The 144,179-nt window shown below is 34.7% G+C and overlaps 3 protein-coding genes across 8 annotated transcripts in view; 1 reads left to right on the forward strand and 2 right to left on the reverse strand.

Annotated features, from left to right (window-relative positions):
• Positions 1 to 5,604: 5,604 nt before the first annotated feature.
• Positions 5,605 to 74,923, reverse strand: LOC138709212 (uncharacterized). Of its 5 annotated transcripts, none has more exons than XM_069839794.1 (5): positions 67,545 to 71,504; positions 56,674 to 56,778; positions 56,161 to 56,355; positions 45,437 to 45,573; positions 5,605 to 6,892 (listed from the first exon to the last, which is right to left on the reverse strand). In XM_069839794.1, the coding sequence occupies exons 1-5, from the start codon at positions 67,606 to 67,608 to the stop codon at positions 6,785 to 6,787; spliced, it is 609 nt and encodes a 202-aa protein (XP_069695895.1). In that variant the 5' UTR covers positions 67,609 to 71,504; the 3' UTR covers positions 5,605 to 6,784. The 5 variants fall into 5 exon arrangements, with proteins under 5 accessions (XP_069695895.1, XP_069695898.1, XP_069695894.1 ...); XM_069839797.1 differs by lacking the exon at positions 5,605 to 6,892 and adding an exon at positions 6,901 to 13,709 and having other exon boundaries at positions 67,545 to 74,921; XM_069839793.1 differs by lacking the exon at positions 5,605 to 6,892 and adding an exon at positions 22,534 to 24,360 and having other exon boundaries at positions 67,545 to 74,923.
• A 12,169-nt stretch (positions 74,924 to 87,092) lies between these two features.
• LOC138709215 (uncharacterized) overlaps positions 87,093 to 144,179 on the reverse strand; it is a 98,150-nt gene continuing 41,063 nt past the window's right edge. The window contains exons 1-3 of one of the 2 annotated variants that reach the window (XM_069839804.1): positions 113,088 to 113,173; positions 90,969 to 91,281; positions 87,093 to 88,923 (exon numbers count right to left, since the gene is read on the reverse strand). In XM_069839804.1, coding sequence (XP_069695905.1) covers positions 88,715 to 88,923; positions 90,969 to 91,281; positions 113,088 to 113,117 — 552 coding nt within the window. In that variant the 5' untranslated portion in view covers positions 113,118 to 113,173 and the 3' untranslated portion in view covers positions 87,093 to 88,714. Of the gene's footprint in view, positions 88,924 to 89,801; positions 91,282 to 113,087; positions 113,174 to 144,179 lie in introns of those variants that run through there. The other variant, XR_011334882.1, reaches the window with a different exon arrangement.
• The window catches only part of lilli (AF4/FMR2 family member lilliputian), a 1,088,977-nt gene continuing 1,057,980 nt past the window's right edge, over positions 113,183 to 144,179 (forward strand). Inside the window, exon 1 of the mRNA XM_069839798.1 lies at positions 113,183 to 113,498. The gene's annotated coding sequence lies outside the window, so the exon portion shown is untranslated. The remainder of the gene's footprint in view (positions 113,499 to 144,179) is intronic.

A 144,179-nucleotide genomic window follows, 5' to 3' on the forward strand; every position in this document is an offset into this window, starting at 1 on the left:
CAAAGTATTAGTTAGCTGTCCAATTTTGTAAACATAATGATAAATTACTTATTGTAAATAATAAGTATAATGTAGTTAACTAAATGACCATTTTTGCAGATACGAGGTATCACTTCTTAGCCATCAATATAAAATAACCTTCTTTTTCTGTATATTTCTTTTGTATCTTAGACTATTGAATTTCTGTTGTTCAGTAATTCTGTGACTCTTTTTATATTTTTCTGTTTATTTTTTCTGTATCTCTTTGCTTATTTATCCTTGCTCTCTTCATTTCCTTCATTCCTTTTATTTAGTTTCTTTTCCAATTATTAATTGGTCGTTCCTTATCATGTTAAAAAAATAAGTTAGCCATTGAAAGTTTAATTAAATTATTAACTTTTTCCAGTTGCACTCGCATGAATTGCATTATTCTATTACACTAGGTAAGAACTTATTGTGACATTCATAGTCATACTACGTTCTATATTTCTTATTTCCCTGTCTCTCGTGTTTTTGTTCTTTTTTGCCATAAGTTCGATTTCTGGTGTCTTCACTTCATTTATAAATTCCTTCTTTTTAATTAATTTTCATACAGGCCTATTATGATAAGAATGAATGATATACAAGGTGTCCTATTTACAAAGGTGCCTGCGTTTATCATATTAAAACATAGCCGAAATTGAAGTGAAGTGGTCACTTAAACAATATTTTACTTTAAGAAACTCCTTTAAATGTGGCGAAAAGTGATAAAACCATAAGAATAACATATAATGCCAGTGATAGCTTTACTGCATTTCTTCTCTGTCAGAGTTCAACTTTCCTTGTTTCACTAACAGATCTCGCTCACCACATATGATCGAGAACCTGATATTTTTGTCTCCAAATAAACTTCAGTTTCTTTTTCATCTCTTCAGCAACTGCTCCAGGTTTTGCATGGTTAATCATTCTAGATGAATACCGGTTTCTTCCCGGAAGCAAAAGACAATTTGGAGTGTGGTGCCGATCTTACCAGTTCGTTCTAGTGCCGAGACTAAGACAGCATGATCTACCGCCATGTTTCTGAAATGTCTTCATGGCGTAGTATTAGGGTCATTCCATGTCAAAGGACCCTGTATGCAAAAAAAAATAAAATATTTCAAAGTAATTGTAATATCCATATTTCTAGAGTAGATGAACCTTTATATCAGATAAACAGTTAATTTCATGAAAATATTAAATTATGACTTTAGCATTAATAGTATTGCTGAAAATAGGGAAAATACACCTCATATGTTGCCTGCTCTGATCATCTTTGCTCGTCTTTGCGTGAGAAACTTGCTGTATAGATGTTCTACAATCTACTCTGAAATTTTGGAGCAAATCAGGTGAGTTTTTCAAGTACAAAAGACTAAATTGACTATGCTTCTGTCTGTACTTGCTTTTACATGAATGTTTGTAACAATGTTTGAAATTTGTAGGCTATGTGTTTATTTTTTAAATTAATTTCAATAGCAGTGGTATTTTTTTGTAAATAAAAAATATCTATGTCACATTGTTGTTGTTAAAAATATGTAATCTTAACGTGTGTCCAAGTGTCACACACGCAACATTTTCAAATTAAGTTTATGTGGAATGTTAATGTTCCTCAGCAACTTCTATTACATCACCTTAAAAGTATACATTTTATTTATATCACCAACAAGTTATAATCATATTCATAATCCAAGCGAAAAGAATTGTAATACAATCTTCACTTGCGTGAGAAGGAGATTCATCATTTCGTCACACACGCAACAAAAACTGACATTTTATTTTTGTTAAGTGTATTCTTCTTAAACTCAAAATTTCATAACTGAATTAAGTAATTGATGGTTCATAAAATATATGAAATAAAAATGTTAGCTCTTAAAACATTTAATTTACATCGTCTTTTGTAAGTGAATCCACTGTCAAAAGTCACACACGCAACCGTGGAATGACACATTAATATGATTTGGCATTATCTGATCATCACAGTTACACGTCCAGGAAAAGCTGTCTGCACTTGTGTCCACTCAGTGACCACTGTAGTAAAATCAACTTGAACTGAGAGAACAGATGCAGCCCAGTACATTTCCTGCCACAACTTGAAATGTTTATAATTTTAATACAGAAAATATGTAGTGGAATAAAAATATTGATTAAATATCTATTTATTGGTATGTTGTAATTTTGAATTAAGGCCCCAATTTATTTTGAAATCAACAAACTGATTTTGTAATGGCACATTTCCGAATTATAGAAACGTGAAATTAATATAATGACTAGGAATTACGTGGCAATAAAATTTTCGAGAAAATAGTATTAAAGAGATTAATTAGCAGTCAAATAATTTGTTTCGCGAAATAAAAATTTAAAATATTAATTAATAGAAGTGTGTCGAACTCAGGGTAATTCAAGGTACAGGAGAACGAGATGGTAATAACAGAATCCAGTTAATTCTCGGTTTGCGAGAAAAGGTGTTGGAAAATCATTAATTCAGACAGCGAGGAGCTTCTATAATATAATATACCAAAGTATTTAATATTATATGGAAGAAGAAGAAAAAAATTAAATTCTGATTTAACAATATTGAAACATTATACCAATTTTATACTGTAATATAACTATTTTTATCTTCCTGGATTTAAGGGGTTAGGTACAGTTTACAGCAGTAAAATTTTGGAAATATTCAACATTTTTTTCCTCCATTACTGTATCTTGTACAATAATGAAAATTAGTATGTGTAAAACATTGCCCTTCTGCTATATGAAAAAATATTTTTACGATTTAAAAAAAATTATTTATATATTTTTTTTTCAAAATTCAGTTCACTGTGCAGTGATGAAGCGTTTCCCACATAACTAAAAAACTATCCAACATTCTGTGATGACATATATACAATATGATGCAAGATAACTTCTCTACCTTTGATAGATTGCCTGATAAAAAATAAATTCATTTTAAAAAATGGTCAAATATTAGTATTTTCTTTTAACACAAAATAAAAAAAAAATTATTTATTAAGGAATGTAGTTGAAAGAGTATGATATTGTAAATATGAATTTCAGCAATAAAATAAAAGAGAGAGAACATGAAAAAGTTAACAAGTTTATGAGTTACGAGGGAAACGCTTCATCACTGCACAGTGAACTGTCATCATTTTTAATTTTGAAAAGAAAAAAAAAAAGTAATTTTTTTTCAAATCGTGAATTTTTTTTTTCTTGTAGCAGAAGGACATGTATTGTGGGTCCCTATCACCACAGCATGGCGCATCCTCAGGTTGCGGATCAAGGAGACGGTCTCCAGATATGGAGGGTAGCTGTGAATATATTGAATAAGCAGTCGTGGACAGCAGATGAGGGGTGGTCCTCCATCTTGGGGATTGAGCGAAGGGCTAACAACCCATCGCCGTAAAAAAAACAGCTTGTTACGAAACCTCATGGGAGGCTGGAGGGAAAAAGACCTTTGAGGAGGCCGAGACGTAGATGGGAAGATAATATTAAAATGGATTTGAGGGAGGTGGGATATGATGGTAGAGACTGGATTAATCTTGCTTAGGATAGGGACCAATGGCGGGCTTATGTGAGGGCGGCAATGAACCTCCGGATTCCTTAAAAGTCAGTAAGTAAGTAGCAGAAGGACAGTGTTTTACACATACCAATTTTAATTATTGTACAAGATATAGTAATGGAGAAAAAAAAAATGTTGAATATTTCCAAAAATTTTACTGCTGTAAGCTGTACCTAACTCCTTAATAATTCTCCATTGCAGCTATGGATTTAATTTTTCTTCAGTTTGTATCGTATTGAATTCATCTTTACAAAATCCTTTCGCACATAATATTATACACTTCTGTAATGGATATGAAACAGAAAATACGTTGTGTTTCTGGGCAGCAAGCAACAATACATTTAACTGTTACAATGTTATTACCTACTATATATTTAAGGCGTCTCTCATCTGCCCAAGCTATCTAATACGTTATTTATTTTATTCAGTAAGTTTTACGCATGGCAGAAACAAAGTAAAGGTGTGGGATTGTGCATGCTGTTGCGATAGCGGCTGAGGCATGTGACGTCATCTTCACTGCAGACGGAGATCTCACCTCATTGAGTTGAGTACATTTTCTTTAATATACCTAACTAGACATTAATTACAATACATAATAAGTCATTGTGCAGTGTACGGTTGCAGTACTCATTATAGAAAAACCAGAGGCAGTAATATTAAATATTTTTCATTCCTGAAAGATAAACATCTTTGTGAAAAATGGGAGAATTGTTGCAAACACCAAGGCCCTCTACCAAAATCAAATGCTCCATTTATTGAAATTACACAGGAATCACTTTCTAGATCATGGTTTCAACTTGAACAGATTGAACATTTCATCAGAACACATTCCCACATTTACACTTAAGTGTCCGTGGTACCCAAAGACAAAAATTTAGTTTGGCAGCACAACTATTTTCGAACAGGGTAGCAAAGGCTTTGAAATGGTGTGGTGAAAACGAGCTGTTGAAATCGAATGGCAATAAAATTAACTAATGATTGGTTGGTTTATTTAATACCGTTTCTAAATTCGGTACCCACCGTGGGCTGCATAGTTACGGAATAAACCTTCAAGATCAGAATATTACTCTCAGGAATGAATGACTTCATGACCACAGTTAAAGTAGGAGAAGCAAACAGGAAATTGCCTTATCAGGAGGGGATTCTAATAAATAATAAATCATTAACAGGATTGTATGAGGCAATGAAGTGCAAGTACAAAATTGAATACATCATCACAAGAAAACTTAACCAAGATCTGGTAGAAAACTTTTTTTCGGAAATTAGAAGCATGGGTAGAACAAACGATCATCCCTTTGCTTTAGATTTTAAACATAGACTGAAGTGGTACATACTAGGTCGAAATCCATTATCTCAGTTTTGTGAGAACAAAAGCACCTCCGATTTGCTTTCGGAAGGAGAGGCATTAATAGTGGATCCTAGTACAAGCCAATCAGAAGTCAATGATAATCTGCAGAAAGAACTGTGTGCAATGGCAGAATTTCTTAAAGGCATTCTGAAACTGGTTAAATTTACCAACGATGGAGATCCCGAAGAAAATATAGGCCTCCCAGAAAAAAATATATGAAATCTCTGCAAGACAGCAGATATCCCAGGAAGGATTAAAATATACTGCAGGATATAATACCCGAATCTTGGAATTCTCACAAATTGTCAACTTCTGCTAATCAAAAAGACTGAATTACTATAATGTCACGTGGAAACTTAATTCTCCCTTCTAAGGATCTATAATTGGTTGTGATGCTTGTTAGCAGTATATTCTGAGATGTGCATGGAGATTCCGTTTCTCATGAGAAATTTATAATAAAAAAGACTGTAAATTTGGTTAATTCTGCCATGAAAAACGAAGCAGAAATCAGTTCTCTTCCGCCAGAAGTAATTACGACATTGGTTAGAACAAGAACATTTATTAGAATTAAAGAAATTAATAAAATAATAAAAATGTCTGAAATTTCAGAGAGAAATATTATAAAGAAAATGAAAAAGATTGCATAAGAATAAGTATTTACTTAACAGAGTGGGATTTAGAATAGTGAAATTATATTATGTCGTGATATGGATATGGATATTTATTAATAATGGTTCACAAAAAGTACATAAACTTAATAAATTACAATTAACATATAGGTACACGAATAGCAATTATACGCAATAAATATACATTTAATACCTCATTTTCCATCCTATATCTATTTCAATTTATGTTGGCTTTAACTTGCACTTAGTCTAGTTTTAGTGCAAGTTACAACCAAGCACGTTTATTTAAAACAAAAAAGAGCTTAAAGCATATTTACATATTACTTTTTTAAATTTTTTAACTCTACAATAAACAAGTGTACATCAATCTTTCCTACTGCTCTATTTATCCAGTATTTATGTTTAATTTTTAGGTCTTATAGTACATAATAACTTATTATTTCAAATAGGTGAGCAGATGTCGACATACTGTAAAGTCATCAGCCTGAAATAACTGCATCTGTACATTCAATCTGTAGGTTAATCTTTACCCTTGCACTATTTTCTTGTCAGCAGAATCGTTTGCGTAACTTCTATGAAGACTACCGCATACATGTTTAAACACACACTTACAAATTGTTTACATATAATCAACCTCAATTCAGTTTCATCATTGTATCGCGTGCACTCATTTTCGATTCATTGCTATTATGATGACTAATAAATTTATTATAAATGCATTCTTATTGAATTTAAAATATAGAAGTTTACCAATTTATAAAGTCAATTATCTTTTGAACATTTACTAATTAATACTGCTATCGGAATACATTAATAACTTCAGTAATTCTCTATTTTCAATTATTTTTAATTTTAAAACTTTGACGTTATTCTATCTTATTTTCAAAACCTGTCTTCTTATCTTATTTAGTTAATAATTAGTTTTTCTAATTTTAGAATTTAATCTTTGTTGATGCCTATCTCTTAGTTTGTAGTTTCGTTCAGTATCTATATCCTTGATTGAATTTACTTTATTTCTGTTACAGTTTCTATTTGTCATTTTACCTCTTATTAAATGTTCATCACCTGCTTCTACTTCATCGGTCAGTATCGCACAGCTCCTCCATATTGTAGCACTTCCTCTCGAGCACCCCGGACTACCAACGGCCTGTGACATTCTTATTAACTGATCTTCACTTGCGCTGACCTTGCCGGTTGATCCACAATCACTTCTCCTTGTTGTATTTTCACTCGCGCGCCTCGGACTACCCTCACTGATCATTCTCTCAGTCTGTGGCACAGCTCCCCAAACAGCATCTTCACTGGTTCCAGCAGTTTCTTCCATACTAGGTTTTCCTTCTTCACTCTTTTTTCTTCTAAAGGGATCTGTGAAAACAGTGTTCTCTAGTTTACTTAGGTATGCTCTTACATCATTCACTCCTGCAAGCTCATCAGTTCTTCTATTTGTTATTTTATATTATGTCGTGAGTGGAATAGTAAGGTAAATAATGTAGTAGACTATTATATATTATGTCTCCAATAGCCTAAATATATAAAAATATTTGTTTACTATATAATGACAAATTATTCCAAGAAATGCATATACATATACGTTAATGAAGGTTCAAAAGTAATTGAATTCATGTATAAAATAATGTATGTTACAAATAACTGTATAGATCTAAGTATGTATATATTTATTGCACACGCATGTGTATATTACAGAAGGCAGGGGCGTATTTTGTGGGCTACCGGGGCTACCGGCGGTAGCCCAAGGAAATTACAAAAGAAAAAGTTTATAATATAACATAATGTAATAATTTTGTATTATTAGTTTTACCATAGTAATTAAAATTAAAGTAATTGTTAGATATATTTTGTGTAATAATAGGGTTAGCAGTAGCCCAAACCCTTTAACCAGTAATACGCCTCTGACAGAAGGCAATTATTAATGACACATTGCCATATCACATTGTTTCTTGAAACTTGGTTTAATATGTAATAGATCATAATTTTATTACGTTATCATTTCAAGGTAGTCCCTATTGTACTCGTACTTGAATTCATGTGTAATATAATGTGTGTGTTATATGGGCCTAATTTTGTGCATATTTGTAGCATAAGGTATTACAATTATTATAAAAGTACGTGTATATTACAGAAGGCAATTATTAACGTTGCACTACCATATTAAATTATTTCTTGACTCTTGAATTTAATTTATTGTTCACCATTTTATAATGTTATCACTTCAAGGTAGATCCTATTATATTATATACTGTCAATATTTACTGAATACACAAACAATGATTTTTTATTCATTTAAATCTATGGACGCAGATCTAATCATCAACAATCTGTTATGTTGACTGTGTCATTCGAGTGCGGCCTGCAGTGAAGGTGACGTCATGCGCAGACTGAACGAAAAAACGCACAGCTTGTTCGCATTGAGCTCTATACTAAAATGGAGGAAACACTGTATGTTAAAATATCATCACAGTCTAATATATACAGTTACGAAGCTTGGGATGACTTTTTGCAATTCTCGCGGTAGTTGCTAGCCGCTTGGAGCACTGCGAGTACTAGGAACAATAGACTGTGCCACAGTCATCGTGATCTAATATAGGCCTTAAGGCAGACCATCGCTTAACCCAATCACGAAGGGTAGCGTTTCAACCATATAAATTAGTTGGAATGCATAAAGATTAACATATGTTTCTCTAAAATGTAGTGTAATTCCATTAATAAAATTTAAAACAATGATTATGAGACACTTCAGACTCACTTGCGAGTTAAGGTGTAATATTATTTATGGTGTAAAAATTACGTTGTTCGTATGTGTAATACCTGCCTTTATTTCGATTAAATATTGCGAAATTCTTGTACAGTCATTTATGCACGATTCAATAATTTTCAGTTGCACTGCACAGATATTTAGACATGCTGAAATTATAGGTTATGTTTACTGTACCAGTTGCCCCTTTCTGTCTAAATTTAGTGATCTCCAATACCTTGCCATTCATATGGAAATTATAGGTTATGTTTACTATATTTAACTTATATATTCCTAAATTCACAATTATATATTATAATTAAGCATAATGTCATGTATGATACCCCGCACATTCAGTTTGTCTGTATTTTAATACTATAATAATTGAGTACTGAATTATTGTATTTATCTACTACTAAGAGACGAAGTAACACAATTGTACGTACACTGATTTCATAGGAGTGGTATGGTAATTTTTTTGTCTAAAATTAAGGGAGGTAGATGTGCTAAATTGAAATCACAATATAAATTCTTTTTTATTAAACCTCAAAATAGCTTCCATTCTAAACTTAAAATGTTGACGCGAACAGATTATGTTAACATGTAAAATTCCCTTCACATTAAAATAACACAGTTTTGTAATTATTTCTGCAACATATTATGCAACAAGAAGTAAACGGAACTTATGGTCACATTACATTAAATAAATCTTAGCAGTGATACGCAATAAAGTTATAATATTTCACTGAGTTCCATACACTGAAACAGAAAACTCGAACATATGGTACATTACAGTTTGGATCGACTGTGCCATATTTCGCATTGTTGTGAAAAGTTGTGTAAACTGTGAAATGTTCATTATCGGTTGTAATAACTGTAAATAGCTAAAATACAATAATTTCAATAATAATATGCGACAAGGAGACGTTTGTAGCACTATAAATTGTAAGAAAAAGAGGTCAGAGTTATCCTTCTTCCGAAAGATCCAGGAAGATGAGTTTATAGAATATAATATATATTTTATGAAAATAATACATAAACCTAATGTACTTCATATTTCAATAGTGGAAGGAAGGTGTTAATTTTTTCAAAAGAACACGATATCAAAAGTACAATACATTTTATCGTCTGCTAGGGAAAGAGTCTGTGATGAGGAGATAGTAGCGATCCTGGTGGTGAGCAACTATCTATGTTTGCATATTTAGTAAGTATTGAGCTTCGTGACTGTATATATTAGACTGTGGCAGTACCCAGCAAACACATGATATAAGCAGGAAAAGGCACAGTGAGTTAATAGAAATAAATAGAAAGTGTATCCGCTATGTTAACTTAATGCAGTAGGTAGGCCTATTCATTTATACGAATTCCATAGACGATATTAGGTCGGAAAATTAATGGAGTTCAAGTAATTGTAAATCAAAATTATGCAGGCCTATTAAATAACACTCAATGGTATATTTTTTCACACGTTGCACTCCATCTTTTCCTGCAAAATTTTCATATGACGTTCATAACGACTCACTATCACTTCCTTAATGAATACACTGTGTCATACAATTTCTCACTCGCTGGAAGAATACCATATCACTCACGATTTAACTGTAACCGGTGTTAATCACAAAGCTATGAAACTGTTTCAAGGCCTGTCATATGGAATTCTTATAAACAACATTGAGGATATTTATGATTGACGCGACGGTTGTGACCAATGTATGACATGTGTTGCCAGGCCGAAACCCGCAGCCTTCCTACATACAGACATGGAATAACAATTTTTTTTGTTGTTTAACACTTTTTTTTGCATAACACCGTCCAAATAGGAAGGGTAGTTGCTCCACTCATACAAATGGTCCGTTGCAATGTTGCAATCATGCTACAATTCACTGTTATTGTTTGCTTTCAGCACAGTTTATTAGATAAGTACAAGAAAATTTAAATTGGAATTTAAGTATGATGTGCCATTGAGACACAATAAGCAAAATACAAATACATTTCTACTGTTATGAACTGCTTCATATCTCATATGCAAAGTTTCGCGTGTTAAAACTGTCTTTTTTTATTATTACATCTTTGCAGTATGACCTTGCGCTATTCACAATTTATTTATTTTGTATTTACTTATTTATTTTAAATTGATTTATGTGTTTATTTATTCATCTATTCATTAACTTACTTATCTGTCTACTTATCGACCTATTTACCTATGTACCTATTTATTTATTTATTTATTTATTTATTTATTTATTCTGGTAGAGTTAATGCCATGAGGCCTTCTCTTCCACATTGCCATAAGTGAAATACACATTCAGGCAATAACAACCCTAGTAATACTAGCAGTAGCTTTTTTTAGTTGGTTATTTAACGACGCTCTATCAACTACTCGGTTATTTGAGCCGATGGGATTGGTAATAGGCCTAGTGAGATGTTATTTGGTAAGATGAGACTGAGGATCGTCTGGCTTTCGCCTTATGGTTGGGGAAAACCTCGGAGAAAACCCAACCAGGTAATCAGCCCAAGCGGGAATCGAACCCAAGCTGAGAGCAACTCTAGTTCGGTAGGCAAGTACCTCGGCCGACTGAATTATGCCGGAGTCTACTACTAACAGCAATACATAATATCATTATGTTGTAAATTGAGCTTAGATATAATAGAATATTAACTAAATACCTTACAAAATTAAGTAATTTACAATTTATATCCTAATTCTACTCTATGGTAGGTCTAAGTGGCAATTGTATGTTTCTTGAATACTATTTTTTTGTTATAAATTTTTGGAAAATTACGAGGGCTATTCATAAAGTAACTTCCGTTTTCATATAGCGTGCGTAACAACAGAGACAGTGGCGTCCCTCTTGCGGTGGAGTGTACTTTGAAGCAGTACGCGTCGAGCAGCGGTAGAGTCAAGGTCGTGTCTTTGTTCCTCTCTGAGCCACGTACTGTCAAAATGTGTGCTGCAATCGCAAGTCCTGCCAGGTGTGAGGTACTTTCTGTAATAAGATTTCTTGTGGCCAAAAACTGTAAAGCTAATGAAATCCATTGCCAACTTTGTGAAGTTTATGGGCCAGACGTAATGAGTGAAGGTGGTGTAAGACAATAGTGCCGTATGTTCAAAAATGGGCGAACCAATGTCCATGATGAAGAGAGAAGTGGTCGACCGAGTATCGTGAATGTAGATCTGAATCGTTTGGTTGATGAAAGGGTTAGAGCAAACTGTAGGTTCACCATGTCGGAGCTTAGTGAGGATGTTCTACAGATTAGTCGTACTCTTCTGTACAAAGTGATTACCAAAGATTTGGGCTACTGAAAACTTTCTGCCAGATGGGTGCCTAAACTCCTTTCTGAGGAACAAAAGGCTCAGCGGATGGGAGCAGCACTGTCCTTTCTTGAGTGTTACGAAAGAGAAGGTGATGCTTTTCTCGATCCAAACTGCAAGAGTTCAACTCGGAAGTATTGGATCACCCTCCCTATAGCCCAGATTTGGCACCTAGCGAGTACCATCTCTTCATGCACATGAAGACGTGGCTTGGCTCGAAGTGCTCTGACGATGATGAAGAGTTTAAAACAAGCGTCGTAGGTTGGCTTCAGTCGCAGGCGGCCAAACTCTAAGATTGCGGAATTTCAAAGCTCATCATACGCTACGACAAGTGTCTCAATAAACTAGAGTGTATGACTGTGTCATTCGAGTGCGGCCTGCAGTGAAGGTGACGTCATGCGCAGACTGAACGAAAACACGCACAGCTTGTTCCCATTGAGCTCTATACTAAAGTGTTTGTAAAAAATAAACAAAAGTTACTTTATGAATAGCCCTCGTATGTACGTAGCCCTGAAAAGAGCATATTTTGAATGTCCATTTAATATGAACACCAATGTCCTCTGTTGTGAGCGACTTCTTACACTCGAATAGAAAAAGATAATGTAATTCTTACTACTCGCGGAAGCATAATTATTTTATTATTTATAAGATTGACACAGTTACAGTATAACTACATTAGCCGTCTGGATTTAGTATCTACGATATATGACTAGCCTTATCATTACGAATTCCACTCCATAATGAATGAATGATGGAAATACTGACAAAATATTTAAAACGTTAGAGTTAAATAACATCGTCATATAGTTAGCCTATTACAATTTACCTAAACCTTATAAAATTTTTTGCTTTTCTTTAAATAAAACTAACAATGTACAGTATTTGGTGTGTTTCACAACTGGAATTATTGCATAACGTTAATATAAAAACGTTAATGACGAAATATAAAATAAAATAACTTGTAATAAAATGCGTATAAAAGGATTAGTATGTAAATTGAATTACTGCCATTTTGAAATAATGTTTACAACTTTTTGAACGAAAGAGGAAATAAAATAATTAATTAAAATGAGGTTTTAACATTCAGTATGCACGATGGCATAATCTCTACACTGGTTATCTTAGCTAATAAACCACGAGGTGCAGACAGAATCGTTGGATAAGGAAAGCTATTAGTGTAAATTAAAATAAAATTTTCATTTTTTCATTGTCACTTCAAAGTATAATTTTTCGTCTTTATTTGACTATATTATCATTTAATTAATATATTATTCTTCTGTACTAATGGACTTTAATAGCACCATTCCTTCTACCAATGTTAAAACCTCGTCAAGCGTAAAAACCAATTGCTGATTGCTAACAACAACAAACATATCATAAAAAACTGGTCGACCAGAAGCACACCGATGCAGTGCCAGAATGTAAGATTGTGTATAATACTCATGAGTATTTTTCTTTTGGGTAGCTCAGTAAATTGCCATGCTAATAAGACAAAATATGACGATACTGATAGTGGAATAAAATTAATATCACGTGAAGTTGTATAAAAACTTATAAGAAATCAAGCAATGAGTGAGATTCGTTTGGTACCAGCAAGTAATTAAACATTACACCATTGAGCTATGACAGACTTCGACGATAAGGCTTTGCCAATCTCCTTTTCACATGTACTGGGTGAATATCACGAACAGCTGGAAAATTTATTCCTTGTTAATTTCCTGCAGTGGCGGTGCGTCCTATGTTTAGAACTCTCAGCGACCTACTAACTTTCGTATCCTTGTCGGACCGGAAGAGGCATCTAACCTCGAGGCCACCTAACCGAGGTTGGGCCCCTTACAGGCGTGTCTCGCTCCGGATACCTCTGTGACCGTCCCAGGCACTTACCGGCTGCCATTCCACTTTGCCAGTTATGGACCCGCTAAACGGGCGGAGTTCAGTGGTGAGTCCACTTATCCAGTTAAAACCAAAGAGGACTGCAGTAATAGATGTACTATACCCCCTCAGAACGCCCCTCTGGATACCCCTGCGGAGAGTGGCACTAGGGCACACTCCGATTTACGGGTCTAGTTACTTTTGGCGGGGTAGCTACTGAATGCTAGGGAGATCGCAGACGGCACCTACAACAAGAGAGTCATAGTTACTCCTGCCGTGAACAAGGAAAAACAATTTAATTGTTTAAATAAATTTATTTATAATTTACACTATCATTCTTTGTTTCTTGCTCATCTTTAACAAGTTTACTTGCGGCTCTGATGTATTTTTGTCGTATGAAAATCTATGAACCGCAAAGATCGAATACCTACATGCTTGTAAGCTTCTGAGGTTCAATTCATTCTCTGAACCTCACCAAGCCAGTTTCTGGACTTGCGTGCTGGGCGAGAGGCAAAGGGAAATAGACATGGGAAAAGCAACACATCCAACTGTTTCGAAACATTCGGAACGACTCAGTGAAATGTTTCGAAATGTGTCAAATCATGACACATCTACTGGGAGACAGAGTGCCTATTGTTGGAGCTTCGTTTGCTGTCAGATGCACTGATTCGAAACTCTGTGCACAAGATATGACACATGACAACCTTGCGGTCCAGTACTTGATGTTTCGAGTTTAAGTAGGAACATTTATTAGTAATCACGTCTACTTTAAAAATATACCTACTACTGTCACGTCATTTTGAAGTAGCTATCAGATTTCAAATGTAGTCATGAGTTTAATCTACTAGTACAGAATAAAATAAATGTGATGATTATTAATCGCTAATTAAGTTTATAATTGAGGGGGGTCCCGACAAGTAAGTGCCAAGCCACATTTTTGGCCAAATTGAACTAATCATGTCATCTCATGGGAAATAATATATTTAAAATTATGGTGTCAAGAGTTTCTGCAGAAAACCTAACAGATGGCTCTATTATTCGTTTTATGTTCTTGCCCTAATACTTCATGCATCTTCTATAATTGCAAGACAATGTCAAGCAACAAAGATAGTTTGGAGAGAATGGTCCATAGGAGGAAGCTGACGTTTTCTAATGAATCAAATGATGAAGGCAGTGATTCCAGCTCTCATTCTGAATATTTACCACTTTCTGAAGAGAATTATCAGAAACTGAAATACAGTTAAGTGTTGCATGGCCTTATATTGCCCTCACAGTGTTAAATGTAGATGTGTTGACTGGACAAAGTATGCATTTCATTAAAAAAAAGTTTCTAACTGCTTTTTCATTATTTATTTAAAGTTATGATACTGTCCATTAATGTCTAACGTTTTGTTCCTTTCATTACCTTATGTGAGTCAAGATAATCTTAAATTTAAAATTATTGCTTGGCATTTTCTTGTCCTACATTTTTGCAATAGATTGTTTGGCATTCTCTTGCCATAAATATTTAACATTTATGTGAGTGCATTATCATATTATTGAATTACCATCAAGTTTCTGAGTAGTATAAACTAATTTGACTTTTATAATATGGTATTTTATTACTGGAAGAAAAAAAATCATTATTAAAATATTGATTCAACTATATCAGTAATACATTTCCTTCAAGATGACAATAGACCTATTTTTGCCACGAAAAGAAGAAAAAGAGTCAGCTCACGGCAGATCTCCACATTCAATAGTCTACAAAAACAACCTACATCATAGAGCACGAATGAACAACAGCAGAGGTTTCTTGGAAGAAAGGGAAAGCAAGTACCATGACTGTAGACAGAAAAATGTTGGATCTGTTAAAATAAAGAAAATCAAACTTACAGATGTAATGAAGCTAATGGAATATGTCCCCCCAATCCACCATGGCTTTTACCTCAACTTGATATCTGATGATGATGGTAATGATGGGAAATATGATGTGGAAGACGTATGGGGTATTTCTAAAGTCAGTTCAAACATTAAATTGCTATAAATATTACAATATTTGAGATAGGGAATAAACAAAAACATCACAGTGTTGGGCAAACAGCGGGCTTTACAAAACATTGGGAAGATGTCCACAGCATTTTGCAGATAATGTCTTGGAATAATGGCAATTTCTTGCGAGATGGCATCTATCAGTTGCAGTAGGATTGTTGGATGTGTCGGGAAAACTCATTCTTTAAGGTAACCCCACAACCAAAAGTCGGCCGGATTGAAATCTGGAGATCGCAGAGGCCACATTGTTGGAAAGTGCCTACTGATGACACGATCGCCAAACATCTGCGTAATTAATTGTTTTGCAGGTATAAAGATGTGGGGTGGAGCGCTATCTTGCATGAAGATTATGTTTCCCATATCGTGATTCCTCAGTCTAGGGATGACGAAGTTCTGTAACATGCTGTAATAGCGCTCCCCGTTTTCTGTAACAGTCTGTCTTATTCCATTATTGTCCACATCTATGGAGTAAAACGATTAGCGCATTTGCCCGGGAAACCAGGTGACCCAGGTTCGATTCTCAGTCAGGGCAAGTTACCTAGTTGAGGTTTTTTTCCCAGGTTTTCCCTCAACCCAATATGAGCAAATGCTGGGTAACTTTCGGTGCTGGACCCCGGACTCATTTCACGGGCATTATCACCTTCATCTCATTCAGACTCTAAATAACCTAAGATGTTGATAGAGCGTCGTAAAATAACCTACTAAAAATAATGGTGGAGTTAACATGCGTGATTGAGGTTCATTTTCCGACCAAAGACATCAGTAGGCACTTTCCAACAATGTGGCCTACGCGATCTCCAGATTCCAATCCGGCGGACTTTGGTCATGGGGGTACCTTAAAGAACGAGTTTTCCTGACACATCCAACAACTCTACTGCAACTGAAAGATGCCATCTCGCAAGAAATTGCCAATATTCCAAGACATTAACTGCAAAATGCTGTGCATGGTGTCGCAGACAGAATACTGTATGTTGAACAAGAGAACGGCAGACATCTTCCCAATGTTTCGTAAACCCCGTTGTTTGCCCAACACTGTGATGGTTTTGTTTTTTCCCTATTTCAAATATTGTAATATTTATAGGCTCCGTGCGTATAGCAATGTGCTGCTACAGGCGGATACTACGAGAACTACTTGTAGATTTGTCATCAACAGCTGTGTGTGCTCTGTGTTGACAGCTGACTGCTGGAATATTCGAATAGGAGTAATTTTATACGCATTTGTCCAATCTTTCATACAGTGTTGCCTTTAGATTACTATTTTGAAAATGTCAGAGAGGTCCAGCAAAATTATGTGCTGTGTTTTTGGCTATAATAATAAATATTATAATATAGAGCCAACTGTGAAGTTTTATAGTTTTCCTTTACGTTCCCACGAAATGAATTTGAAAGACAGTGGATATTAGCAGTAAATTGGAAGGAGTAAATTTAAATTAAGTATTTGGAATTTAAGTATTTTAACTAATAGTAACTATTACATGAGTCATCTAGATTCAAAATCCCTTGAACGCAATTTTTACCTACATATTTTCATGTTTTTATACCATTTGAATCTGTATAATGAATTATAATACTGTTATAAATATTGAGGTTGAAAGCCTGCTCAATTGGGCTGAAATAGAGCGATGAAAATTGACTTTAGTTTCAAAATCCCCTAAAGAACGTGAAACTTACAAAGTTGTTAGAATAAAAATCCTGTATCAACAAAAGAGCCAATCGGTGATGATGATGATGATGATCATCATCATCATCATCATGCGGTCACGTGCCATTATGGCGGTCATTCATTCTGTTGTAGCTTAAATACGATCCTGTTGTGATAACATAGTTGTGTTTTTCGTTGCAAATCACAGTAAAAATGAGCGAATTTAGTGCACATGCTACACTTGTTTCACCGGATAGATCCATAAAGCGACAGAAACAAAGAGAAAACTGGAAAAGAAAAATAATGCACCAAGATAGGTAATTAACACAACCTCCAAGTTTGTTTACATTCGTTTCTTTATGTATCTACTATTATTGCAGTCAATATCGATACAGTAATAAAATTATTTGGCATTTTAATTGTTACAGGTTTTCTCCCATTCCAGGCACAAGGCGAAAATATTCCGGTGTACAACATTACGAGTGATTGATATAATGAAGTTCCATAAGATATTTTATAATTCTAAAGAAAAATACAACAGGATAATTGTATTCTATAACATTGCAAGTGTTCTACAATAAAGACTTCCCGTGTACAAAATTCAAAGAGAGGATTAACATTTAAATACAACATTCGTTGTTCGTCTACAGGTTCCCTAATTCCTGTTTGGAAGATAAATGTTTCCCCGGAATAAAAACTGTATTGGAGGAGAGCAATGCAATTTTGGTAATGCCATCTTTTATGAATGAAGGTCAACCATGAACCATTGTTGTATGTGCGGATCTATGTGAAACTGCACACTGCACTGCTAGACGATCGATAGATTTCTTTTGACTTCTTTCTAACAACGATCTAATTTTGCCCAATTTCACTTGTTAAAATAGCCCTATCTTCTTTGCTTCCTTGTGCAACACCAAAGCAGTACTGGCAGTGCAAAACTTCTTATGAAGTCTATTATTGACTGGTACATTTACACCAGGAAATATTTTTATTCTGTAATATATACGATCTATACTTAGCATTTAATAATGCTCGCTGTTCCTCTTTCTTAACCGAAGGATGGAACTCCTCAACATATAAAGTGCTTACCTGAGTAATTATCTGTGTAATGATGTGTTGTAGCCCCACCTCCCTACTTGTTACAAATATACGTAACACTTGAGAGATCCAGGGCCTTGTTTCATAAAAGCTAATAGTCTTTTAATACAAGTGTCTGATTTATTATCTTGTCTAGTTTTACTGGATATTATTGAATTAATATTAACGAAGTTTGGTGAAACTGGCCAACAATTAGAAATATTAAAACATATGTTAATGAAATCATTTTATGTTCAAACACATATTATTGAAATTATTTTATTTAATTTTTCATTGTTTGAAGTTTGAAAACAAATATATGAGGCACTCAGAAGCAAAGTAATATAAGTGACATTTTTTTAAAAAGTGAGATAAGTATAAATTCTAAATCTTTAATGTCACTTCTGTTCAGAGAAAAAAGTAATATAAGTGCAGTTCCAGTCAGTGCTACTCCATGTTGGCTTTACACTTGTATTACAATGCAGACAGAGTTTTAACTGATACTAATACAAGTGCGTTGTTTACATATTGTAGTTGCGTTTCTTCTGTGTATGACTAATTCATTTGCCATAATGGAGAGAGGTAATAGATTACATATTCGAAACATCTTCGTGGAAGGCCTGCACACATTGAGCTGGACCAACTATACAGTGATCCAATAAGGATAACTTTTGCTAAGTGGAGCAACTTGCTAATGAAATTCATTCCACTCTTTCCTTGATGACCTGAAGCATTAGGATGGGCCTATAATAAGGACTGTAGGACGTGGAAAAGTCCGTGGAAGAGGAAGTTGAAGGAATATTCGCGGTAGGAACACTACAGATGCACTTCATGACAGAAACATAGATGTTTCAGCAGAGAGAGATGTGACTTCATTAGATGAGGCTAGTGACATAATGAACAGCGACTAAGGCTGAATTTTATTTAAAATTTGAAATTTTCTTAGCCCTGTTCTTCAGGAGTACCAAAAACCACATCAACTGTTGCCCTAGAAATTGAATATAATATTCAACCAATCATACAGAATGTATTAAAAAGGATCTAAAAATACATTTAAAATTATAAGCCTCATCGAGATCTCAGATGTTCTTCAAACTGTCAGATAATATCCTATGTAATTTCTACAAAATAAACAAAGAAGAAATACCAGTCTATATCACAGACACACTCATTGCTAAAACTCCAGTTGCAAATGAAATTCCTCCATGAAAATGGATAATTCCAGAACATAACCTACAAATTCCACGAAATCATTTCAAAAATGATCCTCCATATGGAACTACTCTGCAGCACATATAAGGATTACCTTCAAATTTATGCAGATGAATCTCTAAACCCTGATGATGAAACATCAGGAGCAGGGTATTATATTCCAAAATATCAAGAAAATTACTTCATACCATGTTCAGCCTCCTCCAGTCTTGACACACAATTGCTAGCTATTGATGCTGCTCTTTAGTGTGTTAGTCAAATTTCTGGAAGATCTATTTGAATACTTACTGACTCCAAGGGGGCTATATTTAATATAATCAAATATGTACCACACCTATATGCACAAAGAATTATTCCAATTCAGAAACTAAGTGAACTAAAAAAACTCCAAAAGAAAATAAAATTTCAATGGATACCTAGTCATTGTGGTCTGCCTGGAAACGAGAAAGTCGATAATGTTGCAAAACAGGCAACATATTTGCAACCAAGACCTCTTCAGGTGATATCTCTATCCAATGCCTTTACTTCAGTAAAGTTCCATTTTATAAACTTATGGATTAACAAAATTGGCTCTCTTCTACAAAGGAAAAATTTTACAGTCCGTTAAAAAGAAACCGAATGACCTGGAAATTTACAAAAACTTGCCCAGGCATGTTCAAACATTTTTAACAAGAGTCAGAACAGATCACATTGTCACATAATTGTACCTACACCGATTTCACCTTTCTGATAATCCTACTTGTATGTAGTGTAATAATCATGATGGAGATCTGGAACACATTCTTCTATACTGTCCATCCATAAACCACAAAAGAAGTAAATTAAAATCATCAGTATCAGTTGCAGAAGACACATCTCTGCAGTATATATTGACTACACCCCAACTCTGGCTACTAGCAACAGGCGTCTATAATGAACACCGATCAAAATACCCCTAATTTACTATGAAAAATAAGAACTGAAAATACTACAGTGGACTATAGTTGACTTTATGTTGTCTGCAAACAACTGGATACATTAAGAAGATTGATTGATTGATTGATTCTTTTGGTTATACAGACACATTTTTTATTATAATATGATAATAAGACAGAAATGTTTCAATGTTGTAAGCAATGCCCTTGTTCTTGTTTTAAATAATATAAAAATACTGAAAACCATTGCATTTATATTACTTTTCCACAAAAATTTTTTCGTGGCAAAATAATACAAGTGACTTTAGGACCCTATTTTACCTAAACTGTTTTAGAATAGATCATTTCTATTTAGAATTTTAAAAATATAGGTACCAACATATACAACTGTAAATTTACAGCCACATAGTCCTGTAACAGATTTTTTAATTTCCGTTCCAACTTCAAAGTAACTTACCTCAAAACTTACTAAATGTCACTTGTATCACTTTGCTTCTGAGTGCCTCATATATGTATTTTATATTTTGCAATAATTCGTATTTTTATTTCACACTTCGCTTAGGTACCACTAATAGGGCTCGTGTAGATCTACCACCAGTGTTACGCATACCATAGGTTGAGGACCGCTGCATTACACTATTAACTTGTTGCTCGTAGCTTTGTAACTTATGAAACAGGCCACTGAACGCAGTACTAGGGAAACTGACCATTTCCCTAGTAATTCGTCCTGGACTTCTTGATTGTTATGTTGGTAATTATAACTATGGGGAGGAGGCTATAAAAATGTGTTATACACTTTCACTCCTTGAATGCAGTGTTCAACGTGGATCCGCACAGTAGCAATATTATAAGTGTCATCAACTTGATCATGTGTTAATGACCTTCATTCATAAAGGGTGCTCTCCTCCAATCAGTTTTTATTCCGGGGAAACCTTTATCTTCTATAATTTGATCTCGGTTCTATCAGTTTAAAAATTCCACAGTCATTTGTGATAAAACAATCACTGGCTCTACCTCCGTAACATTTGGAAATTAATGTTACTATACCACAAGGTGTAATTCCAATAAGAAGTTTTGCAGTATATGCAGGCTTATAATTAGAGTACATATATACACTCTGATTTCAGGAGGTTGTTCTAACTTCAGTGCAGTCAACAATAGCTCTACATTCGGATGAGTATCCTGAAAAACAGTAGGCAATGTTGCATTAATAGTATCTTTGCTGGGCCAAAAAACAAACTTTTTAGTTGCCTGTGCAAGCAAACGTAAAACAGATTAGAACATTATAGAAATAGTACTATGGTGAACATTGAAAATTACAGAAAGGGCAGCAAATGGCAAGGCTAACATAAAAGTCTATTTTATTTACTAATTTTGCGTTGAGTAGTGTCTAACAGTAAGTTAAAAAATAAATTAAAAATGTCTGTGTTAACACCAGCCAGGGCATTTAATTGTGATTTATTAGAAATTGAACTATAACCACTAAATTCTCTTTCTTCAAATTGGGAGTCAGACCCAGACAGTTTATTAGTATACTTAGGTTTTGCATGTGTGTGGAAAGGTGATATACATGGTTGTGCGCTGACAATTTCCGTACAACTGTTTTTCTTGTAAATTCAATACATGACCACTTTATGCAAATAAACTACCTTTCTTAGAAGAATTTGGCCGATTACTGTCATATAAAATACTTTGAAATACCACTGTTGCTATTAAATCTGCCATGACAATATGCGGCTGATGCTTGCGCGGTAACATGCAAGAACTTACAATTTTCGCCACTCAGAGCACAGCAGTGCATTTCTCCCTGCAACGCACGCAGCCTATAGCGGTTTAATGTTGCAACTGACTTTTGAAATACCCTATATTTTAGGTTATTGCTTGTCTTTTGTCAAGTAACAAAATTAATATAAAATTGTTTGTCTTAAAAATGATAAATAATAGTTGAAAATATAACATTTCTAATGTTAATAAAACTTCACACTATATAATTAGTCATTCTTTTGGCCAAGATAGTGTCAAGCCACAGAACAGTATACATATAAATATAAATTTTTAATATAAAATAATAAAAAAATATGTACAATATTCTTCACATTTAAATTAAAAATATATCAAGGAGACTCATTACACATGTATTTAACTTTTTCCGTGATTTGAGGATTTGATCAAACATTCAACTTGCCTTGTATCAAAAGTATAAAAATGTGGCTTGGCACTTTCTTGTCGGGACCCCCTCAATTAATGTATGTATGGTATGTATTTGCTCATAAGTCATAAATCTACATGCTTTGACCGATATTTACCAAAGTTTGCACATTAAGCCTTCACAACCAGGAGAAAAACACAGGCTACATTAATATTGGACAAATGGACATTAAATTATTAAAAAAACACAATAGAAATAAATACTATCAAACATACATATGCTATTGATAATACAATACAATGAAGGAGTTCGGCCGGCACCATGGATCGTGTCCTGGTATGGCTCAGATGGAAAGAGCAGAGTAGTGTATATTGGAGAGTACAGTATTCTTTTGATCCGACAAATGCCGATGCGATGGCCATATTTACTCCTGCGGAGACTCAGTACAATGCAAGACTTGCATAGAAACACTGGTTTCTAGTGTGATATTCCATTTTTATCTTGAAGAATGCCGTGTTGTTGTGCAGTTAATCAATGTGTAATCAATTGTTTTCATACAAAATTAGAATTAAGCCACAAACAAGAGGAGGAATATGTTTCAATGATTAATTTTCTCAACGACATAATACAAAGGTTGGATAAAAAGTAATGGCAACAGTTCGATATTTCTGACATGGCTTTATTTACAGGGGTACAACATTTTATGTATCTTCAATATAGTCGCCCCCCTTATTTATTACTTTTTGCCAAATGTTTGGAAGGTGTCGTACACCATCAGTGCGTCCATCTTTGTTGGTGTTCCATATTGACTGCCCTATAGCACTGATAAGTTCATCTCTGGTATTGTACCAGGTCCCTCTCAGTAGTTCTTTCACTTTGAGGAAGAGATCGTAATCGCATGGACTCATATCAGGTGAGTACGGTGGATGTTCCAGAATCTCCCATTACCTGTGACACAAGAGGTTCTTGACAGCAGCAGCGGTGTGACTCCTTGCATCGTCATGAAGAATGATAGGGTTCTGTACCACCAAGTGTCGTCGTTTTCTCCTGAGGGCTGGACGAAGGTACCTGCAGTAGCAGTCTGCATTTACCATCTGCCTTGGAGGTACAGCGTGGTGCAGTATTACCCAATCAATGTCATACGCCACAATGAACATCACCTTCACAGCAATTTGTGGAGGGCACACTTTCTTCGGACGAGGAGAACCGGGATGCTTCCATTCATTTGATTGGTGTTTCAAGTTTGGTTCGTACGAGCAAGCCCAGGTTTCGTCCATAGCGTCGATTCGTCCAAGAAAGTCGTCACCTTCCCTTTGGTACCAGTCCAAGAAGGCCTGTGCGACTGCATAGCCGTGCCATTGTTGCATTTCGGAAATTCCATGGGGTATCCAACGCGCTGCAATTTTGCGGTAACCCAGAATGTCATGCAGAATGTGGAGCACAGTTTTGTGACATACTCTGACTTCTGCTAACTCACGCGCAGTCCATCAGCGATCAGCAACCAACAGGGAAGCAAGGAGTTTAACTGTGTTGTCCTCCACGTGGGGTCGTCCTGTACGGAGGTTGTCCTGAACAGCAACCATGCCTTCCCGGAATGCTTTAACCCATCGTGCCACTGTGAGATATGGCAACACTGCATCGCCACATGCTTCACGCAGTCCCCGAAATATTCTTGTGCACTATGACCTCGTACCACTTCAATTTTGATCCAGGAATGTTGCTCTAGTTTTGTAAACACGATCTTAGGGCGCTTGCACTATCCCTATGAAAGTCAACGTTCTACACACTGCAGTAGATTGGCAGAGTACTGTGGCAACTGGCTGCACTAACTCATCTAACAGTCCTTGTTCATATCCACACAGCTGGCAGCTCTGGAACATATCATCGTCATGTGACAGCAGGTGTTGCCATAACTTTTTATCCAACCCTTGTATTTTCACTGTGGGCTAAAGCAAGGAGATGCACTATCACCTTTAATTCTTAACTTTGCTCTTGAATATGCCATTAGGAAAGTTCAGGATAACAGAGAGGGTTTGGAATGGAACGGGTTACAGCTTCTTGTTTATGCAGATGGCATCAATATGCTAGGAGAAAATCCACAAACTATTAGGAAAAACATGGGAATTTTACTTCAAGCAAGTAAAGTGAAAGGTCTGGAAGTAAATCCAAAAGACAAAACATATGATTATGTCTCATGACCAGAATATTATACGAAATAGAAATATAAAAATTGGAAATTTATCCTTCGAAGACGTAGAAAAATTCAAATATCTTAGAGCATCAGTAACAAACATAAATGACACCCGGGAGGAAATTAAACCCAGAATAAATATGGGAAATGATAGTTATTCGGTTGAGAAGATTTTGTCATCTAGTCTGCTATCAAAAAATCTGAAAGTTAGAATTTATAAAACAGTTATATTACCGTTTCTGTATGGTTGTGAAACTTGGTCTCTCACTTTGAGAGAGGAACAGGATTAAGACAATTTTCTTGAAAATCAAGAACTGTTTTTGTTACCAACATTATACCAGTTTGGAATGGTTTCCAACGTCCGGTTTTGCCCACCTTGATGTTTTCAACTATAAATATTATATCATTTACTTATGGCTTTTAAGGAACCTGGAGGTTCATTGCCGCCCTAACATAAACCCGCCATTGGTACCTATCCTGTGCAAGATTAATCGAGTCTCTATCATCATATTCCACCTCCCTCAAATCCATTTTAATTTCATCCTCCCATCTACGTCTCGGCCTTCCCAAAGGTCTTTTTTCCTCCTGCTTCCCAACTAACACTCTATATGCATTTCTGGATTCGCCCTTACGTGCTACATGCTCTGTCCATCTCAAACATCTGGATTTAATGTTCCTAATTATGTCAGGTGAAGAATATAATGCGTGCAGTTCTGTGTTGTGTAACTTTCTCCATTCTCCTATAATTTCATCCCTCTTAGTCCCAAATATTTTCCTAAGAACCTTATTCTCAAATACTCTTAACACCCACAAAACGCAAAATATGATGAAAAATTAGAATTTTCAAAATATAACTATTTTAATAGAGAATTTTCTCCCCTTTAATTTGATATAAGAATTTTCGATTTATGCCATATGATTTTTCAAATAAGTCCCATTTTCCAAAATTCTGCGTCATCAGCAATGGTCACTTTTAAGAAGATCACTCCGAAAGTAATGCACAACATTTTTTTTTAAATTTACTTTTTATTCTAAACCTTTGCAATTTATGGAGGTCATAGATACATCCTTCCCCCTTGTATTCAAATTTAATTTAAGTCGTTCCCGTGAGTGGCGCCATGATGGCACTTCTTCAAGATGGCTGCTGTACTTGACATTCGTCAGAAGCAACGTGCTCTTATCGAGTTCCTGTGATGTGAGAACGAGACAGTGGGAAACATTCACAAGAGGTTGAAAAAAGGTGTATGGAAATGCAGCTATCGATCATAGAATGGTTAGTCGGTGGGCAAGCAGATTATCTTGTGAAAGAGGCCACGCCAATATTCAGGATACTCCTTGCAGTGGAAGACCCTGCACTGCATGAAGACCTGACAATGTGCAGCGCTTTAACAACATGGCTGTGGCTGACAAACGCGTAACAGTGAAAGAATTGTCACTCCAAGTTGGAATAGGAGAAGCAATTGTGTGCAGAGTAATGAAACAGTTGGGGTTAAAAAAGGTTTGTGCCAGATGGGTTCCGAGGATGTTAACAGAAGCCCACAAAGAAACCAGAAAAACAATGTGCAGTGAACTTTTGGACCAGTATGAGAATGGTGGAGATGAATTTCTTGCAAGAATTGTGACAGGAAATGAAACATGGCTCCACGATTTTGATCGGAGATAAAAAGGCAGACAGTGGAGTGGCATCATGGAAATTCACCGAAGAAAATAAATTCAAAACTGCGCCTTTGACAGGAAATGTTATGGCTACTATGTTTTTCGATTCAGAAGGACTCTTGATTGTGGACATTATGCCACACGGAACCACCATTAATTCTGACAACTCTCAAGAAACTTCAAGCTCGACTGAGTCATGTTCGTCCACATTGGGAGAAGCAGAATGTTCTGCTATTGCACGACAATGCATGGAAACATGTCAGTCAGAAGACCACAGACCAGATCAGAAAACTTGGATGGACAACACTGAAACATCCGCTTTACAGTCCTGATCTGGCACCATGTGATTACCATCTCTTTGGTAAACTGAAGGAACGAGATTTGAAGATGACGACTGCCTCGTGCATGCTGCTAAAGAGTGGCTCAGACGTGTTGATCTAGACTTTTATCGTCCAGGTATACAGGCCCTCATTCCAAGGTGGTGTAAGGAGTTGAAAGGTGCGGGGATTATGTGGAAAAGTGACGTATTGTTCCTGAAGGATGTATCTACATTCTATGAAAATAGCAAAGCTGTAAGATAAAAATGTAATTTTTAAATAAATATTGTGGACTACTTTTGGAGTGATCCTCATAGCAGTCAATCCCCTCGTCCAGCATTGCTTGTAAAATAAATTTCTTTCTAGTCCCAAAATAGATGCATAGATATCAGGCATGATCATTAGACTGAAAACGCGCTTTTACATAATGAATTTATAATCTTTTACTGTTAGTCATAAAACTGTAAATTTGTGGATCAGTGATGTTGTACGTCATTTTAATGAGAGTCCAAAAGTAGAAATTAAAATTCTGAGGAGGATGGGCATAAACACTGGGACAAACACCATTGCAGGATTTGTTGCATCAATGGAAATAGGGACAAAAATGCCAAAAAAAACATTAAACACCTGAAGTTAAAACAAGGAGGAGGTATTTGAGAGGCAGAAAGAAGCTGAAACTGGACCGACATGAAGCTGCTTAAGGGGTGACATATGATGATGGAGTCTTCTAGGCTCTGAAAGTTTGTGGCTCATTTCCTGTAAATAGTAATTTTAGAATATTTAATTCTTTTAAACATGATATCTCAGCCAAATATGGTGATAACAAGAAGATATTAGTGTCACTTTGAAGCTTGAAATGTCCCCTAGTGCCTGACAACAAGTAAAATAACATTCATATATAGTTAATAATTATCTATGGTTTTTTTACATAATATATGCAACATAAAATATTAGTATATGTTACATATATGGTAATATTTAATTAATGTATTTATTTAATGCAGGGCTGTAGAGTTTATCTTTAGCCGTGATAATAGCAACATGCAATAGTGTGAGACAAGTAAACAAATATACAAATAAACAAACAAACAGTGAGAAGAGTACAAAAATAGTTCATCTCAGCAAGAATGATGGAATATATATATATTTAATTAATGTAAATGAAAATAAAAAATAGCTCTATGTCAGGCACTAAAGAATAGTTTTAGCTATAAAATAGTGAAAAAACTGTGGCTCTGTCTTAAAAACTGCATGAGCTATCATGTTTCAAGTTGTATGTCAAAATTATAATCAAAATAATTTTTATAAACAATTTAGACATAATTTCAAGGGATCTGTTCACTTCATTCTCTTTCTGGTACCATTCTCAATTGTATAAAAATTTTACAGAGCAAAATTATGCAAAACAAAATTTTCTGTATGTAAAAGTGTACATATACCTTAAGTTACTTAAACTATTTTTCTACTTTACTTTAACACTATAAACACGCTACCAGTTTATAACAACACAATACACGATTTAGAAAGGAGTGCTGTTTGGAAAACAAGATGTTGTCGATAGCGATTTCATTGTAGCCCTGATTCACTTATACATCATACAGGCCCAGTGGCTCTCTGTGTGATCTGTGCAGTGGTTATGTGGTAACGGGGTGCTAATGATGTGGTGTGCTTGTGTCATCTGCGTGGCTAACGATCGTCTGCTTGTGACGTCACTTCCGCATATGTGTTTCCACGCATGCGTATTTTGTGGAATGCGTTCCTGTCGTTAGTCGCTGCTGAAGCTGTACTCTGCTGTATCGAGCGTCAAGTGTATGTAAGAGAAGAGAACCAATGAAACAGTTATTATTTCGAAACACTGGTTGAAAGCGAAAGCGCTTCAGAGCTGTGTACTGTCCCATGTGTCCTGTCTCAAATAGACTGCTTTGCGAACAGAAGTTTGCCGTCATATTTTCAAATCAAGCCGAGTAGATATATCAGAAGAAATAATAATAATAATAATAATAATAATAATAATAATAATAATAATAATATTTGTTGTATGTATTAAAATAACTTTAATAATCTGAATCCTACTTATTGAATGAATTTTCTAGGTTTTTCGTTTCATAATATATCAACAATGCTATTTAACTTTATGTTTTTTTTCGACAGCCCCGTGAAAGTCGATGTGGAATATAACCAATATTTGACTGTAGAATATGTAATTTTAATATTATACATATATATTCTTATATGAGGTCTCGCCATCCTCATTGAATAATCAATGACTATAAGTAGCCATTCTGTAAATATCTACTAATTTGAGAAAAATTCGTTCCGGCACTGGGAATCGAACCCGGGACCTCTCAGCTGTGCGCGCTGAGCGCTATTTCCCAGAGCAGTGTATATTAGAGAGTACCGCATTCTCGGCGGTGGCGGCCATATTTACTCCTTGCTCGGCACAGAAGCATAAGCAGTAATGCTAGAAGGAAAGTCACTAAAGGCGATGTCATACATGTTGTTGTGGTTTATTGAATACAGAAGACAAGGATTAATAAACATTATTGTCATAGTGAAATGACTCATTAGAGATAACATTAAATTATTTATGTTATGTCCATTTCAATCGGGATAACATCAGCAATTTTCTATTGCAATTCTCATACCGACACTTCGACTGCCACATTTAGCAGATTGTTGTAGTGCATTTGCTATAACAGACAAGGTTCTTAGGAAAATTTGGGGCTAAGAGGGTGAAGTTACAGGAGAATGGAGAAAGTTACACAACACACAACTGCACGCATTGTATTCTTCACCTGACATAATTAGGAACATTAAATCCAGACGTTTGAGATGGACAGGGCATGTAGCACGTATGGGTGAATCCAGAAATGCATATAGAGTGTTAGTTGGGAGGGCGGAGGGAAAAAGACCTTTGGGGAGGCCGAGACGTAGATGGGAGGATAATATTAAAATGGATTTGAAGGAGGTGGGATATGATGATAGAGACTGGATTAATCTTGCTTAGGATAGGGACCAATGGCGGGCTTATGTGAGTGCGGCAATGAACCTCTGGGTTCCTTAAAAGCCAGTAAGTAGTAAGTAAGTAAGTAAGTAAATAAGTAAGTAAGTCCTAAAATACAGTGATAACTGATAAGACTTTTTCAAAAAATATTATAACATGTTGGAAACATACGAGTTGAAGTGTTAATGAATAAAGACTTCAAATCCTTTAATGTCAACTCATTTTCTACCAACGTTTCACATATTTCTTCATTTAGAATTATATCAAACACGAATTTACAAGGGTATACAAGTGACATTTCCTTGTATGACTTGAGAGTCACTAATGTGCTAATCAAATTTATAGATTCATCCCTGTTAACAGTTATTAGAAATGAAATACAGTTTTCACAAATACTATAGTCTATAACTTATTTTATTTTGAACAAAACTGATCCCAACAAATAGTAAAGAGCTTGTTGTTCACTGAAGTCACTATTTATATTTTCAGTTAAATTGCAATCTAGCCTATATCAATTTCCTTTTGCTCACATTCATCTTCACTAGATCTTTCTGTTTCGGGTTTACTTACTTCTGTACCTAGAAACTCAACTAATTGTTCAGAATCGCAAACTGCGTAATTTCCATGCTTCATTTTTTAGAGAAACTAAGAAATCGTAATGGAGTTCTGAATTATTTTGCATCCAGGATTGGATTTATGGAACGAACAGTAGAAAATAAATTTTCTAATGCATCCTGCATGCATCTATCTGGCATATTTGAAGTTCGCTTTATTAAGTGCATTTGTTACAAATTTTGTGAATGTTTTCTGTGCGTGTCTGTGTATATTCAAAGTAGGCCTATATAAGGTCTAGACATTTCAACATACGAGTACATCACTATAGTTGTGTTTCGACTGACTGAGAACACTAGTGAGAGAGTTTCTTATAGGTTTTTCTTCATTTCCTTAAAGAGAAGAATAAAGCAATGAAATGCTTGCATATCAAAGTCAAAATTAAGAAAATGCATGTCTATGGCTCTTTTTATTGTACCTACATGATTTTATGTATTGTCTTGTAGGATAGCTGACAGAGAACCTTCAAAGTACTGCCTAGTTTGAACTTTTCATTTTAAAAATGACATTAAAGGAAATTGTCCCCACCCCTGTTTTTTTTTTTTTTTTTTTCAGAAATTTAAGTAAATATATGAACTTTCCTCCCACAGAATCTAATAAGACGAAACAGAAGAAAAGATTAGTAAGTCCATGTCTTGCTCTATATCTATACTAATAATAAATCTGTAGCCGAAATTTTTCTGGTAATTTTCGATTTTCCAAACATAATTGGTCCTAACATATATAATTAACCACCCTGAAACCGAAAATCGTTTTTTTTGAAATTTTTGTTTGTATGTCTGTCTGTCTGTCTGTATGTATGTTTGTTACCTTTTCACGCGATAATGGCTGAACGGATTTCGATGAAAATTGGAATATAAATTAAGTTCGTTGTAACTTAGATTTTGGGCTATATGGCATTCAAAATACATTATTTAAAAGGGGGGTTATAAGGGGAACTGAATTAAATAAATCGAAATATCACGCTTATAATTGATTTTTGTGAAAAATGTTACATAACAAAAGTTTCTTTAAAAATAATTTGCGATAAGTTTCATTCCTTGAAAAATTTGATAGCACTGATATTTAATGAGATAAATGAGTTTCAAAATTACAATAACAACGCCATCTAAGGCGATGTAATGAAATAAAAAACAAATGACTTCGTCTATAAGGGGCCTTGGACATCAACAATCGAAAGCTATGAAAGCTAGCCTACAGAGAATGTTTCTGTGTTTGTATGGAGTAATATCGGAAGCTAAATTAACCGATTTGTATAATTAATTATTAATCACCATTGGAAAGTGTAGTTTCTCTAGATGGACATAATGCTATAATGGTATTACAGTAACTTCTGAGTGAATCGAGGACAGGTAAGATTAAAATAGCTTCTTATGCACAGAAAACTTGATAGGCTATTCCGTACATTCATTTCCTGTATTTCCTAAAATAATTTTTATGCCCAAATGAGTGGTCTCTGGATCAAAATGATCGCATTTTAATTTTTTTAATACAATTTAAATTAAGTAACATAATAAACGATTTATCCTTCTATCAAACACGAATGTTCCCTGGATCAAATGTCCTATTTTAATTATGTAATTACTTCATATTTATTTCTAACGGGTGTAGCGGAGCGCACGGGTACGGCTAGTTTGTAATAAAAGAGAACATTACCTAACCAAAAGCCCTGTACACTGACTAATGGTATACATAGTTACCTTCTTAAATTCTCATGTTTTTTTTTTTCAGTGTAGTCTTTTGTTAGAATGCAGCAGAGGGAGAAAATGGTGCCAAATAGACATCGAATGTACAACTTTCAACTTCAATAGCATTGAAGGCTGAAAATTATTTTCTAAAACATGAAATAGAATTGAAAACTGAAGTGGCCTCAATAGGTGGCAGTAATAAACAGAGGTTACACTACATAAAGGCGAAACAGGCTGCCGCCTAGGGCCTCGCACCTGAAAAAGCCGCGCAACTACGAGTAGGCCTATGGTCTACCTACTATTTAAAATTTGATTTTTCATTCAGATACCTAGGCTATAATTAATTTCATTTACGTATTATTTATTCTTCTATTTCCACATTCTTATTTATTTAATTCTTAATCGAACATAATAATAATTGACACCAGAGTCTAGCTTCCAAAGCAACAATGCATTCATTCATTCATTCATTCATTCATTCATTCCTTCCCTCTCATTCGATCGGCTTCCTTGGAACTCGTCTTTCTGTTTCTCCCGCTCCATGCGCAATTTCGATCAACAACGAGGAAATATTATACATAATGATAAAACTGAATTAATTATCACAGATTGTTAAATTAAATTTGAAATGTTCAAAACACATTATACAATGCCAATAAATGTATATTTTCTTGAATTATTAAGTTTATAGCCTAAATATTCCATTACCTAATAATGAATGTAAAATTACATCACATTATCACACAATATAAATTCTAATGAGCCACATTTATGTTACAAGCAGTATCACAGTTAACATCTGACCGACAAGTAAGGTTCGTTCTTGCTACGGTAAGCAAAGTTCCAGCGTTGTTTATTCAGTTATACCTTCCCAAGAGAGTTACCATTTTTTTAAGTTCACCATGTTATGTTTTCGTTGTAATGTAAGGTCAAAATGAAATTTAAACTTTGGTGCAACAATAGAAATTTGAACCGCTTCTAGTGTGTACGCACAGCCAGTCTGAAACTTGGCACCCGTCAAAATGACGTGCAATGATTTATCTATAACATAGTAGTAATTGCTTGTAACATCCTTCAGAAAGATCATAAAAGTCCAATATTTTCAGGAATCATACATCACAAAGGTAAAATAAAATTCGTAAATAGTGGGAGTCATAGGGTGAAGAACTTTCGTTTAATAATTAATTATTTAAACCCATGGTAGCCGGCAGAATGATGGGTCTGGTCCTCACATTATTATTATTAGTATTATTATTATTATTATTATTATTATTATTGTTGTTGTTGTTGTTGTTGTTGTTGTTGTTGTTGTTGTTGTTGTTGTTGTTGTTGTTGTTGTTGTTGTTGTTATTATTATTATTATTATTATTATTATTATGTTGTTGTTTTCTAATGCCAGGCGTTTGACAATAAAGTCATTTGACCTCTTGCACTCCAATATTTTTCAAAGATATTATCATGGCAGCCACTGAAGCACAGATTTTGAGATGTTCCGAATCCATTTCTTGGTTTGAGTTGCACAATGGGCAGTTAGGGGACTGATATATTCCAATTCTACGCAGGTGCTTGGCCACACAATCATGGCCTGTTGCCAATCTAAATGCACCTACAGACGATTTTCGTGGTAAATCGGGAATTAACTGTGGTTTATGATGCAGAGAGTTCCATTTTTTCCCTTGGGATTGTGTTATCAAATTTTGTTTGTTGAAGTCTAAGTATGTAGATTTAATAAATCTCTTCACAGAGTAATACGTAGATTTAGTAACAGGTCTGTAAGTAGCAGTGCTGCTCTTCTTTGCTAAAGCATCCACATTCTCGTTTCCCATGATTCCACAATGTGATGGTATCCATTGGAATACAATTCTTTTATTGAGTGATATTAATTGAGAGAGCATTTTAGTTATTTCTGCTGTTTGAGATGAAGGTGTGTGTTTAGAGACTATTAATAGAATAGCTGCTTTGGAGTCTGACAATATAACTGCATTCTTAAATTTATTGATGTGGCATAGAAGATTCCTCAGACTTTCACTTATTTCAATGATTTCTCCATCAAAACTTGTTGTTCCATATCCAAGAGATCTATAAAGTGAGAAGAGACAGCACGTAACACCTGTACCGGCACCTTGTTCTCTGGAGATCAAGGATCCGTCAGTGTATAAATGAAGCCAGTTTTGCGAAGGGTACCTAATATTAATTGTCTCTAAAGACAATTGTTTCAGTATTTCAGTGTTTACTTCTGATTTCAGTATTTCTTCTACTAAATTTAGATTATATTCTATATTTGATAGAGTTAAAGGGTTTGGTTTAATTTGTAAGTTTTCTTTTAAATTCGGGATATTGATTTTCTGTTTTAATTCTTGAATCATGGATATGAAACTTTTTTGAGTTTTCAATCTACAGAGAGGACTGTATGAATGCCAATTGTTTCCTGGTAATCCGATAAGTTCTTCATATTGAATCAGTGCTTTTTCTTCTATTGTAATTTTTATTATTATTATTATTATTATTATTATTATTATTATTATTATTATTATTATTGTTGTTGTCATTGTCATACTGATGTGGGACCTTGAATATAGTTTTGCCTAGGGCCTCGGAAAATTATCCTATCATCACCACTGGTAATAAATTAATACTTTCGTGCACTGGATTGCCAAATAAGGAAGTTTTTAATTTTGTGAAACATTTGAAATAATACTATATAGTGTGTGTGGAATGTTGTGTTTCAAAAGAAGATCAACTCTTTACGACATTGCTTAAGCTGAGATAGAATTATCTTCATGAAGAATTTGCAGTTTTTGTGTGATTTGATGATAAATTGTTGGTAGTGAAGTAACTGTAAAATATAGGCCTATTATACTAAATTTTTCCCAAGTAGGCCACACACATGAAAGTAGAGTATAATTCAATCTGTTACAGCTAAAGTGTATTATATCAGTTTTTGAAACTTATTAAAGTTTCCCCTTTTCAGGAGAGGGAAAACATTATGACTCGAATAAAGATTTGTATATAGGCCTATGCATTCATTGTCATAGAACACTAAGAGAAAATGCATTTTGGACAATGGAAAAAACATAGAATTGCTCACCTTTTTATAAAAAAATATTTTATAAAAATGTCATTATTTCTTTTAGGACTTATCTTTGAAATTGATATGTAGTGGTTAAAAAAACTTTAAATGTAACATGACATTTATTTTATTCAATATTTAAATAGTAAAATCCAACATTAGACCTCAAAATTAACATTAATATAAATAATTGATTAAATGGCGATCTTACTTGTGTTAATTATGTAAGCATGTGCGGCTTACAGCTGTTTCGGTGCTACTTGACATCATCCTCAGAGCCTTCTGTGTCTCGGCGTCATCTCAACTTTGCTGCCTGTTGTGTGGGTGCGTTCGTGTGATGAAGAATTGAGTCAAATAGTGTGTGTTCTGACATTGATCTGTGTGTTGAGTATTTGATTAGGGTGTGTTTTAGTGTGTCTGCAGCGAAGTTGAGATGACGCCGAGGCACAGAAGGCTCTGAGGATGGTGTCAAGTAGCACCGAAACAGCTGTAAGCCGCACATGCTTACATAATTAACACAATATGATCGCCATTTAATCAAATATTGACATTAATTTGATGGAATGCGTTTATAAACATGTTATTTTGGTAATACAATTCACATTTTCGGATGTATTATATTTCTATATTTGCTTCAAAAGTTAGATCAACTGCTTATCTATTTGTGGTAATATTGGTGTAAGGAAATTTAACATCTTTATCTCTGAATTTACAACAGGAATAATAGTTCTTCTCAAGCTTAGTTGTTTACTGTGGTTGCTACGTGTAATTTTGTGACATATTTTATTCTTCCTACAAACTTTATAGTGAATTATACTTCAGAAAAATTTGTTAAACAAATTATTTATTAAGTGAATAATTCACAATGGATTCACCAGAGGATAGAATTGATCAAGACACTGAATTTAGTAGTTTACGTAATAGATCTGGGGATGCTGCTGAAATTACTTCAACACCATGCCCATATTGTGGAAAATTGTATGTTCGGGTGAGTACACATATCACTAAATCTCATCCTGATAAACATACAGAAAGAGTTGTTCAGCGCCATGTTAGTAAGTCTCAGATTATTAATGAAATCGGCAATGAAAACAGCAATCATAAGCAATCTTCTCCAGATGATAATTCAGTGCACTTACAAAAATTGCGCAATCAGGTTCGGCCTTTCGAGTCAAAATTTGCCGAACTGTTGGGTAAACAGCCCTGTCTGGAAGATTTTAATTTATTATATAATGAATTTATAATGGTGCTGCTAGAAATCGGAAATAAACTTCCAGGCCCTAAACATCCTGCGTGCCGTTATTTTGAGATGCGACAACATAAAAGGATTTTTAAATCTAATGACCGTACATATGCTAAAACCTCTAATCCGGAAAAACTATCAAAAAGGGATATAAAGAAGACACGTGAAAAGTATAATTATGATCTTTTACAGTATCAGTATTATAATGAACGGAAGAAATGTGTTTGGTCAATTTTGAATAATATAATACCGATAGGAACTTTAAAGGAAGCTCTGGAAAAAAAATGGGGTACTTCGAATAATACTATATTAGATAATTATAATATGACCTATGCTAATACGCAGCAAGATGATCTTGACCAGATGTTTCAAATTTCAGTTCAAGATATTCAACGGGCATTAAATGGAATGAAAGCAGATTCCACAGCTGGGCCAGATCAAGTGTTAATTCGGACTTTGAAGTTAATAGATTGTGCTTCAATCATTAAAAAAATTTTGGAAATCATGATGGACTGGAATGTCGTGCCTGATGGAATGAGAGATGCTAGAACTATTTTAATCTATAAAGGGAAAGGAGAGCGATGCAATCCTTCCAACTGGAGACCGATTTCTATATGTTCTGCTGTTAGACAATTAATTGAGAGAGTTATTGATGTAAAAATGAGACAATTCGTCCTTTTGAATGAGAACCAAAGGGGTTTCGTCAGTCAACCAGATACATACATCAATATTTCGTTAGTTGACGGTTGTTTACAACACGCTAAGCAAGATAAGAAAGATCTTAATATCGTCATGTTGGATATGACTCAGGCTTTTGACAACGTGGGTTTTGAACATCTAGAACAAACACTTAACACACAGCCTTTACCGACTCGCCTTCGCGAATTAATAAAAACTTTAACCAAAGGAAACTTCACTACCATCCATTCTTCAGGCTCGAAGTCTGATCGTATCGAACTCAAAAGAGGGGTTTTTCAAGGATCTCCATTGTCCCCTCTCCTGTTTAATTTATCCATTGATTTCATTATTAAAGAACTGACAGAAAAGCATATCATTGATCAATATGGTTTCCAAATTAATTCCGATTTAGACAGTCTTACTATATTAGCCTTTGCAGATGACATAGTTGTCATTGGTAAATCCATGAACGCAGCACAAGAGCTCGTTATGATGGTTACATCTTTACTTCAAAATATTGGCCTACAACTTAATGTCCAGAAATCGGCGTCAATTAATATTCATAAAGGAAAGCTACTTGAAAAGGATTTGTTTCTTCACCATGACTCGTATATAAAGGCCATTGGACCAGAAGACACAATAAAGTATTTAGGAATAACTTTCAATGATGAACTGCAGTTTAATTCCGAAGAATTGATAGTTTCCCTTCGTCAGGATCTTTAACTTTTAGTATCGACACCTATGTTGCGGCCTGATCAAAAACTTAATATTGTTAATCAATATATCTGGCCCAAGCTCCCTTACATAAATTATCTCGAAGTTTTTTGGAAGACGTTGATAAGAACCTTCGAAGCTCTGTTAAAGAAATGCTTTTCCTCCCAGCTGATATTCCAAATAGCATGCTGTACGCTAGTAAAAAGTTAAAAGGACTTCAGTTAATACGTGCTTCGTGGGAAGCTTTTCTTCAACATTGTAACATCTGTCTATCATTACTCAGAGCAGACAATCCGCATGTTAACATTATGAGACAGATGTCGAACTCAATCGTCGTGTGATTCCCTCTGCCTTTCTTTTCCCGAAGACTTTACTAAAGCTACAATTCGAAATTTTCCAGAAGAATTGAGAGGTCGTGAATATGAATCATGGAAGACTCTTTCAGGACGGGGAAAAGATGTTGAGATGTATAGTGAAGTAAAAGCTGCCAACAGTTGGATTGCAAACAAGAAAGGACTTTCGACTAGTGAATGGATATCTAGCCTGAAAATGACAGCAAATTTAGCAGCTGTTCATTCCGCTCCTGGCAGATCTCTCGACGGTACCCAGTGCAGACATCGCTGCCCGGAGATTGAGACTTTAGCACACGTCTTGGGATTCTGTGAACAGGGATTGCTCTCTTGAGGAACTCTAGACATCATCTTGTAAGATCCAAAATTGCTGCTGCATTAAGAAATAAGGGCTGGATAGTAGAAGAAGAAATCTCCTGTCTAGCTGAAAATGGGTCGAGACGAGTAGATATTTTAGCGTACAATGCTGACACTAAACAGGGCATCATTGTGGACCCCACGATACATTTTGAAGTAGAATGTCATCAGTCAGCCGAGGTCCACCTTGAAAAGAAGTCGATCTATGAGCCTACAGTCAACTATTTCAAGCTGAAATATGCCTTTAATTCACGCTGAGGTATTCGGCTTGCTCATAGGTGCTCGAGGGACTATACCAGCTTTTTTCGAAGAATTTCGACGGCAGTTTGCTCTGCCAACATCTCTGAAGGATGACATTGTGATAATTGTGTTAAAAAAATCCTGCCAAATCCTAATTAATCACATGGTGCCACGTTAATAGCAATTGTAATTTTTCACGCACTTTTCTTTGTTTCCCTTCTTTAAAATTTATATCTATGTTTACAAATGTATAATAATTTTTTTTGAGGATATACTGAGTCCGTAAGAGCTACCCTCAATGGGGGGCAGATTACTATTATTATTATTCGAGTGTTAAAAGTAGTGTACGAAAGATTCAACATGGAATAACATTAATAGTTGACAATAATGACTGTGTTTCTAAAATGTCATGAATAGGTACGTATCGTTAAAAAAAGTTTGAAAATAATATTAAAATCTGTCTGGAACATGTGTCTTCATATTTGCGCAGAGAATATGGTGAAAGGGTTGTACGTAATTGTATTCCAGGCAGAACATGATAATTAGTAAACCTTTCTTCTTACATCCAGTTATTAATCACTAGTTTAGAATATTGTATTTTATAATCATTTTGTCATCATAAGTATTATGAAGCTCAACGTATAGGCCTATTGAGATAAGTTACCAGTATGTATACGTATTATAGTATGAAGATCGTATTAAACTTTTGTTTGAATTATAAAGCAACACTGCTTCAACATAAGATTATGTTTCATTTATGTTATTTCAAATGTTGTGGAGATTTTTTCGTATCTATATATCTAATGAAAAGTTTAACGATCGAATTTAAATAAACAAGAACACGAAGTACTACTTAAAGGTAAAGTGCGTGTCTTTAAACGCAGTTCGCGTGTGTGTAGTTGCATTACGATGAAGTAAGCAAGCAAGATTGCAAGATTGTAGGGTTACAATGTAACATAATTTATAAGAGTTCAGTAATAGTTATAATAACATTGACTGCAAATCAATAGGCTTGTTAACAGAGGCGTAGCCAAGTTAAGATTGGAGGTGACATGTTTTGGAAACATCACAGGACAAATATGCAGCAGGGGCGACTCTACAATAAGAACTGCAGAGCTGCAGAACCGCCATTTACATGGACCTGTAAAATTAAAAATGTAAAACGTGCTTTTATGTAATCTAGTTCATTGTTTCATTTATTTTTCCAATTCATTCTCCTTCGATTCGAGATTTTACTGTCTGTAGGAGCCTTGAACTGCTCGAGAATTTTATCTGTAGTGTACTTTACGGATCTGTGATCGGCAGTTCCTGAAGCTCAACGTAGGGTAGTCAGCAGCAGAAAACTGGTTTTCTTCACCGTCCCATAAGACTACACCAGAGCTACAACCAAAGCAGCTCTCTCCGTATATACAAAAGAACCGCCAACACCCTCATCTCTTTATGACCTGCGTTAGGAGAACACATAGCTTCTGGACTTACCGTACATATCATTACAGTTCCAGTGTGTTATAGTACTGTGGGTGTGGGTGGTGAGATTAGTCAGTGTGTCTAAGGAAATATTTCATATTATAAATTAATGAAATGAAAACCTAATCGACCAACCCTTTTCGAAATTAAAAGAGAAATTGCACCGTTAACTTAAGAAATTAGGACATCGTACACCAAATTTAAACATTGAAATTTCTGGAAAAAGTCGAGGAAACCATGTAGTCTACGAGTCATTTTAATACCGAAATGTGTAATGGAAACGATTGGTTTTTTGCTGTGCTCATGAAAACGCTTTCTCCCCCACCCGTGTATTCTGTTTAGAGGAGAAAATACATGGACAAAGACTGGAGTGAAGGATTTAGTTAATTTGACTAAAAAAACTAGAAAAGCATGAAAATTCGAAAACTCCTTTCAAGTCAAACAGATTTGTCACTGCTAGAGATATTAAAATATGCTAACACAGCTTGATTCTGCATATTGGATTAACATTCAGAAACAAGATGAGAATGTTTCTAAAAATAGACATAGTCTATCTAAAATTATTAACTGTGTGAAATTCTGTGCCACATTTGAATTAGCGATGTGAGGACTTGGCGAATCAGATGATTCAACAAACCGCAGTATATTTTGGGGTTTGAATGATTTTACTCCACATTTAGATTAAACTTTAAAAAATCATTTATAGGGCTCGTCACAATTCAAAGGAACCACAAAAACGATTCAAAATTAATTGCTGGATAGCAATAAAAGTATTGGAAATTTCTCTTCATTGCCAGCAAAACATGACGCTGAAAGTTTGGTGCAAACTATCTTAATGAAATATAGGCGTAACGGAAATTCAGTCATAATTGAACCACATAAATTAATTGTGCTGGTTAATGGCGGAGCTAACATAATGAATGAGAAACACGGAGAATTTGTATTGTGTCCCACAGCTCATTTCTTGCGTTGTTATGCCAAAGAATTAAATTTAATAATGCAACAAACATGTTCACAAACTGGTCAAGTTGATACTTCATTGCAAATCTGTAGGAACTCCCAGCTCTCTATTTTATAATTCCGTGAGCCGGTACGGGTGTAGGCTAGAAAAGTTGGTGTAACGAAAGTCGGTACAAGTTAAAAGCATTCGAAGATAAAAAGTTCCTAATGGTTGTTCATTCAGGTATCAACATGTGGGACACATCTCCACTACGTGACAACTAGTTGTGCCAGGTGGGAGAGGTGTAGAGCACAGGGTGGGTAGGGCACAGGGATGGTGAGTACAATTTCGGGTGCACAGTCAACTTTGAGAAGGGGCTGTAATTACACGTGTTATCCGATTGTTAAATACACTATTTTTTATGCAGAACTGCCAACCTTTGTAACCGCGGGCCTCTACTGGAATGCAGTAGCCTTTCGTTGTGAAAGCCATCCGACTTAAGGTGTCGAGCATAACAAATTTCTTGTTCACAAGTATGACGACATAACAATTTGATGTCAGAGAAGCAAAGTGGCGCAACATCTACAAATAAATTATTTTGTTTCCAGTGTGTGCTATTTGCTAAGGGTAAAGATACGAGCTGGACATGCACTGGTGTGTCAGATTTAAGGGAAAATTAAGAAGCATGAGGAATCTACTGCTCATAAGAATGCTTGCCTAGATTTATTAGTCCTTGGAAGAGCAGAAATTACGTAACAGTTTAGTTTAGCTTTCAGGCAGAATATTGAAAGACAGAATGATAATGTAAGGAAAAATTGCTATGTTCTTTAAAAGATAATTGTTCATTATCATCATCATCATGAGGCTCATTTTAAGGGAATTATCTACTTTAAAGAACTGTAGCATTTCTTTTATTTTTCAAAAATGGGATATTGTTTAAATTTAACTATGTAATATCATAAAAATAGTGAATTCCTTGTCATTTTAGGCATGAATCGCTACTGAATTCCTGTATTAGTAAGTTTATTGAATTAGCCTATATCATTGTCTGAAGTAGAAAGACATAATGGTAGAATTGGGTTAAGGTTTGTAAAGGCGTGGGAGGAAAAACAGTCAACGCGATCATGAAAACAGTATGATGCATAACTTCGTGCATGGCCACCATGAAGATTTCCTTAAGCCCATCATTTTTCTTTCCTCGAGTTTACATGGCTCCTAAATATATCTTACTTACTTACAAATGGCTTTTAAGGAACCTGCAGGTTCATTGCCGCTCTCACATAAGCTCGCCATTGGTCCCTATCCTGTGCAAGATTAATCCAGTCTCTAACATTATATTCCACTTCCCTCAAATCCATCTTAATATTATCCTCCCATCTACGTCTCGGCCTCCCCAAAGGTCTCCTAAATATATCTACCTTAGTTATATTGGTTATCTTTACTTCACAAATTCATTTATCTTATTGATGTGCAATGATTTTACTGCAGCCATTGTGATTTTGGTATTACTCTGTGATAATAATTAAAGTGAATGCCTCTCAGTGCAATTGATTCATTTTTCTGAATTGTAAAATGTTCCATTATGTTGTTTAAAATGTTATTAGTAATATATGAAAGGGAAATGATATACAAGGTCCATATAGAATTGCAAGGAGTCTGATCCCCAGTTCAGAGGCTAGTTTTTAGCTTTATCTCGACTACAAAGCATATGTGGCCCCTTATGAACAGAACCGTCTTTTTCTTTGGTTTTAGCGATAAACGCGAAAATTGATTTTTAGTTGTGGTTAGAGATACAGTATGTGCATGTTTAGTGTTAAGTACAGTTCATCTACGACAATATTTTACAGGCGAATTTTCGCGATAAATATGAAAAATAGTATATTTTTAAATTTAATTTGTTTTAACAGAAAATGATATGTAGTTTTCCAAAGAAATACACTTAAACATTTTGACTTTATCTTATTTATATATGTTGAGACCAACTGAAAGTATTTTTGCCTGCCAGTTAATACATAGCTCGTCTACCCCACGGGAACGTTGCTTTCGGAATATAAAAGGATAATTTTAGCAGTACTTCATACTATGAGTTTTTTTTATCATTCTGATATTTCAGCAAGAAAGAAAGAGTTTAACGATTCCGTAATGCAGGTAATGAATCTTGCAAACCACTTCCATTCTATATAGCTACTTTGTAGGTTTAGAGATAGTTCCTGAAGTGAAGTCATAGTGTGAAGATTGGGCGTAAAACCGGAACAAGTGCATCTCCTCGTGTTATGGAATACCGTAGCCATGGGTTTTTCATATAAATTATTAACATATTCTTAACTCTTACAAGAAGCCCTCAGTGAAATCGGATGTTGCAGTTTGCCTATTTCATTGATTAAAGTAATAATTATGTTATTTACTTCACTAAGCTTATATTGTATTGCCGTCCACAGTGTCCTACAACTAAATAACATATCAAATATTATAATAATCTTACATCATATCCGCAAAATAATAACAATAATAATACAATTATTTTATTTTTATTATTGTCATGATTATTATTATTATCTAACTTATATAAATATATCCTATAATTAAAGAGTTCCATTTTATTTTCTTCTTGTTGTTGTAATGTGCTTAAATTGATTTTCGTGTCCAAAAAAAATTTGGTAAAGGATATATTGTGTTCTGCTATTACACTATGACAGATACGTATATTATTTTACTGCGACATGCCTTTGAAAATTTGATACTTTGACACAAAAAAACGTAATTTTGAAAGTAACATTCAAAATTGTAAGAAAATTATCAATGAATGTAATTGCGTGGTTATGAATGTAATTGCGTGGTTAAAATACTTCAGGATATAAAAGCGACAAGGCCTACTGTAGGTACGTATTATTATTTTCTTGGTAGATAGCCTACATAGTTTACAAAAGATCGACAGGTGCGTATATATCTTAAGATGTGGAATTAAGTTTGGGTGCAAACACCTGTCAATAGGTGCATAGCTTTACTGTGCTGATTACCTTTACATATAGAAGAAAAATTAAAAAAGAGCAAGGAGAAAATAAAGAGAACAAGGGGAATACAGGGAGAACAAGGGCAATAAAAGAAGAACAAGGAGAATTCAAGCAGAACATATAAGGAGAATACGGAGAGGACGAGGTTTATACAAGAAGAAGAAAGAGAATACAGGGAGAACAAACAGAATAAAAGGAGAGCAACCTGGATGCAAGGACAACATGGGGAATGCAAGGAGAACAAGGGGAATCAAAGGAGAACAATAGAATAGAATAGAATAGAAGATTGGAGAAGAACTAGAGATACGAGGAGAAAATAGAGGATACGTGGAGAACAAGGGAATACAAGGAGAGCAAGGAGAATTCGAGGAAAACAGGTGTGGGATCGGGGGATAAACAGTAAGAGCAGGGAGGATACGAGGAGAACAGGCGAGGGATACGAGGAGGACAGGGATAAAATATGAGGAGAACAGGGGAAATACTCATACTTGGAGAATAGGGGAGGATACGAGAAGAACAAGAAGAACAAGTGGAATACCTAAAGAATAGCCGTTGGACAAGTGTAATACCAGGAGAACAAGGAAAATATCTGGAGAACAAGGGTAATACCTAGAGAACAAGGAGGAATACCTGAAGAACAACGCGAATACCTGGAGACCAGGAGAAATATTTGGATAACAAAGGAAATAAAAGAACAAAGAAAATACAAGGGAAATGCAAGGAGAACAAAAGGAATACATGGAGGACGTAATAAAAGGAAAACAAGGGGAATACAAGAAAAATAAGGGTAATGCAAGGAGAACAAGGAGCATGCAATTAAAACAAAGAGAATGCGAGAAGAAGAAGGAAAATGCAGGGAAAACAAGGAAAATGCAAGGTAGACAAAGGAAATGAAAGAGAAACAAGGAGAATGCAAGGTGAAATGCAGAAAAACGGAGTATACAAAGAGGACAAGGGTCATTCAAAGAAGACATACGACATTCAAAGAGAGAAAGTGTAAAAAAAAAAATAATAAGAACCAAGAACAACGTACACTTCTTTTACGTTGCATTGCTATTAATAATAATGATTAATTCATAATATACAGCTCCAAACATTTCTAAGTGTGATGTATCTATAGGGAAACGAAAGAATTAAAAGACAAATGCGACCACAGGTGCTTAAATATTACCACACTGAGTGCAACCAAGGGACGGAGCGTGAGATTCAGACATATTTTTAGCACATAGAGAAAAATGCCGCAAACAAAACGAACGTTTTAATGGTTGTAACATTAAGAAACGCACATAATTTACTTTTAGTGTAACAGAATTGCTTAACTATGAACAACTAGGGAAAGAAACGCAGAAACACGCGGAGGGCAATCTATCTAAAAATGGCTCTTAGACATACAATTTGTGACTACTTACGCCTAAAAGACGACGAAGCCCACGAAATACATATCTGAAACAGGACCAGCAGCCGCTCTTTTCTTCTTCGAATGATGGTACTGACATGGAATCTTCCTCATCTTCTTTTTCTGCTTGAAAGGTCGCCGGATAATAGCCTGCAAGAAGCAAAACAAATTTAGTTGTTAAGCATGTGTCATTGCATTCACAGGCTTTTAGTGAATGGCATATTAATAGGGCGAGGATTCGTATGCAACTGAATATTTTTACCGTCCATTTGCAAGTCATACAAAATAATTGTTTTATTTATGTTTTGAACCACTGTAATGACGAATATTCAAAATTAATTATACATGTTTTTGCATATTTCAGGCGTTCCTGTATATAATTGACTATTGAGCATGCAATGTATCATATTTTTAGGATTTTGTGGCATAAAGCCCCAAATTGGCATATCGACGGCCCAGATCTAATACAACGTATGTGATTTTTCCAAAATTTTCAGGAGAGACATAAGACTGTTATATATTGTATCTATTTGAAGCACTGAAAATCACAATAATCAGTAAGAATACTACATCTGAATTTCAAAGCTTCATGTTGCTGTGAAACATCCAATTAACACACTCTAATTTGAAACTTACAGCATATATAAAATATGATTTGAATTTGGATTAAGTTAAACGATGATTTGAATTTGGATTAAGTTAAACGATCCTTTGAATTTTCACAGCCACATAAAGCTTCAAAATGCAGGTTTCTCACAACTTTAAATTTTGAGTGGTTTTCCTTTCGAATTGGGCTGTCGATAATTGTATTTCTGTTCTGACTGTCTGCACACTTGGATAAGAAACAACGATTTAATAATATTATTAATTATTAATAACATTTAAGAACAGGTTCTACGAACTGCGAAAAATTGAACAAGCGAGTTGGGCGACTGGTCACAGTATAAAGAAGATACAGTAGAGACAACTCTTGTCGGCACCTTTGAAGTTGTTGGTACTAAAATCAAGCTCAGGGAGGTCTAGTTCTTAATGAATCCAACCATGTTGCTAGTATCGGCAGAGCCAACAGCTGATTTTAGCGATCAGCTGTTCAGACATGCTAAACTTTCAGATTAAACTTTGTATTAACTGTTGTAATTACTCCTTTGTTCTGTAGTGATATTTGTGTCTTATTATGTAGGTCTAATGAAAATTCACTTTTTCTTTTCAAAATACATATAAAATTGCAGTGTTCATGATTGAAGTAAAACATACTATTAGCGAAGTGCTTACCGTTTTATTCTGTTTCTTCATATCCATTGCATTTCATCTTGGATCACAATATATTGTAAAATACATACATCAGGAGAACATTTAATAAATACCACAAAAATTCGAGGTAACCTGTTATAATTAAAAATATGTCCGATATAGGCTACTAGTAGGCCTAACTATCTAGGTGTACAAAGAGGGCCTAATAATTATCTACTGCAACTTTTATCATATAACTACGTAATCCTTAAATCATTATGGAGTGCTGCACTTAGAGGACAATGCTTAACTGGCAACAGTTAAGGTATATGTACACCCACAAAACGCAAAAAATTATGAAAAATTAGAATTTTCAAAATATAACTATTTTAATAGAGAATTTTCTCCCCTTCAATTTGATATAAGAATTTTCGATTTATGCCTTATGGTTTTTCAGATAAGTCCCATTTTCCAAAATGCTGCGTCATCAGTCATGGCCACTTAGGCTACTTTTGGAGTGCATTACTTTTGGAGTGATCCTCGTAGCAGTCAATCCCCTCGTCCAGCATTGCTTGTAAAATAAACTTGTTTCTAATCCCGAAATAGATGCATAGATATCTGGGCATAATCATTAGATTGAAAAAACTTTTTTACATAATGAAGTAATTTATAATCTTTTATCGTTAGTCATAAAACTGTAAATTTGTGTGTCAATGATGTTGTACATCATTTTAATAAGAATCCAAAAGTAGAAATTACAATTCTGAGGAGGATGGGCATAAACCCTGGGACAAACACCACTGCAGGATTTGTTGCATCAATGGAAATAGGGACAAAAATGCCAAAAAAAAAACATTCAACACCTGAAGTTAAAACAAGAAGGAGGAATTTGAGAGGCAGAAAGAAGCTGAAACTGGACCGACATGAAGCTGCTTAAGGGGTGACATATGATGATGGAGTCTTCTAGCCTCTGAAAGTTTGTGGCATATTTCCTGTAAATAGTAATTTTAGAATATTTAATTCTTTCAAACATGATATCTCAGCCAAATATGGTGATACCAAGAAGATATTGGTGTCATTTTGAAGCTTGAAATGTCCCCCAGTGCCTGACAATGAGTAAAATAACATTAATATAATTAATAATTATCTATGGATTTTTTACATGATTTATGCAACATAAAATATTATTGTAAGTTACATATATGGTAATATTTAATTAATGTAAATAAAAATAAAAAATAGCTCTATATCAGGCACTGGAGAATAGTTTTAGCTATAAAACAGTGAAAAACTGTGGCTGTATCTTAAAAACTGCATGAGATATTATGTTTCAAGTTGCATGTCAAAATTATAAACAAAATAATTTTTAAAAACAATTTAGACATAATTTCAAGGGATCTGTTCACTTCATTCTCTTTCTGGTGCCATTCTCAATTGTATAAAAATTTTACAGAGCAAAATTATACAAAACAAAATTTGTTGTATGTGAAGGTGTACATATACCTTAAATCCCGGTAACTACTTTCACTTTTCCTTTGCTGTAATAGGCTACGTTTGAATTACAATATTCTTACCTTCTTCCATTTTCGTAAAAGATATATTGTAGTAACACATTTGAATTAACAAATTCTTATCTTCTTCCATTCTCGTAAAGGAATTTTTGTAGTCAGTAATACAAATTCTTAACTCCATAGCTAGACACAAGAGCCTAAACCAAACCGTAATTATGTCTTATAATTTTGTAAGAGTCGAACTCAGAAAATAATTCCCTTACAAAGTTGGCTTATTACTATGGGCAAAAATCATTAGGCTATGTATGTAAATTTTGACATATTTAACTCCTTCATACGCATACTAATTACTTATCTCTGTACAAGCCTCGAACCCAGGAAATAATGCACTCACAGAGTTCAAACTATGGCTTGTTACTACACGGGCAAGAGTCATTGCTCAAATCAATTTTTGTATCTTTTCAGTCACTCTTTCATAGATAGATCCAAGAGCTAGCTATACACCAACGTAATCGGGTAATTATTATGTAGCCGAGGTTATGTTTTCTTTCACTTACAGTAGCCTCTTTAGAGACATTCTACGAGGCCTGTCTAAAAAGCCAGAAAAAATATTTCAAATACCTGACGGGGTTGGGATCCTAATCCCCTTCAAAGTAGGCCCCTTGTGCTTGCACACACTTAGCCCACCGATCCTTCCACTGCTGGAAATACCTCTGGAAGACTTCTTTTGGAATGGTGTTCAGCTCCGTCGTCGCATTCCGCATTATCTCTTCTCTACTCTCAAAACGGAATCCTTTCAGTGGTGTCTTCAATTTTGGAAACAACCAGAAGTCGCAAGGAGCCAGGTCTGGAGAGTAGGGAGGTTGGCGAACGGTTGTAATTCCATGTTTGGCCAAGAAAGTGTGGATCAATTGGGATGAATGTGCGGGGGCGTTGTCGTGATGCAAGTGCCAGTTGTTCGCCGTCCACATGTCTGATCTTTTGCGCCGAAATGCATCACGGAGTCGCTGGAGAACATCGTGATAGTACTCCTTTGTCACCGTTTGTCCTTCTGGTGCGTATTCGTGTTGCACAATTCCATGGACATCAAAGAAAACAGTCAGCATCACCTTGATTTTGCTTTGCACCTGCCGCGCTTTCTTCGGCCTTGGAGACTCGGGATGCTTCCATTGCGACGACTGTCTTTTTGTTTCTGGGTCATACCCGTACACCCATGACTCATCTCCAGTTATCACGGTGTTCAGAAACCCAGGATCAGTGTTGGCGGTGTCCAGAAGGTCCTGTGCAACGTCACGACGGAGTCTTTTTGTTCCGGGGACAACAACTTGGGCACGAATTTCGCAGCCACTCGGTTCATGTTCAAATCATCACGCAAAATTGCATGTGCAGAATCTTTACTCACTCCAACAACCTCTTCGGCAATCTCCCGCACAGTCAAACGACGATCTGCCATCACCAAATTTCGCACCCTCTCAACAACAGCTGCACTCCGAGCAGTTTGGGGTCTGCCACAACGCTGCTCACTCTCCGCTGATGTGCGGCCATCTTTGAATCGGTTGAACCACTACTTAATTTGTGTTACACCCATCGCATCTTCCCCAAACACCTGCTGAATCTTACGAATTGTTTGACTTTGAGAATCACCAAGCTTTTGACAAAATTTGATGCAGTATCTTTGCTCAATTCGTTCAGTCATCTTGCGAGAAAACTAAATCCGATAAACACTTAGAACAGCACCTTACTTGGCGACCACCAGCCAGTGACTGGCACAAGCGAATGCGGTGAAAAAATTCAAGCATGCACATTACGGTTCCTCCTTCCACCGTGCACAGTGGCGCCGCCTTAGAATCACTACTTTGCGCGGGAAAATTTATGGTCGGATACATTTTAGACAGGTCTCGTATTCAACCGATACAGTTAGAAATTTTAATTTGTATGTTAATTCCAATTTGGAAACCAAAATCAATATCAATATACAAAATATTACTGTCAATAATAGGAATAATCATGTAGGCCTAAGTATAACATTACTGGTATGAAATAATATCCATCAATAATATAATGTTATTAGCTAGTCAACAAAATTTTATTATATCCATTGTTGACGTCGTAACTTCAACGAAACGAATGTCGTGATCTATGTAGCTAATGGTTCAATATTACGTTACCAACATAAGCATCTACCAGTGACTTTAAAATTAGCGTCAATTAGTCAATATTTTAATTATGTTTACATACGGAAGTAATTATTATTATGTCTTTCAAATTGTTAAAATATGAGTAATAAATCTTTTCAGTTAATGTTAAATTATGCCAGCCCTGTTGTAGATGGAGAACCATCTGGTGGAGGTTCCAGATAATACACCCGGTTTCGTGACATGCGCAATCAGAATTTGTTCCCACGAAATGGCCTAGTTGTCTTTACTGTATCTTCTTTATACTGTGGACTGGTGTGAACTGGCTGAATGACGTCACTGGATAAATGCCATATTCGCTACCAATAAGAATTCAACTCTCTTGAACTTGTGCACAGAGTCCGTCGATATCCAGAGTATCGCAATCATTTATGCCAGAAATTCCGACATCAGCCATTTTTATTCGAGCGCTCGCTATTTTCCGTATACAGTTGTATAGCCTAATGTAGCCTAAATCAGAATCGAATATTTTTAATTTTAAGGTCACGGACATTGGCCTGAATTGAGTTTTAATTCAAATGTTCCTATTCCAAGCGTGTTGAAATGGAATAACAATGGCGGCCGTCTAGCCGATTACGCTTCTCTGGGTATGCACGGACTCTACTTAGTCACTACTTCAGGATGTAAAGAGTTACAGATAACTCAAACTAGGAAGCTGCCTGGAGAGGGGAGGTAGTACAGTGAACGAAGGGGGCCCAACTATGCTCCGATACCTATGTATAGTCATATTATCTGAAAAGTTGACCTCTTGACAATGTTTTTTTTTTAATCCAATGCCACCAGGTTGTCTTTCGACATTTCTGGTCTTCTCTCCTGGCCGTGGCTTAGTTGTAACCCACTTCTGAGGTTGGGGCACCTGGAAGGCAGAGTTACATTACCCCGATGATGTGATAGGATGATTATGATAATGTGGTGCCAGGAGAGGTCTTACATCTAAATTTAACCTAAATTCCAGACCATGGACGAACACAGGAATAATCCTCTTTAAGGAAAAATTTCTGTGCTCTAACCGGGAATCAAACCTGAGACCTCATGAACTATAGCCAGAAGCTCTGACCACTAGACCATGAGGCTGGTCAATATATTCAAGGTGCATCTTCCCTATAATGCAGAGATGGGCACAATTTTCTGTTACGTCAGGCACTCGATTTGAAATACACTGCTCAAAACAATTAGAGGAACACTATGAATTATTTAAATATTTTTTCATTGGATAGACATGAAATTAATAAAGTATATTATTTATGGTTTCTCATGGTCACATTTATCTCCATATCAATAAAAACAAATGAATAAAGTCAACAAACAACTTTTTAAAACTTTGCACTATATAAGAAATTGAATCTTGTCCTTACTTATCAAACTTAAACACCCGTTATAAAGGCCTAGTGTCGTGTATGGCCTCCACAACATTCAATGACAGCTTGGCACCTTCGTGGCATGCTCCCTATGAGTTTCTGTATTTCCTCTTGGGGGATATTTTCCCATTCCTCCTTTAAAACATCTCCAAGTTCCTGCAAGGTTTGTGGAGCTTAATGTCAGTTCCTGACTTTCCTATCCAGAAGTACCCACAAGTGTTCAATAGGGTTCAGATCTGAGCTGATCGCTGGCCACTCCATTACCTCAATTTCATTCTCCCTTAGCAAATCCCTGGTGACAGCCCCAGAATGTACCCTGCCATTATCCTGAACAAACAGAAATCCAGGGCCTACTCCAATGTCAGCAGGTACTAGATGCTCTTCTAGAATGTCCTCGATATACCGGACAGCATATAGTCGCTGGGGAACAATTACGAGGTCCGTACAATTGTTGTACATAATTTCGCCCACATCATTACAGAACCTCCACCGAATCTATCAATTTCCTGTACAGGTTATACAGAAAATCTTTCCTCTGGCCATCCTAACAACCTTAAACTACCATCACAACGTGTAAGACGATACCTGGATTAGTCCGAGAAGAGCACAGACTGCCACTGGTTCAGGTTTCAATCCGCATGGTTTTCAGCAAACGTAGTCTTGCTGCCTTATGCTCATTGGTCAAATGCTGTTTTTAACAGGCTTTTTTGGACGAATATTCTCATTCCTTAATCTTTTCCTTACCGTTTGGTCTGAAACCCGGATTCCGGAAGCCACAAAGAGGTCATTTTGTAGGTCTCTTGCAATTTTTTTACGCTGTCGAAAAGCAGATAGGACAATGTATCTGTCGTCCTGGGGGCTAGTTTTACATTTACGGCCCTGGCCGTCTTCTACAATACTGACCTGTCTCTCTGTGTTTGTTCCATAACCTGGACACCACGGAAGGAGAAACCTCAAGCTCTCTAGCCACTTGTCTCAGTGACTGACCTTGTCTTAAAAGAAGTAGAGCATGATACACTTCAAACTCATTTAAATGCCTCATTTTGTCAGAGACTTTAATAAACAAGGCAATAATCAGCATTCGTCACTATAGCAAAGTCAGAAAGCTTACCAATTAGAAGCTGTCAGTGCCTTCTGTAATCAAAGATTTCTTCATGTTTGTTATTTCAGGTAATTACTCTGTATTTAGGCCATGGAGCTTTAAAATTTGTATCCAGAGATTAAATTAATGTTCCAATTTATATATTGTCCAGTTTTCATGATCACAGTTTCAAAAAACAATAACTTATTATTACAAGTGTTCCTCTAATTATTTTGAGCAGTGTAGTTTGTTTACTAGGAGAGCAGGCTGCAAAGTAGGATGGGAAATATAAACTACTGTGACCTGCATCACCCTATCGTAATCACTAAGGCGGTCAGTGGCGAATTATTAGGAAAGAGCTTGGTTAACGTGAGACTCTCGAAAACTTTTATTCAGTTTGGGCAAATTAATTCGGCAGCTTTAATCATAAACCTCTTTATTGTTTCTCCATCACTGAATTGATTTAAATCATAGGCGAGAAATTGCGTAACTAACCGATAATATTCCATCATGTTGTCTACGTTTATTTTCTTGAATATTCTGGCGTTTCTCAAGATTACTTAATAGATTTGCACGTTCTCGACGTAAAATAATTTCAGAAAATCATATTTCGTTTTCTACGCATACTTGACATTTCTTTTTTTTTTATAAATTTCCTTGGAAAATAATATATACAAACAACATTTAATTTCTTGTCCCTTTTAATGCTGCGTGTTTAAGGAATAATGTTTTATAACATTTATTAGTGAGTATTAGGCAGACGTGGGAAGTTGCGCGTAAAATTAATTTCTACACGATGCGTGAAATATCCGTAAAATGTGTAATTTGCTTTAAATGTAAAAAAAAAGTAATAAAATCACAACTTCCTCTAACAAATTAAATAAACAAAGTGTTAAATAATTAAATCGAGTTCCCAGGCTATCAACATCCGTTACTTATGCTAATTCATACGTGTTCTTCATATCAAGTGTTACAATATTTTCTATCATATGAAACAATTCGCCGACACTGCACAATGTTTCCACGTTTTGCTTAGCTAATCGCCACGCTGATACATATACCAGAGTTTACTTGTATTAGCCATCAAAGCTGCCGACAATTTTTTTAATTGGTTATTTTACGAAGCTTTTTTAACTGCTATGGTTATATAGTGTCCAAATGAGATGAAGGTGATAATGTCAGTGAAATGAATCCAGGGTCCAATGCCGAAAGTTACCCACCATTTGCTCTTAATGGGTTGAGGGAAAATCCCGGAAAAACCTCAACTAGGTAACTTGTTCCAACCACTGTCATCGGAGGGCCAATATTAAACGAAAAAAAAAAAACAAAATATATTGTTTTTTTTTAGAACTCTCTGTGCAGACTTTCCCAGAGACGACACCTTTGACTTTTACTACACACTTCTAGATTTTTCGTGATCATACTGTAATCTGATAGTCTAGTTATGCAGGGTGTTTGGAAAAAAGGGTATAATATTTTGAGAGGAGGTATAATTCATACAAACAAGATAAAAGATATAATAAATATGCGTCCAAAAATTAATATCTCTTTGAAGAAACAAGGTAAGTAGGTAAGCCTAGTGTAAGCCTATCTTTTCATTTGAGCTCTTTGCTCGTTTCTCTTTGGTTATGTCACATCTATTTACTCTTTAGTGTACTGTATTGCAATAGGAAACAAGCAAAATGCTGACATTAGAAGATAATTATGGTGTTGTTAAAATACTAATTTCAGAGTCCTTGTTCTTCAAATAAATTAATGTTAGATGTTGTTACAGTACGAATTTCACAGTCCTTGTTCCTTCAAAAATATTTATTTTAGTAGTACTCTTGTTTATTAGACTTTTTTCTTGTTTTTATGAATAGCTTACTACCACATTTCAAAATATTATATCTTTTTCTTAACATCTCGTATGTACGTTACATTTCACCACTCAAATTATTTTCCTTTCTGTGATTAATGAAATTATTTAAAATAAATGCTTGCCAATTATATTGTGATAGCATTTTATTAAAATGAAAATAATTTATTATATGCCGCATATAAAATCGTGTAAAAATTAGTTTTTCAATGCAATGTAAATTACGTTTAACAAATAAGTAAAATATATACCATGTAATTTACGCGGTCAAACCTGATACTACGATTTTCGAGCTTAACAGACAATGTATGTTTCTCCCCCTCTAAACAGCAAAAGAACTTTTCCCATTCCACATGAGTCATTTTCAGTTCGTACACACTACTTTGATAAGCCACGATTCCGTCACTGTTAACTGAACATATGGTAATCTGCCCACACCAACGAGCTACGAGTAGAAGAGAAAGGGGAGTAAGACGCTTATGTCATACAGAGCTATAAGCATTGTCAAAGCTAGTGAGACACCAATTCTCAAGTGAGGCACCTCTGCCCATCTATGTAGTATAACATATCGAGCAGTATTTTAATACATAATAATTCGTTTAATATTATTGGTGCTAAAGATGTATTTTCTAATTGCAAAGGTATATTCATTAGTATAATATATGATTGATCTAAATGTTCCACCATTCTTCTATTTATATGTGCCCAAAGTGTAGATTATAGTGTTGTCATTAAATTTTAATTTTTCACTGTAAATGGAGGAAAACAGATCACTTATTTATCTGCACAATATGAACAAACAATTAAAGGAAGAGACAATTGAGTTTCTATTTAGTCATTCCAAAGGAATCTCCTTTACTCCCTATAAATCTCCATCTGAATCACTGCTTACTTCTCTTTCTCCTTCTCCTTCTTCTTCTTATTCTCCAGACTCCTCACCTAAATGAATAATGCAATTGTCCACAGCTTCTTCTATTAGGAGAATCTGTTTCACATATTCCTCTTCATATTTCATGGATTTTTCACACTTCTTCTTCCAAGATTCTTCCGTGATTTCATTAAATTTTTTTCTTGTCAGTGCTATGTCGTCATCCATTTTGAATGTAGTGTTGTTTGCAGCAATCCTAGTTAACGTCATCTTAGAAACGCCTATTCCTGCTGTCACTCTTTCCCGCACCTTCATTACATCCATGAGAAATATCCCGCCTTCCCTTTCTTTTTTCACGAATTCCATCACATTATATATCATCTCACGAGTTTGACTATGAAGAACTTTGCCCAATAATGTACTACTCATCATAATAAAAGCAATACTTCTATCACAAACGACAGCAACACATAGACATGTTCTTACACAGAATACAGCCTTCGCAACTTTTATTACAACTGAGCTGTACCGTTCTAGTCCATAACACACAGCAGTAGGCAGACATGGTAGAGGAGATGTGCTCTATGCGCCTGCACGAACGAGGCAGCTTGCTAGTTCGAGGCATCTGTACTGTACCTTTCCGGCAACCGAATTGGAAGTAATGAAGATAAACTGCCAGCTCCTTCAGCTTCCGCTGCTGCTTCTGCCTAATGAGCTCCTCCCACTCGGCGTGACGGCTGTTGGATTCCGCCAAGTGGTCGCTGCTCGAAATCTTGGTGGCAGTGTCCACCACCGTCGGCTTTGTCAGCTTGTCAGTTGTTTCATGTCCAGCTAAAAGGCAGTTTACGTACTATTACACAACTGTTTAAAATAATTTAAAGAGAAGGGCCTTCTTAAGTAAGTAACTGTCATGTGATTTTCCTGTGATGTAACCACTCGGACGGACATAAGCATGATAACATGTGCGTCGCCAAACTATTAAAAATAAGCTAATCATAAAAGTAAAGTTTGAAAAGAAATCAAAAGATGAAGCACGCAGTAAGGGTTACTTCTAATATAGGCATAGTCATAGACTTAAAATTTACTCTTCTTACGCCTCAAACAACAACAAAAACAAAACCGCCAAAATAATTTAAAAGAAGATATTACCCTTCTTCTTTCCCCCAGTCTCCGATTCCCCTCTGTTTTCCTCTTCTGCTGCAGAGCTGGCAGATGATGATGACGTATAATCAACATCGTGGACAATCATTAATTCTGCGAAAAGCAAAATGAACTTGATTGTTAAGCATGTGTCATTGCATTCACTGGCTTTCATTCAATATCGTATTACCCTTTAAACCCCAAATGCATAAAAAATTATGTAAAACTTAATTTCTATAGTTTATCGCAATAATGGAGTGTGTATGGACACAAACGTGCATTTTGTAAACATCCCTCGTAAAGTTACACTTTTTTAACGTGTAGCTTGGGATAGAGTGGTTGTGATGGTGAAAAAACACAAAGTATGATAAAACACGTATAAACTTCTTACAATGCTTTAAATCCTAGACGAAGAAGGTCAACAGAAAACAGGAATGTGTTGGCTGTGTTTTGTAACCAGATAAAATAAGGTAAACAGAGAAATGAAGTGCACATATTGGATCTTGGTGCAAAATGCCTGACATATCATTCTCATTTTTTTACAATAGTAGTAAACTCTAGTTAAATTGAATTTTGCTTGTTTTTGCAAATGTCTTGTTTTATTTTGCACATTTGGAGACTTTGTATATAAACCGTGGCCTTACTTATGAGTGTATGTTTGGGAAGTCGCTCCAAGCGAAGTAGCAATTTAAAGGATCACAACTCGACTCCTTTTAAACCCTAGTTAATCCTTCACATCACTTCTCATCTCCCGCTATAGGTCTTTCACCTATTCATTGAAGTATCATACCTGGTTGAACAAGCTTTCTGTGGGTATGATACTGATCCATGTCAATGTGGAAAAAATTGGAAAAATACAAATTATATACGTGTTCCAAAATTCGCTCATACACACTACATCGTGTTAATCCTGGATGATAATTGACACGAAAATATTAGTGACAAAATGTCGTCCGAACAGTACTTAATTGCGAAATGTGGCAACACTGTATTTTCCAAATAAATATTACTTCTATTATCATACCTTAAGCTAACCGTACTCTGCTTTAAAACTATATAATCATGTTTCAAACCATCTCCCTCAGGTTTTTGTTCATTTGTTTCGTTTTAATTATATTTCTATAATGTACGAATTATCCCTGCATTGCATTACATTCCTTCGAAATTTCGTATTTGAATATAATTGGACAGCACATCAGTTATTCATAGATTTCAAAAAGCCATATGTCTCGGTTAAGAGAGAAGTTTTATGTAATACTCCTATTGAATTTGGTATTTCCAATAAACTAGTTACGGGACGCACAACACCTTTACTTTTTAACTTTGCTCTAGAATATTTCATTAGCAAAGTCCTGGAAAGCTGAGAGGGTTTGGAAGTGAACAGGTTATATAATAAGGTTCTTGTTTAAGAGAATATGTTAGGAGAAAATCCATAAACAAGTAGGGAAAACACGGAAATTTTACTTGAAGCAAGTAAAAAGATAGATTTGGAACTATATCCTGAAAATACAAAGTATATGACTATATCTCTTGACCAGAACAATGAACGAAATGGAAATATAAAAATTGAAAATGTATCCATTGAAAAGGTACGGCCAAACACCTTGAGTAATATTAACATAGAGTGACTATAGGGGGAAGATGCTTATTTCTTTGTAGTTTCACATTCTTCCAAGAGAGAATGCCACCTGCATGTCTTCATGATCACTGAGACAGTTGAATGTCTGTAGAGTGGAAGCTAACTCATTTTGCCAGGTGTTCTTATTGTGAGAAGAAGAAAAGCAAGAAAACAGCTCATTTTTCTGCTATAAAATAATTGCAAAGGTATGTTGAAATTTTAATACATCCTTGAATTCGTAATAACTGTCATACCTTTGTAATGGATATTTTAGTAAATGTTCTAAAGTTTGTATTGTTAACAACCAACGACCTTGTTCTGCCATTTTAGTTTGCGTCACAGCACTAGGCATCTTACCCCGATATTTGGGGAAGATGATCTTTTTTTTTTCGATGTAAGATGGCACCTTGTTGCAAGAGTTTTATTTTTTGTTTTATTGCAGGGAATGTGTAAATATTGCGTAAGAGCCTCTGATAGAAGTCAGTGGATTGAGGACAGTCTTCAACTTTCAATGGAACATGTTATAACAGAACTGTTTTAGACCATCGCAAGCAGACGATATTTCTTACCGTACCCTTAAACGCCTCCTAAAAAAGAATGATGACAAAAAAAATGTAATGGATTGAATTCATTGTGTGCAAGAAGTGATTTCACGAGTCTTGCACACGACAATAAAATATGTGCAATGATTGTGTTCCTAAGCAGTGATAGATGAGTGAGAAAGTGTCCATGAGCTTTAGATTAAATCAATTTTGTTATACACATATATCAAACCAAGTTCAGGTAAAATGCGTATATCAGTAAATGTGTTAATTGCATTTGCCATCTTACCCGACTATCGGGGAAAAATGCCTACAGTGTAGGTAAGAAGAAAACCTGTATCTATAAACAAGGTAATTAATGTTTTCTCTTTTGTACCGAAAATATAGTTTCAAAATACCTTCCAGACTTTGATATTTCAATATGAAATTCAAAATTAAATGAACAGTATCTTAAATTTTCAATCAAAGAAAAAGTCAGGCATCTTCCCCCGATCCACTCTATGTAAATGATACTCGAGAGGAAATTTAGCGCAGAATAAATATAGGAAATTCCGATTATTTTTCGATTGAGAACTTTTTGTTATCCATTCTCCTTTCAAAAAAAACTTAAAGTTACAATTTATAAAACAGTTATATCACCGGTTGTTCATGATATCGTGGTATTTCCATGGAGAAGTTACCTGCAATATTAGCATTGAATTTGTTGCAATGTACTGTATATGATACAAGAAATCCGATTCCAATAACAAACAGAACAAAACTGAAAAGTTGTACAGTAAGAACTTCTATTCAGTTCATAATAGTATATTTAATTACAACACATTGAAACAATTACCATGGAGTTCGTGCGAAAATTTTGGGACACTGTGTTAGAATGTGACCTTTTGAAATTATACTAATGGTAAAGGTAGAGATAAAAGTGTCACTTTAACATTTAATGAAGGCGCATGGAGACCAAGGAGGTAGAACTCTATATCCAAGTTACCTCCCTAACCTAGTGAAGAGAAAGTAATTTGGGGATTATAATTATTACTTACTTACTTACTGACTTTTAAGGAACCCAGAGGTTCATTGCCATCCTCACATAAGCCCGCCATAAGTCCCTATCCTGAGCAAGATCAATTCAGTTTCTATCATCATATCCCACCTCCCTCAAATCCATTTTAATATTATCCTCCCATCTACGTCTCGGCCTCCCTAAAGGTCTTTTTCCCTCTGGCCTCCCAACTAGCAATCTATATGCATTTCTGGATTCGCCCATTACGTGCTACATGCCCTGCCCATCTCAAACGTCTGGATTTAATGTTCCTAATTATGTCAGGTGAAGAATACAATGCGTGCAGTTCTGTGTTGTGTAACTTTCTCCATTCTCCTGTAACTTCATCCCTCTTAGCCCCAAATATTTTCCTAAGCACCTTATTCTCAAAAACCCTTAACCTATGTTAATAATAATAATAATAATAATAATAATAATAATAATAATAATAATAAAAAAATATTATTTCGTGATAAAAATATTTCACTTGATGTTATTCTACGTTAAATTATCTACATATTTCTGAATGAAGTGAGCTCTTTTTTCTTTCTACGTTGCAAAGTAGTATCATCATCATCATCATCATCATCACCTACACACATGTTTCATTTAAAATAGCCTCGAATGTGTGGACAGCAACATGTTACACATTGATGATGATAAATTGATAATGACGACGATGTTGATGATGATGATGATGATGATGATGATAATAATAATAATAATAATAATAATAATAATAATAATAATAATAATAATTTATTTCCATGTTGAATCTTTTGTACACTACTTTTAACACTTGAATATAAATAATTGATTACATGGCGATCTTACTCGTGTTAATTATGTAAGCATGTGCGGCTTACAGCTGTTTCGGTGTTACTTGACACCATCCTCAGAGCCTTCTGTGTCTCGGCGTAATCTCAACTTCGCTGCCTGTTGTGTGGGTGCATTCATGTGATGAAGAGTTGAATCAAATAGTGTGTGTGTTCTGAAGTTGATCTGTGTGTTGAGTGTGTTTTAATGTGTCTGTATATTTCATATTGTTCTAGTGTGTTGAATTTTTGGTTTTTGGGTTGTATGTGTAGGACTTCCATGTCTGTATTTATGTTATTGTATATGTGGTTGGCATTAGTTATATGTTCGGCATATGTAGATGTATTGTGTCCTCTGGTTATTGCTTTAATGTGTTCTTTGCATCGAGTTTGGAATGATCTGCCTGTCTGTCCAATGTAGAAACTGTCGCAACTATTGCATGTGAGTTTGTATACGCCTGTGTGGTTGTATTTATTTGTTTGTGTTGTTTGTGTGTTGAGATGTCTTTGTAGTGTGTTTTCTGTTCTGTATGCTATGTTGTATTTCTGTTTTCTGAATGAGGATGCGATATTGTGTGTGTTTTTGTTTTCGTATGTTAGTGTGATGTATTTCTTGTATTTGTGTTGTGTTTTATGTGTTTTTTGAGTTTTTGTTTTGTCTTCCTTATGATGTTGTCTATTATGTTTGGGTTATAACCATTTTCTTGTGCTATGTATTTGATTGTATTCACTTGTTCATTGTAGTGTTGTTGGTTCATGGGTATATTGAGTAATCTGTGTACCATTGTCCTGAATGCAGCATGTTTGTGTTGTGTGGGGTAATTAGATGTGTTGTGTATATGTGTGGTGGTGGTGGTTGGTTTCCTGCATATTTTGAAGGTGTGTTTGTTGTCAACTTTTGTTATGGTGATGTCTAGGAAATTTATGGAGTGTTTTCAAGTTCCAGTGTGCATTGGAGTTTTAGGTGTATTTTGTTTATGTATTGGTGTAGTTTGTGTATTTGTCGTTTGTTTCCTTTGTATGAGTATGTCGTCTACGTATCTGTGCCAGTATATTATGTTGTCTGCATATTTGTTGTGGTCATTGTTGAGTATGTATGTTTGTTCTATGTTGTGTAAAAATACCTCTGCTAGTATACTAGATATGGGTGATCCCATTGGCAATCCTTCTGTTTGGGTGTAGTATTTGTTGTTGTGTGTGAAATAGTTTTGCTTTGTTATGATGTCTGTGATTTGGATGATTTCTTCGATGTGTTCTTGTGGTGTGTTGTTGTCTATGAGCATTTGTTTCTGTAATGTGTCTTGTATTGGTATGTTAGTGTATAAGTTAGTTATATCGAAAGATGCTAGTGTTGCACTGTGTGGAATGTGATGTTGTTTTGTTTTGTTGACTAGGTCTATAGTGTTTTTATTGTTGTCTGTTTTCTGAATTTTATGTTGTTTCTGATGATTTTGTCCATGTGTGTGGCTAATTTGTGTGCTGGTGCCTGTTTGTAGTTGATTAGAGGTCTGATTGGTATGTTTTCTTTATGTATCTTGGGTAGTGCATTGAGTTTAGGTGCTGCTGGTTTGATGGGTTTGAGTTGTTTCATATTGTGCAGTATTACGTGTTTGCTTTTGTTGATTGTGTTTTTTATTGTGTTGTGGTATTGTGTGGTGGGATCTTTTTCAAGTTCTATTCTGTGATGTTGTTTTGTTTAAAGTATGTTTCTATTTTGTTGTGTAATTGCCTGTGTCTGCTTTGGTGAAAATTAGGTTATGTTGTTGTTTTTTAAATGTTTCTAAGTTTATCAAGATCACAATTTTTCGAAAACACATTTTTACATTTTTCCCTAACTAATGAACCCCGTTTCCCTGGTACACTGTCCATTCTTTGCACTGCATCATCCAAAATTTTTCACTAACTTCGTCAAAGGCTGCCCTATTTCTTGAAGCTGGCAGATCACTTGTGGCAGGAAACCAAACTCAGCCGCAAATGAAAGTTAAATCATTTTTCACTTCCGAAGAATTGAGAAGTTTCTTGGCTGCTACAACTGAAGATGCTTCATCCTCCAGAGCGTTCACCACCTCAGTTATAGTCAGGAAATTTGAAGCGTAGTAAAGTGCTGCTGAGACCCATGTCCCCCATCTCATTATGATAGGTTTGGGAGGCAGAGGTACAGTATATTTGATGCAATGGATTTAAATGTCAGAATTCTTCATGGGGCTTTCAGAAAGATCTTCTTAATACTGGAAATCAAATTATGACATCCTGAAACAAGCATCATATCTCTTCTGACACTCTGTGAAAGCCGTGTGCTATGCAGGTCACGTGAAGCATGTTTGGAAATAGCACTTTTAAAGTTATTCCAGCCTTTTTCATGTATGGTGCAGTGTCAATGATGAAAAGTAATACGTTGTTGTATTGAATTTCTTCAGGCCACAGTAACTGTAATGAATTGGTGAATAACTGCCCGATAGTTGAATTGTTAACTTTCTCCAGACACTCTGTTGTAAGCAGGAATGGTTTCATTGATTTATCTTCTGAAGGATCTAATGGCCCAACAATGACATTGGCAATGAAAAGACCCACAGGATCAGGTGACTCGTCAATAGAAATCCAGATCTTCTTATTTTAAATTTTATCTTTAATGATTTTCATTGTGTCATCGTAACATTCGCTTAAAGTAACATTTTTGCAAACTTAACTCGCTAGGCACAGATTCGTTCATATACTTTTCCAAAAATTGTCTTAATGTAAGATTCTGTAATTTCTATACAGGAATTTCGGCAGCAAGAAAAGCTTTACATAAGTCGAATGCAAATTGAGATTTTCGACTCAATGTTGCAATTACTGTTGGAAGCAAAGAAATCTTCTTCCCAGTAGCCTTGGAAAGTGCATTTTTGTGTTTGGTTGTGCTGATATGTTGCGATATGAAATATTTCTTTTCCTAGTTCACTGACTGCTCACATATTTTGCATGTAAGTACTTTACCGTCAGTACAAAATACTTCGGATCCAAAAGTATTAACGTAACTTTGCAATTTACTGCTTAAAGGAACACTGAATTTCGGCATCTTGCTGCTAGCTACAACAACGTCGCAATGAAAACTGAAAGAAAAATAACCGTTAAAAATAACATTAGACATATACATCTTGATTACACAACTTTTAACACTGTATCACTTCGGAATATGTATGATAAGAACTTTCTTGTGTTAAGTTTTAACGTACCTTGTTAACATGTTTCGACCTATTTTGGGTCATCTTCGGAACTGGTCGTTGTTGGTCTTGGCGCCTCTTGTTTCCTGTGAGGGTGCATTCGTAGTGTAGAGTCAAAGAGTGTATGTACTTTGAAATTGAGTTGTGTGTTGAGAATATCGTTGGGGTGTGTTTTCGTGTGTCTGTATATTTCATATTGTTCTAGTGAGTTGAGTTTCTGGCTTTTTGGTTGGATGTGCAGTATTTCCATGTCTGTGTTGATGTCTCTGTAGGTGTGATTGGCATTTGTGATGTGTTCTGCATATGTGGAGGTGTTTTGTAATTTTGTTATGGCTGTGATGTGTTCTTTGTAACGTGTTTGAAATGATCTGCCACACTCATTGTTGCCTTGTCAAATAAACACAAGTGATAATTAAAAAGCTTACTGTTATATATTTTTGCATGGCAGCACTCATTGTTGCAAGAAGAATATGAACTGACTGAAAGAACAATAATATACATTCGGTGAAGTCGCTTTCATTGTAGCAGTTATAGAAATAAATTAAAATATACTTGTAGGCAATTTTTAATAATAAATTAATAAATAATAGATAAATAATCAAATAAAGGCAAAAAAAAGCATTTATTTTGTAAATTAGGCATTTATATTAAAAAAGTCAGAAAAGGGAAACATAAAACTGTGACGTTTCATTCACAAAGGTATAATTCGCACAGATTTACTTTCAAAATGAAGATAGATTTAACACATTTAAAAAGGCATTCTGCCAAAGTTCTGGTCTCTGGTCATCAGGCTATAGTTTCCTTCTTTCTTAATAACCTACTACCTGTTTAAAGATTTTAGGTACAGTATGTCTGAGCTATCGAAACCGTTAAAAAGACACGTGTAAGTGCAATAAAAAATGCTGAATTATACTTAGGAGTGGATTTTACAGGTAGTGTTTCTAAATTAATTAGACTTTCTAAAAATAAAATTTTACTACATAACATCATCCGCACGAAAGAGGATTTTACACTCCACCTACATTTAAATTTGAGCGAAACAAATCCAAAATTTTAGATAGAGTAATTTTTACAATTTAGCTGCACAGCCAATCACAAGAAACAAATTTCATGTCTCAAAGCAATAGCGCCATTCAGTTAATATTTGTTTTGTTTCGTTTTATGGTCAAGTTAACTCCAGAAGTCAAATTTTTTTGAGTTTACAGTATGAAAAACAGTTCATTTCTGAGGAAATAGGAAGGGAGTACATCACACGGTATAACCTATAAGGCCTTCCCTAAAAAATCTTGCCCCTTGAAATGATAGTACAAACTCCACTTCCATAATGGTCTTGTGGAAGTATTATATATAATTACATAGAAGTAATAACACTCCATTTTGCATATTTTTAGTAATTAAATAATTAATGAAATCAGAATTTGCCAATTAATTTATAAGGCTGTACACTGATATACGAACAGACAAGTCAAAAGACACGTTTCGTTTATCAAATACCTGTATTGAAAACATGTCTTTCCATAAAAATTTCGAAATAGATTTTTTGCAACATTATACTTGTTCCATAGTTGTATAATTCTTCTGCTTGGTAACTATGGCTTTTTATTTCTCAGGCCAAATAAGTCAGCCAGTGTTTCTACAACATTTTCTGTTGCAAGTTTACCTAACAAGTCAGAATTCCAAGTAAGACAACAGTTTCGAAGACCATCAGCTGAACCGAAGAAATTGAGGGCTCCTAGTAAGTGTTGTTAATTAAATTTGTGATTGTTACCAGGCTTTTCTATAGAGACAGACAACCTATGCCGTTCTGCGCAGTGGAATTGGACAACAATGAACAGGGTAAGAAGATTTTTTATATAAAACAAATTCAACATGCTCTCAACAGAGTAGAATATTGCTCAAAATCCCCGAAACATTCCTCAGTGTACAAGATGTCAGCGATATGGTCACACTAAAAACTTTTGCCATCTCACACCACACTGTGTGAAGTGTCCTCAAAATCATCACTTTTCTGAATCACTAAACCTAGAGGAGACGAACCAACATGTGTAAACTGTGGAGAAGCAGACTCAGAAAATTTTAAGAGTTGTAATTATTATCTTGGCTTAAAGAAAAAGTCTGATTAAAATCCTTCACAGCCTAACCTTTCCTAATCTTACAGCAAATTCTCCTTCTGCCTTGTAATCTATACACACTCTGTATCCATTAAAACCATTGTCACCAATACTTCAATTCAAGATACCTCTCCTGCTACAGATATTATTGAAAACTTTCAATTAGTGATAACTTCCTGAAACCATACCTACCAGTGATTAAAACTTCCCTCCTCCAACTTGTCACAGGCCTTTTCAATAATGAACATTACAGCCAAGAAAACGTTCTCTGAACTGATTATTTTAAACTGGAACGCAAATGGAATCAAAGCTAAGCGAGGAGCCTTCTTAAAATTTCTCTCTCGGCACAAAATAGCTGTAACATGTGTTACTGAGACTCATCTTATTCACCCAGAGAAGTTTACAGGCCCTGGTTCCAATATTTATAGAACTGATCATTATATAGAATATTTATATTTATAGAAGCCTCTGGTAGTGTGGCAATTATAACTAGGAAAGATATATAGCATCACTCAATTCTTCTACAAGAACTGAACTGTTTTGAAGCCTATGCTATTAAGATATCTTCAAATAATCTTTCACAATTTACTATAATTATTATTTCAGCATATAAACCACCAAAAGTACGCTTGAATTCTCAATATGTCGTTAATCTTTTTTCTGATATTACACCAACAATACTTTTAGGAGAATTATATCTTAAACATTAAATCTGAGGATGTCGTGTAACCACACCTAACAGAAGATGTCTACTAACTATTACAAAGGGAAACTCTATTAATACTAATGCACCTCTTGAACGCACATACTGTCCTGATAACATATTACCCGATATATTAAACATAGCTGTGCACAAACATATTCACAACAGCTCAAACATGTGCATATTACATGAACTGGACTCTGATTGATGTCATGTTCTGATTTCATTTGACAATAATCCTATGCTTCTCCCTCCTTTCAATTGACTTACCAAAGGTACTATAAACTGGAATTATTTTACACTAAAACTACTTAGATGATGTTTTGCAGCCCACCAATAACTTGAAAACAATCACCGATGCAGCAGTTCTAAGATTGCCATCTTGAAGAAGTCAAGTTGGGACACTTAAAGCGGGCGGTATTCCATTTTAAAAATTAAACTTTAAATATTTTAAATTAAAAATAAACTATAAAGATTATATTAAACATTTGTAAAGGTATTGAAATGAATTATGTTAGTCAATAAGTAGACCTAACAATGTTATTTATAACAATAACAGAAAATACCGTAATAACAAAATAAGTTATTGAGCTCTCTGTGCATACAAAATTTTAAATAGCATCATTATAATATTGTGTGATATATAAAAAGGGCTCATCATTAAGCTTACTCTAAAATGAAAACTAATTCCAGAATGTGGTATGTGGCAACAATGTCTAATGAGATAACTATGACACTCATGAAAATTTAATTTTTGCGGATATTGTTAGCTGATTCGATTTTTTTTTTTTTTGGACACAGTATAGTTACAGAAATAATTAAATGTATTATTGAACAGTAAAATTATTTCCTGACCTTCCATCCACAGTATTTTCATCATTACTGATGGTCTCGGAAGAAGTAGGTGAAGCAAAATCATCTGAAATCGAGAAAATATAGATCTATTGCTCGGATGTATTTTCTCTCATGACTGTGTTATAAGTAGAGGGTGGATTTATATGCACTAAAACTAGTGAATATATTCATGCATTTATGCAGTAAAAAAAGTTGGAAATATGCTCTAGAAATTTAGCAGTATGCATAATAAAGTGTTCTGTTTTCTTAATGAAATTCACAATTTTCTCTATACTTTTATTATTTTTTATCAAGTAACAAACGTAATGGTAAAGATAGAATTATGTTGTTCTTTCACTGATGTTATCATCATTATTATCATGTCCTTCACGTGTTAGACCCTAGTGGATCTGTTACAGTCTCGTGCCAGCGTTTTCGTGGTCTTCCCAAATTTCTCCTTCCTCTAGGTACATGGGCAAGAATTTGTCAAGGCCATCTAGTGTGATCCATCCTTTCGACATGTTTCTTCCACTGAAATTTATACTGTTGAACAAAATGAACTATAGGACCTATTTTCATTGACATTATTCAGAAATTAAATTATAACTTCTTACATACTTACTTACTTACAATATGCATTTCTGGATTCGCCCATACGTGCTACATGCCCTGCCCATCTCAAACGTCTGGATTTAATGTTCGTAATTATGTCAGGTGAAGAATACAATGCGTGCAGTTCTGCGTTGTGTAACTTTCTCCATTCTCCTGTAGCTTCATCCCGCTTAGCCCCAAATATTTTCCTAAGCACCTTATTCTCAAACACCCTTAACCTATGTTCCTCTCTCAGAGTGAGAGTCCAAGTTTCACAACCATACAGAACAACCGGTAATATAACTGTTTTATAAATTCTAACTTTCAGATTTTTTGACAGCAGACTAGATGATAAAAGCTTCTCAATCGAATAATAACAGGCATTTCCCATATTTATTCTGCGTTTAATTTCCTCCCGAGTGTCATTTATATTTGTTACTGTTGCTCCAAGATATTTGAATTTTTCCACCCCTTCGAAGGATAAATCTCCAATTTTTATATTTCCATTTCGTACAATATTCTGGTCACAAGACATAATCATATACTTTGTCTTTTCGGGATTTACTTCCAAACTGATCGCTTTACTCATAATTGTCATTAATCCAGTATCAAATATCATTCACCCATCATTTCACTATCATTTCATCATCAATATTGTTTTTTTTTTTTTACAATAAACAACTAAGTTAAATATTTCTCTAAATTTTCTGGCAAAATTTTTCCTTTTGTGACTTAAAATGTTTTTGTACGGAGGACAATTTTCCCATCTGTTGTTAATGTAGGATTTCCATCAATCCACTGTTTAATAAATATATGTTACTAGATTTTTCATTCAGCACTGAAATACACCCGTCTCTGTTCACTCACACTTACAAAATGACAATGACAAAGAAACTGCTAGAAATTTAAACTACAGAGAGAGAAACATTTAAGTTGAAAGATGAGTTCCAATTTCTTGTATTGCTACTGCCAATAAACGACCATTGTTGGTTAATAAGCATGCTCTTGGTGCTTTCATTTGCAGCATTAGCTTTGATCATATTACATTACTGACTTGCAAAGATTTATAACTGCAGTTACCTGACCCATGCGCGGCATTGTCACTACGGCACAAAAGGGAAATGTTGGTTTGGGTATAAATATTTTGAATTGCTTTGAAACTTGAACTCGTGTTTTCAGTTTCATTAAATTTTATTCTCATAGTTCTGGAACAATTTTCATATTTCAACTATCTCTGGGTAATTTCATTTCATTCATTTAGTGTTCTTGCCCAAGGGCAGGTCTTTCACTGCAAACCCCACTTTCTCCAATCTTTCCTATTTTCTGCCTTCCTCTTTGTCTCCACATATGATCCGTAGCCTTACATTAGTTTCACATTAAGCCCTCGAATTTGAGTACTGGTAATATAATCAAATTGTTCCTAACAGTATCTAAGACTGAGTAACAAACAAATGACTAAATAGGCCTACTTAATTTTTCCAAAGAAGTCGGACATAGAGACCCAGGGCCTCTAGACAGTTAACATAGTAGGATTTAGTAGAATTTATTTAACGTAATTTGAATTTAGAAAAATAGACATGCAGACTTAGAAATTAAGTAGACAAGTAGGCCTACCAACTGTACTTTTTTACATTTATAACTACAAGATTACATCTGATTGAGGCTCTGGCTGATAATCCTGATCACAAATACGTACTGAGGGCTGATACGTATATATTTATTATTAGGCAGTAGACTTACATTCCACTTGACGATATGAGTCAGAGGAAGAACAAATTGTTTGCATACATCTGAAGTCTGATTAGTGAAATATGTTACTAGTCAGTGATGTATGCAATAGAGAAGTAAAAGAGATGGCCACCCTATCCCATTATCTCCTGGTTTACTTGCTTCATGAGTGATGCCTCATTGGTGTCACTTATGATGTGTTCAAACCTGTCTTTGGACTAAACAAAAACAATTTACTACAAGATTATATTGCCACACGAACGTTTTAGTGTCCAACAAATCCGTGGCGCAACAGCCTGTGAAGGGCCCAGACCTACCAGCTGGCTGCTGGCCTCACGTCCACATGCCAAAACAGAGGTGAACGATCATCCAACCAGAATGAAGGTATCGTTTGGTTAGCACAATGATTCTCCCAGCTGTTATAGCTGGCTTTCACAACCTAATTTCGCTACCTATCGTAGCTCCCCAAGTGCATCACGATGCTGGTTGGGCACCGGTCCCATACACTGGCCGAAATTTCATGAGAAAATTTCTTCCCCCCATGAGGACTCGAGCCAGTGCACATTCCATAACGCGAGTCCTAGGCAGGATGCCTTAGACCACAACGCTACGGCGCGGGACCTAGTGTCCAACAAATAACATTATTATTATTATTATTAGAATTCTTGATTATTATTATTATTATCATTATTATTATTATTATTTTCCCTCGCCGCTGCCCCCTCCAAAGTTGGGGCCCTAGGCAGCTGCTAGTTTGCTTAGGCAGAAGTTTGCTGCTGTTTCTACATCTTTGTATATTTCGTATTTTTCAAGTAAGCCTATACCCATTTAACTATTGACCTTTTGGTGCAATACTGGTATGATATAATATTTCGTGTATACTGTTATATTGAGAAATTTGAATTTTTCTTCTAGTGCTTATGTACCGTTATTTAGTATTTATTATGTTTATACTTGGCTTTTTTTACTGATATGTATTTCTGTTAACAAGAGAATAAATTTCAACAGGAAACTCAGCTCTTATATCACATACAATTAAGTATAACAGGTTTTTATATTGTAAGGTCAAAGTATAGATACCGGTATGTACCTATAAAAATCGGTGAATTTAGTTACATTATTTAAAGTAATTAAACTCTGGCAAAGCCAAAAATTATACAATTTTAATGGCAAATAAATCTTTCTACTTCAAAATATAATTTTCGGTTTACTATCAATACTACAGTATATGTTTAAAAAAATCTATGAATATAATTGTGTTTTTTTTTTTCACTGTATTTAACTTTTATTTTAACTTAATCTTCATCATCATCATCATCTGTGGTCATACAGCCCTTTTAGTTTAGCCTTGACCTCCTTAAGAATTGCCGCCCAATCTTCCCTTTCTAGGGCTCTCCGTCTCCATCTCTTAATTCCTGCTTTAACTAGATCATCCTGAACATCATCCAACCATCGTAGTTTAGGTCTTCCTGCTCTTCTTTTTTAACTTAATCTTAACTATTCCTAACCCATATTTATCTTCCTGATCGGGAGTGGTGCATGTAAATATGTGGCCTAGAAGAGCTAAGAGATTTCTTTTATATATTTGTCTTTAGTGTTGATATGTTTACATTGGTATATATTTCTTAGTTAGAAATAATGTAGAGCACTTTATATATATATATATATATATATATATATATATATATATATATTTCATTTCATTTATTATGTTTACGTTCAAGTTTAGAGAATTTATAGCCCATATTAAATTGATAGAAGTAGTTCATGATAACCCACAATATAAATAATTTCAATATGCATACACGAATTTGGGAAGTAACATCGTGCAGCAACTGTGTTAGAAAGAGACAGAGATCCCTCACCAACATGGCGACGCGCAAACCCAGTGGCACGATATTTTCTTAACATATGGTGTTTACTCCATTTTAGTATAGAGCTCAATGGATACAATGTAGTGAATGCTTACCTTTAGTCTCCACAGATGATTCATATTATCTTAATACTGTCTAAAATTACTAGAAAAACAATTATAATTAAGCATAACATTACATATGACAACTTGTAAAGGCAATTTGTCTATACTTCAATTGCATTTATTCGTTTCATACAATACTCCAATCTGAAGTCTGATTAGTTTAATATGTTACTAGGGCTAAACTAGCGCTCATACACCTTGCATATACGAATTAGTTTGGTTAGTTTAGGCTTTTATTATGCCTTGCTTATAGGATCAAATGCATCTCCACAAACAATAAATTAAATGGTTTTCACTTTCGATACTCTTAGTCATGATATTCTTTTAAAAAAGTTGGAAAACAATGGAACTAGAGGTATTGCCTTGGACCTGTTTCAATCTTATTTATGTGATAGATACCAACATACGAAAGTAAATAATACGAAAAGTGAAAAAGAAACTATCAATATCGGCATTCTTCAGGGAACCGTATTGGGTCCTGTGTTGTTCTGCATTTATATACCATTTGTTATTTTTAGATACTAACATTACTAAAGGTAATATTTATTCCTCTGCAGACGATACCGTTGTCATATTTACTGGATGCTGCTGGGAACACGTTTTTAAAAAGGCTAATATTGAGTTAAATTCGATTAAAAATGGTTACATTTTAATCTGCTAGCACTCAACATAGATAAAACAACTTTCATTCCCTTTGCTTTAAACAAAACAGGCCTCCCTACAGGCCTCAACATTAGCCCATTAAGGATAACTTTGGCCCAACAGAGATTACATATTTCAATTGTTATATCTCACAAAATACTGGCAGGAGCTGCCATCCACACAGTACAGTTGAGGCTATTAAGATATACCACATTTTGTAGAGATATAAAAATTCAAATATATATTCTTTGTTGGGCCAAAGTTATCTTTAATGGGAAAATGTTACCCCCGTTGATGGTATATTTTAAAAATTCATAGTAATAACTGTACAAATATCTATAATAATTGCAATTGCCTAAACTACGCCCATAACCCATGTGAAATATTTAGGTATCTTCAGCAATCAAAACTTAAAATGGAATTTTCATATTAACTAATGTCTTAAATTACGTAAAATTCTGTACAAATTTGTTCAACTGCGTCGCTTTATGCCAGTGATACTAATGAGAACAATATTTTTAGTCCTGGTTCAGTCTGTAATACGGTATGGAATTATTGGATGGGGTGGATTATCACAGAGTACCATTCACCCATTAATATTACTACATAAAAGAATTATTAAAATATATTTAAGGAAAAAACTTGATCATCCAACTCATCTTATATAAAGAATTTAATCTTTTGAATATCAAACAAATTTATATGTACTATTTTGAATTACTATCTACCATAAATATCAGACTAAATTTATATCATCCGACCATGGCCACAACACAAGAAGATACAATATTTCTCTCCCCCTCATTGAACCAAAATGTAAGATTGAAGCAGGTCTAAGGCACAATTCTAACTATGGTCCAGGATTGTATAATGATTTTATAAAGAAGAATCCTAAACTAAAGTTATTATTAAACAATACATTATTCAAAAAACAAGTGCTTAAACTGTTTTTAAAATTATAATCATTATATAAATTCTTATTCTTTATTTTTTGTCACTTTAACAATGTCGTATTCTTAACTTAGTATGTTTATGTACTCGTATATATAATGTTTGTTTGTTTTTTTTTTCTTTTTAATTATATGTGTAATTACAGTTAACAGTTTAATCACAGTTGCGATTTTTTTTTCTCTTCCATCCAGTTTTATTATTGGTCACATCCGACCTCAAGCATCTTCCTTTTTTGGGTGTGACTCAGTTATAATTTTATTTATACAACAATTTGTGTAATTTCAAGGAAAAATTGTTCCGGGGCCGAGTATCGATCCCGGGACCCTTCGCTTAGCACACGAATGCTCTCCCTACTGAACTATCCCAGGAAATATACACGACACCATCACAATTTTTCCTTTATATCCACACAACTCAAATGGGCTGGCAAGACGCCAGAATTCAACTTTGAGTGCACATAAATTCTGTGTGACTTGTGGCTTCCTGTTAACGTACCTCCAGTAACGAATGTATTATGCAAATCTGGCTTTCAGGTAGTAGCTCCCTGTAAAGCAAGTTTGAATAATTTTAAGAAAAAATTGTTCCGGGGCCAGGTCACACAGAGGGGCATGTTTTTCCATCCAATCTTCATACTGAGGACCTTTCTTTGGACCTTTCCATTTCTTACATGTTCTGCAATATGATGACTTCCCTTCACATCGATTACTTTCCCTGACTCCGCCCCAATTACAGACACAATACCATAATGTGACAAATGACCAAGAGTTTTCCATCACCCATCTCCTGAGATGGAGATTTCACGCATTTCAGGTTCTGATATAAGCTTAATTTCATCTTCTACAGCCCTCTTCATTGACTGTTTTGCCACTAACTTAAAAGCGCTTAGAATTCTGTTCACAATTAGAGCATACGTAGTCTGACTGGTGAAGGCATGTCCATGAGGCCACAAAATAACCGAATACTAGTCAAGCCTTGTCCAAGACATCCTTATATTAATTTCAGAAACATTATTGTTTCTATTAGAACTACTATAGAATTGTCGTTTATCAACACAAACACTGCATTCAAAATTAAAAGTACTGGCTAAACCCTGAACTGAAGTTTCTACTAATGTTATTTCACCATGGCATATTTTACAACACACATTATCACTAATTATCACTAATTGCTCTTATAAGAGTAGGAATATGAATAATTCTATAACCCTTAGCTACATTATTTACGGAATGAACTTGTGCACTTGAAATTGACATAACCTCCAAGTCCAATCGAAGTTTTTTAGCAGAAGAACTTATAGGGAATTCAGAATTCTGAATAGTATTTTCTTCTTTCTTCTTTATTGTGAATTGATTTCCTTGGAAATGCCTCTTTTTACGTAGTGCCAAGCTTCCCTTTTTGCCCATTTTACACCACACAATAACACAATTTCAAAGCACGTGGGAACGTATAAAAACAAAAGTAACATAAACACAGTACACCAACATGAACTTCAATTCCATGGTTACTAGAGTATCTCCATGGCGTCACGAACATGGCAAGCAGCCATTTTCAGTGTCTTAATAGCTGAGAATTGATAATGTTAAGAACAAAAAACTACTGACTCTGACAGCTGACGCCACGCCCACCTGATGCACATAAAACTTCTATATCTCCAATATATGACCGAATTTAAGTATAAAAATTCAGGGTTATGTTCAGAAAGGTGTGTTCTTTCATACTTACTTACTGGCTTTTAAGGAACCAGGAGGTTCATTGCCGCCCTCACATAAGCCCGCCATTGGTCCCTATCCTGAGCAAGATTAATCCATTCTCTATCATCATATCCCACCTCCCTCAAATCCATTTTAACCCATTTATGCCCAAGACTTTTTTTTGTTGAATATTTTCATAATAATTTTTGCACCGCCACATGAAACTGAAATGGAAGTTAATTATTGTGCTGCACTGCAGTGGCGTATACTGGTTAAAGGGTTTGGGCTACCGCTGACCTAATTATTACACAAAATATATCTAACAATTACTTTAATTTTAATTACTATGGTAAAACTAATAATACAAAATTATTACATTATGTTATATTATAAACTTTTTCTTTTGTAATTTCCTTGGGCTACCACCGGTAGCCCCGGTAGCCCGCAAAATACGCCCCTGTAGCTGCAGGCTCCTTTGATTCGTCTAGTTTACACAGCAATAAAATAAAAGTTAATTTTGTAATTCATTCCTTTGCTTTTTGCAGAAAAGTAGTTAATGCAGACTGTTGCGAAAACGCAACACTAGGCAGATATGGGTTAATATTATCCTCCTATCTATGTCTCGGCCTCCCTAAAGGTCTTTTTCCCTCCGGCCTCCCAACTAACACTCTATATGCATTTCTGGATTCGCCCATACGTGCTACATGCCCTGCCCATTTCAAACGTCTGGATTTAATGTTCCTAATTATGTCAGGTGAAGAATACAATGCGTGCAGTTCTGTGTTGTGTAACTTTCTCCATTCTCCTGTAACTTCATCCCTCTTAGCCCCAAATATTTTCCTAAGCACCTTATTCTCAAACACCCTTAACCTATGTTCCTCTCTCAAAGTGAGAGTCCAAGTTTCACAACCATAAAGAACAACCGGTAATAAAAATGTTTTATAAATTCTAACTTTGAGATTTTTTGACAGCACAATGGATGATAAAAGCTTCTCATCCGAATAATAACAGGCATTTCCCATATTTATTCTGTGTTTAATTTCCTCCCGAGTATCATTTATATTTGTTACTGTTGCTCCAAGATATTTGAACTTCTCCACCTCTTCAAAAGATAAATTTTCAATTTTTATATTTCCATTTCATACAATATTCTCGTCACGAGACATAATCATATACTTTGTCTTTTCGGGATTTACTTCCAAACCTATCTCTTTACTTGCTTCCAGTAAAATTCCCATGTTTTCCCTAATCGTTTGTGGATTTTCTCCTAACATATTCACGTCATCCGCATATACAAGAAGCTGATGTAACCCATTCAATTCCAAACCCTCTCTTTTATCCTGGATTTTCCTCTAGAGCAAAGTTAAAAAGTAAAGGTGATAGTGCACCTCCTTGCTTTAGCCCATGGTGAATTGGAAAACACATCTGACAGAAACTGACCTATATGAACTCTGCTGTACGTTTCACTGAGACACATTTTAATTAATCGAACTAGTTTCTTGGAAATACCAAATTCAATAAGAATACCATATAAAACTTCTCTCTTAACCGAGTCATATGCCTTTTTGAAATCTATGAATAACTGATGCACTGTACCCTTATACTCCCATTTGTGTACTTTCATATGAGACTAAAAAGAAAAAGTCGAAAATTTTTACACAGGTTGGTGTATGAGCGTATGAGCCTCCTTAAATAATATAGCCTTAAATCAAATACTCTCTAATGATAATACTGGAAAGTTCACGGTAAAAGTGGCGAATGACTCACCAGTGCTATCTAGCGGCAGGGATTGTAGGCAGCAAGGATGATGTGACGATTAGCGCGATGAACTGTGATATGAGTTTTGTTTCTCAACAAACACGTGATGTCGTAAGGATTATTGTCATTATAGTTGCACACAATGTCAGTTAAATGTGGAATTGTTTGTTTTAGAAACTATGCTTAGCAAAAGGTGCTACACCTTTCATCAGATTTCCAGAAGATGGAGATAGGGAGTAGTCATGTGAACACCAGTATAATGTTACTTTTCTATTACAAGATTATTATTATTATTATTATTATTATTATTATTATTATTATTATTACTGCTTCTACTACTACAGTTATTTGCTTTTGTCTTTTAGGTATGCCATGCCCTTATACAGTAGGTAAATAAACGCAAAGGACAAGGCCTGAAGTCCTAGACGTTAGTTAGTGAGGTTTAATAGGGCACATCAGCTACTATCGCTATTTGCGGCCTTATCTAAAATTCTTTAAAAACAAAACACCAGCGAAAAATAGAAACGAAGATTGCAGAAGCCATTAAACAAGTATTTAACGAAAACATCCCTAATTTTGTGATAGTTAATTGAGACGATAAATTTTTACCTCCATTAAAGAAGAGAAAATACTGCCAATAGCTATTACCTATAGAGACAGTGAATAACTGCCATTCCAAAATTATTAAGCTCTTCTAGCAAGGAATGGGCAAATACAATTTTTAATGCAATAAAAGAGTGGAAATTAGAAGATAAAGTCTAAATCCTTTGTTGTGACACAACTGATTCAAATACTGGCCACATTAATAGTGCTTGCTTAATTAAGCAAAATTTGGACAGAGAATTGCTGTTTTTTCCTTACTGCTATCACATTTATGAACTAGTTTTACGTAGTACATTTGAAAGTAAAATACCGTACCTCAGATTGCAAACAGTCCTGATATTCAGGTTTTTTTTTTTTTTTTTTTTTTTTAATTTCAGAGAAAGCTGAAAAAATATAAATGCTAAGAATATTTTTACAATGAAAAAAGATACGTTCAAAGCAACTTCAATGAAAGTGAAATTAAATCTTGGAATTTCTTCAAAACGAATTGTTAAATAGGACATTAAGAGGTGATTAACGTGAACTAATTGAGTTGAGTTTTGGGAAAAGATTTGAGAAGAAACTCAAAATCCGTCTGCCAGGTGCAATGCACCTTGTCCAGTGGATGGTAAGAGCAATCCAGTCATTAAAAATGTTTTTGCTGAGATCGACTGTCCGACAAAGATCACAAAGCATTAAGAGACATTTTTTGTTCATAGGAGAAGTATATCATAAACCTTGGCTTATGTGTCATCTACTGTAAAAGCCCCAAATCAAGGTTTATTCTTTTTAAAATCAGTCAAAAAATACGAAATGCTAGACCCAAATATTTCTAAGGAAGTTTCGAAGACGAAATTCAGGTATCACTTACAGTGTTGATGTCAAAGCAAGCGCATTTTTCTGACCTTGATGTCGTGAGCAGGCATTAAGTGCTAGGTATGGAAGGAGGAAGGATTACTTATATGAATAAGTGGTGTACAAACTTCAAACGGAACGTGAAATTTTACATCGTTATTTTTATGCGACTTCTTTCTGTTTTATATGTTCTATAATGTCTGTAAAACAAAAGTACTAACAACAATTTTTATTTCTTAATATTGCAGTTGTGTTTTAAACGTTAATAACATAATAATGAGTTAAGAAGGAATATTCACATAAATTCCATAGTAGTACAACTATACTGTACTAAGTGAATGAAACACATTATTCTTAAAGAAAGTGATATTCCAAAGAAAGAGATTGAGTATGACATGATAAGTCGGAATTGATACTGATGGTATCTTCAACCTTGTAAAAGTAATCCATAAACGAATCAAAACAATATTATAGTACAAAGCAAAGTTATCTAGGCTATGTTTTAACTGTAACTAATATTGCATAAGAAAACTCTTATCGCTTTATGCTTTTAAGGTGATAATGGTGCGCAACTTCCTATCATCAGAATATTAAATTGTTTTCTTGAAATCTGCTGAAGCTATAGAGCTGACGTTTTTACAACATATGGACACATATCTTTTGTTTATTATGTAACAGTAGTTGCTGTGTTAATTCATTTCCCTACAAACATTTTCCATGCAAATATTTTCAAAATTTTTAATACACAATCTTCAGTATGATAATAAATAAAAGTCAATACTACAGTTTGTTGTATGATCATACAACTGTAATACTGATTCTTACATATTATCATATTGAATCAATGATCACTGTAAGAATTTTGACCATAGCATTTCTCAGTATACTATCTATAGTAATACGTATTTACGATATATTAGATTCACGAAAACATTGTTTCTGTACCTGCAAGACTACAAAATAAACATATCTGAAACTTTCACTTTTCTGTAAACAAAAAAGAGGTAGGAAATTTGAATAATGAGACATATGGTGAAATGAATGACACATTGTTTGGTAAGTGAATTATTTATTTTTACATCTTGGTTACACAACTTTTAACACTGTATCACTTCGGATACAGGAAAGTCTTACCATACGTATTCATTTTTGTAAGGTATTTTATTAATTTTATAATTAATTATGTGATTTTAGAGAGAATTATTGCAGACTTGGTATCTAAGAAAAATAGTATGATTGCTGATGAGGAGCGGAAAGAATACATGTTGTGCTGTGTCCAAGACTATTGACAGCGTTTCCCAGACTGCAAGAAACAAACTTTAAAGAGAAAATTCTCAGTAGTTTTGTAATATGCAATGTTCGAACTCGTATTATAATATTTAGAAAATCAAAATTATATCTGATACAAATTGATTTGTTCTTTAATCTTATACAGTATATAAAATTGAATGAGAGTATGTATATTCTCAATACAAATCTACACGATTTGACCAATATTTGCCGAAGTTTGCACATTTAGTCTTCATAACCAGGTGAAGAACATAGGCTACATTAAAATTGGACAAATGGAGTCAAATTATTATTTTTAAAAGTAAAAATTGAACATAAATACGATCAAACATTAACTAATAACTGATAATATTAACTAATAACTGATAATACTAACTAATAGCTAATAATATTAACAAATATTGTTCTTGTTGTTTCAATGCCTTGCATCTAGCAATGAAGCCATTAGCATTCGTGCTCTTCAATACTTCTGGGCTACAGTGTCTTCCGCAAATAGTGCATTGCAGGTCTTCAAGTGGCTCTCGTTCATCTCCTCTTGACTGTTGCACAGGAGACACAATGGGGAATTTAGAATTTGTAGTTTATGTAAGTGGTTTGCTAAGCAATCGTGTCCTGTAAGCAGCCTGAAGGCTGCAACTGCAGTTTTTCGTGGTGCTTGAGGGATTACTTCTGGGTTCAAGATTAGGGTGTTCCATTTTTTGTTTTCGGCATGTATTTTTGTTTCCTCAATATGAAGGTGTGAGAATTTAGAATTGACCAGGCGCTTTACTGAAGTCATTGGCAGATTTGTCGTTTTCATTTGCTGTATTGTTGTGCCTTTCTTGGCAAGTGTATCCGCCAGTATCCATTAATCTCCGCCAAGAGTACAAATCAATCTCCAACAATCTCCACCGACACCAATATTAAAAAACACAAATGATAAAATTAATCTCCATAAATACCTGCCCCTGTTGTTACATTATGGAAGGCAAAATCTAGAAAATTCATGTAATAAGTAGCCATTACACAGTCCAGGAACATATTGTGAGTTTCTCGATATAATCGTAATTAGTGAGCATGCTGTTTTTTTATCCAACTGAATTATTGAATTCTTTGAAACCACAAGCAATGGCAGTACATAATTTAATATTGAATCACCAATAATACCATTGCGAAATAATGACCCACCAAAATTATGCAATGGAACAAGAGTTAGTGTAAAAAACTCATGCAAAACATAATAGAAGCGACAATATTAACTGGCAAAATGAAAGTAGGAGATGTTTCTTTCTCAAATATTTCTATGATACCCATTAATATGCCTTTCTATTTTAAACAACAGCAACTTTCAATGTGACTAGCATTCGTATTGACCATATTAAAATATAGCTCAAGGACAAGGCATTAACTTTGAAACTCCATCCCACATTGTCAACTATGTAGCTTGCTCTCGAGTGGACCCACCTAAACATTTAATATATTTTTATGGAATAGAAGGGGAACAAAGAATTGTACGCATATCAAAAACCAATCCAGTAATACATTCTCCACGTTGCTAATGTAGTATGTGAATATACATAAGCCCACTGAAAATAACGGTGTAATAATTCTAAAATATATGTCTCTCAAAATATTGTTGTTCATGTCCGGAAATGTGTTATTGAGAAATTATATCTGTATGATCATGTTGCCAATGTAGTATGGTAAGCCTATTGGAAAGAACTATCTCTCAATTTCTAAAATATGTCTCTCAATATATTTTTTAGGTCAAAAATGACTTATTGCGAGATTCTGTATATAAAATGTTTCAAATCATATTAAAAAACCGAGTGTGATATAAGCAGGTAGTTAAGGGGTCAAATATATTCCAATATAAATTATATATATACCAGTATAGGATAGTCTGAAAGTTTCTCACCCCCAACTTTTAAAAATAAAACCAGTTTTATAATACCGGTAATTAAACAATTTATTGATGAACCTTTACAAACAAAATGTAAATAATTGATTAAATGACGATCTTACTCGTGTTAATTGTGTAAGCATGTGCGGCTTACAGCTGTTTCGGTGAGAGAAGCTAAAGTTCCTCTTTATTCAGTGCACAAAGGATATGTGTGTTGCTCAAATGAGTGCTGCAATGTAGAGGTGTCAAGAAAAACTACTTCACCATTCAGCCCTTTGGTTTGGAGCACAAGGGATATGTTGCAGTTATATCCATTGTGCTTCATTCTTTCCATTGGGATGTTGTTAGGATTGCATATTTCATTGTCAAATTCTGGCTCTACATATGTTATCCGTAACACCAACATTCAGACATTAAATTACAAATTCATAATTTCTGTAACTGATTCGGGGAATGTGACCAGAATTTTAGAATAACAGAAAATGCTAAGAAGAATAATGACTGGAAAGTGTTTGTTCCAGAACACATGCTGTACGTACTTACTGTTCTAGAACACATACTGTAAGTACTTCAAGTCCGAAGTAAAATGGCACTTTGTAGCACTTTGGTACTGTACTCCTACTAAAACATGCCCTGAAAAAAGTGGTGACCATTAGAATTAATGCATAATTACAATCATTGGATGAATGATGCCCTAGATCGTCGTAATGTTGCCTAATATATGGATATACAGGCATCAATAATACGTTGCTGCATGTCCTCTGGTGGTGTTGGAACCTTTCGATAGCATCCTTAACCGCCCCCCAAAGAAAAAATCTAGTGTCATAATGTCAGGAGAACGAGCAGACCAACTAACTCATTTATCACGTCCAAACCACTTATTGCGTTATTTTTGGTCCAGATCACGACGGACTCTTAAGGTATTATGTGCTGGGTATCCATCATGCTCGTACCACATAACCATTCTGTTCCTCAAAGGTACCGGTATGGTCTTCAAAAGATTAGGAAGAATGGTTCTTAAGAATCTTGCATATCATCTACCTTTTAGGGTATCATTTATGAAACAAGGTCCAAAATGGTATTGGAGTGTTACAAAGTGTCATTTTATTTCAGACTTGTAGTAAGTAGCCTACGTACACTATGAGTTCTTTATTTTTTGCACCCATCAGTGTTTTGTTTATTAAAATGGTACATACATTATAATACATTTTAACAGGCCTTGATTAATCGAATAATAAGTCTATGGTGTCTAAAAAATGAAGTCATTACTCGTATTTCCTTAATGAACAAGGTTATAAGGAAGATGTACCCATAGTATTAATTCCCCATTGTACTTAAACAACTTCTGTTTAAAGCAGTTTTTCATTTGGCGCCTGAGAAAAAAAATGTTTTGGGTGAGCAACATAAAATTCTGTACAGTATGTTTAAAAGTCGTCAACTCCTTTTATACACGCAAATATGTTTGGATTTAGAATACATTTTGTAATTTACACATTACATTTTTTGTACATTTAGTTTGTACTCTTATTTAATTTGCAAAATAGTTTGGAACACAGGAGGTATGAGTGCAGCGCCTTATTATAAAATGGTTATTTTTAATATCTTATTTTAGAATTTCTTCAGAATCTGCAATGAATTACTTCATATAACTAAGACTCAATACATAAGCACAAAACAGACTTTGTAGATTTTGCATACAATTTTCCATTGTCCCTTAACTTTAAACTCATTTTTCTCAGGTTTATGTCACTTATATCCCTTGTGCTCTAGACCCCTCAAATATAACTAACCTATGTCAGTACCTTAGCATCATTTCACTACCATCTATATGAGCCACATATTTCCATCTAATCTACAATGTACAAATTAGTAATTTCTTTAAATCAACTTGCGCCTTATTCTGTGTAATACTATAAGCAAACACTGACATTTATAAATAAATAATTTTGTTGAACAATAAGCCTACCTTACTGTTTTTGTTACTGCTGTTCCTCCACATTCGCTTAATCATACTTTTCTTTCCACTATCACTATCCTCTTCACTATCTGCCATTCTCTATTTAAATTTGTTAAACTTTTTCTTTTTACTAATGGCGGTGGGTAAGTTACTTGACTTAGGTATGTCATTCACCCATATGTAGACCAGTAGTTCCCAAACCGGGGTTAGGGGGTCGTGTAAAGAGCTGAGGGGGCTCGCTAGATGATTTACAAAATAAAACAAAAGAAAGGCCTTGTTAATATACGGTACACTTACTGTGATAAACAACATTTAACATAAAAAATAAAATAAAAGTTTCAGTAGTTATACACTTAAGTAAGAAATAATTTTATCAATGCGACAAATGTGCCTACTTTTCCAGAAAGTAGCTCTCAAATCTGGATTCTATATTCGATACACACATATTTAGTGATATCACTTTCGTCTTTGTTTTGATGGCAGTCATAAACAAGAAACTGATTTTGCATAAATACGGGTTTGCAAATGCTATCTACCAAAAATAACTTAAGGACTTATTTTGTAATCTCGAGTTATTCATGCATTCTTTTGATCAGCACCTGGTCTACACTCTGTAAAAAAGCCTAGTTTCAACATTTCATAACATTAATAAGAATACTATACGAAAGTAATGAAACTGCAGTATATAATATATGGTATTCCACAGTCTTCCTTTTATTATCCATGGGTAGGTATGTACATACAGGTATTTAAATTAAGATTCCCCGTTTTTTTTAGCCAGTTGAACGCAACTGTCTAATAATGCATTTAGTATCCATTTGTGGCTTTCGTATTGTTTTGAGCAGTGATGCTCATTACAAAGGCCACATGCGGCTCTTGAACTAATATTACTAATAGGTTACTACTCTTTTTCTGAGAATTATTTTTTGTATGTATGTATTGCGAGTAATTTTACAGCTGTCGCCGTCTCCCGCTTCTCAACTTCCAGGTACTCCAGTTTTGCCAATCGCCCATTTGTAGACCCCTGTAGACCATATCCTCCTGAACCTCCTTGCTCCATTTTTCCATTGGCCTTTCTCTTCTCTTTTTTTTCCGGGGGAGTCGAGTTGAAGACCTTATTAGGCCAGCGGTCGGCTGACATTCTCTGGAGATGCCCATACCATATCAGGCGTTTAGTTTCCACTGATTGTAAGATATCTCCTGATACCTGCATTATATTACGGACATCCTGATTCCTAATGTGGTCCATCCTCGAAATTTGACAACTACAGCGCCAGTAATCCATTTCTAAAGCCAACAATTTCTTCTTCATCCTGTCTCTCATTTCCCAAGTTTCAGATCCATAGGTACATATACTTTCTATTATAGTTTTATGTATACTTGTCTTAGTTTTCCTTGTTACCTTGTTATTCCACAGGAGTGTATTTAATTGTCTTATGGCCCGCTTTCCTTGACCAATCTTATTATTAATATCTTCATCACTTTTTGCCTGACTGTTGAGGGTAACACCCAAATATTTGAATGACTCAGAATTTTCTATTTGTGTATCCCCAGTATCTAAATTTACCTTGCTGCGACTACCCACAACCATGTATTTTGTTTTCTTGAAATTAATTGATAGGCCCCCTTCCTTATAAGCCTCACTCAATTTACGAAACATATAGCTGGAATCTTCTTCATCTGCTGCTATCAGCACTTGATCATCAGCGAAATGTAGGCTATATAACGTATCTTCCCCGACTGGTATACCCATCTGACGACATTTCTTCCTCCACTGTTCCAAAATTGCTTGGAGATAAATCATAAAAAGAGTTGGAGCAAGTGAGCATCCTTGGCATAGGCCTTTTGTAACTGCGAAATCTTCTAAGTGGCTTCCTACCTTTACAACACTACTACATCCACAATATAATTTTTTAACCGCCCTTATATAGGTTTTCTTTATGTTCATTGCTTCCAAAGTTTCCCAAAGTTTACCTATAGGTACAGTATCATACGCTTTCTGCAGATCTATAAATGTAAAATGGACCTCTCTGTCCCTCTCTACCTTCTTATCCATCAATTGTTTCAACGTGAATATCCCATCAATGCACGCAGGTCTAAAACCATTTTGTTTTTCTAAGTCCGTATATTCTCCTTCTATTCTTTTCTTAATGACTTTTGCATATAATCTTGCCATGGTGCAGATTACACTAATACCTCTGTAATTGCTACATTCTCGTCGGTTCCCTTTCTTATATACCGATGTTATGATTGATTTTTTCCATTCTTCAGGGGGGTTTTCGCCTTTCAAACATTTATTAAATAATTCGACCAGAACTTCAATTAGCACATCTGGAGCATTCTTTAAGAGTTCCACATTTATATCACCACGTCCTGGAGCTTTACCATTTTCCATCTTAGATAAAGCTAATTTTACCTCTGCCACAGATATTTCTTCAATTTCTTCCTCAAATTGTTCACTCCCATCTGTAGCTCCAACCTCCAGGAATTCCTTCCTTTGCTCTTTCATAAAATATGCGTAGTAATTTTTCCACTGTTCCAGCTGAATAATATTCAATCCTGCTGTGTCTTTGTTCTGTGTTCTTAACCCTTTGACCACTTTCCATGCCTTATTAGCCCTTGTGTTACCAGTACATTTATTAACCTCTTCACATATCTTTTGCCAAGACTCGTTTTTTGCCTTATTCACTAACTTTTGGGTTTGTTTGCGCTGGTTCCTATACTCTTGTTGATCTGTATTTAATTTTGACTGCATCCATTTAACATAAGCATCTTTTTTCTTCTTTACGGCTTGTTGGATGTCATCAGTCCACCATGGTGTCCAGTGATTATAAATAATTTTCTTCTTCTGTTCTCACAAAGCTTCATATGCCGCCTCATGAATATAAGATTTTATATCTTCATACATATTCTCAGGAGAGTCCTCTTGAAAGTTCCTGATTTTGTTTGCTAGACGTAACTGGTATAAGAATTTTATTGAGTCATGTCTTAGACTCTCGATATTATATCTAACATTGTCTAATTTCTGTAATAATATGCAACTTGAGAAAACTTTGGTTATCCTACAACATTAGTGACGGTGTCGAACATATGTATTTGTTTTCTTCAAAAAAGATAGTGTCATGTCTCATGTGCTTAATATAATAATGGGTTATAAATATTTTTATCTTAATAGATATTACAATAGCACGCATTCAAATTTTGATAATGAGTATCCAAAACATTCTCAATCAAGGTTAGAAAAACTCAAAATGTTAAAAATGTTCGTAATATCTGAACAGAAAGTAATGTATTCCACTGTACATGACGAATTAACAAAAGCATCGTACCATGTAGCAGAAATTAAGCCATTTACAAATGAGAAGATTTATTAAAAAATTTCTTCTAGCTTTATTTTCTAAATTTCCATATAGAAAACAGATTACAGGTGAAATAAAACAACAAATCAACCTGCTCGTATTCATATGATTTTGCACAAGAGTAGCAGAGTCAGTCCTTCAACTTAAAAATACCAGTAATATGTGTTAGTTCGGTTATTTTTTGTTTAAATAATAATAATAATAATAATAATAATAATAATAATAATAATAATAATAATAATAATAATAATAATAAAATAATAATAATAAATTATTTATTTATTTATTTATATATGTACTGGACAACAGCCATTGGCCAAATAATAATAATAATAATAATAATAATAATAATAATAATAATAATAATAATAATAATAATAATAGAAGAAGAATAATAATTATTTTAGTAGGCTAAATAATTTAATAATTAAAAATCGTAAGGTTTCAAATACAGTGAAAAAGTGAAATGCATTGTGACTCTCGGCTAATTACTGTTTCTCACTTTTGACTCTCAAATTTCTAGTGAGTACCACTGGTTTTGAGTGTCTTTAGGAAAATACTACAAAAACTGTTTGGTTAGAATTGTGCAAACTTAATTGCATGTTCGCAAAAACAAAATTCTGTATTTGTCTTATCATACACATTTAAATTTTCTACGAGTTCTTTAATGCACTGGAATACATTATATTCCTTTTGTCTTATCAAAATTCTGTATTTGTCTTATCATACAATTTTCTACGAGTTCTTTAATGCACTGGAATACATTATATTCCTTTTGTCTTATAAAAATTCTGTATTTGTCTTATCATACACAGTCAAATTTTCTACGAGTTCTTTAATGCACTGGAATACATTATATTCCTTCTGACCAGAAATCAAGTTTCTTTCTAAATTGATTTTATCCTGAGCTGTAAAATGCTAATATCTTGGTCTTGCAAACTACTATTCAAAATATCAAGTGTTCCAAAACATTAGCAAAGTGGAATACCACTATAAATGATGTTCTCGTAATATTTCGTGTCATTGCTTCATTCTATTCTTATATTTTGGTCGTTCTTTGGGTGGTATCCACTAATTTTGAGTAATATTAATCATTGTTTTCGATTTGACAGGGATTTTTATTTTTCGAATGGGGTTAAGTACCCTACTAGTTAAGTAGTGTGGGTCGCGTATAGAAATCTCGTCCAAATGTGGGTCGTGCCTTAGGAAAGTTTGAGAACCACTGATGTAGACCAATAAAATTTACCGACAGAGTCATTGTACAGGATGCACCAGAGGAGGTTGGTCTATGCTACACCCGCGATGAGATGAAATTTAATGATTATGGAGATTTGTTGGGATGCCACATGGGAACCGGAGTTCCCGGAGAAAACCCCTGCATTACCTGGACCACGAACTTGCTCAATGCAAGTTATAAATCGGAAGTACACCTGCATCCACAGGATTATAAGTCCAGTGCTCTAGACCACAGTGGCGGTTAATTTGTTCAACATTGTAGGTCTACTATAAATCTAAACAAAAATTGTTACTTATTATCGACTACACCAAAAAGTAACCAAAGCAACAATGACACTCATTTCAATTTTCAATATTGCTAAAAAGTTACTACATAGCAGTGCAGTGTTGCCAAAGTTATTAACAGAAAGTGATTCAAACTTCTTAAAATAATAATAATTACTATATTTCAGAAAACAATAATAACATTCAAATTAACCATTAAAAAATAAAAAAGTAGCGACATTTTACCATCCCCACACAGCCATGTCGGGATGTGTGACATTTTCTCTGAAATCAGGAGTGTCACGACAAAATCAGGATGGGTGGTAACCCTCAGTAGGATATAAGCCTAACTTATTATTATTATTATTATTATTATTATTATTATTATTATTTCATTCATTCAGTGTTCTGCCCAAGGGCAGGTCTTTCACTGCAAACCCAACTTTCTCCAATCTTTTCTATTTTCTGCCTTCCTCTTTGTCTCCTCATATGAGCCATATATCTTAATGTCTAACATCTGATATCTTCTTCTGCCCCGAACTCCAGTGCATCCTTCAGTAGGCAGTTTCTTCTCAGTCAGTGCCCCAACCAATTCCTTTTCCTCTTCCTGATCAGAAGGCTGGGGATTTATATGCACTAAAAATCGTGAAAATATGCATGAAATATGCTAAAAAAATTAAGAAATTATGCATTAAAACTTAAAAATATACAGTCAAAAGTATTTTATTTCACAACAATAAAGTAATGACTCAGTAAGTTTCGTCCATATACAGGGCCGCCGAAGAAGGGGGGGCAAAGGGGGTAAGTGCATATGGACCAGTGAGCAGTAAGGGCCCGTCAGATTAAGTGAATCTGATTACTTTTTATTATCACGGATACATACCAGTACTATAAAATTTTGTAAGAACATTGCAAACAATAGTAGAATTAATATAAATTATCACTTCATTATGTAAATGTTTAACTTTTATATAATAGAATATCGGTTTCATCGGCAACAATTGAGGGCTCTGTGATTTGCCTGAAATATGTTTCTGTCACTTGTACTGAACACGTTCAATTGGCTTGTCCTCTTAACTACCAACCCCTGCCGGCCCACCGCAATATGTTAGTGGACTCTCCCAAATCCAGGCTGGAGGATTGCGTTTCCTTTTCAGTAGGGCCTACGTCTTTTCATTGTCATTTTTCTAGTAAATTTTGCTCATTAGTGTTACCAGTGGACAATGGACAAGTAAAGCATAAGTCGGGAGCTGAGAAGTGCAAGGAGAGACAGAAAAATTGGAGGATATTAAGAAAGGGAGTAGAACTTTGTTTGACGTTGGTGTGAAATTGAGCGACCTTGGAAAACTAAAAAGTAGCAGAAAAATTGTGTCACTGAATGTGTTGTTCGAAAACAAGAGCCTTTCCAAAAACAGTATTACACTATTTTCAAAACTCAAGAATGGAGAATGTGTTCCCAGAGACTGGCTAGTGTGGAGTGAAACAAATCAGGGAAAATACTACAGTGACTGATTTGTTTCACTCCACACTAGCCAGTCTTTGGGAACACATTCTTCATTCTTGAGTTTTGAAAATAATACTGCAAAGGCTTTTGTTCCGTCACTTAGAAGGTTATTAGGCAAGTTGGGGGTACTTTTTCGAACAACACATTCAATGACACTTACAGTCTGTCTGCCACTTTTTAGTTTTCCAAGGTCGCATGTTACTTGCCATGACTCAGAGTTAGGAACTGGTGTGTGTAAATTTGTTTCACTTGCACATATTAACACATCATTTTTACTATTGTTTGCTTGTTCTGATTCAAGCATTTTTTTCTAAACAGTCACAACCATCAACCATCAACCTGAAAAGAAGGGCTTGAGATTGGTTTATTTTCTGCTGCACCTTCACTAGCAACGCTCAATTTCACACCAACTTCAAACAAAATGAAGGAAATAAAAATGTATTCAGAGTAACAATGTGTCAAGAAAGACTGAGTAACCTCGGCCTCCTTAGTCTGGAGAACGATCTTGCTAGGTCTTTAAATTTGGATGATATAATTGATGATTTTGCATCAGTGAAGTCAAGGAGAGTTGTTTGTTGATGCTGGCCTACAAGTCAGAAATTACAGCTGTTTAAGAATAGTGTTTTATGAAAACCAAACGAAACAAACGACAACGAAAAGACGAAAGTTTCGTCACGAAATATACTATGTAGGTCCTACTGAAAAAGAAGCGTGATGACTACAAAATATTATTGTGCTAATGTGAAGTTTTGCTAGAAGTTTTCAATGTATAACAAAAGTGTATATTTTTAGATTCGTATATGTGTATGGGGTTATCTTTTTATTTATTTTGCAAATAATTATTATGGTCAGAATAATTGGTAACTTGTCACTTTTAACTTTTTTTTTTCAATGGGGCTGAGCACAATGTTGCACAGAGGCCCAAAAATCCTGTCGGCAGCCCTGTCCATATATTGGAGGATGTAAATTTGCATTAACATTAAACTTCATTGCTTATTGGTATTACAACAGATTACAATATACTTCTCCAAATTTTCAGATGTAAATCTCTTTCGGTTATCAGCAAGCATGTTCTTATAAACAGAGAATGTTCTTTCAACTTCACATGAATTTAGAGGACAATACTTAAAAGCTGCTATTTCTTTAGGTGTGTAATTCTGAACAGTCTGGGGCTCACCTTGTAGAATTCCACTTATCTTTTTCACTGTTTCCAAACCTGGATTTCGTTCCTCAATTTTCTTCACCTTCTCTGTTAGAATTATCCCCATTGACCCTGGTAATTTGTTGAAAGATGTTGTGACAGTGTTCAACAAACTCACTGCAACACTCAGCTTATGAAGACCACGTTCCTCAAGTATGGTCATGGTTTCAGGAAGTGTCTTGATGTGTGCACCTATGTACGAAAGTTCACTTTGAATTCCTACATCATCTGCTGCCAATATTGCTGAATTAATACAGGCCGAATCTTCTGGATTCAGTAAATGAAGCACCTAAGAACAAACATATAATAAATTAATTATGGAGAAAATAAGGACCATTGTAGGCCTGCCTCCTAGTATTAAAATCTAATATTTCAATATATTCAAGAAATTTATTATTGAAATTCACAAGAAATTTATTTTTGAAATTCAATCAAAACAAATTGCTGTTTATCTAGTAAACAAGGAAAATGTTTACTACCACGTCTTTACTACATATCTTCTTTTGGGGGTGGGGGAGGCTTTCTTTATTCCGTGGTCTAAACATACTCTCGGCAGAGCGAGCCCTAATCCAGTATTGGTTTTGGTGTTGAACAATACTTCTGAACACCTCGTAAGTACTCACGTCGTTATTGCATTATTGCATTACTTTTTTTTTGGTTTCAAGGAACATCTTGTTTATGTATTACTTATTTTTCCATATACCATCAATGCAAACCATGTGTGTTTTTAATTACTTTAAGTGACATAGAATTTCTGTATTAGTATTTATGCTGGTACACTGCTCCATCGATTTAGTAGAATATGTTTGGGTCTAAAGAAAGGAACATAACAGTACAGACCCAGAAACAAAATTCAGGTGGCCCAAATTTTGTTTCTGAGTCTGTACAACGTAGTCTGTAGTTGTGACAAGATTCCCAAGCCTCTGCATACCGACAAGGCATTGTGTCACAATCACGTTCACATGTGAATATTTTTCACAAAGTAAATATTATTCAGCCCCTTGAAAGAGGCGCAGATATTAAAGATATTGCTGGAGAGTTTAAGGTAATAATTATTTATTTATTTATTAATTAATTTATTTATTTTTTCATATTTATTTATTTATCTAGCTAGTCACTTATTTGTGTACTTATTTATTTGTTGATTGATTTATTTATTTATTATTGTATTTTATAGATATTCTAGGAAATAAAATTAATTTCTATTAACGTTGTATCAGTTCAACTTTTTTAATGAATTAACAACTTTTAAATGCCCATTCCCATATGATCGATTTTTTAATGCCCGTAATATTCCTTGACTTTCATGCTTTACCTTAACATGATGCTTGCCAATTGTATGGGATTTTCTCCGTGTGTTATATGAGTTATATCTATGTAGGTAAACATTGGCTTTCTCCTTTATCGACTGAGCACTGTATTCTAAAGTGTAGTGTGCGCAGACCATTTTGTACCCTGATATTCTACAGACCATTTTGTATCAAAGTTTGCTTTGGTTGTTCTCGTGATAACCATTTTTGTAGACCTACATAATATATCTCTACACTTTTTAACAACATAATAGTAAATGAATAGAAATCAATAGTTCTAACTTTCTTTATTCTATCATGTAATCTTTCATGTTATGTAATGATTAACATCAAATGAATAGCATTTATGTTTTGCTAAAATCTATTTTTGCAACAATTTCAAAATATTTGTTGTTATATCTTCTCCCTTACTTTTCAATAATTTCTTGAACATGTATTGAGCAAGGTAGTTCACAAACTTTCTTTGTCTGTTATATGCTGGTAATGAGGCCTTAACATGTCTCCATGTGCTCTCAATGGTATTAGTGTGCGCTTCCGTTTCCTGATTTCTGAATTCAATTGTGTGATTTACGGTAAGATGCTGGAAACCATAATTACTTAAGTTTGAGTACCCCTTCCAGCAATCTGATATTATTGTCGTCTGTGGTAATATCCACTCTTTTATTATCTCAATAAGGGTTTTTTCGCTTCTATTATCTACTGCTACTAAAAAGCAGTTGCCACTTTTCCTTTCTACTCTGCCGAAAATCCACTGTCCTTCGACGAAATGGCCTCGATTATACTTTCTTTTTCCAAATTTACTTTCGTCGATCTCAACAATTTTTCCAAGCCCTCCTATTTTGTCACTATTTTCTTCAATGTATTCTACTATTACCTCATTAACAAATTGTCTCCAATCTGTTATTGTATGGTCACTAAAGAAGTATTCTTTTCTATTTGTGCATTACTGCAACCATTTAAAATGTAATATGTTAATAGCAATATTTCTTGAAATGTCAATTTACTTTGTGAGAACCATGATCCACAACGAATTGATTTCATTTTTCCACATCGTTTCCCTTGAATTCTGTGAATGTGTCTCCACATTAATCTGTCACATTTATCTCAGTGCTTCTTCAAACTCATTTCTGTATAGCATTGTTTACAAAACATTGCATATATAATTAAACATAAATCACATAAAAACGAATACAACATATCTTTGTTTGAACACACGAAAATTAAACACATTCGAATTATAACTCCATAATTACCATTCTTTGCCTTGCAATTTAACCCTGAAGGAAGTTTTTTTCTCAATTTCACTTTGATATTACAAATTATGTTTGTAGCATTTGAAATACCCACCATGATGACATGCAAACAAACTTTGTTTCTCAATACATGGCCGTGCTCAATATTATTCAAACAACAGGTATCGATAGTTGAATGTCGATAGTTTCATTTATTGAACTGCTACTTCCGTTGACCTTTTTTTTTTTTTTTAGGAGATATATAACTGGGTGTACCTATAATGCATCTGTTCTAAAATTGGAAAGGTGTGAAAATCCCTACATTTTCTGTCATTCTGTCAAAAAATTCTTCAATCCCTTTTCAACCAAGAAATCCCTACGCTGAGGGATAAATACCTCAACCTGGCAACACTGCAAACCACCATGAAACACACGAACCGAATAAATGCATGGAACGTTGGCAGTCAGTTTGAATTCTGCTGTTAAAATATAAACCAATTCATTCTATTGTTGAAAGGAAACTGTCAGCTCGCGATTGTTTTAACGAGGCAAAAGAAAAACGAGTGCGCAAAGTACTGCTTAACAATGTAGTCTGTGCTAATGAAGTAGACATTGCAGTAGCGGACGGTGGGTTTGAAAGTTGAGGAGGTCCAAGACGTGAATGTTGAGCATATAAAAATATAAGGCCTGTGACGTACCTCATTACCAAGTGCAGAATTTATAGATTTTAAGAAATTAAAATTAGGTTTTCCAATTTATGTTTTAGGATTTTAAATCTTATGTTTAGGAATTTATATGATTTTAAGGGAAAAGAATAAAAATAAACAACACACTGTTAATATATTACAACGGTTGGTAAAGATTGCCTCTCTTTAGGACACTCTAAGTCCTAACCTACGAATTAGGTCTTTTAGGTCATATTGAATTTAAGAATGTTACGAATAAGAAAAGCAATATTTCGAGAGTACCGAGATTGCAACAGAATTGATTCGAACCTAAGAATCCGGGGCTTGTTCATTACTATTACATAGTCTAATTTTACAGCAAATTAACTCGACGTTCCTCTTTCTTCACAAACCGATCAAATAGGTCACAACATACTGAATAACTGCTACTAGAAGAAGCTAGAGACAAATCTGCATTTGTTTCTAAACTCTCAATATATTTAAAATACTGTATAAGTAAATACATTTCGTAACACAAAAGAATAAAACAAGAAGAACACCCGCAAACAAGAGAAAATCTAACAACGTAAATGAAAACCTTTACGCAGGGAGAGAAAACTAACAACACGTGACTCAATTTTCTAAAACCAAGAAGAGAGAAAGAGAGAGATCTTCCTAACACAGCCGAAACCAGCCATGACTATAAGCAGTACAGTTGTCAGCGTGGGTAGGACGTCTCCAAATCGGCTCCCCTCGCGCGTTCTAGTCAAGTTTAAACACTCTTCTAACCAGCTATCTTATTGGTTGAACTGCTGTTGTCATGGTTACCGGGGAGTAGCGTCATGTAGCTGACTCCTCTCTCCCGCTCTCGCATAGACACTGCAGACTGCTAGATGTCAACTATACAGGTTACAGCGCTATCTGTTATTTTTCAGTACGAATTATTTGTATTATCTACAGTATAGCGAGTGGGCATCACCAATTGGATGTGGTCGACTTTACGTAACTTACATCTTAGTCGTAGTGAATATTAAAATTAATATAGAAGGAAAAATGTTCATCATTTGCTGTAACTTGTCCGCGATCTTAATTCAGCTGAAATTATTACTGCCATATTGTGTTCTGGTAAAATATTAGGGGAGGCTCGGCCTCCCTTGCCTCTCCTGAAAATCCGCCGCTGAAACATTGTCGAGTGAGATGGGGAAAGAGGCTATTGTTTTCTCGCAGTTCATATTTTTACAGAATAAAATATTTATTTCTGTATTAAGTTAGTATAAATATGTAAATATATGCTCTAAAAGTATAAACATACCATAACATTGCAGATATGCTCAAATATGTGCAATAAAATTCTGCATACTAATTCAAGGTTGCCAGATTTTAGATCTACCAAGGAGGGACATCCTTTTTCCATCATATATAATACTTATGTTTAGTCTTAAATGAAGGATGATATGAGTATGGGAAGAGTTGACATTTTCATGATTGTACAAAAAAAAAAAAAAAAACTATCCCTTTATATGCAGTTGAAGGTACTAATATGAATCTCGAAATTAAAATTTTAATAAAAGAAACATATTCTAGGCACAGGTTTCCAAGTACATATAAAGCAATATTTATTTGCCTGAAGGCCTAAGTTACATCGCATTTCTCTGGCGTCTTTCCGAAGGGCTTGTGGCAATAATATGTTACAACAAATTACTAATTTAACGACTTAGGTCTAATAGTATTTCTGTTCACAGATTTCCCCAGCTGTTTATTATTAATTGTAAAGCACAAATTCCAAAGGATGGCATCACATGTGACAAAATATTTAAATTTTAATGGTTATTAACTGAATAAAATGACAAAATTTATTCGTACCTAAATTCATATTTATTTCGTGACTTGGCATATTACTACTCCAAACCCATCATCTAACACATACCTGCACAAACAGCACTCAACAAGCAAGTGCGCTCCTTCGGAGCGGGAGAGCTGTGTTTACCGCTCGCAGAATCGGAGAGGAAGATACGTCAGAATGACATAGACTTGCTATAGGTAGAGCAGAGGGAAACGACCACTCAGCTATCTAGTGGAGTGCAGTGTGTATTCACAGTAACTGTTTCACGTTGCTTACCTACTGCTACAGTACAGTATGAAGAAATCTAAAAGACGGAAAAGTGGTGATCAGGAAAATGCTTTCAATGTTGCATGGGAAAATGCTTATTTTTTCATAGCTGCTGGAGTAAATACTCAGTGCTTTATTATGCCAAAACATTTTGAAAGGTAGAAAGAAACGTAACATAATGCGTCATTACGAGTCCAAACATAAAGATAATAAAGATATTAATCTTCAACAATTTAAATATCTCTCTTCAGGGAAAAGGCCAGCTCAGTGTTGATATGTTGAATAAATTACGGGATTTCAGTCGTAAACTTACACTTTTCGTAAGTCAGTTTCGGGAGGTAATATGGCTTACTTTCGAGTGATAGAAACTGCTCGTGATGAAGCCATGTTAAACGATTATGTGCAAATATTAATTGAAATTCAAAATGAATTTAATTCTAGGTTCCAAGATCTTGTCTTAAGGTCCACACCTGTGGACTAACGGTTAGCGAGTCTAGCCGCGAAACCAGGTGGCCAGGGTTCGATTTTTTCGGTCAGGACAAGTTACCTGGTTGAGGTTTTTCCGGGGTTTTCTCTCAACCCAGTATGAGCAAACGCTGAGTAACGTTCGGTGTTGGACCCCGGACTCATTTCACTGGCATTATCACCTTCTCCTCATTCAGACGCTAAATAACATAAGCTGTTGATAAAGCGTCGTAAAATAACCTACTAAAAGTCTTGTCTTAATTGGAAAGAAGTTTAAAGTTATCATAATAAATTCCTTCAACACCAGTTGAAACAATGTCATATAAGTTACAGGTGGACCTGGTTGGCGCAGTTGGTATAGCGCTGGCCTTCTATTCCCGAGGTTGCGGGTTCGATTCCGGGCCAGGTCGATTGCATTTATGTGTGCTCATATAACCTCGGCAGTTGCGAGCTTCGTTAAATAAAACATAACACTTAACGATTTACAGCTCGGACTTATTTATCTTCAATATGACCTATGGGCTAAAGATCGTTTGAATAATACTTCTAGCCTGGTTGAGTTTTACAATACTAAACATTAGCAATAATATCCACGACTACACAGGCTGGCTGTGAAAATGATTGCTATGTTTGGCTCAACATTTATATTTGTGAGCATCTTTTTCTATAATCAACATTAATAAAGGCAGGCATCGAACATCTGTAACTGATATTTCATTACGATCAGTAGGCTACTGTTCCTTTCAGATGCCAACAGCATAAAACCTCGTTTTCATGCAATGATAAATAAAAATATAACAAAATGATATTGTACATTTAAGTAGGTATAACATTTCTATTATTTCTGTAAAATAAATATTTCTGTATTAATTAATAAGTCCAAGATAGTTTTTCAAACACTGAACGGGAATTCATTTCATGAACCTCGTAATAGTACTTCCTTTTGTGTACCGTATATTTTGTATGAGATCACCACTTCTTCCAGTCCACCCTATACAGAGCGCAGCTAATACCTGCATTCTGCTCATGAGCTGTGAGCCGGCTAGGAGAGCACAAACCTTGTGCAGGCCTGATCTAACATATAGTATATACTTTCAGAGCTTATATACCGGTACATATTTTCCACTGACTTTAACATTTTCAAAAAGCTTTCTTCCCTTCTCTGTGCCATGCATTTCTAATGAACATTTCTTTCTAAATGTTTAGAAATATCGTATTCACACTGAATTGGCTGTCTGAAACCTTACACTTTCCAAAATATTCATTTCTCTTATATGAAATCCTACATTGTTGAGAAAATTGATTTAAATTTAATGTAATTATATAAGTCTAGAAGAAAATAATTACTAGGTAATGATAAAATTATAAAAGTGATGCTAATTTTCTGAAGAAGGGATTTTTTTGCGTCCTGCCTCCAATCGAAGCATAACTCAGGATTTTATATGAAAATTGGGACATGCCCCTTCAAATCGGGACATCTGGCAACCCTACTAATTCCAAACAACGAGAAAGATGTTTATGTTTTGTCTGCATATTGTCAAGTTTAAGGAAAAGAACATGCAAATATGCAAAATCCGCAGCCTACTGATCAGTTTCAGCATCATTCTTTCTTCACTAACTCTTTCCAACACAGGTTCATTTCTTATTCTGTCTGTCCACTTCACACATTCCATTCTTGCCATATCCACATTTCAAATTCTTCTATTCACTTCTCTTCACTTCATCGTAATGTCCATGTTTCTAGCCCATACAATGCCACACTCCATACAAAGCATTTCACTAGTCTCTTCCTTAGTTCTTTTTCCAGAGGTCCGCAGAAGATGTTCTTTTTTCTACTAAAAGCTTTCTTGGCCATTACTATTCCCTTTTTGACTTCCTGACAGCAGCTCATGTTACTGCCTATAGTACATCCCAAATAGATATTTGAAGTTATCCATGGGCTCTACTGCCTCAATTAGAATTCGTAAGTTTAAGTGTATCTTCTGTATTTTTCTTCCTATGACCATAGTCTTCGTCTTATTTGCATTTATCTTCATCTCATACTGCTCATAGCTGTCATTTAGCATATCCTTTAGTATCATCTCCTCTTCTGCTAACAACGCTGTATCATCAGGAAATCTTATGCACTTTATTCTTCTTCCTCCCATGTCCTCAAAACAGTTCTTTACTAAATCCTCCAAGTAGATGTTGAACAGAGTAGGTGATAAAGGGCATCCTTGGTGTACTTCTCTCGCTCTTTCACTTCCTTCTGACATTTCTTCTCCATTCTGACTTTAAGACTACTGAACAGTCTTCTCTCTTTTCAATCCACACCTATTTTCTGACTTTGACTCGTTTCATATAAAGACTACTGAACAGACTTCTTCTCTCTCCAATCCACACCTATTTTCTTTTGGATCCCCATCAATTTATTCCAATCCACTCTGTCAAAAGTCTTTTCTAGGCCCACAAAGACTACATACACTTCTTTATTCTTCTCCAGGTATCTTTCGCCAATGGTTCGTACCAATCCAATTGCAACACTCGTACCTTTTCCCTTCCTGAAGGCAAACTGCTCTTCTTCCAACTGTTCTTTCATCTTAGAATATAAACGTCGATTCAGTATTCACAAGAGAGTCTTCGTCAAGTGCGATATTAGGCTGATAGTCCTGAACTCATTACATTTCTTCGGTATTGGAATCTCTGTAAAATCTTCAGGTCATTTGCCTTTCTCATATCTTTCGTTGCATAATGATAGAATTTACTTTTTGTCTTCACTCAATCATTTCAATAATTCAATATATATATATATATATACGTTTTATTTAACGACACTCGCAACTACCGAGGTTATATCATTGTCGCCGGTGTGCCAGAATTTTAGCCTGTCGTATTTAAGCACACTTAAATGCCATCGACCTGGGCCAGGATGGAACTCGCAATCTCGAGCACAGAAAGCCAGTTCACTAATTCAATGGGGATTCCATCAACTCCTGTTGCTTTCCCATTCTTCATTTCCTTAAGCGCTAGTTTAACTTCTTCCCTTAAAATAGAAAATCCTTTTTCGTCTTTTGATATGGCTTCTTCGTCTTCTATAGAATAGCTAAGTCATCTGGACGATTCCTTGTTTCATATAACTCTTCTACATATGTATTTCGTCCATCTATTTAGCATTCCTTGTTTGTCTGCTATTTCATTTCCGATGTCATCCTCTATCAATCACAAGGATTTCCTGTTCTTATTTGTGAAGTCCAAACATTTTACTTTGAGGTACATTAAATCATATCTTCCTTTTCTCTCTAGATCCTCTGTTTCTTCACATTTATCTTTCATCCAGACTTCTTTTGTTTCATCAGTTTCTCTTCTTAGTTCATTGTTTAGTTTCCTGTATGGAAGTTGCTTCTACCTTTTTTGCGTTGATGTTTTTCCATTTTCTCCTCCCCTCCATCTTTTCCAACATTTTCCCTGTGACCCAAGGTTTCTTAATTCTCACACCTTCTGTGTATCCTATTGTTTCTTTTGCTGTTGTCTGTATACAACTTTTTAAATGAGTCCAGTACTCATTACTATTCTCAGGTGTGGATTCTAATGTAGCGGTTTTCTCTTGAAATTTACTTCAAAGTTTCTTGTCCTCTTCGTTCTTCAGTTTTTCCATGTTCAATTTCTTCGTCACCTGTTTTCCTCTTATCTTCTTCAGACGAATATCTACTTCGCCTATCAACAGGATATGGTCTTCTAGTAGAGTCTTTGCATTTTTAAGCAATTTTGGAAACTTTCCTGTACCAGTATAATAGCCTATCTGATATCTGCTTTCTTCCCTTGAGCATTTCTATGTGTATCTTCTTCATTTATGTTGTTGGAGTAATGTATTTCCAACAATCACTGTATTTCTTTTACAGAAATTCACCAAAGATTCTTCTCTATCATTTCTTTTTCCCAATTCCAACTGTTCTTCCATCTTGTCCTCCTCATACAACTGCATTCCAGTTGCCCATTAGGATTACACATACTCCCTTCTTCTCCTTCTCAACTATCACTTTTATCTTGTCGTAGCTTTGTTCTATTTCCTCGTTTCTAATCCACATACGTGGCATATAAACTTGCACTAGCCAATTCACTGCAGTCTAAAGCAAGAAGATGCAGTATCACCTTTACTTTTTAACTTTGCTCTAGAATACGCAATTAGGAAAGTTCAGGATAACAGACAGAGTATGGAATTGAATGGGTTACATCAACTTCTTGTCTATGCAGATGACATGAATATGTTAGGAGAAAATCCACAAACGATTAGATAAAACACGGAAATTTTACTTGAAGCAAGTAAAGCGATAGGCTTGAAAGTAAATCCCAAAAAGATAAAGTATATGATTATGTCTCGTGACCAGACTATTATACGAAATGGAAACATAAAAATTAGAGATTTATCCTACGAAGAGGTAGAAAAATTTAAATATCTTGGAGCAACAGTACCGGTAACAAATATAAATGAGGCTCAGGAGGAAATTAAACCCAGAATAAATATGAGAAATGTCTGTTATTATTCGGTTGAAAAGCTTTTGTCATCTATTCTGCTGTCAAAAAATCTGAAAGTTAGAATTTATAAAACAGTTATATTACCGGTTTATATGGGTGTGAAACTTGGAAAGAAACATATACAATTAAAAATAAATGACAAGTATTCATGAATAGATGTCTGAGGATCATAATGGGAATATGGTGGCCTAAGACCATCTCAAATAAAAATCTCCTTAAAATTACTGGTCAGCAAGAAATATGGAAAGAGATCAAGTATAGGAAGTGGAGATGGATTGGGCATGTGTTGCGGAGAGAAGAGGGTAATATCGCTAGGACAGCTTTAATGGAATCCACATGGGACAAACAGGAAAATTGGTAGACCTAGAGCAGTCTTGCGATGGTGACTAATATTTGTGGGCGAGAGCTATTTTCTGCCCGCAGCACGCGCGCGCAGAGCTCTTTTACCTGTAAACATTGCTAAAGGATGTACAGATCTTAGAACACAGCGCATCATGACGGAACAAAAGTGCTCATACAATAAAGTTTCAAGGAAGAGTGGAAGATACAGCTTCGAACATGGTGATGAAGTCCAGTGTTTGTGTAAAAGAAATATCATTTGCAAAAAAAAAGCAACATAAAACGGCATTATGAGACGCAACATTAAAAAAAATATAGGCATTATTCAGGAGAAGAGAGAAATAAATTGATTTCGGAATTGACATCGAAGATAAATTAATTTACATTTGGGTCAGTAGATTGTATCTAGATTCCTTTTACTTTTTTATTTTAAATGTATTGTTGATATTTTATTTGTTGCTTGTTTCTGGATATTTACTTTTATTAGACTATGTGTTTCTTTAATTTATAAATAATATTTTATCTTTGATTGCACTTTAACGTATACTATTATTAGGCTCAAAAAGCCAATTCACTTTTATTCCAATAACTATTTTCTAGATTTTGAGCAAATATGAACTAAACATTTTGAAAACTTTGATGCAAGGAGCTTTTTTTAGTAACGTCAATATAAAATATACTTAAAAATATAATTTCAAAACTATTAGCCCTAATTGCACCAAATTTTGTACAGATATTATTATAGATCTGTTTATATAGTTTAAATTTTACAAATTTTTGGCTGAAAAGTGTGGAAGTTTTAAAAGTCATACATATCCCCTTAAATGATTGACCCCCAAAAATTACGATGGCTCTCAATATCTTAATTTAATCGATTTGTTTTTTTGTGTTATGTGCATCTCACAAATTACTCTAAGAAAACTCATTACATAATCACGACTGGAGAGTAAGGTTTACATTTTCACAATCATACAATCAATATTGCCGTTATTATTTTTTCAACAGATACCGGTACTCAAAAGTACTTAGAGATCACACACGTCGTACAGGTAGACCCTATTAGTTTCTCTTTAACCAATGAAGTGAAGTATTTATATAATAAATAATTGCTTTTAACAAGAAAATGGTTTACATACAATTAACTTTTCCTATTTCTCTTTTTGTTCCTAAAACACCCTTCTCATTGCGATTTGTTTATATATGTACATGTATATTAAATAAACTGAAAATTAGCCCTATTACATAGCCAGAAATTTAGTAACGCAAGTTATTATAATAATTGCTGCCTTTATTCGCTGCATGTGCATGTACAGCTGTCAAAAGAAAAAGTGGCCACTCTTCTGAAACAAAGTTCCCTTCGGGTATCTTCGCTACAATTCGGAGACAGGCGATGTTACATGTTGTTGGACCACGTTGCCTGATATCTACAGTTATAATTGAAGTATTCTGTGTGTCATTCGACAGCGTAATGGTAGCGTTCAGGCCTCTTATTCATGAGGTCCTGCGTTCGACTACAACCTCGTGCTTTTTATATTCTTTTTTGTTCTGTTTTTGAGAGAGACAAACTATACATAATGGCTCCTTTCTCTTTTACGATTATTTTAGTAATTACCATCAGGTTCATTAATATATTATGCCATGACTTTATCATTATGATATTGTGGCTGCAAATGGAAAGAAAAAAGATTTTATTCTCAATAAAAATATCTTTCGTGGCATAAACAAAACAAATTTACTGGCGTCGGCCGTAAAACATTCAAACAATTAAGCGTTCAAAAAACAAAACAAAAAGCCACAATTCAATATTTAGTCTATCTTCCTCTTATCTCGATCATCTTGCAGTCGAGTGGGTATGGAATCGACTAGTCTTTGCAAATAGCGACTGTTTTTAGACACGATATTCCAGGCATTCTGAACATACATACATAAGTGTTCTGTCCATGGGCAGGTCTTTCATTGCAAACCTAGCAATCTCCAATCTTTCCTATTTTCTGCCTTCCTCTTAGTCACCACATATGATCCACATATCCTGATGTCGTCTATTATTCTTTTCAACCAGAGACCCAACCAATTCCTTTTTCTCTTTCTAATCAGTTTCGGCATCATTCTTTCTTCACTCACTTTTTCAAACACAATTTTATTTCTTATTCTATCTGTCCACTTCACACGCACCGTTCTTCTCCACATCCACATTTCAAATGCTTCAATTCGTTTCTCTTCATTTAGTCGTAATGTCCATGTTCCTTCCCCACACAATGCCACACTCCACACAAAGCACTTCACTAGTCTCTTCCTTAGTTCTTTTTCCAGAGGTCCGCAGAAGATCCTTCTTCTTCTATTAAAAGCTTCCTTTGTTCATGTTTGCAGTTTTTCTTGGGAAGGATAGGCCTAAATGCAGTAACATCCCGTTGCTTTCCACACACCACTATCTCTTTCGCATCTTATTAAATTCCAGGGGGCCCAAGCGTGGAGATGAGGAGAGTAGATTTGACTAATTGGGCCCTCCGGACTTCACCAAAAGTCATGGCAAGGGTTAAATATTAATTCTATCAGTATGTTTGACCCGATCAGAGACCAGGAAATCTCAATTAGCCTTTGCCCCCCGCATCCTGGACTAGCTTCTACGAATCATCAGAAAATCTTAGAGTTTGATTGGGCCAATTTTTCCGAAAATGTTTCCACACTTTTGCCTCGTAGCTCAGCGGACGAACGTCGGAATTTAGATGTCAACGTCTCAGGTTCACTTCCTCGTTACTCCTTTTCATTTTATTGTGGTTCAAGATAGTATAATGTAATAATACAGAAAGAAAAAACTAATACCAGTATTATGCAACTGGATTTTGCCAAACCTAATATTAAATTTATATTATTTATATCGCTAAAGCAGTTCACAAAGTGCAGTCGTAGAGAGCGGTCGAGTGGTAAACAGTGTCTATAAGTAGGTTAGCGTGTGTGAAGAAGTTATGGGTGACGATCTAGTTTCCTACAGAGCGCGGATCGGAGGCTATAATGCAGGGCATTACCACAGGCATACAAAATGTGAAAATGCTGTAGTGATAGATAGATTCAATATATTTCTGACCGCGGCTGTTTTATCAATCCTCTTAATTATTGGAAATGTGGAGTTAAATCCTGGGCCTGGCTCTAGGGAAGGAAGAGATAACAGTGATGAAGTGTTTCAAAGAGAATGGATAAACTATATGAAAGAAACGAGAGAAGACAGACAGAAAGCAAGTGTTCTACTAAATAAAGTTTCAAATGACTTAGATACACTAGTTAATAGGTATAATGAAGGGGAAAATAAGTTAAAAGAGGTCATTCAAGAGCAGGTGGTGTTAAAAACAATAGTGAAAAGATGGGAAATTGAAAGCAGAAGAAATAACATTGTTTTCTATGGTGTGGAAGAGGAGAATTATGAAAAAGGAAGTGACACTTGTTTCGTTGTGTTAGACTTATTAACTAAATTTTTCAGACTTAACTTGGACGTAAGCGCAATAAATAATGCTTATAGAGTTGGGGGAGGAAAGAATAGACCAATTGTCGTGAAATTAAACAGTTATTTCATCAAAGAACACATTATGGCTAACATGAATCAACTTAAAGGATCTAAGATTTACATCGAGAATGACTTCTCGAAAGAAATAAGAGAGAAACGAAAGAAATTAGTACCATTATTAAAAGAAGCCCGCTTTAAAGGCTTCAAAAAGCAATCTTAGTGAATGATAAAATAAAGATAAATGGGAATATAGTCGACTAGAATTCCTCAAAGATAAAAATATTGAGGATGTATTGAGCAGCTGCAAAAATAATAGAAATACGAAAATGGCGACAGATAGAAATAGATCATCCTCTCCACATCACGCAAACAGAAGAAGAAGTGGGTCACGAAATAGAAAATCTAGAAGCGTAGAGAGAACTGAGCAGATAAGTAATTCTACTAATAGGCTTCAGCAATCTGAAATAACAAATTGGAGAATGGAGGGGCTTACAGGAGCGAAGGAGTTAATAAGCTACTTATGTTAACAGAAATCCCGACAGACGAAACAAGAGTGGAGAAGGAAAACCTAGTTTGGAAGAAGTTAAAGGAGCCAGAGAGGATGCTGTTAGGGGAGGTGTACCACAGGCTACCAGGGAGGGTAGTCCGAGGGGCTTGAGTGGATGTATAGCAAGAAGGAGCGGTTTTGGAGCAACTAATGAGGTCAGCGCAAGTGAAGATCTGGTGACACAGTCTGGTGGAAGTTTGTGGTGCTTGAGAGGAAGTGAAACGTCTACTGTAAGGAGAAGCGTTGCTGGATCAAACGATGAGGTGGATGCAGGTGACGAACATTTGCTCAGAGGTAAAATGACAGATAGGAACTTTAATAGAAATAGATATGAACAATCTAATTCGAATAAGGATATAATTACTGAAAGAATTTACTCGCTAAGAGATAGGCAGCAACAACGAATAAACTTTCCTGCCATTAGAAAAATTAATAATTAATTAAGTAAGAATGATAGATATATTTAAAAAATAAGATTTATTAGTGTCGAAGTTTTAATAAATAAAATTGGAAATAATACTTTTATGAATTTATTAAGTAATAATGGCGTAAATTATTATAGCTGATAAAAAGTGATAAAAAGATTAAGACGTTATAAATTGGTAAATATTATTCTTTAAATTTGACAGGATGGTACTAAGTTATAAATTTATTAGAAACATAATAGCAATGAATGTAAATGAGTGTATGCGATTGAATTGATTAAAGTGGAATTTATGTTATCATGTAATTAGATTGACAAATAATGTGTTTAAACAAGTAAGCTGACAGCTGTATTGAGGTTACGTCGAGGATTTTGCTGACAAGCGTAAGCACGAGGTTACACACTGCCCTACATACACACATAGAATGCACTGATTCAGCTATTCTGTTTGTTCTCATATTGTCGGCATCTGCTAACCTCTATGCGATATTTATTACATGAAATAGTTAAGTATTCTGTAAACGAGGAACTGAAATTTAAATATAAATATGACTGTGGTAAAAGATAATTACATGAATATAGCAGCAGGGACGATTTATATACACTTGTTTATTATAGAATAATAAAAAAAAAATGAGAATTTCAATCTTAGCATGTAAACAAGTTTTGAATGTGTAAAATAAATGTGATAGAGTGAAAACTTGCACTAAAACCAGAAGTAAGTGTAAGTTAAACCAACATAAGTTGAATAATTATATGATAGAAAATTTGTTATTAAATTGTGTAAATATTGTGTATTATCATTATTTGTGAATGTATCAGTTTTAACATTAAGTTTATGTATTTTTTAACTATTAATAAAAATAAATAATAATATCGCTAAAGAACGATTACAATATAAATAACTTGAATATTATTTATACTTATCACTAAAGAACGATAACAGAATATAAATGATAAATATCGGTTTGTTTAATTAATATAAGATATTATATAATACGTATTTAATTATCTAAATAAAATAACCTATTTTACAAAGAAAGATGGTTATTTGTGTTATAATAATTACTTACATAAAATACAGATTATTTATATTGCGAAAGAACAATAACAATATAAATAACTTGAATATTATTTTATAATGCTAATGAAGGAAAACAGAATATAAATGATATTGCTAAAGAACGATAACAGAATATAAAAAACGTGAATATTATTTATATCGGAATTTCACAGATTTATTACAGATGTATTTAAGAAATTGTAGAAGAATAGTAATTAGTAACAGTGTCCTATTTATTCTTCTTGGAGCCAAATTTGTAACTTTTAAAAGTGTGGTTACTATGTTGAAGTGTATGTGTTGCAACAGATGCTTGATTTGTTATGTATGTGAGTCAGTTATGGGATGCTTGATGTCGTCGCAATGTCGTAATTATAGTTTGATTGTGTTTGTGTGACTATTGTGTATTAATTTATGATGTATGGTACAGAAAGCTGCATATGTGTGTTATAGAAGTGTTACGTATGTGTGTTGTTAATGTTTTTGTATGTTTCAAATTGATAACTGTTATATGTTTTGCAATCGCAATGCCTAATTTACGGATTGTTTATGTTTTGTTTACATCGCGCAAGCTAATTTAATTTTCTTTTCCATTTCTCTTTATGCTTATATTTTTTGTGTATAAAACTATAGCCCTAACATAAATATGTAAAATAGGGCTAACCCCCATTGGAGATACAATAATAATAATAATAATTATTATTATTATTATTCATATCGTTATAAAAGATAACAGAATACAAATGATGACTTGAATTTTATTCATATCTCTAAAGAACGATAACAAAATATAAATAACGTGATATCCATAAAGAACGATAACTGGATATAAATGATAATTTGAATATCATTTACATCACTAAAGAACGATTAAAAAATAAAATGAAAACTTGAAGAAGGTCCGAACCCACAACCTTTGAATCATTAAACAAGCACTCTACCGCTGGTCTACGAGGCGCAGATATGGAACACTTTCATAGTTCCGGAACTGCTTGTACAAGCACACGCATCGTGTAACATCGCCGCGACCCGAAGTGGACTTTGAAAATATTTGCTGTTCACAAGTGCGGCCACTTTTTTTTTTTGACAACTGTACATCCCTGTTGTCTACATTACAGTGGATGCGCTATGCGCCCACGATCAAGGTCGAGTCTTCTACTGTGATTGGGAGCTAATAGCGTCTCATCCCTGGCCTAGTCACCTGGAGTAACACCGTTAGAAGAGAAGCAGAATAACTTGGATGGCGTTGGAATGAATTCAAAGCTATGGCTAAAAATAGAGTAAGATGGCGTGCTTTCACAATGGCCCTATGCTTCCCGGAGGAGTGAAAGGACTTTGCTACTACCGGTACTACTATATTACCAGTTATTCTGTATGGTTGTGAAACTTGGACTCTCACTTTGAGAGAGGAACAAAGAGTAAGGGTGTTTGAAAATAAAATGCTTAGGAAAATATTTGGGGCTAAGAGGGATGAAGTTACGGAGAATGGAGAAAATTACACAAGGCAGAGCTGCACGCATTGTATCCTTCACCTGACATAATTAGGAACATTAAATCCAGACGTTTGAGATGGGCAGGGCATGTAGCACGTATGGGCGAATCCATAAATGCATATAGAGTATTAGTTGGGAAGCCAGAGGGGAAAAGACCTTTGGGAAGGCCGAGACGTAGATGGGAGGATAATATTAAAATGGATTTGAGGGAGGTGGGATGTGATGGTAGAGACTGGATTGGTCTTGCTCAGGATAGGGACCAATGGCGGGATTATGTGAGGGCAGCAATGAACCTGCAGGTTCCTTAAAAGCCATTTGTAAGTTGTAAGTAAGCACTAAATTTATTTTCTTCCCCTTATAGTCTCGTCATTATCATCTGGTCATCTACATAATGCACTGATATCACTTTATCTTTCACACGCAGTCCCAGTAAACACCAACAACATGACTTCCTTTGCACTCACTATTTGAATAAAACAACCTAAATTCATCACTTACCAACTCACCACTATTTTCCCACCTCACTTCTGATATTCCCATCACATCTACTTTGTTTCTTCTTATTTCTTCCTTCAAGTGTTCCAACTTACCTGCTTGCAGAACAGTCCTTACATTCCACATTCCAATACCCAATTTTCTTTCCTTTTCTCTGTTGTGTTGCTTCAGAATGTGTCCTTCCCCAACATCGCCCTCAGACATCTGAATGGGGAAATAGTTTATGTTCAGAATCTTTTACCGTGGAAAAACTCATCATGCCATATTTGCAGTTTTTCTTGGGGAAGATAAATTCGGTAGCTTCCTGTTGCTTTCCGCACACCACTCTCTCTTTCGCATCTTAAAACATCCCAGTCCCAGTGTAGAGGTGGGAAGAGTGGATTTGTCTAATTAGGCCCTTCAGACTTCACCGCAAGGGTTAAATATCAGTTATATCAGGGTTTTTGCAGTGCCAAATTTAGGTCTAGGCAACCTAGGCAGTTGCCTAGGGCGGCAATTTCCAGGGAGGCGGCATTTTTTCTCTCCCTCTCTTCATTTATTTTTATTTTCATTTTACAGTGAAATTTGTTTTCAAAACATTGTTGGTAAATCTTTCCTGAAGTTTGTTCTTGAACACCTTGTGGAAGTCGGAAGTTGCATTGTCACGGTCGTGCGTTTGATGTAGAATAACTCTTCTCGGGTTCCCAGCCAGGTGAGTTGGAGATTTGCTTCCAAGCTTTCGATGGCTAGCTCTGCCATCTTCTTCAGGGATTGGTCCCACATCACTTCAGAGTTATTCTAAGTTTGATCATGTTTCTTTGCATCGAGTCTGATGTGCTTCCCGTGCGGTTTTTTTTTAAAGCAAGACGTAAAGCGCTGCAGCAAGACAGTTCTTTTATTGCATTTGCTTCACCGCCGCTGCAGCAAATCAAAACTTCGCTTTACGAGTTTGCTGCATGATCCATCATGGCGGAATGTGTGTTTTGGTCTTTTGCAACGTTTATTATTGTCAAAATCGTCTAGTAATAATAATTCCATGTCATTATCATGGAAGTCGAAATTATTTAACATGTTTGGTTCTTTTAGGGTTAAATTTATTACGGCAGAAATAGAAGCCAATATTAATTGTCCACCATTTTGCAGTCATTTGACCTACTTACGTTTTTTTTCGACCCTCATTTTGCTGCAGCAAAGGCATGAAGCACTTTAAAAAAACGCACGGTTCATCAAATCGACTTTGATACATCATCATTGCTTTCTCTGTGAAGAAAGTGCGAAGGATATCTTTATAATTCACAAGTAAAGTAAGCTACATTTATATTTTGATTCCAGTAATTTGTTTTCTGAATTGTAACATTTCATTTTAAACTAATTTAAACTAAACATGACCTGTATAATAACTGCTCATAAATTGTTTGTGGAAGTTGGGGGGAGGGGGGAGGCAAATTTTAGCATTGCCTAAGAGTGACATTATACCTAAATCCGGCTAAATTTTGACCCACTCAGAGACCGGGAAATCCCAATTAGCCTTTGCTCCCTTATTATTATTATTATTATTATTATTATTATTATTATTACTACTACTACTACTACTACTACTACTACTACTACTACTTGAGAATAGTGTGGGAGGGGGGGTTGGTCCCAAATGTGAAATTTTTCTTGTAGGTAGGTAGCTCTTTCGGCCTCATAAAAGTTGACACCTATGCGTACGACTTCTTCTTCATTCGATAAAGGTACGTTTCAATGAAAAAAATACATAACAGTAGCAGTAGCCTACTCACTAACCAGTGGCGGCTCGTGAACTTGTGGATTGGGGGAGCTGCAGTAGATTTTGGTACATACAAATTTCACTTCTTGATATCATTACTAATAAGTATAAGACAAAAATAAATGCATTACATATCGAAAAACCAAAACTGCCTGACTGTCTGTGGCATCATTTGCCATAATCGCTTTAAAAAAAAAAAAAAAAACTAATACCATCGATTTTAGTCTGAATTTCAGATCGGCAGACACTCAATATGCAATCTACCAGTTCATTCTGAATTGTTTTAGAATTACCGTTAAACAGTGGCATGTTCCAAATGATTTTTGAGAGGCTCGTTTAGATTACTCACAAACTGTAGCAACACCAGGGTTCTTCGAATCGTTTTTTTCATCATGTTCCCTAAGGGGAAGTTCATATTGGCCACAAAATTTGATAAATCAATACTTTTTAAAATAATTTCACGATTTTTTCTCACTTCTTGATTATGTTTGAGAATGTTTGTTCTGTTCGCTTCACATAGGTAATTTGCGCAGAAATATTACTTTTGCCTAACATAGCCAATGAAACAACATTTTTCAGGCGAGACTGCGAAGATTCGTGCTTTTCAATTTTTAGGGGCAAATGTCCTAAATCTGTCACACCACTCCTAGTCTATGCAGTATCACCACCGAAGAGGAGGCAAGGAAAACAAAATACTGAATTTTTTTGTTCATATCCACGTAACCACAAATGCTTAGTGTAAATTTCATTGTTATTCTTCTTTACACAAATGCACTATTTCGGCTGGATGAAGCTTGAGTAAGATTTAAGTCGGGTAACGGACGACCATTTAATTTCATTTCATTACATCAATCTTCTCTGCAAAGGAAAGTTGAGAAAAATAAAATTAATATTCTGTAATTCACACACAGTCATGCTTGCATATTTGCACTGGTTAATTTACGATACTAAGACGTCACACCAAAGCAACACTCAGATATACTGATGGTCAAAAATATTCTAAAACTAGAAAGAAGTCTCTTTCATATTTTACGTGCTATATCAAAAGGATTCTACTCGTGCAATCATTTTGAGTTAAGGCAAATATTAAGTTCTGCTGGAGGCTGGATATAGGCCTATACGTAATAATAAGGCAAAAGAGAATATTAATTTCGTTATATTAACTCGATAAGATTCTACAAGAATAAGTATGTGAAGAGAAAATAAAAAATGTTGTCATTAAGTTTCAAGCGAATAGAGAATCCATTTGACGCAGCATTACAATAGCGGTGTGGGAGGGGAGAAAAGATCTTCCCTTGTCGCCTGGCTCTGCAAGCCACTGCAGCGAAATATGGGTTTTAAACAGCGGCGTTTCCCTCTGCTTCCCTTCACCTCTCTACCCCCTGACCTAGCATGACACACTCTCTATGAGCTGTCTCACCCTGCAGATGCCAAGATGACTTTGAATGCAGTGTCAATCCCAGTAAAGTCGACGCGCAAAAAGATTATGCATACATATTCCCGGCCAAATGAAATATAAAGCAATTTACCAATAAAAGCTGTAACAATTCTTCTACAAGTTAAAATAAATATTATTTTTATTTTCCTGTTAAAGCAGGGAGTGCTGCAGCTCCGCAGCTCTTATGGACTCGCCCCTGTCACTAAGATTAACAATGTAAAGTGTTGGCAGATCATTGTGTCGCCGACTTAGATCAACAACAGTTGACAAGGGATTTTATCCTTTACCGGGTTTAAAGCAGCTTGCCGGGAAATCTAAATGACTGCTTGCCACACGGCACTCTCACGGTTCGACAAGAATACCGGTACCGTAACTTAGGGTTGACTCACTCTGTATTATCATGAGCCGCCACTGTAATTCATGTTTAAACTTCGAAAGAAAGTCTGTAAAATAATTCATATTCATCCGTTCTATTTAGGAGATAGATATCAAAGAGAGAAGTGGGGGGGGGGGGTGATATTAATTTATGTACAGTATGCATGCCGGTACAGTAGCCTATATTTACATGTTTAACGTGTTAAATATGAAAACAGGAGCATTATGTAGGCCTACACGTATTATTATTTGAAACTGTATTTTTGAACTCCTTATATAGTTGCTTCTAAATTGCGGAACATTATATCACCAAAAATAATACGATACCATTAAAATAATTTTGGCCCCTGTAATATTTAACGCATGGAGAAAGCTGTGAAGTACCTGAAGATACAGATTCCCACGTTTGGACATGCCGTTGATTGACCGAGTTGGAATTGGTTGTAATCTAGAAGGCGGTGAATATAATGGAGAAGTGGTTGTCTTCAACTGATGTTGTTATGCATATTGTGTATACATAATTAACTCACAGCTGTGACCTGTAAATATGTAATTTACATAGCCTATGAACCGATTATTGTTTAGTTGAATGTGTATAGGAACATGAAAAGTGAAAACAAGTGGACTATTGATATGACCTGAGTGCAGTGTGGTAAGAAAATTACCTTCGGAAGAGGAGAAATAACGATTGATCCGTTAGTAATGTATTCGAACATCTGATAAATATAAACAGACAGCCGAATTTGCGTTAGTGCAAGAAACATTCGAACTGGGGCATCCAGAGCTCGATTCCAGGTAAATTATTACATTGAGAACGGTTATAGCCTATCTGACAGTTCATACCGTATGATTTGCTGTAAGTTACATCTACTTAATTACTTTGTATCAGTAATAGTGAAAAGAACTAATGCAGCAGTACTACAAGAAAAATAATATATATTTTTTTTTAATTTATCATAAGGTGTTGAAGCAGGTTATACAAATGATATATCGATTTTATTACTGCAACAAAATATCATAACGAGACAACGAAATTTCTTAGATGCTTTCATATTGTCGAGTACAAGTTTCATTTCTTTATGTCCTATTTGAAACTCCAGAAAAGCATGTTGCTTTAATGAACACATTGTATGGGCCTATAGACAGGCCTACAGTTTTCAAAAGAATACCCTAATGATGATTGTGTTCTGATATTTCTTAAGAAGCTGTAAAATAAATATTTCAGGTAATAGTAATAGTTATACTAATATTTCTCATAGTTTGTAAACTGATATAAACATTTCAAAATTATGGTGCCAATTTGGAGCTAAATGTGGATACAGTAACTTATGTTATGGTAGGCTACTTTATTGGTTTTAGTAGACCTATTTCATTTGCTTTTTCTTTAGTAAGTCTTCATCATAATCATTGTTTCATCATAATTCTAAATATCGTACCTTATTTTTATTTGGACATAGTCCTGGTAACAATGCTGCCCCATTTATCATACATTTATTTCATGAAGACATAGGCCTACTGTAGTCTATAAATAGCGGTATTACTAATAATTTATCATGAATCTTTTGTGTATAGTAATTAGAAATACAGTGGAGTTGTTTTCCACTTGCTGTAGTATTCGTTTTTTGGAGCCTATCCCCTTCATAAACCTAATTTATGTAGATAATAGTAGGCCTAAGGTTATCTCTGATTGAGCTTCTGACTTATAGGCCTATGTACATCTATTATCAGGCAATACATCTCATTTCATATATGTCAGAGGGAAAGCAATTGTTTGTATACATCTGAAGTCTGATTAGTGTAATATGTTACTAGTCAGTGATATATGCAATGGAGGAGGAAAGGAATTGGCCACCCTACCCTCATTATCTTCCGGCTTAGTTGCCTCATGAGTGATGCCTTATTGGTGTCACTGAGGTTCAATGTCTTCGGACAGTTGACTAAACAACTGTAGGCCCTGTAGGTAGGGTTGCCAGATGTAGCAAATAAAAATTCAGAGCAAAAAGCAACAATATTACATTCGCCATAGCGATACCGGTATTAAAAATTAGTTGTTGTTTCTATAATTACGCTGTAGGATTTTCCTGAAGACTTAGCATCCCTTAACAGATCATTTCTTTGGAGAATTTGCTTGTAAAATTCCTTGCAGTTCCATTTAGGTCACATCCAACTTCTTTCATTCTTTTGTCCATTGAACACTTAATTAGGCCTACGATAAGTTACTGAAAAAATACTCTCAGCATTGCATTATGAGTTGGTATACTGGTGATGTATAGGCACAAAGTTAACAACTCTGAGAATTGCTTCACAAATATGATTTATTGAAACACACAAATTAATAATATCATCTTTCATGATACCGGTACAACTTGTGTTCTTTTGTCCAGTGAACATTAATTAATTAGAAAACGTGCTGAATGTTAGCGTTATGATATACCTATATAATATAATTTACTGAAGATATACCTACAGACACAGAGTTAACAACTCTTAGAGTAGCTCCCCAGAAATTATTTGTTGAAAGACATAATATCATCTGTCATGGCATAACATTCTTTTTAATTCTTTAGGATTTTTTTTCATCTTTTGATCAACATTTTTTTTTTAAATGCTGTCCACGGACAAAATTTGTGTAATTTATTCTTACTTAAGTAGGCCTACTTAGTCGATCCTCTTCTATTTAATGGTGTAGAGAGTTTACAGAGAGACTTTCATCTTATTCTATCCAGAGCAGTTGTTTTTGCTACATTCCATTCAGTTCTCTTTCCTCTCATGAGGGCTTGTAATACTCTTCCCAAGTTTGTCGAGGTCTTCCTTTATGTTTCTTTTCTTCTATTCTTGTTTGCCAGGCCATTTTAGCATGTCTTTCATTTTTCATTCTGGATAATTTATTCTAAATTGGAGGGAGTTAGCGATGGATAGAGAAGGATGGAAGAGAGCCATAGAGGAGGTTAAGGCCCACTTGGGCTGTAATACCAAATAAGAAGAAGAATTTGTTCTAAAAAGATAACTATCGATACAGAACATTTTGGGTGTCCTGACAAAGTCAATATAGGGTGCAAGACAAAATTATTAAATAAGGACATGTCTTCTATAAGCTATACAGGACATGTGGAAAGCCTGTGTATAGGTCTTCGAAGATCAGGGTTTAATAGACCACGTCGAAGCATGCATAATAAATAGGATAGGAATCAATACTTTATCTTGCAATCCTTTCCAAATATCAAATGCGGTACCGGTAAGTATTATTTCTGTGGGTAACACTTCTGTATACATGGGTTTTAACTCAGATGCTCCCACATGTCCTCATCGAACACTTCTAAATTGCTCTTTCGTCACTTCAAGCACCATGCTTGGCTTGGCTTTGCAAAAGCCGAACCCAGGATGGGTCTGTACTCTTTGGCCCATTGTTTGCCCTATATATGCAATGATTGTCTAAATCTGACAGGTGTTACAGGTGACATTCATGGATTCGATGCTGACAGATGGGCCATCCTGCCTCAGTCCTTGATAGAGCCAGGTCTAATTTCGCTGACAAGTAGCATGATACCTAAGCCTCAAGTCCTTCCTGATCAACTGACTCTGACAGATGTACCATCCTGCCTCAGCCCCTGATAAAGACAGGTCCCAATCACACATGAGTAGCTTGATAAGCCCAGGGGCCCAGATTTCTAGATTTGTTGGATGATAGAAGAATAAATAAACATCCTTGTTTTCTAAATTGATGTTCTCAATTTTTCTTATTCCACCACATGAGACATTTCTCATACCATGGGATCAACCTTTGTATCCCTGTGTCGTAGAAGTTTGCCGCCTGGGATTGAAACCAGCGTGTGATAGCCATGTGTACCTCTCAGTTCTGGTGGGGAATATGTTGAGAAATAGCTCAACAATTGCTGTATCTGTTCCAATAAATCTTTCCATGAAATTGTGTTTTGTTTCTTCAAATGGTCCCAGGGAAACTTATTTTTTTACACCCCTTGTAATTGTGCTCGACTGGCCAAAATTTGTACAAACACTTGTTTTGATATTATTAACATGGTGGAAGAAAAAAAAAATAACTTTTTTATCTTCCCCCATTAGAATGTTTGCTTGTGAGCTAACATATTTACCGCAACTGTATGCAAAAGCCAAAAATGTCAAATGCTGCAATAGAAAAATGACTGCCATTTCTATACAAAGGTAAGTAAAAATAAACTAATACTAATTTAATTACTGTCTACATACAGAATCACTATTAAAATATAAACATCCAATTAATTTATTCCTGGACCATTTGACATGGATTGACCCCCCTGTTAGTCTTTTGAGGTTTATAATTATTTTAAAAAATCCGTTAAGGTAGGTTACTGGCTTTTCGATAAGTAGACAGTGATGGTGTTGCTATCTTCTGGCCTAGATATGGGCATTTCTTCCATAACACGTGTAATGGTTATACCATCATGGCTCAGTCACCAGAGTTTTGTTAGTACAAACAGAGTACCGTATGTGATAAAAATAATTATTACTTATATATCGACAGATAGACCTAGATTCAACTAAATTTTCCTCATTTTCTTCCAATTAGATTATGAACATATGAATATTCGCATATGATTCTCTTCATACTTCCGTAGACCACCAACATTTGTACTGTATTTCTGACAAGCAATCCTTCTCTACCCACTCAAACAATCTCAATTGGTTCCATTCTATTCTGCTTGTTGTTATCCAGTTGTTTGTTGGCGGAATAGGTCTATTACATTGTTGTGTAACTTTATTATTTGTAACAATTCCATTCTTGGTGTTCATGTTATTTTCCTAAGAACATCCATTTCAATAGATTCGAGTAAATTTATGCTTAGGTGAGAATTGTTCTTAAGCTGGTTTTGTACTGTAGCCTATATTGTGATTAGGCCATGAAATTAATATAATGCTTTACATTGTCGATGAAGAATCTGTTATTATTGGAATAACATGTATTCATTGTTTGTACGTACTGATTTTCAATTCTCTACTTTATTCTGTATATGCTGACTTATTTGTTCACTTAATATGACTTAATCCATCAAGAAAGTTACATTTTTTAAATTTGCTTTTGTGGACTTGTTTATTTCTAATGGTTGTTATGAACTTTTATGTAATACATTTCCGTCTCTCAATTGTGTTATCTTCTACTGGTTTGCAATCAAGAAGATCTAAGTGTGTTTGTGAATATAATATAAACTTTTTATTTATATATATTTTCATTTTTTTTTCTATGTTCGACGGTGACTAGCCAAATTTTTCCTACACTTTAGTGGTTATATTACTTATTCCTATTATGAACGTTTCTTCATGTAGGCTACTATTGCAACTGCCATATGTCCAGTTTGTAAAAAAAAGTCTGCAAATCTTCTGTTGGTGTCAATATTCACATCAGTAAAGCTCATCCGCAATAACGACGGGACAAAATCGTGAGTCAATATTATTCTCCTTCTTCTTTTACTTCTTCCAGTGATCTAGTTTCGGAAAATCATATTTCTAATACTAATAGTAATGATCCTCTGCAAGCGCTTCACCTGAACAAGATAATAATTGTAATATTTTCGATGCAGTGCCTCACAATAGTCATAATGACAATCCGATGCAGCAATGGGAAGACTATATTTTACATATTCTGTCAGACGGAAATACTGATGATCTGGAACTATTAACGAAAGATTTATTAAAATTTTTTCTTGATGAAACCACTGAATTGCCTGGCCCTCAACATCCAGCTATACAACATTACAAAAATCGCAAATTAAACACCCAATATAAGTATAATTTTCAATCATCTAATAATCCTGTGAGAAAACCTATTCGAAAGAGGGAAGTAAATAGAAAAAAAAAATACGAATGTGAGTTGGCGTAGTATAATTTTTATGATCAAAGAAGGAAAATAGTCCAACAAATTTTGCGAAAATCAAGCAAACAACAATGCTGCAAAATGCCTCTTACTGTCATTTCTGATCATTTTGAAGATGTATTTTGTTCGGAAAATAATGTTTCACCACTGTCCAATTTCGCTCCTAATAGTGATTTACCTGACAACATTACCGTTACTGAAGAAGACATTCATAAGGCTCTTTATGGCATTAAGAGTGACACGTCCCGTGGCCCGAATCATGTTACTGTTCGAATATTAAGGCATCTCAAAACAATAAAATTCCTAACCTTATTTACCTGTGCAATTCTACAATTTTCTTTTATGCCTTCTCCTCTGAAACATGCTCGGACCAGTTTTAATTTATAAGGGCAGTGATGAAAAAAATATAAAAAACTGGAGACCAAATTATTTCCTGTCTTGCCAAGAATTATTGAGAGAGAGTTGGATTCAAAATTGAGTAGTTATATTGCATTAAGTCAATATCAGCGAGGATTTATGGCTCTGCCTGGCACGCATATAAATTCTTCAATTAATGATTGTCTTAAAAAAAAAATTGCTGTATCGTATTTGTTGATGTACCATATCTAAGGCCTTCGACTCCATCGGACATGAACATATAAAAAGAGCCCTTAAGCATGCATGCATTCCACGAAATCTCTACAATTTAATTTCTTCCTCGTTATCAGCCAATACTATTCAAATTGAATCAAATTTTCAAAAAACAAAACCTGTAGCCTTAAATTGTGGGATAGCACAGGGTTCTCTGTTATCACCCATATTATTTAATTTGGCAATCAATCATGCGATGCAAAATCTGACTGATTATGATATTTCTACTAAATATGGCTATTCTTTGTCAGATCAATTGCCTCATTTGTCTGCGCTAGCCTTCGCTGATGACCTTCCTTTAATTGGTAGCACTAAACTAAATGCTACATCGCTTGTTGATTTAGCTGAAAGTAGCTTAACTGAAATTGGTCTTCACATAAATCAGCTAAAAGCAAGGCAGTAGTTTTACAAAAGGGCAAGCTCTGTGCAGATGACATTGTCTCTCTACAAGGCTCTGTTATTTCTTCGTTGCGTGATGTTAAATGTTATGTTTTATTTAACGATGCTCGCAACTGCAGAGGTTATATCAGCGTCACCGGATGTGCCGGAATTTTGTTCTGCAGGAGTTCTTTTACATGCCAGTAAATCTACTGACATGAGCCTGTCGCATTTAAGCACACTTAAATGCCATCGACCTGGCCCGGGATCGAACTCGCAACCTTGGGCATAGAAGGCCAGCCATTGCGTGATAAAAATGAGTGTATCCGATATCTTGGAATAGATTTCACAAGCAAAATCTCCTTTAATAAAAATAAGACTATGAAAACCTATCTTCAAATTTGGATGGACTTGTCCAAACAAAATTATTAAAATCAGACCAAAAATTAAAAATCATAAACAAATATAATATGGCCAGGTTTGATTTACTCTCTGCAATGTGCTCTGTTACCTCAGTTATCTCATACATTCTTACGAGATCTTGACAAAATTATTAGAAGTGCTGTGAAGGAAATTATGATGCTGCCCGATGATACACCAAATTCAATGTTATACGCAAGTAAAAAAGTCCGAGGTTTGGGAATTCTTTGTGCAGAGTGGGAGACTAGCATTCAACATTATAACATCTGTAATCATCTTCACCGTATTAATGATATGCATCTTAACTTTGTAAGAAACCTGCACCTTGAACAGCAACTGAGTCTACATAGACTAAACATCAATAAGTCATCTATTGCTCCCAACATTAAAGGTCGACAATTGAGGGAGATCTTGCGGTACAGAAGTTTTGAATTATGGTGTAAATTACCTCATAAGGGCAAAGGTGTTATCCTGTATTCTGAGTGCCCCAAGGCAAATACCTGGATGTCATCAAAAGCAAATTTATCAATTTCAGAATACATTAATGCAATAAAATATCCAGCTATCTATCTCTGGTTAGATCTGTGCCCGGCAGAAGTTTCAACACAACCTGTTGTCGCCATCCTGGCTGCAACGAGACGGAAACTCTTGGTCATGTGTTGGGATTCTGTCGAAAAACGGAGCTGCTGCAGAACAATCGACACCATAAGACCAGGACCAGTATTTCTGATGTCCTCAAGCGTCGTGGATGGGAGGTACATGAGGAGATCCACTGCGTTTCATCCTTAAATTCGAACAGAAGAGCAGATATTGTAGACATCCACAGGACTCATCTAAGGGAATAGTTCTTGATCCTACAATTCGGTTTGAGAGGGATGCCCTGCAGGCACAACACATTGATGAGGAGAAGAAATCCATTTATGAGTACTGCATTCCATACCTAAGTGAGATTCCCACTAATCAGTGGAGTGTTTCTGGTCTTTTGTTTGGTGCACGTGGCACACTTTCTAAATTCACATGTAATATTTTAAAAGCAGTCAGTCTCCGATTTTTTTAAATTCAAAATATTTTATTGAATATTCTTAAGGATTCAATCCAAATATTACATTACCATTTATATTTTGGCCATTGATGATTCTATTGGGTTTGCATTTCTCTGGATTTTTTACTAAACAATTCCTGTATTTAATCTTTTTGTCTTTCTAAATTATTCTGTAATGCTTTTATTCAGGATCTTTATGGTCACTCTCGTTGAGGGCAGATTATTTTGTTAAAAAATATTTTTAATTTCTTGCCTCAGATTATTAATTTTGCCTGATGATGATGATGATGATGATGATGATGATGATGATGATGATGATGATGATGATGATGATGATAACATTCTGCTAATTTGACGAGTTTATTTTCTTGGCATTTTGTTGCTCGTAGTTGCTAGGAGAATAGTTGAGTGATTTTGTGCCATTTATCTTCTTTCTTGTTGGCAAGCACATTTCCACTCAACATTATTATAGTATGGGATTCTTTAGTGTGTATAATGCAAGCGAAATAACAAACAATTTACACATTTATTTTACTAAAACATTAAACATTCAAAAAGATATTTAGTCATCAAAATTAACCAAGCAGATGCTGAAGCTGCCTGTCTTCGTTTTCCAAATATTTGTGGTACCTCTGTAGGAAATTGTTGTAGTTCTCTTTAGGAAACAGATGTATTGTTTTCATGAATATTGTTCTTGAATTTTGCAAGGGTGTCAGGATTTGAATTGCACATTTTTCTTTTAAATCTCCAGAGATAAAAGTCATATTATATTAAATGGGGGGGGGGCACACATTATTGCTAATATTTTCTTGCTGAATAACCCATGAATTGCTTACATCAAACCATTGACTTTATGCACTCTGAGAGATTTCTTTTTGAAAAAAAAAAAAAATACATTGAGTGATTCCGTGAATATGTCAACTCAAGGGGTAAAAATTGAAACTATAGTGGAGTTGTTTGTTATTTATTAAAAGTGTTCTTAAATGTCTCAAGTATCTTAGGTATTCAATAAGAACATTTGGGAAAGTATGTCATGAACGTACATAGGCCTATCATAAATCAAAAGTTGCAGAATTAAATATCATATTGAAATTGTAGTACAACCGACACTTTTGAAAGTGAGATGTTACTGAGTAAATATTTCATTTTATACAATTAATTTTTGCCTTGTCACACTTTGGTACTTCCTCAACATTAAAGGATGATACAGTGTAATTTTTACATACAAGTTAAATCATCTATAATAATATGTAATTATTCCCTGCAAGTCTGGTCAGTACGTAATGCTCAACATGTAAATACTTTCGTAAACAGCATAATATGCAATGGAATAAAAATTACTTTCAGATTCAAAATTTATATTATAGTACAAACAAAAAAATACTTAACCATTTTTCTCTAAATAAGTTTTTCTGTGTACAAATACCATGACAAAAATGTCAGTTCGTAACGGCATGTTTTCCTCTGACTCTCCTGCTTGATCAGTAATAAGCGAGACGGTGAAGGTGAATGTGCATGTAATTGCTGTTAAGGCTAAAGGTCTGCACACACCGATGCAGGATGCGGGAGCGGTAGCGAATGTGAAACCGACGCGAATTATTGTGAGTATAGCGGGATATGAATCCATTCACACCACGACGACACAATCCCGCTTAGATGGCAGGACTGCAGCGTTCTACTCGCAGTTCGCTGCAAGGAGCATTTTCCGCATCCCGCATTCATTTTGGCAATGGCGACTGAACCGTTAATAGAGTGCGTTAGGAGCATTATTACAATTTCTGCCGCTAGGTTCGCCTCGCAATGATGAATAGTTCCATTACTAAACACTGTGTATCGTGAAAATTCTGTAATTAATTTTGCATTACTCATCGAGTACGAAGATTATAAACATGCCAAGCATATTTCAGTTTTATTTGAGATTTATTGATGACTTGTTAAATAATAATATACAGATTTTCAGTGTGATTTAATTAAATTTACAATTTTCTTTCTCGTAAGTCTGGATTTGTTAAATTAAAAATGTTGCTTTCAAACTACATTCTTCATCTCGTTCATTTACTTTGGAAAATTGATTGTTTTCAGTTATGTGTTTTTCCTTCAGATTTCATTCTCTCTAATTTGTTTGAATTGTGAAAGTGAAGTACCGGTGTCTTCTACTTTCAGACATTATTATTATTATTATTATTATTAAACAGTAGTTATTGATGCAATAATAATAATATTAATAATAATAATAATAATAATAATAATAATAATAATAATTTACGTAAAATGTTATTCAAGCAAGGAAAGACAAGAATTGTTATTGCAAAAAAAAGCTATAATATAATGCAATAATTATCAGCAAGTACTTACTTACTTACAACTTACAAATGGCTTTTAAGGAACCCGAAGGTTCATTGCCGCCCTCACATAAGCCCGCCATCGGTCCCTATCACCTTTGCTGTGGTCGTGCCAGAGAATCAGTCCTATTCCGAGGCTTATTGTAGGGATTCGTAACAAGCTGTTTTTTTACGGTGATGGGTTGTTAGCCCTTCGCCCAACCCCCAAGCTGGAGGACCACCCCTTATCGGCTGTCCACGACTGCTTATTCAATATATTCGCAACTACCCTCCATATCTGGAGGCCGTCTCCTCTATCCGCAACCTGAGGACGCGCCATGCCGTGGTGATAGGGACCCACAATACATGGATTATCAACAAGTAGGTATAATAAAATAAATATGTTACCATTTTAACATACGTAATCAAGACAATCATGGATTGAATACCACTGTATTAGAGGATGCGTGTTAAAGAAAACTTTACAAATTTTTCACGATCAGTGAAAGCAAAGACTTTATACTAACAAGACGGATGCTAGGAGCGCCACATGCAAGATGTCTCCCTATTATATCGTGCGAAACACTGTAACCAGAGTTTTGGTTAACAATGGTTCTTCTGTGACAGCAAGAATGTAGTACTATATGAACGAACCTATGATCATCTTCGGCAACTACAAGAAGCATCCTATTCGCGACTGCATCCCGCTTTGGTGTGAAGACAACGACGAATTTCGCAGTGATCACGGGATTACAAGTTTCACTGTCGCTCCCGCGTCCCATGTTGGTGTGCACAGACCTTAAATCTATATCAGTGTATTAAACAAGATTAGTTTCTGTTATGATAAAATCATCAGCACAAAGACAACGTGAAATTTGGCAATGTATAAAGGAGCAGGACCTATATGAAGAATGAAAAGAAAAAGAGGAAGTCAGAATTAGGAAGAAAAGAACTGGATTCAGAAAAAATAAAAGTGGAAGAGAACAACTTAAAGTAAAGAATAGAGAGTATAAACAATCTCAGAGGTTGAGAGACAAATTGAGAAAAGCTGAGGAAGGTGATGACTTTACTGACATTGTGACACCTAAAAAAGGATTTAAAAGCAGAAAACGAGTTGAAGAAGCACTGCTCAATTCTCCAACCAAACGAAAAGAACTCATTGCTAATTTAGCATGGAAGGAAAGCTTAATAATCAAGAAAACAGAGGAACATAAGTTGAAAAACCAACTACCATACAACATTCACACAGCAATTCTCCAGTTCTATGAGGATGATACAATATCATACCAAGCTCCTGTGAGAGAATATTTAAAAAGGATTCGTATTAATGGCGAAATCCAAGAAGTTCGCATTAGATATTTATTGGTGTCAGTGAAAGAAGTACATGCAATATTTCTAGAGAACAGTGATAATATGTGTGTGAGTTTTTCTAAATTTGCAGAACTACGTCCTGCTTATGTGTGTCTACAGAGTGACATTCCCCTACAATGTATGTAAGTGCATAATACATGAAAACATTACATTTCTTCTCAACGCCTTGCACAAGAAGCATGTAACTGTTGAGATTTAGTTTCGCAAGTTTATAGCTCAAGTGATGTGTGATCAGGATAGAAGTGAATGTATGTAATTAGACTGTGAGGAGTACTCGCTGATAAGTGAAATACACATAACAGACGAACAGACTAATTCATCATGTGAATGGAATCAGTGGACAATAAGTGATGGAAGAGTTCAAATTGAAGTGAAAGAAGATTCTGTTATTGATTGTATAGAACAGTTGCGTGATCATCTTCCTCATTTCCTAAACCATGTCTATGTGAAAAGACAGCAATCACAAACATTTAAATGTTCTCGAGAAATTGTTGATAATAATGAAGCCATTATACAAATTGTCTTTTCTGAAAACTATATTTGCAAGGAACAAGACGAGATACAGGCTGCCCATTGGAACAATTGTCAGATCTCAATTTTTACAGCTGTTGCTTGATTTAAAAGAGAGTGTGATAGTGAGATTCAAAAACAGTCCTTTGCTCTTGTTTCTGACATTTTGCTGTTGACATTTGCGTAAGAACAATTTTTTCAGAAATGATTTGAATTCTTCCCAACCTAAATCAAGTCAAAATTTTTTTCTGTTGGGGTTGCAAGCTATTTCAAGCAGAAGTTTAACTTAAGCCATATGAAATATTTGGATTTGCTGTAGAATGGCACTTCTTTGAATTGTACCACGGGAAAGGAGGGGCAGTAGATGCTATTGGAGGCCATGTAAAAAGAATAGCATGGTTGGCTGCAAAATTTGAATATACAATACAAAATTCTAAATAATTTGTCTGAGTTGTGAGTAAGAAAGTGAATACATTAATATCCAGGAAGTATTTCAAGCTGTTATAGAAGCTGCAAAAAAGTTTCTGGACAAAAGGGACACACATTTCACCTATACCAGAACTCAGAAAGTTCATTATGTAAGAGTGTTAGGTTTAAACACAATAGAGTGTCCTGACCTTTCATGTGCTGAGTCAATAAGAAAGGTCCACAAATTTAACAGGTTAACATAAAAAATTACGTGTGAAATTGGCGTACAATTAATTTTTTGATGAGCTTCCTGCTTAATGGATTTCTGCAGTATATAATGGTGTAATGCACGTGTGTGTATTGTTTCATCTCAGTAACAGATAGACTCAAGGCTAAGATCATGTACAGGTCAAAGCACCATTGCCGAATGCATTTCTGTGACTGATAAGCTTGGACATGTTACAAGTGTTACAACATCTGAAGTGCAACAGATTGAAAAGAAAAAATAGCTAACTGTGAGTTGTTATTCCCATGGGCACAATTATCTTCAAAATATTCTATGCATTGGTTCTTCAAGTAATGATTTATAATTTCAATTCTATTATTTTTTTATATTAGATGTATAATATTTAATTTATAATAATTTCTGAGTTTAATTTCATGAATAGTATACTGAATATAATATATTTTGTATTTTGTTAAAATATGTTATACTAGGCATTTGCACTTAGCTATTACTTTATTTCTTTAGAAACACAGCAAAATAATAATAACCACCAGTATAAAATTCAGAGATGTCAGAACGTAATGATAATATGTCAGTTCGTAACACATTATTTTTTTCATCACAGGCCTAACTAATTTAAATTAAGTATAAGTGACTTTGTTTTTTGTACATGAATGATAAAACTTTCTTCTCAAACTGGATTTTTTGAATATCATTTTCGGGTTGAACTTTTAGAGAAATTGAGAAAAGAACATAGTCAACTGTAAAACGTGTTTACATTTATATCAGTTCGTAACGAAAAATACTACATTCAATATAAGACACAAATTTTGTTTCTGAAATGTAAGTTATTCTCTAAATTAACATAACCTCGAATAGTTTCTTTATTAATCCACATGGTCAAATTAGATTTATTAAATCATATATTTTAAACAAGACTTCTGATAGAAAAATGTATTCTGAATGTCAGTTGGCATCAACACCTTTGATTTGATTACCCCCTTTGATTTGATTACCTGGTTGGGTTTTTCCGAGGTTTCCCCCACCGAAAAGGCAAATGCCGGGTAATATTTTGGCGAATCCTCGGACCTCATTTCATCTCACTACATCTCGCCAAAATGTAAAAAAAATTGTACAACATTGTAAAAATTGTAGAAAATTACTAAATTGTAAAACTATAAAAATTTGTAAAAATTGTAATTGTAATATTGTAAAATGTTGACATGTTCCACATCTTAAAGCTTCATTGCTCATGTAAGATCTATGGAATAAAATAAATGAATGAATGAATGAATGAATGCATGGAATCCATCATTCCCCATTTCAGTTAAATTAATATCAAACACGAGATGAAAAATCATTGTCACAGTTATATCAACATTAACACCATCTTAAAAATTTGATCCTGTTTCTCTGACATCACTAATAGCGCACCATACTCCTACTTTCGAATCATGAAGGGTACTTTATGGAGAAGGTGGTCAGGTTTTTCATTGCTCTGTTATTTGTTGTTTTGAGAATTTACGTAACTATGGAGTTGTTCCCTCATATACCTAAGTAGAAACTACTCATGAAACAAATGTGCTAACACACAATGTCACCAGGTTACAGTACTTTCGTATGTTTTATCTTTAATAATTTCGTAGGTATGCATACAAAACCATAAGATATTTACATTTGCCGTGAAAGACACAAAACGATTTTCTAGGGAAATTCTGTAGATGATAAACAATTTTATTCAAACATTCTTTGGTGAGAACTTTACACTGATATTGAGGCATTGTGACTTTAACATCTCTTGTTACGAAATTTATTAACCAGTTTTTGAATAACTGTGATTTATGGTATGTTTCTTGAAACCATCTTCCAATTGCTCAAGCTGGTAGTTAGCACATATGAATCATGCAAATTAAGTTCCATCTTTATGGAATGGAATATTTTAACTGTGCCAGAATAAGAAATTCACTCAGTCTTCGAATTTATATTTGTCATAATAATGGTACAGCAATCTCGTACAAAAAAAACCATGCTTAATTACATACAGTAGAATCCCTCTTATCCAGCACCAAATTAAAATAATAATTAGGATTTCGTAGTTGGATGCTCTTAAGACATGAATTTTAAAAGTAAGCACGTGTTGAATAACATACTTTTTCTTTCTTTTTTATGTGTGATTTTAAATTTTAATGTGTGTTAGTTGAGCATTATTGCTTAGAAACTTCTACTATTAGAAACTATTTATTTGTAGACAGTGAATATTAAGATCAAGATGAGTTTTAATTATTTTGTGATTGAAAATATGCTTAAAATACCATTTTTATCCAGACTTTTCGTGGAAAAAATAGCATCATACAAGAATGTAGACCAACTCAATATTTACCAGTACTAACCTAACCTTTCGTGAGAAATATACATGGCTAGTTGGTAGTACCAAACTTAATGTAATTTCTTGTTGGAAATGCCTTCAGTCAAAATACGCATATTAGATGGACAAAACTGGCTGTTTGAATCTTGGAAGTTTTTTAAAAGTGGCATGTTCTCATGGACAGTCTCTTGGGCATTCTAGAACTGCCAGTATGTTGACTTCCTTTGGCAAAATTCGGGTTGACACTCAACTGGATGACCAACTAAAACAATGAAATTTCATTTCACAGTAAGAAGGTGAAACATAACATGGAGATTTTGGAAATCTTTATTAATGCAGAATGTTTCTTAAAAAAAGAAAGAATTGACATTTAGAGGCCATAATAAATCAGAGACTGCAATTAATTAGGGTAACTGTAGAACTGCTATAAACACAGAGACGAAAAGTGTGTTCAATGGAATTCAAAATGATCTTACGGAAACTGTGACTAGCTCACTCCTTGATAGAAAAAATGAAATCAGAAATAAGAGCACTAATTCTGTTCATATTTTAGTTGATTAAACAACAGATGCATCTAACACTGCTCAACTTTCCTTGTTCTTAGATACATACAAAGATGATGTCAGTGAAAACCAAACTGCATTAGAAATTTCAAAGATAATACGAGAGTAGTTGACTGAATTTTTTATTAAATTAGTAATTAAAAGTACACATCCACAAGGTTTGTTCGTTCACTGTTATGCTCATTGCTTGAGTCAAGTTTTGTCAAACACAGTAAATAATATGAGTGCAAAATATTGTGTAGTATACTGAATGGCACTGCTGCTTTCTTTACACAATCACCAAAGAGGGGGGGCGTCTCGTCCTTTGGGGCTTTCGGGGTTCAGCCCCACATGAAAATTTATGTAATATATTATTTCAGATATTTACGAACAACTCTCAAATATAGACGAAGTCTCGTTCTCTTTATAGTCAAGGTTTGGACTTCATCTGCGCAGAGGAGATGCTATTGTCTTCTGTTGTGGAAGCGACAGATAAATTCCAGCCTATAGTTGCTAAATCCTCAATATAGACCTAACGACAAGAATATGACGTAGTTCCTTGTTCGGCGCAGCGCTCAGTACACGGAGATGCTAGATCCTATAACACAGATGTAGCGAGTGAAGGCGTCGGGAGAGGGACGACTGTTGGAGCTCATTCAGTTCTGTCGCGGTCACGTTCGTATCACGGTAAAATAGTGTAATACAAGTAAAGATAATGTAATTTTATGAGGAATAATGAAATTAATTTTTAGTTTTAGTACCACACATGACAAACTGTATTTCAAATAGCCCCGGACAAATTCTAGGCCACGAGACGTCACTGCCAAAGAGGCCAAGTTTCTTGATGAGTTTATACAGAGTCCTAATGCTTCAGTTAACAGAGAAAATAGTACAAGAAAATAGGAGAATATATCTTTGTAAAGTTTTTAATACTGTGCTTCAGAACTGAAATGAAGGTGAAAGTGCAATTTTGACGCCAGTAAAAGGCTGTTTTCTTACACTTAAAAAGTTCTCTTTCGGCTCCATATTGACTATTGATATAATATTTTATATTATTGATATGCTTTATAACATTCTTCAAACCACAAGTTTTGATGTTGTTTTCTGCGGGGAAAAATATGACGAAATTCGAAGGAATGTATATTCAGTGAGAAATGAATTTGAATCTGTGTTTGTTGGAACAGTAAGAGAAATAGGAGAGTCATTCAAGAGAACCAGAGTCAATTTTAAGCAAATCTGTTATGAGATCTCTAACAATGTTGATAAGCACCTTGAAATACACTTTCAATATTATGGAAAGTTGAACTTTCTAGGGCTTATGCCCTTGGAAAGGGGGAAATATTACCTGTACCAATATCACTGTGCAAAATTTTGCAATGTATTAAATTCCTATTAAATTTGATGAAGTTAGATTGTGAACAGTATTCTACAGCAGTTATTGAATAATTGTCCTATTTGGAAAGTCATTGTCTTCTTGTTTCCTTCTGATTTCATTGATGTGTACTAGAGATTTGCAATGGGTCGTGAGTATAAACCCGCAGCTTGAACTTACTCTGTATGCGAGAGTTGCATCACTTTACACATTACAAGCGTCTGAATGATTATACAACACAGCATTGTCAGTTCTTTCGAACTCGTTTACCTACAAGTTGGGAGAGCTCTCCCAAGCAAGCCAGCCAGTTTCTTATTAGAAGTCATTGGTTTTATCATAGTTATCATGTTTGTACAGTGTGTCGTAAACAGGAAAATTCAGTGGTGCGTAATATACAAGTTCGTACCACCACATTGTCGGTGAAAATAAAGCTCATGTAAACGAAATTTGAAAAGAAAATATATTTTATCCATGACCATAACGAAAAACATGCGTTTACTAAATACTTTTGCATTTCTAAAGCAGGCTTTTATTCAACATTACTTTATTCCACTAGTGAAATAAACTTTACTTTACTTCACAGTTCATTAGTATTTTCCTAGTATCTGGGACTGCATACATACCTGTTTTCCATTCAACTATTACTCAAGAAGTTAATATATTACTTAATAGATGTCACGACCTCTACTTCTTTATTACCATTTCTTATATCTCGGTACATTCAATCTTCTCCTTTTTCTGTCTACTACTACTACTACTACTACGTCGTAATTTGTGCATTGCATCCATATCTAATATGTATTTTTTTTTTTTTTTTAATTTTGTAATAATTTGTCTTTTGGGAAGCGAGGAGACTTGAACCGGCAAAGTTGGGTTTATAGGATGTAATAACAACATGCCTTAGTCAACTGAGTTAAGCAGACACAATAATTAATTACGTTTTAATAGTCCCCTTAAGTTTACAGAAGTAAAATGTGAAATTACGAGGCGCATCCAGAAAGTAAGTTTCCCGATTTTTTCCCCTTGAAAGCAAACGTAATTAGCCGTGTCAATTGCGCATGCGTAACAGATCTATGACATATCAATCATATGCCAGCCGGACAGGTCCCGCCTGGTGCCAGTAGCGTGGCAGCAGTGGTCCGAAATGGAAGCTCTTATTCCTTCTCCTGCTGCCTGCGAGGTTCGGTCGGTGATAAAGTTCTTTAATGCACAAAGCATTGCGCCAATTGAAATTCATCGGCAGCTCTGTCAGGTCTATGGGCCGAACATCATGAGTAAGCAGATGGTGCGTCGCTGGTGTAGGCAGTTTTCCGAAGGTCGTCAAAGTGTCCATGATGAAGAGCGCAGTGGGTGACCGTCCCTCATCAATGATGATCGTGTTGAGCTGGTGCAGCAGTGCATCATGGAGAACCGTCGCTTCACGATTACGGAGCTGAGCAGCCATTTTCCGCAGATATCGCAATCCTTGTTGCATGAGATTGTCACTAAGCACCTGCTTAGGAGCAGCAGTGAAATTTCTGCAACGGTATCACGATTACGGCGACGAGTTCCTCGACAGGATCGTCATGGGCGATGAGACTTGGATTTCACACTTCACCCGGAAACCAAGCAGCAGTCAATGCATTGGCGGCATAGTGGATCTCCGGTCAGGACTAAATTCAAACAGACACTGTAGGTACGGAAAGTGATGTGCACGATATTCTGGGACAGGAAGGGCATTCTTCTCATTGACTTCCTTCCAAGAGGTGAAACAGTGAACGCTGACCGTTACTGTGAAACACTGCGAAAATTGCGACGTGCCATTCAAAACAAGAGGCGTGGAATGCTTACTGCAGGTGTTGTGCTCCTCCATGACAATGCTCGTCCACATACAGCTCGGCGCACAGCAGCTGTTTTGACGGAATTTGGCTGGGAGTTGTTTGATCATCCACCCTACAGTCCTGATCTTGCTCCCAGCGATTTTCACGTTTTCTTGCACCTTAAGAAATTTCTGTCCTCCGGTGAGCGTTTTGGCAATGACGAAGAGCTGAAGACGTCTGTCATACACTGGTTCCATTCACAGGCGGCAGAGTTCTACAACAGAGGGATACAAAAGTTGATCCCATGATACGACATGTGTCTCAGTTCTGATGGTGGCTATGTTGAAAAGTAGCTGAAACATTGCTGTACCTGTTGCCAATAAATGTTTTCCTGAAAGTGTGTGTTCTTTTTTTTTAAAAAAATAGAGAAACTTACTTTCTGGATGCGCCTCGTATTTTAATCACATTAGTCCTGTGGACGCTTTTAAATAATCCCTGAAACTTCAAAAAGATGAAAATACACGTTTAAAATGAAAGAAAATATATTAAAATTATATAATTATAATTTGTTATTTATCCAACGCCTTACAGTAGATACCATTCTTCACTATTCATGTCCTTTTACACCATAACCTACCTAGTACGCATATCGATTCTAAAATCCATGCCATGATATCTGATTATAATTATGAGGACTTATTTTCAACATATTTTCTTTTATAAAACAGAATTTTTCATTATGGTCATGGATAAAATTACGTATGGTAAGTTACTTGTGAGCGTGATCTTTATTGCACTCGTGTAATTTAGCAGGATCTTTATTGCACTCGTATAATTTAAGCACTCGGCTGATGCCTTGTGCTTAAATCTTTCCACTCGCGCAATAAAGATACACTTGCCTAACAAGTACCATAAATAACTATTATGCAATGTTGCAAATTATTCAAGTGACGTTTTAACAAATTTTTCCCAAATTGTGGATCCTGTCACAATAAATGTGTTGGTTAAGTACAGAGGCCAGCACAATATGAAGAAACTTCTGCCAAAATATGAAATTTCACTCAATCAATCAATCAATCAATTTAGGACATTTCAAAACCTAAGTTGTTTTTAGCCTCATTCACGATATATCGCCATTCATCTCTGTTCTCTGCATCTTCTTGTCGTCCTCCCACTGTATAAAGATTATCACATACTTGGTCCTGCCAATGGAGACGAGGTCTACCAAGAGGTCTCTTACATCTTGAAGAATAGTCAAAAGCTTTATGTAGAAGAGAGTCTTCATCACACCGTAGAACGTGTCCAAGCCAACATAGTCTTCGACTTTTTATTAAGGCTATTATGTCCGGATCTTTATAAATATCCCTTAGTTCCTTGTTCTTCAAAATTCTCCATGTGTTATTTTCTTGAATGGACCAAAAATCTTCCTCAAGATTTTGTTCTCAAAAGTAAAAAGTTTTTTTTTTTTTTTTTTTTTTTTTATATATCCAAGTTTCGCAGCAATATAGGAGAGTTGGTAGGATTATTGTTTTATAGCAACTTAATTTTGATAATCTAGAAAGGAGTATGGAACTAAGCAATTTATAAAGGGAGTAATAACACTTATTTGCCGTAATGAGTCTATGTTCATATTCTTTCCCAAATAAACCTTTTCATTAATTATACTTCCTAAGTATTTAAATTCAGTAACATTTTGAAACTCCCAATCATCTATTATAAGTGACCCTCTATTATTTGAGGTACGTGATATATTCATGTATTTAGTTTTACCAGAATTAATTTTTAACCCTATTATTCTTGTTTCTTCTACTAAGAGTCTAAAAAGTTTCTTATATCTTCTTCTGTTTGTCCTAGAAGGACAATATCATATCATCAGCATATGCTAATAAATTAAATATGAAATTTAATTTGGCGAAATATAAAAATATGAAATAAATATTCCAGCTGCTAAATATCTTCAGTCCTAAACTGTTTGGAGAAGGTTTACATCATTATTTAAAAAATAAACCTTCAGAGAATAATAATTTTTCCTATATTTAATATGCTACCAAATATGGGGTAAATGAGCATAATTAAACAGTTTGTTATTATAATCAAATTCTTATCAGAATGATAGGACTAGATAATTCAAATTTTTACACTACGGTTATGGCCAGACGAGCAGTAATTGTAGCTGCTTTTCAGTGACAGGTGAATCTGCTTTAACTGTTGCAAAATGTGTGGCAGACTAGACTGTAAATGCTTTTCCTTTTGTGCATTAAAAATAGCAACATGTAGTCACAAGACGTACCAAACTAGCGACATTTGTAGTCTACTTCTTTTACGATTTTCTTCCATGATGAATCATATGAATTATCAAGCGAAAGTCGCTTTATGTTTGTTGATAGTTCAACATAGGCAAAGACGATGGTGGATTCATCCTACCATCAGCTTATGGAAAATGTGTACTTATTTATGAGAAACTGAAACTGATAGCTACTTTGAGAGAAAAATTTCACTGCACTCATCAATTTCATTTGTTTTATTTTAGAATACATTAAAAAAAATGCCTGGCGACAAATCCAATTATCAAATAGAAATTTAGTGCCGATATTTACTTTTCCTTCTGATGAAGTAACAACAAACAGGAGTAAGGTTAAGAAAATGGTAATTTAAAATTAGTTTACACATGTATCCATACACATTTGTAAATTGGCATTACACTAAATGATTGTAGTTCTCAACTGTAAAATGAATAGCTTTGTTTTGCTATTTCATTGTTTTCAAAGTCTTCTTAATTTGTGTGTCCTTTACATGATATTTGATTTCGTTTTCTATCTCATTGCTAAAAAATTAAAGCATGGCAATTCATTTTACATGGTTGTTTGTACTTGCATTATAATATTATTTGCGTGATATTTATTCTTTATTTATTGTCAGTTAGAGGGTAAAAGTCTTTTGACTTGTATATTCTTTGACTCTCTGAGCCTCCTTTGGGATATACTAGAGGGGAAATAAATAATAAATATATTTACTGAAATTTCAGGGTTAAAAATATTGATTTTATAATTAGGCATTACCGGTAGCAAGTTTATTGTTAATTCGTTTTGGGGGTAAATGAATTACTCTTAAATAACATGTCAGACACTTGCCCTAAGTTTTACTTTTATTATTATTATTATTATTATTATTATTATTATTATTATTATTATTTTGTTTCATTGAATTTATATTGTTGAGTAAATCATATTGTTTACCTCACTTGTCTTGTTCTCCTCCTAACTATCCCCTCCACATTCAGCTAGCTGACTCACAACCAAACAACTGGAGTGTGACTCCCACTCATAGTTTATGTTTCATTGGGTACTGGTGAATGGAATTATCGGCTGTTTTTGGAGTTCTCTGGTGTGTACTGCACAATACCAGCTCCTACAACTCCAGTGAAAAGGTCTTTCTCCACATTAAATAAAATTAAATCTTACTCAAGGAACAGAAATGGTCTGGCACCACTTTCTAATCAGCCTTGCTTCAAGACATCAGACAGAAGGTTTCATTCTTTGAAAGATCAGGTCAATTCTTTGCTAGTAAAAAGAGGAGGATGGAGGTCACATTTAAATAAACTTTAGCCCTTTTTTAGAGTCCAGCACTTCCTTACATGACACAGCTACAATACTTAATTTAGTAATCATTCTTTAGATAACTTAATTCTGAATAGAATAAAAGTATGTATGTTTTCACTTTTAAATTATATTTTATACTTTGGTACCTAGTAATGCAGATTGATGAAAGATTTCTACTTATGAATTAGGATATCTATATAGTGTTTCAAATAGGGAAGACTGGAGAATACTGGGTTTGCAGTGAAAGACCTGCCCTTGGGCAGAACAATATGAATGAATTAATGGATAGTGTTTTTTTGAATGGAGAGGGGGGAGTCGATGTAGTATACTTGCATGTTAATTCAGTTGGAGTAGCTTTAGTGACCACTGCACACATCACTCTTGATTATATAATAACACAACACGTAGTACCTTACTCGTAAAGAAAAACAAATACAACAGCATCCAGTCAGTGACCTTGATACTAAAATACTGTCTGTGCTAAGGCATTCATGGATGATCAAAACATTACATAATGGAAAATGACTAAACTGTTTCCTTTATTTGAAATTCATTATTTTTCTACATTTTTCCTATTATTTATAAGTTACATCGATTGTGATTCTTTGTTCATTAGTAAGCCTTTATTTTCTTGCCTGAATATTTAGATTTACCAGTAGGCCTAATATTCGTAAAATGATTGCTGTAAATGTATATTTAATTAATATTGCATTGTTGCTCGTTATTAAACAAATTTGATTATTTCTCATTTGAAGTTAGCTCTGTGGTATCGTGTCTGCCTCCAGACTAGCCAGTCCAGGTTCGATTCCCAACGAGGTCAGATGCGCACCAATATCTCTGGGTTAAATTCCAAATCTCTCCACAGTGCATATGAAGAGAAGGCATATGTCACTGTTGATAGTGATTAGTTCATCAGACTGGGATATTGAGCCTGCCCCCCCCCCCCCCGGTGCTATTTGTCAGGTGTAGGCTACATTCCGACACCGGGTTTCCCCTTCTTCCTTCCTCATCTTCATATCATTCTCACCCATTCCGTACACTACACTTACACATACATTCATCCTATAATTCCACAGATACACATCATCATAGCATGGCTCGCTGAAGTGATGTGCAACTTGAAAATGGGTCTTAGTCCTGCTCTCTATCCACAATATGCGGAAGCTAAAGTGAAGTGGGTAGGCATTGGACACACACACACATTTCCCATCTGGAATCCTGTCATGGCCTTTATTACTTGTTATATCAATCTCGATAATATTAAATAACAGTGAATTTAATGAGTCTTATTAAGTTATTAACATAATTATACTTTCATTTTTTTGTGGTCTTCAGTAACCAGGGTGCGAATTAACGAGGAGGATGGGGAGGATTTCCCCTCTGTTGGAAAGTTATCTCCCTCTCATAAATTCATATTAACATCCCTGCCAGGGATAACTTCTATCCCCCTCACAAATTATAATTGTTTTAATTCGTGTATACTTTATAAAGTACAGTATAAAATAAGCAAAGAAAATAATATTGATGTATTATCATTACCGGCAAGCTACAACAATCAGTAACTTAGGAATTATACATCTTACCTTGCCTGCTCATGGATATAATTATTATTATAATCAAGATGCAAGACAAGCAACACGGTGTGACCAAGTGTTGAGGCGTATAGAATGAGGATAATAATAATAATTTTATGTATGGTATTCTCTATCTAGGATTCTATCCCTGTCAGTAACTCTCTCATTAGGATAACAATCTTATGAAATTTTCACATTTCAGTTCCTTCCCATCATTGAAACCAGTAAATTAAAAAACATTTTTCTTTTGCTTTAGAATAATCTTTATATATGAAAAATATATTACATAAAATTTAATGCGCATTTATGGCTTTGTTAGTTCCTATGACGTCATTTTTAAAACTCTGATCCACAGGGTTTTTTAATTTATTTATTTAATAATAACATATACATAAAAATGCTACCTGAAAGTACCCCGAAAGAGCAACGCTCGTGAATGACACTGACCTTTAATTGCATATTCCAATAACTTTAACTTTTTGCTTTATTCTCATACAAATAGTTACATATCTTCGGAACTATTAATGCTACATGCATGATATTTGGAATACACATTCTTTAGTTTATTAGAACATTTTTCTCTGTGACAGAAATGTGTTATTTTATTGCATTTGAAAAATATCCCTCCATATTTTTATAAAAATACCTCTAAAATTCATTGTTAAAATGCAATCATTTAAATCTTAACATTTTTAAAGCAAATACTGTATCATAATATAATATTATTCGTTGCCAAAGCCCGGCATTAGATAACAACAACAACATATTATGCTCCAGAAATTTAAAGAATGTGCTTTTAGGAATAAGATGTAAGATATTTTGAATTCAACTTTAAAAAATGGCTGAAGTATAATCATTTTAATGAATTACAGTATCCTGATACTTTTTTTTTTTAAATTTGGGCCCCAAATTTTTTCTCAACTTAAGTTGTTGCAGCAATGATATTTTCACATACAAATATTAAAAATGTGCATCAGTCAGGAAAAGAATTTCAAGTTATACCATCCTCTTCCCTTAATCAGATTTTTTACCCAGTCGAGTTTCGTCACACCCATTGTTCTAAGAAACGTTATTGCTTTTAAAAACATATTAATCTTAGTTGAGTTTGAATACACGTACTTGAGATACAGAAGCAAACCTCAAACATGATCATTCACTTAGGACAGTATGGACATGCAGGTAATGAAAAATATTACCACCAGAGATATTTCAATACTGGAATTGTAGATGGTATGAAAAAAATAAAATTGATACTAGCATTATACATATCAAAAGCGTTTTCAAAATTTTGAATCCTTGTCACTTTTAATCACATGTGGCATAAAATAGTAGAGTACAAAATAAATATGTAAACAACAAAAGTGATTCATTCTTATTTGAACATATTTCGTATTAAGAAAATATTACATCTTCCTCATATTCATCTAATATTAAAAGTTTTTGTGTGTGTTATCCCAGAAGGTTATTGCTGACTCTGTATAAGTGAAAGTCTTAGGAATCTTCTATGCCACATCAATAAATTTAAAAATACAGTTATATTGTCAGATTCCAAAGCAGCTATTCTGTCAATAATCTCTAGATACACACCTTCATCTCAAATAGCAGAAATAACTAAAATGCTCTCTCAATTAATAACACTCAATAAAAGAATTGAATTCCAATGGATACCATCCCATTGTGGAATCCTGGAAAAAGAGAATGTGGATGCTTTAGCAAAGAAGGGCAGCACTGCTACTTACAGACCTGTTATTAAATCTATGTCTTACTCTATGAAAAGATTTATTAAATCTACATACTTAGTCTTCAACAAACAAAATTTGATAACACAATCTCAAGGGAAGAATTGGAACTCTCTCCATCATAATCCAAAGTTAATTCCCAATTTACTACGCAAATCGTGTGAAGACTGCATTTAAATTGACAACAGGCCATGACTGTTTGGCCAAACACTTGCATAGAATTGGAATATATCAGTCCCCTAACTGTCCATTGTGCAATTCAAATTAAGAAATGGATTCAGAACACTTCAAAATCTGCTTCAGTGGCTGACCATGACAATATCTTTGAAAAATATTGGAGTGCAAGAGGTCAAATGACTTTATTGTCAAACGTCTGACATTAGAAAACAACAACATATTATGATTGCCGTTTGCTTAAGAAATAGTTGCTGTGCTGGCACAAATGTGAGACGTTTTTGTGTCTCCTTATACTGTATGAAAAGATTGTAGAGGAACTACAATGCAGGAACCCACCTCTTAGCTGAGTTGCTTGCAAACAGCTGGCTATCAGTGATATGCACCACGGTATTGGTAATTCAGCACCCTCAGACTTTTGTTGTAGAATATTACTAAATACAGGGATTAATACATAATTTACTCACGCAAATTAAAAAATGAGATGTTGAAACTGTGTGTTTTCTTGTTCCAAATGTTTTCCTAGATGCTATTTTTCACTTCTTCCAGAATACGTGGATTATTTTCACATCCTTTTTCATTTCGAATTCCAGAATGAAAGTCACAAAGAGTTAGGTGAGGTATCGATGAGGCCACAAATTCCTACTGACAATTCTGTTCTTGAAATGATTTCGTGGATTGCAGAGTGCTCTCACTGCAGGAAGGTGCATGTCCCTGCTATATTGTATGTGTTAAATCAGAATCGTGAAAAAGTAGTGAAATAAAATAATATGTACTGTCTATGAAAATTCTTTGCAGTCAATTACACTTCTTCCCGCAAGGACAGATAATCTTATTCTGTGATGTGCTCTTCAACCTCATTGTCCTTGTCCTCATCCCTGTCATCATCTTTCCTTTCTACCTCATGTTCTTCAGTTCTTTTTCCTGTACAATTTACAATGAGAGCTTGAACTTCAGGATACAGCTTCTCCATTTTGTTTTTGGACATAGATCTTAAGCTTGCAATATATGGATCATATTACACAAGAAAGATTTTATGAATAATCTTTTCATTTGTAGCAATTCGTGAATTCTTTTCTTGAATGTGAATTTCTAGTCTTTATTCCTAGATTCCTGTGCCTCTTCCGACATTTTACATATTGAAACCAGGAAGAATTTTATCACATCTGCGCCGTTTATTAGCAGTTTATGTACACTTGGTGGCATATAATACCAGCCATACAAGCCAACATACATCTGAGCTGGTTCATTCACGTATTCATGAAATTCTTCCACATTGATGTAACCACTTGCTAAGATGTGCAGAATTACAGAGAAATTATGAACAAGATCTTGAACAACACCTGTAATATTTGAGGATAATTCGGAATTCTTTAAAAATCGTATTGTGATATTTCCATCGCTTGTATTACCACTCACCTGTGCTAAATGATCAACAACAATCCCAGTTTCTTCACGAAATCTCTTCAGTGCAGCAGGCTTCTCGTTTCTTTGGAGTGCTTACCTCATTGCAAATGTTATTTTTATATGGATTGTTCTCACTGAACACAGATTGGTATTTACTTACTTACAAATTACTTTTAAGGAACCCGGAGGTTCATTGCCGTCCTCACATAAGCTCGCCATCAGTCTCTATCCTGTGCAAGATTAATCTAGTCTCTATCATCATATCCCACCTCCATCAAATCCATTTTAATATTATCATCCCATCTACGTCTCGGCCTCTCCAAAGGTCTTTTTCCCTCCGGTCTCCCAACTAACACCCTATATGCATTTCTGGATTCGCCCATACGTGCTACATGCCCTGCCCATCTCAAACGTCTGGATTTAATGTTCGTAATTATGTCAGGTGAAGAATACAATGCGTGCAGTTCTGCGTTGTGTAACTTTCTCCATTCTCCTATAACTTCATTCCTCTTAGCCCCAAATATTTTCCTAAGAACCTTATTCTCAAACACCCTTAATCTCTGTTCCTCTCTCAGAGTGAGAGTTCAAGTTTACATCGGATAAAAGGGCACAATGATCTAACAAATTACAAATTCATGTTTATCGTTTCAGTCCTCAAAACTAATAATTGAGAAAATCATCCAACAAGAAATACATGAAAAATCAATATATGGGAGTATATGGAGTAAATAAGCAATGGAATATTTTATTAAACAATACAAATTTAATTCCAGAATAAGCTGAGGCTCTTTTTCGATTACATACGGGACATGATTGTTTGACTGTCCATCTATATAAAATAAATATTTTTCTTACTCCTAATTGTTTGCCTTGTAAAGAAGATAATACTATAATGGATATGACCACACCTCAAGAACTGTAAAAATTTAATAGCTACAGATCTGTCATTACGATACTGGGAAGCAAGAAGGTAAATGGAAGAACTCCAATATTCCTAGCATTAGCAACCAACCATAATAACTGACTCAACTTTGAAAGTCATAAAACACACTGTATTTTTCTTCTTAAACTTATCATGTTGGCTGAAATAATAACAATCAATAATAATTAATGATTGATCTGTTAGTAATCAGGGCAATCACTATAGAACAAAAACTTGGAGAATTATTCTTTAATTTAGTGGCAGTTTATTTCATTGCAATTACATACTTTAAAACCAAGCCATAACTTTTCGGATACATTGTATACATATTGTTATTAAATGTAGGGAAGAAAGAAGGATTTAACAATAAAATCATTCATAACTCTTCTTTCTTTCCTGACATTCATAATATCTGAACTTGCTTCTTGCAAGCTTAACATGTTCTGAGGTATTCCATATTCATAGAATATAGAGCACTCATTGTTCTTTGAAAACAATAATAGTATTGGACAATGAATCCCAGTTTTGTCTCTCTGATGGATAATTTTTAATTTTTCCAAAATTATTTAATAATTAAAAAAAAGTAATAATAAAAATAAAGGAAGTTTAATATTGATATTTGAAAAAAAAATTGCTGTCACATGGATGAAGTAGTGGAAGAAAAGTATCAATATTAGAATAACCAATATGGAAATAGAAGTATCATTACTAAAACCATATATTCATATCACCTACTACAACAGTTTATCGCAGCTACTACTACCAGCACTAGGGTGACCAGATTCACATCGATAAAAAAGAGGATACAAAGCTTCAAAAAAGGAGGACATTGTTCGAAAAAGAGGACAGACGTATGTACTTAAATTTAGGCTTAAGCCTATATTGTACCTTAAATTACGTCAATATCTATTTTATTACAAAATAATTATGAAAGTAATAATAATGATTTTACAGTTAGCTACATATGAAAGTCAAGGGAACTATAATTATTATTAAAGAGGACAAAAAATATCTTTTTAGATTTACATTCGCACCTCGATCTTTCGATTTACTAGCTACCTGTGAACAACAACTACCATAATAAGGATGAGCAAAGAGAGTTATTATGATCGTTGGCAAAGAGTATATTCCGTCAATGCTGCTGCCACCTACAGGCAAGTATGTACTTGAAAAGGGCGTCAAATCAGATAATTTCAAAATATCAAGCATACATGTTTTTTAAAAATCTTCCCGGACCCCAGACAAAGGCCTAAAAAGGAGGACATGTCAGGACAAAAGAGGATGTCTGGTCACCCTAACCAGCATCAACACCAATACCACCACCACCACACTACTGCCATTGCCATCACCACGATTACTACATGTCATGTATCATATCTTGAGCTGGTTACAGTCTGTCTTAAAGGTGTACTGAACTAAAAATCACATTTTGGATTATATATTCTAAACAACATGCATTTAATTATACACACAATGGCGCAAACTAGACCTTTCTACGAGTAATAGTTCCCAAGAGGTATATACCTCTAAACATGGATACTGGCAATGCATGACGTTACACTGGTATACCGCACCACAGCAAGTTCATTGTTGCTGTAGTTAATCACACTACATTTACTATGATTTATGTCCAAATCTTTCCATACCAAAGTATTAAGCAACTCCGAGCATACAAAACACAAGCCATGGGTTTGGCAGCATGATGTCATCAGCAATGGTGGACAAAATTCCTTCACTTGTATACGAGTATTGAGAACTATTTAACATTTTGAGTTGTGATTTTCAGTGCTGTCATCAGCTCCGTGTTGTCTACAACATATGAAAAAAATAAGTTTTTTGTTACTTAGCCTTTCAACATTCTTATGAACATATAATGACATATGAGTTAAGTTTAATTTTGGAACTATTTCTGAATTCATTCGTGTGAAACGTTTCCATTTACTTCTGAGATTCAGCACACTTGTAGTGAAATGGATACCGGTAGGTCATTAGTTTTTCATGTAGGAAACAAGGATTGAAGTCTTAGCAAGTTTAAGTAGAATTTGTGGTGGAAAGACAATGTTGCAACAAGTTCTCTTGGGATACACTTTTATTCCTACCATCATCTTACAGTTGTCCCATCATAGGTATCATCCACGCAAAAAAATATATGGACAAAGTTGTACTGTCATTGTGATGTTACCATGGATTTGATGTACAAATGCAACAGTTATTATTAGGGCCAGGAAATTCATGTCCTAAAAACCTGTTAAATATGCATGCAAATATGCCTTTAAAAATCTTAAAATATGCCAATAAATATGCTCTAATAAAATTCTCTATTTCTTGATATATCACTAATAAGTAGAGAGCGGAATTTTAGGCCCTAAGAAGTGGCATTTTAGGCGCCTATAATAAGCTCTTAAAATCCTGTATTTAGGCTCTATAAAATATTTTTTTTTTCATTTTATTATTATTTTTAAGAATGTTACTGATATAAGATTCAACATTTATTTAATGCAAAATTCTAGGATTAAAAGAAACTTTCACACATTTCACATTTTACAAGAGTACACATGCATACACAAAACGAAGACATTCTGTCTTTAAGTTAGTGTTTTTCATTCACCAATCACATTTCCATAGTTTTCTTCACAGTAGATGATCAGCACCTATTGTGGCTATTGTGTCACTCATTGCTGTATTTACAAATGGTGAGAAAAAAGGAAGGAGTTGTTATCTGTCTTGGAATGTAAGAGAATGCTTATTCGGATACAATCCAGCGAGTTTGTGTTAAATTGCTCACAGACAGAGGAAGATATAATAATAATA

The sequence above is a fragment of the Periplaneta americana genome, chromosome 11 (genome assembly GCF_040183065.1).
Source record: "Periplaneta americana isolate PAMFEO1 chromosome 11, P.americana_PAMFEO1_priV1, whole genome shotgun sequence".
Classification (NCBI taxonomy): domain Eukaryota; kingdom Metazoa; phylum Arthropoda; class Insecta; order Blattodea; family Blattidae; genus Periplaneta; species Periplaneta americana.

What these genes read in the sequence shown, in the direction of transcription:
- LOC138709212 (XM_069839793.1), bottom strand. Translation starts at nt 67,608, where the DNA reads ATGATTTTGCTTCACCTACTTCTTCCGAGACCATCAGTAATGATGAAA. An exon ending in GAAAATACTGTGGATGGAAG is followed by an intron (nt 56,779 to 67,544) that starts GTCAGGAAATAA and finishes TGCTTTTCGCAG; the next exon opens with AATTAATGATTGTCCACGAT. An exon ending in CCAATTCGGTTGCCGGAAAG is followed by an intron (nt 45,574 to 56,160) that starts GTACAGTACAGA and finishes TGCTTCTTGCAG; the next exon opens with GCTATTATCCGGCGACCTTT.